Raw genomic sequence first — 143,558 nt, 5'->3', positions numbered from 1 at the left:
CGCTGAGCCACCATGCTGTCTCAATAACCAGAGGTCGTAAAATTAAAATAATTGACAGATGAACTAATGTAGTGATGAGAATTTTTTCGAAGCTTTTTTAGAATCCAGAATGATCTAACTAGAAAAAGTGATTGACTGACAGCACCTAGAATAGCCATGACAACAATGTGATTGTGCTTGGCTTGCTTGTCAGATTAACTATTTAATGAAGCCATAACAAATGGGAACAAAAATAGGCTGTTTGGCCACTCGAGCCTGCTCCATTATTCAATTGCATCTAGGTTGATCCAGCATTCAGCACCAAAGTGTCATTTCTCACTCAATATAAGCTCCATTGTGTAATTCTTACAGTTCTAAGAGAAAATAGCTTGGACGGTGTTAAGGATTTCATCACTCAATTTAAAGCATGAATATCCTGTTTTACCTTTTTGTAATTGTTTTGTTGTCTTCTAGGAGTGCATTCGATCACTGGGACAGAATAATATCTATACGCCATTTAGAGCAAGCAAGCTGACCCTGGTACTCAGAGATTCATTTATTGGTGAAAACTCTCGAACTTGTATGGTATGTTTATCTATTTCTGAAGTTTGTTACACAATACACCTAATTTTAACAAATGTCAGGCATTTTTAAATTTAATGAATTGCTTTTGGTCCATTCAAGCAAAAAATAGATCATGGACGATGTATTGAATTGAATTCTCTTTTAATGGTGAGTTTGTTTTGTCATCAAAATGCCAACTGTCTTAGTGCAGGGCGTTAGATGCCTCCCCTAATTTAATGCTATTGTGCCCCTTAATTATGAATTCTGTCCGTATTCTGTAATTATTCTTGTATGTTAAGACATTCTACTGTGTTTGTGTTTTGAGAGTTAGAATTAAATCTTGAATCATCTGGGCCTGTGGTAATTTTAGAAACCATTTATGGGAGTTGAGCAAATGAAGGGGAAAGCACAACTTTTTAGACAAAATGCAATTCACAATTTGTTTATATTTAACACTTTATATTTTCTATTTGTCTCTGCACTTACAACTCCCTAACTTGTTAAGTATTCAGTTTCACAAAGTGGTATCCTGAAAATCCATTTGTGTCATAGTGTCCTGAGCGACTCCTTTGCACACCGAACCAAACCATTATTGCTTTCATGCGAGTTGCGGGGGAGGAAGTGTCTTTTTTTTGTGTATAGGTGTTGGTAATGAGCTTTATTCCAGTGCTTTGTTATTTACTTGAACAGCTATTTTTCCATTAATGTGAGCTGACAGTCAACAAGTGAGAATAACAAAATCCAATCTTCTGTGTTTCCAACAGGATTTAACAAGTGACCAGGAGTAAAACCAGCTTTAGTCAGGAAATACATTATTGTAGTATTCCTGCTAGTGGTCCTGTAAAGGCTATCATCAAATCTGAGCCCTGTTCAATCAGTTTGTCTTGAGCATAAACTCAAGATGTTTGTCTATATTTATCCCAAATTTTGCCAACTTCTGCAATTTGAGTGCAGACTTTGCAAGCTATCTTAGAATTGAGTATTTGGTTTGTCAAGACTTTTTTGTTTTTATTCATGGGATATGGGCATCACCGGTTAGACTACCATTTATTGCCTATCCCGAATTGCCCAGTGAACAATTGAGTCAACCACGTTGCTATGGATCTGGGGTCGCTTGTAGGTTGGACCAGGTAAAATGGCAGGTTTCGTTCCTCAAGGACGTGAGTGAACTAGATAGTATTTTTGCAACAATCACCAGTGGTTATGAGTTCAGTTTTTACTGGTGTTTTCTTGAGTTTGTCTCTTTCTAGCATGGCTTTGCTGGCAGCATGGAACCATCTTCTTAACTGAAAATGCTGGCATATTTTGGGATAATGCATTTGAATCAGTTAGTAAGATTATTTACTGATCTTGCTGGAATTGATTTTCTTTATTTTCCCAGATTGCGATGATCTCACCAGGATTAAATTCTTGTGAACACACACTAAATACACTGAGATATGCAGACAGGTAACAGTTTAAGCAATGAAAATTGAATTTCAATTATCTAATGAGTAAAGTAAATGAGGTCACCCTTTTATTGTGTAAGTTGCTGTCTAATGCACCAAGTTTTGACTTGTTTATAAAAAGTTACTTGACCACATCCAAGATCTGTCAATGCTTTTGGCAGGATATTTTGAGACGAGGTAAAAGCTATAGATTTAAGTTAGTCTGCAGTTATTCATGTTAACCTTGCAATGAGCATGCTGTTTTGTTTTTTTTTTATTGTGGTGATATTCATGTATGTTTACCTGTGATCACAATGATGGAATTGTAAAGTCTAGATTGCTAATTTTGTCTTTGTTTCAATGCTAAATTTAAATTATAGTATCAATCATCACCAATATAGAACGAGGTGTAATACAGTGGCCTAACTGTGACTATGGAGGTTTTTCTGTTTTCCTGCTAATTGCAAAAAGATTAATTCATTTTGTCTGTCCAAGGGTGAAGGAACTCTGTGTTGAAGAAGTTTCCAATGAGCCAGCATCTTCCACAATACCTGAGGAGCAAAGATTCAATGAGTCCTTGGAGTCTGACATTCGGTTGCTCTGTGAGAAAAATGTAAGTTCAATTTGGAATGACTTTCTTTAAAAATGTTTTCTGAGAATATACTAGACTGCAATATGTTTTGTTTACAAACCGTAAGCCCAAACCAAGTGAGGATTTGAGATGGTATTAAACTCTCCAAGTCCTGGGTTACAGGAGTGAGTCTCCTTCATTGCTTTATTTGTTTTTGATTAGTTTTTCAACCATTCTTCTATTCTCTAGAACAGACATTTTCTCATTTGATGTTTTGGCTACTACCAGTTTGAAATGATAGCATGCTCAAAATTCAAGTAATATAAATCCTAGAGGGCAGTACATGCATTAATCAGATTATCTACGTTTTCTGAAGACTATTCAGTCAGTAGATCTTTAAACTCTTACTATTTGCTGCTATGCAATACATAGACAAGTTGGTGGCCGGAGTGGATAAGTGTTAGATGAATTTAGTATGGAGTTGAGGTGATGCATTTTGGTAGAAAGAGCATTGAAAGACAATGCAGTAAGCTAGCAGAAGGAATCCTGAAGGAGGAGAGGACCTGAGTAAATATATGCATGGATCACTGAAGGTGGCAGCGCCAGTGGAAAGAACAATAGTAAAAACATGCAGTGTCCAATGATTTATTAATGGGGTAGAAAGCACAGAAGTGAGGAGGGTTTTTAAATGCACGTGTGGGAAGTTCCCTTAAATCTGGTGCGAGTTGCCTTTTTAAACCACTACAGTCAACATGTTATAAGTTGACCAATTCCGTTAAATTCCAGGATTTTGACCCAGTGACAGCGAAGGAACAGCAAAATATTTCCAAGTCAGGATGGTGAGTGGTTTGGAGATGAACGAGCAGCTGGTGGTGTTCACATGGTGCTGCCCTTGCCCTTCTAAAGGGTCCTGAGTGTGGAAGTTAGTCTCAAGGATCTTTGAATTTCTATAAAATCCTTGATCTTAGCTGGAGTATTGTGAATGCATTGTAGAGAGCTTGGAAGTGATTTAAAGAATGGCTCCAAGGATGAGAAACTTCAGTTATGAGAATAGATTGAAGAGGTTGGGACTGTTCTACTTTTTTGATTTGAGAGAAGGTGGCTAAGAGCAAGTTTGGAGGTTTTCAAAATCCTGATTGGCTTGGGGAGAAACTGTATGTAAAAGAAAAAATGAGAAATTGTGTGGTTTTTTTTTTACATAAGGAAAAAAGAGTAACATGAGCAAACTTTTCACTCCAAGCAGTTAGGGTATGAAATGCACTGCCTGAAAGTGTGAATGGAAGCAGGTTCACTTTGAGGCATTCAAATGGGCATTGGACAATTATTTAGATAAAAAATGTCTAAGGTTCTCGGAAGGAAAGCAGCAGGATTGGCACTAGGTAATTATGGGCTGAATGGTCTCCTTGTGCACAATAAGACTTGTGTGACTGTGATTATTGTTTAACAGATTTGTGGCATTATTTCATTGATTCTGTTTATATGCATTCCTTCCTCTTTCTGACCCTAATATCCTGTCTCCATCCAAAGGAAAGCTTTCATAGATTTTTCTTTGAATATTTCTTAGTGCTGAGTATCCCCTCTCATTTTGGATGCTGGGGAAATATTACTTTTTTCCCCTCACTTGCCTCAAACTGAAATTCTCAATGGAATAGAGGAGGTGCCTTTTTTGAGCTTTCTGGGGTTCATTGCAATGAAAAGGCACTTGCTTTCAAAATTCGATTAGCACATTTATTGATTGTTTCTTTCCTGCATGTAGCATGAACCAGGTCTCTACTTCTGGGATCAGGGTTAGTGTTGAGAAAGACCTTTAATGCGAGTAGCCATGCTTTTAAAAGAAATTTTTCTCAAGCTTTTAGTGAGATGAGATAAAAGAACAAAGAAAATTACAGCACAGGAACAGGCCCTTTGGCCCTCCAAGACTGCGCTGATCCAGATCCTCTATCTAAACCTGTCACCTATTTTCCAAGGATCTGTATCCCTCTGCTCCCTGCCCATTCATGTATCTGTCCAGATACATCTTAAATGCCACTATCGTGCCCGCCTCTCCCACCTCTGCTGGCAACACGTTCCAGGCACCCACCACCTTCTGCAGAAAGAACTTTCCATGCATATCTCCCTTAAACTTTTTCCCCTCTCACCTTGAAATCATGACCCCTAATAATTGAGTCCCCCACTCTGGGAGGAAAAAGCTTCTTGCTATCCACCTTGTCTATACCTCATGATTTTGTGGACCTCAATCAGGTCCCCCATCAACCTCTGTCTTTCTAATGTAAATAATCCTAATCTACTCCACCTTTCTTAATAGCTAGCACCCTCCATACCAGGCAACATCCTGGCGAACCTCCTCTGCACCCTCTCCAAAGCATCCACATCCTTTTGGTAATGTGGCGACCAGAACTGTACGCTGTATTCCAAACGTGGTCAAACCAAAGTCTTATACAACTGTAACATGACCTGCCAACTCTTGTACTCTATCCCATCTGATGACTGAAAGCATGCCGTATGTCATCTTGACCACTATCAACCTGCATTGCCACCTTCAGGGTACAATGGACCTGAACACCTCAATCTCTCTGTGCATCAATTTTCCCCAGAGCTTTTCCACTTACCGTATAGTTTGTTCTTGAATTTGATCTTCCAAAATGCATTGCCTTGCATTTGCCTGGATTGAAATCCATCTGCCATTTCTCCTCCCAACTCTCCAATCCATCTATACTTTGCTGCATTCTCTGACAGTCCCCTTCTATCTGTCCCTCCACCAATCTGTGTCAGATGTATGAAATATATTAGTGACATTTATTGAATCAAATACAATAATCTACTGAGTTTTTGGGAACCAGTGTGACATTATTTCATGTTCTGTTAATACATGTACCAGTTAATAATTTGCTCTGTTTAGCTATTGTGAAATAAAGTAACTTCACAATTATTGTGCCTCATGTCACTGACAATTTTTGATTCAACTTCTGAAGTTAAAGTTTAAAAACATTTGTAATATCACTCATTACCATAACTATTTAAGAGCAAAAGGGTGTCATGTTGCGAAGAATAATACACTCTCCTACATCTGGTTTTTCAAATCACTTTAGCTTTGTGCGTGCATGCAAACAGGGTGCCCTTCATTCCTTCCTCCAGAAGGATTTCGAAACCATCTGTCTAAATTTACTCAGACTATCTCGGACAAAAAAAATCCATTGAAATTCCTAAGCATTGGAAACAGACCCTTTTTATTTCAGTTTTTGTGGCTACTGGATGTAGATTAACCTTCTCTGTATTGAACATCTTTCTCACATTCCCATCTGGTATTATCTTTAAAGCCTGGTGAAACTGAAGTTCTAAATGAGAATCAGAAAGTACTTGCAGCGCAAGGTGGTTTATCTTTGGATGCTCAGGTTAGGTTCATAGTTTCTTACTAGCATTCCTAAAATTCAGGGCTGTTTCAGATTTTATTGGTGAGAACAGGGGTTTTGCTGGTAATGTTGAAAAATTTTGTTTTTAATGGGATTGACTGCATTGTCATCCAGCAGCCTTTCCCACTTTTTCCCTTGTGTTGCTCTGACGCTACTGCTCCTAAATCTAAATAAATGTGAAGTCACCATATTTTTACCAGACCATAGAGCAGCTGTCTCTATTGTTAAAGAGAATGAACTGGGGGTGACTTCACCTGTGACCATGCCTCAGGAGAGGGGTGAAGTTGAAGAGTATTTCATAGTAACTTGAGCTGGTGCTGGAATCGCTGACCAGCCAACTGAACTAAACCACTACTACCACCACCACCAGACTCCATATGAAATGTCCTTTTTGCATTGAAAGGAAGAAAGGACATCAAATTCAAATAAAATTATCTGAACATAAGAAATAGCAGTGGGAGTAGGCCATATGGCCCAACGATAAGATTGTGGCTGATCTTTTTCATGGTATTGGTTCCATCTAAGAACATAAGCATAACATTCAAGAAAAATTGTACCCTAACTCTTCCAGTAACATGTTTTCTTTGTCTTTTCAGAATAATCCATTTTAGCATTCTCTCATTTTTCATTACAATGTAAATTCTGAATTGCTTTTTGCTGTCACCTAGATTTATAACTAAATTGAATGCCCATCATTTCATATTGGTATGAAGCAATTTTAAATCAGTAAAATTTCTGAATGCAAAAATACAATTCAGAATGATTTAACATGCCTTCCAATGTACGTAATGTTTCTGTTACAATTAAGTCTATATACAGTTGAAGACAGAAACTCCAGATAACTGCCCAGCTTTCTTTTCTTCCACAGTTCAACCAGGTTAGCGGGCCAAGATTAAACCTGTTGTGACTCTACTCATTGGAATTTAGAATGAGTGGTGACCTCATTGAAACATTTTGGGATTTTTAAGGGGCTTGGTAGAGTAAATGCTGACAGACTGTTTCCCCTCACAGGAAAGTCTTGGTGGATAATTTTAGAATTAAGCGGTGCCAGTTTTAAGATTGAGATGAGGAGGAATTCCTTGCTACTGAGCTGTAGGAGAGACACCTTGTATATATTTAATGTTGAGATTGATAGATTCTTGATCAGTAGATAAATTGAAGATTATGCAAAAGGGTAGGAAAGTGGATGTGAGGAGTGCCAATCAGTCACAATCCTATTGAATGCTTGTGGAGCAGAACGGCCTATTCCGTTTCTATTTCTTATTGTCGTATGCTTCCTCAGTGGCCATAGCACATTCTTAATTACTAAATGGTTCCTATGTTTTCTTGTTCACTTACATTTTAAATTGTTGCATTGTTTGTTTTAATCTTGCACAATATTTTTTTAATTCTATTAACTATATTTGCCAAATTATCATCTCATTGTATTCAATAAGAAGTTAGGGTAAATTTAAGCTTTGAAGGTATTGGATGATTATTTGGATAAGAATCATGTGCAAAAGTATGGAGCAGGAGATTCCCTTGTGCCAATGAAAACCTGATGCAGGTATATGTCGTGTGGTGTTCTTCTGTGCCGGAACGTTTCTGTGATATTCTTTCCAGACTTGAAATACAATGTTTTGCCTACGTAAAACCAGGTCTTTCACTTTCTTTTAGTGTTTGAATATATTCTCACCTGGCACAAGCATGCTTCAGTGCCTTGGTCAGACTGCACCTGTACTACTAAATACAACTGTCTCTGGCCTTTTTCTTTAAGCTACATAGTTCAACATTTGATTGTCACCTCTGCATTTGGTATATGAACTTGGGTCTTCAACAGCAATCATAGAATATTTTGATATTTAAACTGTTTTCTTTTTGCAATTGTCTGTAGCAAGTTTCCTATTTTAAACTCTGCACAGTGACCTGTGTCTTTTATGTACCGATAGAAGTCAAACCAGGGCATGCTGTGAAATTTAATTCAGTACTGCAAGTCTGAACTTGAGTCAGCACCAAAGGTGAGCTGAAGTAGCTAGGGGTTTGTTTTGTTAAAATGTATCTGATTCACTAATGTCCTTCAGAGAAATGGACTGGCTACACCTCCTTGGACTACCCCATGTGTAACTAGGTGGTAGAGGTCACTGGGCTTGGAAGGTAATAGCCAAGGGGCCTTGGTGAGTTACTGAAGTACATCATGTACAGCTGTCACGTGTGTGTGTGTGTGTGTGTGTGTGTGTGTGTTGGTGTTGTGGGGTGGCATGGTAGTTCAGTGCTTAACACTGTTGCCTCACAGCACCAGGGACCCGGGTTCAACTTCAGCCTCTGGCGACTATCTGTGTGGAGTTTGTGCATTCTCCCCATGTCTGTGTGGGTTTCCTCTGGGTGCTCCAGCTTCCTCCCACAAAGATGTGCAGGTTAGGTGCATTGGCCATGCTAAATTGCCCGTAGTGTTCTGGGATGTGTAAATTAGGTGACTTTGAGGGGTACAGGTCTTGGGTGGGATGCTCCTAGGGTCAGTGTGGACTTGGGCCAAAAGACCTGTTTCCACACTGTAGTGATTCTATGATTCTGTAATAAATGGGGTGATTTTGTTCTGGATGCCCTCATGCTGCTTGTGTTATTGCTAGAGCTGCACCCATCTAAAGAAATAGTGAGTAATCCTCCACTTCTGACTGCATCCTTTTGCAGATGGTGGATATCCAAAGGGGAGTCGGAAGGTGTATTATGCTGCAGTATTCCCAATCTCTGACTTGCTGTAGTAGCCACAGTATAATATGGCTGGTCCAGTTCAGTTCCTGGCCATTGGTAACTCCCAGGATATTTAATAATTGGGGGACTCACAAATGTCATTGCCATCGGGTGTCAAAGGACAATATTTAAATCCTCTCCTGTTTGAGCTGATCCTCACCTGGCATGTTGTGAATGTTATTGTCTTCCTGTGTTGCAGTTTAACCAGATTTTAACTTTTTTTAGGTATGCCTGGTGCTTCTCCTGGCATTACCCCCCCCCCCCCCCCCCAAAACTCTTTGAACCAGGGTCAGTCTCCTGGCTTGATGGCTAATGGCATTGGTGATGTTGAACGGAGATATATATTGAGGTTGAATATAATTCTACTGCTGATCACCCTCAGTGCCTCTTTGGTGTCCAGTCTATAGATCTGTTTGAACTCTTCCAGTTAGCACTGAGGTAATACTACACTGCACAGAGTCTCATCCATGCAAAGACTTCATCCACACAACCTAGGCCTTGGGATTATGCTGGTATTGCCTAGGATACTTGCACAGTATGATTTAGTGAATGTGACGCTGTGACACATGGCATGTGCTCTCTGTGCTCCGGCTCTGTTGTGGGCCTAGAATAACATATAAACTGTACCAGGTAACAATGAGATGCTTTCTCCTCCAGGAAATGAGTGAGTGTTTTGTTATCATAGTCAGCAATAACATTGTCTAAAGGTGACAAGCTTATTGTTTTTTTAAATTGATTTCAAATTTCACATCTCGTCTGGATTCAAGCCCATTATCCCGCAGCTTTAGCTTACGTCTCTCAGCGCCACTGTATACAACCACTCCCCATCGAGATCAACAAAACAAGATAAATGGGTCTTTCTTAGGTTGGCAAGATGTGACTAGTAGGGGACCACTGGATTTTATCCTGGGTGCCCCAACTTTATATAATCTATGTTTATGACTTAGATGAGAAAGTACTATAGCCAACTTTGCAGATGACACTAAAACAGACTGGAGATAAATGTATTTCATTACAACTTACAAATGGATATGATTAGCTTATGTGAATGGGCCAAAGGTTTAACATGGATAATTGTGAGCTTTTCCATTTTGGTTGGAGAAGTAAAAAGGTAACTTATTATCTAAATGAAGAGAAACTTCAGAGTGTTTCAGTGTAGTGGGATCTGCGTGTCCTTGTGCATGAATCACAGAAAATTAGTATGCGGGTGACAAGGAAAGCAAATGTCTACCTTTAATTTGTAGGCCTTTTTGTTTTACTTTATCAATTTTTTGAAGGTCCTCACTTCTTCAGAGGTTGGGTATAGTTAGTTGGGACAGTGCCCTTTGTAAATAAGTTTGGAGTGTTGTCCCTATTATGTAGGAACAATGATTCTCCAATTTGCTACTAATTTCAATTTGCAGTACAAACAGAATTTGTTAGATTGATTAATCTACAATTACATCTGCCTGTCTCCTGACATCACATTTGTTTAATTCTCCTTGATTTTTATTAATACTCTGGAATAGAGTCCATGCATCCTGTGGCAATTTACTTTCAAAAATGCTAAACCCTTTGGTATCATCTGTCTCCTCCAACACGTCATGCTCCTCCTTAACTACATTGTCAGCATAGTGTCCCTCCTGTGATGACATTAAGTATTTAAGAAATGTGATTTTTGAGTTTGTTTGGGGAGTCTGTTTACAACTGGTGCTTACTATGTATGTTTGTTTGGTATGTTAAGCCTGAGTGGGGCTTTGCAGGGTTTTGGAAAAATCTTCTTTTCTAGGAAGAGCTGGAAAAGCGGAGCAGAAGCACAAAGCCTATTTAACGCACTATAAATATGCAAAATCTATTCAATTCATTAAAATGTAGTGTTAACCCAGCACTGATTCCAGGTGTGAAATATACAAAGTGACAAGCATGTTGAGGAAATGTTTAAATTTACTAATTCCTACGCCATTCCCTTTTACTGGGAGAACAGTCCATGCCTTGACATCAATAGATTTGTGTTCACTTGCTCTAGGCATGGCAAAAAAGTCAATAAATATTCTAGCAACTCACTGAAATCTTTGGAATTCTGTTTGAGGGGGCTGTAGGTGTTGTGTATGTGCAAGGCAAAGATTTTTAATTGGCATGGGTGGCGGTAGAGGATAGCATGAACACGTAAGTATTAGGTAAAATTGGTGATGCTGATGAATTTCAGCCATGATTTTATTGAATGATTTGAGCAGCTCAAGCCAGGCAGGCCAAATGATCTAATCCTCTTGTTTCTTTTAGGTGTAGCCAGTTTAGGAGCTTGTCTTCTCAAAGATGTGTTTAACTGCACCCAAACTAACTTTGAAAGAAGAGTTGTTTAATTTATTACCTATTTGTTTTCTTTAAAATATAGCAGTTTTGTCAGGTGTTTTGAACTTAACTGCACAAAAAGGTTGCACCACCTTTGCTAAAGGGATCATTAAGAGTACTGCACCTGGAATTTAAGGTTAGTTAGCCACATTTTGAAATAAATAGCTCCAGTGATCTACCCAAATGTAATATCTTTTCAACCAATCCAGTTTGTATGCAGTATGTCCAGTAAGATAGCATCATTCACCAAGATAAACAAGGCAATCACCTGAAAAAAATTCCTACTTTTGGTAAACATCCTTGCCTTGCACTAAAATATTTTATTGGCTTATTACAAATGAGTGGGGTAACTGTTAAACAATTTCAAACTTCCCCTCTTATGTCTGAAACAGCCCTGATCAAAAGTATTGGTTTTGGTAGAGAAATATATATTGAAGAAAAGTGTTGTTTTTGTGTGTTGTTGCGGGGATGGAGCGGGGGGGACAGGTGTTGTGAACGCACTTTACTGAAACTACTTCAACTTGCGCACATCAGGAAAATTCTCAAGGATAGGAATTCATGAGAGAAGAGTAACGAATTTTTGTCAGGTTGGTGCTGATTTGTGAGGGATGTTGCTGTGGAAAAAGCACCAATAAATGACAGTTAACTGCCAGGCATTGTTTAAATTTTAAACCAGGCAGGTTGACTCTGAACAAGGCATTTTATCCAGAGAAATGAACCAGTGAACACTTGTCCCTTTTTTTTTCTTGTTCGAAACTGGTGCAGTTGTGTAAATGTTCCTTCTGTCAGCAAAGAATAGGGCCGTGTGCATTAATATATATGTACTTCCTCTCCATGTGGCTGCACCTCAGTGGTGCACTGAAATTTGTATCCTTGAATTGTCCTGATGAATGCAAGATGAGAAAGCTTCAATAAAAGTATAGTACTGTCAAAGAAAATAGAGTATGGTGTAATTTTATGTACATTGCTGCTTTGCCTTTTCCTAGTTAGGTATTCCTTAACTCCTTGCCAGAAAAATGAAGTTGCTGTATTGGTAGTTCTCCTCCCTTTTATAATGCTGTGTCATTAGCAAATTTAACCAAAAGCATGAGGTGATGAAAATAGGCTAATTGACCTGCAAATTCAAGTTAATGTTTAAAATGAGCACAAGGATATTAACTGCTGTCATCATCTTGTCTGCTCAATGGAAATTTATAAAACAAAATTCCAACAAGTTAGATTTCCGTTGTCAGTAAATCCTTATTGACTTGCTACAATGAGCTGATTCCAGCATTATAATCCGTAGAGAATCTTCATTTATGGATCCTGCCGTGATTCAAAAGGGACCATGCAGCAATCTGTTGACTAAACAGACATTATTTTGCCCTTTGTTTTTCAAACTAAATGTTGCTCACCTGCAACTTCCATTACTGTTGCATGTCGAATTTCTTTTTATGCTGGTTCTCTAAGCAACCATGCAAGAGTCCTTTTACTCCCTTTTTTGAATGTTGTTTTATACTTAATTTCACAATTCACAACCTGTTGATTAAGCTTCAAGATGTTTGGGTTCAGCTTCTGTTAGCTGTGTAAATGTTGTTCAATTTACAGAACCTTATTGTGTGAGACATTACGTGAATGAAACTTACCACTTCTTAGGTAATAGAGCAGTTTTTTTTCAAAAAACTGTCTCCATATAATCATTCAGTATTTTCAGCTTTTCATTACTTCCATGATCAAACATACCTACTCTGCAATCAGTCAGCATAAGCATAAAAGTTTATTTTAATTAGTTTGAAATAATCACCTAGAAATTGGTTGGAAAGGGCAGTGAGTCAAATCCTCAAAAACAAATCTAAAATTAACAGCCCTGTTGACATTTACAGGCAACCTACCAGTACGGTTAACTAAAATAAAAACAAAACAGGTAAAATTTAGTAGGTCAGACAGCATTTCTGCAGAGGATAATGTTGACATTCTTGGTTATTTTTCTTCAGAACCCTGTTTCTGAAGTTGTCTGATGTGCTGGATTTTTCAGCTTTTTTGGTTCTGGCTGCAAAGTGCAAAATATTTCAGATTTTCACCTTGGTATTAGTACTGTAAACTTTTTTGAATGTATAATTTCATTTTTTAAATTACACTTGCAAATGTTTACTTCAATCATTAATGTGTACATTGTCCTATAATAAAACAGCACTGACCTTTCACTATATGTACACTTTTTTTTTAAAAAAAGGAACTTGAATTCTTGCTTATAGATGTGTTGTCTTGAAATCTTTCCATTTTAAGGAGGCACCATCAAAGATTTGTGACTTGCATGTCGATGTTTCTCGAATTCTTGAACTAGAAGAGCAAGTGGTGGATGAACATCGAGAAATTCAACAGGTACTAATTACACTCCCACCCCAAACTCAGAATATTAACTTGTTCCTCAACTTTGTATGGCAGGTGACTAACTGAGTGATTGGCATAATGAGGATCTCAGGTTTGATCCCCAGTATATGCTGTCTCTTCAAGTGCTATTCTATGAAAGGACATTAATGCCCATAAGACTTGTGTGTTGGTCTGTGATTTATGCTTGGCAAGGTACCGCAGTGGTTTGCTGTTGCCTCACAGATGGCTAGCGGGGCTTTATCTGTCACTCTTGAACACAAAACTGTACAACATGGAACAGACCCTTTTTGGTCCACCAAGATTGTGCCAACACTTCTGTTTAAACCTAAAACCTATAGCCTGCCTATTCATTTACGTCAAGATGCCTCTTAAACTTTGCTAATTTCATAAGATTGGGCTGCCCCCTCATCCTCCTCCCAAGTTAAAACAAACATTCTGTCCTCAGCTAATACCCTGCAAAGCAGGCAACATCCTGCTAAACCATTTCTGTATGCTCTCAAGTCTCCATCCTTCTGGTAGTGTAGCAACCAGAACTGTACACAATATTCTAAATATGGCCTAACTAAAATTCTACACAGCTCTAACATAACTTGCCTTTTTTTTTTAGTATGTATATGTTGTCCCAAATGATTTGAAGGTAAGTATGCCACCTTGACCACCACTTATCCACTTGTGTTGCACTTTCCGAACTTTGGACTTGTACGCCGAGATCGATCCTTCTGTAAGTTGATGCTTCAATGCATTCTGCCGCTTGAGGAATGCTTCTCTTGCATTAGATGTCCAAAAATGCATCAGCTCTCATTGTTCGGATTAAAGTCCATCTGCCATTTCTCTGCTCGGGTTTCTAGCCTATCACTTTCTGCTGTACCCTCTGGCAATCCTCCTCACTATCTGCAGCTTCCCCAGTCCTCCAAAGAACTTGTCAGTGGACTGTGTATGTGTAATATCTCTACATTTCCTTCTCAATGTGTGCTGCTAGACTCGCTGAACTTTTCCAACATTTTCTGGGTTTTTAAAGAATTTTTTTTTAATGAACTTTATAACACAGCTTTAGAGTAACTGGGGCAAAGACATCTTGGGGTCAGGTGGAAGTCATTTTAAAAGTTGCTTCACAAGTAGACGGTGGTAAAGAAGGCATTTGGCATGCTTGCCTTCATTTCTCAGACTAAAATGTAGGAGTTGGGACATGTTACAGTTGTAGGACAATGGTTAGGCCACTTTAGGAGTACTGGGTACAGTTCTGGTTATCTGCTATTGGAAGGATGTTAAATTGAAGAGTTCAGAAAAGATTTACCAAGATATTTCTGGGAGTGGAGGGTTTGAATTGTCGTGAGAGATTGAATAGGCTGGCATTATCTTCATTGGAACAAAAGAGGCTCATGCCTGATCTTAGAAATGCATAAAATCATGAGGTGCATAACTAAGGTGAATAGCAAAGTCTCTTCCCTAGGATAGGGGAGTTCAAAACTGAGGTATAATTTTAAGGTGAGAGATTTGAAAGGGACCTTGGGGCAAGTTTTTCACACAAAGGTGGTTTATAATTTGGAATGAACTGCCAGAGGAAGAAGTGGATGCAAGTTCCGTTACGCCTCAGACATTTGGATGGTGCACAAACAGTAAATATTCAGAAAAATACAAGCCAAACGCAGGCAAATGGGAATATTTTAGTTTTGGGAAACCTGGTTGGCATAGATGAGTTGGATCAAACGTTTGTGCTGTATGACTGATTTTGTTTCTTGGGCATTTAGGCAATTATGTAATCGAGTATAAACTAGTATGTGGTTAAAAATTAGATTAGGCTTTGGTTATCTAACCTTTGCTTTTTTTTTAAAAACCACACCACACTACAGGAATACCAGCTTTTTTAAGTTTATCCAACAGATACTCAGTCAAGTCTGTTGTAAAAAATGGATAAAAACTCTGCTTTATTGCCACAGGCCCTGGCACACCTGCTGAGCTGCTCCAGCAGTTTCTGTTCTTGGTTTTATTTCCAATTTCCAGCATCCACACTACTTTGTTTTATTTTAATATAACACAGCAATGTGTGCTCATTACGGAGTCCAACAAGTGATGTGGGGAGGAAATTGTGCAACAACAGATGTGAAATTTTGGCCGCCTGCTTTTAAAGAATTTCACTTGAGCTCTTTGAAAGATGACAGTTTTAACCTAGGAGATTTAAAAGCTGCAATTAGATTTGTTTTCAACCTGAGCTCTGCCAGATAGGAGTGCTTAAATGTTTGTGCCAATTTTCCCTCTGTAAACTAACAATCACTGCAAGTGATCATGTGTCACTTTTTAAATATCTAGAAACAGTGGGTTGTGTTGATTTTACAGAAACTGCTGTTGTGGAGTGATGCAGATGATAAACTCCTGAAGATGACTCAGCTACCTGACTATAACGTTGAGAATTACACCAACATATTACAAACCTACATTGATGAGAGGATGGAAATATTTCAAGATTTTAACAGTATGTTTTTAAAATTTATATCTTCATTGGATAATGGAGGTGTATTATGAACTGAAGCTTATCTCCCTATGCAAAGACAAATGGCAGGATTAAATATTTTTGTTACTTCTAGTGTTGTTCCAGTTGTACTTTGCTCTTGTCTCAACGTCCTCAACCCCAAATTACCTGGAGGGCAGTAAATTGTTTCTAAATAGAATAGGGAGACCTGTGATGAAATTGGTCATGGGCAATAGCAAATCCTTTTACAAATCACCCCATTTTACACTGCACCTGTGAGAAGAAAATCAAGCATAACATAAGAGGCAGCTGCTTCTACTAATTTTTTTCTTGGTTATTGTCCAAGATGAGTTTCACCCATCAGACCCTGTCCTAAAAACTTGTGTTATAAGCAGTTCTGGAGCAATAAGCAAATTCTTCACTTTCACTCCTGAGGTGGTTCTTCAAGAGTATTGTTTTTTAAATGTATGCTTTTTCAATTTGATATGTGCTTGACTGTATACAAACTAGATAAATCTTTATTGATTAATCCTAAATTACACTTAAGTTTGCTATTAAATCAACTCCTTTTTAAATTTTGAAGACAACATTTAGAATTGAAAATTAGATTAAAGTTCATGAATGGAATAGTTACATTTACATTTAAGTACTCTATCTTTGTTACTGTTGGAAGAGAGAGAGAGATAGAGATAAAGTCCCAGTTTGAGAATTGTAGAGGGTGGGGGGGCGGAAGAGAGAGAAACTAACTTAATGATACCTAATTAGTAGTTATTAGGTTAAATTGCTATTTAAATACAAGTGATTTGGGAAGATCATCAGATCATGCATTGTGATTTTTTTTAAAATTTGTTTCTGTCCATGACAGAAACAAAGCTGGCTTGTAATTTTAATCATGTTGTACCATTCCAATAATTTGTTACTCATCTAGATATTAGATCTGTTGCAGTCTTTATGTCAATACTTTTTCTTTTCTTTGTCCTGCAGAAAGCCTGAAAGCTTTGAGACAAGCTTTGCAGAAGGAGGAACAAGCTGCCAAAACTCAAGGCTGAAAAGTCGTCACCAACTTGTGAATCTGAAATTTGTTAAAGTCCTTGCATTGTAACTGTCATTTGCCCAGGGTCCACTAAGTGTGCATGTGTTCCTCTTTACTGTTTCTGTCTTTCATGATCCTCTTTGAAAAACTTTTTGTCTATTTGAATTTTCTTAAACGTTTTCTTTTGAAAATTGTACAGATTTATATCTAGTATGCTTGAACTGACTTAATGACACATAACTAAAGGTGGAAATATGCAGACATAGCAGTGCAGGCTTGATTAGTTCTTTTTGAGATGCATTGATTTCTCTAACCCATTCCTCAATTGCTTGTGAAGAAATTACCTTATTTAAAAAGATTTTTTTATTACGTGCTATGATGGCATTGCTGTGCACCCTTGCCTTCTTTCGTCATCCTCTCCCAAAATGTTCCAAGAGACCAATTTTCTTATGTTGGTATTGTGGAACTGTATTTAAAACATACAAGGTTTTCTAAGTTTAACAATCATACCTTATTTTTATAACTATTTCAATAGGATACACTGCCTAATTTTTTTCTGAATTTAATGAATAATGGGTTTTGTATCCTCCTCCATTTAATAATCAATTTTCAGACCGAGGTCCAATTCACTCTGCACATTTAAATACTACCATTCTGTATTTAACTAAATGGGTCTTCCTTTGTTACACTACTGAAATTTTGAATTATTGATGGACTTTGTTAGGTTTATAAACCAGCTGCCAGGATATTGTAACTCTTGCCTTGTACTACAAGGCAAAAAATCAAGCCCTTGGTGTTATCTGTATTGACTGATATGAAATATGGCAATCTGATATTTTGAATTGTTCTAATGTGAAGGCAAAGTAAGCTCCTTTGCTAAAAATTTGCTTAACTCGTAAGTGAAAGCATTTCATTCACTTTTTAAATTCTATGTTTAGAAATGGAGTAGAAGGAAAGGCATCAATAGAGATTTTTTTGATTCTGAAATCCTTTTTATGTAAAAAGAAATTAGTTATTCAAGTACTGAATTAAGGTGTTCTTAGTCTATCCTTAAATGATTGCAGTACTGAAATTGAAAAGTCAATCCCAGGATGTTTGGGGCACTGAGATGCATTGAATTGAAGAATCATCATTATATTGTAATATTTCACATTTAATAAAGAAATCAAATGCCATGCAAACTGGTTGATCTTTCTTTAAAATTGAAAATAAATTCTTTGCCCAGCACTTAATTGAAAATGTCGTGACTTACAAATTATGAAGATAGATTTATCAAACTGTTTAATACTAATCTTGTTGATTTCTGCTTTTGATTAAATCTTTTGAGGCTATCAAATGTTAACTGAACCTAAGAATCTGGGTGAAAGCCTTTTTTAAAATCTTGCTGGTTTGAAATTAGAAAGAAGTCCTTTTATAATCATTTTCACGGGATGTGGTGTCACTGGCAGAGCCAGTATTTATTGTCCATCCCTAATTCCCCTTTAACTGAATGACTTGCTAGGCTATTTCAGAAGGCAGTAGAGACACAGTAATTTGGTTGACTCTTCAGTTACATGGAGGTCAGATCAGGTAAGGAAGGTCAGATCAGGTAAGGATGGTAAACTTCCTCTTTCAATTGAAGGAAAAAGGAAAAGTGATTTACCAATGATCATTTGTTACAAGCATCATTGCTAAAGACTGAGTCTAGCTTTATAAGTTTAGATCAATTAATTGAATTTTATTTCTTCAGCTCCCATAGTGGGATTTGAGCCTCTGTCCACAGAGCATTACCAGTCCAATGATATCATTACTATACCACCATCTCCTATACCTTAATGAAAGGTAGCCTGATTTGTATCAGAAATCTTGCCATGCACATTCCGTATCTTCAATTTGGAAGATATGCAGTGGAAATATTGCTTTCCCAATTGTTGCAGATTAATTTCTGGATTTTTTCAAATTAGCCAATACATGTAGACTGCATCCTGTATATAGTATTACATGCAACAACCTGACAGGTGAGTGGTCATGACTGCTTCATGCAGTATATTTTTCAACAAAGGTAGAAAACTAGTAAAGATCAGTGTAGTAGTTCAAACTAAGAAGCTAGTCAGTAGCTGCAAGCACATGAGTTACATCAGGAACTCCAACCATTGAGCAGCAGCACAACTCGTTTCTGAAATGGGCAATAGTTTGTTTTTGCAGCAAATTCCATTCTACGTAAAAACACTTTGCAAACAAAAAATACCCTCTTTGGAATCACTTTCATAAGGTAAGCAATTTGTCACTTTCATTTGAAGGGCTGGATAATTTTGAGTCTGTGGATGGATTGAGGAACAGCAAAGATCATGCTGGCAAATACCCTTAGCAAAGTATTTCTTTGTGCTAATTGTGCATTGACTTGCAGCTAGAATCTGGACTCTTTGGTATATTGTACTGGATCATTGAGTGTTTATGTCCAGCTCAGTCATGACTTGTTGAAAGGATATCAGCAAGAGATCATTCAACCCCTCTAAGTCTCTGCACCACTATTTCTTGGCTGAACATCTTCCTCAATGCTGTCCTCTTGTGCTGTCCCTATATCTCTTGACAGATTGATGCTTAGTAATTACATCAATCTTTCTCAACTTAATGACTGAACTTTCACAGACCTTGGGGGTAAGAATTCCAACAATTTGCCAAACTCTGAAGACATTCTGCTTCATTTCAGTCCTAAATGTCTCTTCATTCTGAGACTATCTCAGTCTCTCTTGGTTCTAGACACGACAGTCAAGGGGAAACCATCTTTCTGTATCTACTCAGTCTATTCCTATAAGAATTTTTCAAGTTTTTGAAACTGCCCATCATTCTTCTAAACTCCAAATAATGTAGGTCCAGTTTCCTTAGGATAATACTATCATCCCAGTACTCTATCTGATAACCTCTGCTGTACTACCTCTATGGCAAGTAACTCCTCCCCTCGGCAAGGGAAACTGGAATTGTGCGCAATACTCCAAATCTCATGAGTGCTCTCGGCAAAATGACTGTTCCTTTACTCATCTTGTAATTAAAGGCCAATGTACTGTTCTGAATTGCTTGTTGCAACTGCATGCAATTTTTCTGTGACTGATGACTGGCTCTGGACATAACTGGTGAGAGGTCAGAATGTTGTTTTAAGAAAATGCTCCATTTTTGAGAGTTCATCTGTTTTTAGCAGGAGGAACAATGATCCATATTCTGTTCTTTTGCCTTGTGCTTGCCCACATCGAGCAGAGCTGCTACATCTACTATCTAAATTCATTCAAAATGGTTAATGAGAGTTCTGCCCACATCTTTTGAACCAAACTGCAACTATGGGTGCCTTTAGAAGCAAACTATTATATTTGTTGTTGGTTAATAGTTAGCTAATAACCTGTGTTCTGCAGCAGTGCTCCTTCTCTACTCATCCTACCACCCAGCCTAAAGTTTGCAGCATTTTTTTTGTCTTTCCTCACTCTACAATTAGTAAATGTTTTTGTTCCAGGCCCTAGAAATTTCATCTCCTCTAGTGCCCCACCTATCTTATATTGATTTCTCTCAAGGGAGGATTCCAACTCAACACCACAGTTATTTCTCATGATTTCTTCTGCTTTTTGTTTTACTACATTCACTTTTTTGTTTTCAACATTTTCACTTGTGCTATCAACCTGACATGCCACTTGTGCTTTTCCTGCTTCATCTTACTCAATTGCTTTTGTCATTGAAGTGCCTTTCAATTGTTCTTTTCTCCATTTCATTGAAGTCTAACTAAATTATACCTGACCAATTCCCTCTCTGAAGATGGATCATTATTTTGCTAATTTTCCCTGGCAATGCAGTGTTTTTTTTATCAATATTGGCCCTCTTTTGATGTGTGTTTACTTAGGATTGCTTGCATATTCTGACAACTAGTAGATGTTTACTGGTACATGTCTTTTTAAAAAGACACTTTGCGATGATTTTTGTATAGACAATTCACAACAAATACATAAGATAAGAAACCATTTAAAACAGTTTGAAGAGAGTGATGATTTGCAAGTGGACCCTGATTGATGGAAGAACTGTATGGAGAATCTTCCTCCACATAGTGTTTTCCCTTGCATTGATTTTTCTAGTGAATTGTTCCTATGAGTAAAAGACAAAAAGCTTTTTCCCTTCGTGGGAGGGTCGAGGGAAAAAAGGGCATAATCTTACAATGAAAGATTCAGCATTCAAAATACAGTGAGGAAGTTCTAGGAGTCTACAGCTATGGAATGTTTAATTGCAGAGGGTTGTGGAGGCTGGGTCGTTGCATACATTCAAGGCTGTAATAGAGGTTTTTTTAAAATCTGTAATGGAATCGAAGGTTGAGGACAAGGCAGGAAAGTGGAGTTAAGGATTATCAGAGCAGTCATGATCTCCATGGGTGCAGTAGTCTCGACGAATTGCGTACTTTCGCTCTTGTGTCTCCATGCATATTTATTTAAGCAAAGTACCTAAACCTAAGTCTAATGACATAGACTGTAAGGCTAAAAGTTCACCCACTAGCACTGAATCCTCTTAGTTCATTCCTAGAACAATATTAGCTTTAGATCAAGTTGGATTGGGAAAATACTGAAACTTAATCTGAACACATTTTAGAAACACTTCGTAAAAACCGAAAGAAGTGCGGATGCTGTGAATCGGGGTTAAGACAAAGTTGCTGGAAAAGCTCAGCAGGTCTTGCAGTATCTGTGAGGGGGGGGGGGGGGGAGAAAAAACGTAAACTTTTCGGGTCCGATGACCCTTCCTCAGAACCCGGACTCGCGACGTTTACTCTCTTCACCTTTACACAGATGTTGCCAGACCTGCTGAGCTTTTCTAGCATCTTTGTTTTTGTTAAAACACTTCGTTTTGCTTTACAACTACGATCAGGTTTTGAAGAAATCATATCGGATACTGCGCTTTCTCTTTATTTCAGATTTCCACCCTCCATGGTGTTTTATTCTCATTGCTGTCGCAATTTATTTGAATAATGGAAGTATTTGTTATACCTAACGTCGATAGTTTTTGCAGCTCCCTGAAATTGCCTTCCACTTTATCCTTTTGTATAAATTAAATGGTTTTGCCTTTTAGGGGTGTTATAGATGTGGGATAAATAGACCTAAATCCTGAAATCTGCAAGCCAGGGCAGTCACATTTCTTAAACCCTTTGAAGGCATCGATCTTCACTGGCGCCTCACTAAAATCTCCATCGCTTAGTGCGACAAAGGCTTAATAATAGCGTGTGCGGGGGGGAAAAAAATCCTAGGAACCTGAATACCTTTCTCTTGCCTCCGAAGACTACAACGCTAACAAACACCTGGGTTAATTACAAAGTTCACTTTCATTACAAATCACCACAGCTGCTCCTCACAAGGATGGTACTGTTGACCGTCATCAACAAAACGTGGAGCTGGGGGGCGGGGAGTACAGTAGGAAAGTCCTGACCAGCCCTGCTGAAGGATTCTAATCCGAAACGTCACCTTTCCTGCTCCTCTTGCTGCCTGGCCTGCTGGGTTCCGGCAGCTCCACATTTTGCTATCCAAGACCACCCACTAACTCGATTGCCCCTCACAAACATGTCACAAGCCCACCATCCATTCTTCCCAAAAATGGCAGCCTCACGCAGCTCAACATTGATCCCTCACAAAGATGGCGCCGCACCCATTCGTTGAACGTCATACAACGGGGAATTCTCACGATACGTGGATAAGACTTATGGCCCAGAAATCTTTGCGTTTCCTCTTTCCCCACGGCGCTTGGAAATGGGTAGGTTGAGGATTTGAATTTGTTGATTAGTGGAATCCGAATCCATCCGCAACTGGATCCAGTTGGGCTCGGCAAAATCTCCCAAATTTGATTGCAGACAGTGTGGCGATGAGGATGTACTGTGATTGGGCTGACGGGTCGAGTTGATTCTGATAGTATTTTAATGTTTTAGGATGGTCTGGTGGAGAGATTCGACATGGCGCCGTCAGGCTCTGCCTGCAAACAGGGCGACGGGCCTACACCAGGCGCGTGGATATCTGACAGTATACTCATTACCACCTCCCTTACAGAGACAAAAAACACTGGCTGAGATGCAGACCCCGCGGCCTGAATATTGGGAATCAAAGCAGAGGCTGCGGCTCTTACACCGAGGCCCTGCTGTTCCAGAAGTAACTGCCCTGTACTCGTAGTTTACAATTTCTGTTCATTATTTTGCCTCAGGACTTGCTTCATTAGGGATTGGTTATTAATGTAACATGAATGTCCCAAGCCAAAAGTTGCATTTGTACCCAAGTGATTAGTAAAGTATGATCCACGTCCATCAGGTTATTTGTGCTGCGCTTTTCAAACTTACTTCGTGGATTGCGATTTCTTTTGCATCACTACGGTTAGTTTTCTTCACGAAGCAATTTGAGATTTGTTCTGTTTTGCAGAGCAGTTATAAAGTGTATACCAATTTCAGTCAGCAAAATTTTGTAACTTGGTGTACAGTTTTATTGTAAAGGCTCTGGTCTGTAATTAACCAGATGTAAACAATGGAGCTTACTATGTTTGCTGTTGAGTTTATTTTCTCTGGAACTAATATATTAGCAAGTAGTGACAACTGGGGTGCTGCAGGCATCAATGCTTAGGACCCCAGCAGTTCGCAGTATACAATAAAGATTTGACTGAGAGAGCTAAATGTAATAACTCCAGATTCGTTCATAACGCTAAGGCGAGTAAGAAGGTGAGTTGCGTACAGAAATGTTTCAGTATCTTTGGACAAGGTGAGTTGAGTAGGCAATGCAAAGCAGTGTAGATTTTTGTGTGGTTATCCATTTTGAGAGCAAAAATAAGCCAAATTATCACCCGTCCCAAAATTGAGAGAAGGGAGGGCGCACTGAGACCTTGGTGCCTTTGTACGTTAGTCGTTGAGGGTACACATGCAGATATGGCAGGTGGTCAAGAAGGCAAATGATATGCTGCCCTTCATAGCGAAAGGATTTGAGAAGGTTGGCAGTGCTATCTTGCTGTAATTGTACAGGGCCTTGGTGAGGCAGGACTGACATACAAGGAGCGGTTCAATCAGTCTAGACTTCACTGATTCACTGGAATTGAGAAGAATGATGGGAGATCTCAGAAAACTATAAAATTCTAGCAGGACTGGACAGGGTAGATGCAGGAAGGATGTCCCAGATGCTGGGGGATCCAGAACAAGCCTTCACTATCTAAGGATAAAGAGTACACTATTTCACACTGAAGTGTGGAAAAACGTCTTCAATGAAAGAGTGATGAGTCTGTGGAATTCATTACTGTAGAAAGCAATTGATGCCAAAATGTCATATTATTTCAGTGTGTCAGATAAAGTATCCTCGGTTAAAGACATCAAAGGATATGGGGAAAAGGTGGGAATAGGCTTATTGAGTTGAGTAATCAGGCCACGATCATAATGAATAACAGGGCAGATTGAAGGGCTGAATGGCCAACTCTTATGTTCTGTTTTGCTCCTATATTTCTATTTTGTATTGTGATTACTCAAGAGCTTCTTAAAACTTATTTCATTACAGGCATTTCCCGGAACAATTGGCACAAGCGTCGCAAGACTGGAGGCAAAAGGAAGCCATATCATAAAAAAAGAAAATATGAACTTGGTCGCCCTCCTGCAAATACCAAGGTATGAGAAACAGAACCATTGTGTTGGTATTTGTATTAGAATTGATATAAGTGCAGTTTTGTTTCTTATTTTCTGGCAGTGTGAATGATGAAAATATGACCCTTTGGATAGGTGGATTGTTTTGACTGTTCTGGTCATATTTGGATCCACCGATGGTGTTCTTGTCATAGTTACACTGACTATACTGCCTGTATAATTTTCTCCTTTCCTCTTGTAGAATACGTTAAGGTTATTTAAAGTATCTTTTTCTACCTAAGTTGAACTTTGTATGTCTTTCAAAAGGCTCAAGCAGGGAGTATGGCAAGGCAGTGATTTACAGTAGGGGTGAAATCTACCAATCATATGTTTTGCAGCCAGTAAATTTTGAAAATAGAGGTGTTAACCTATCACAAATGTAGCTTTATGACAATCTGCATGTTATATAGTGGCTGTGCAAGCAAGGGTCTATTTTATTTCCACAATGTCAGACTTCCTCAATTATAAGTGGCAGTTCAGTTCAGATTTTGCACTGTTGATAATGACTGATATTGAAGTTTTCAGTGTTTGGTGATATTCTTCACTTGCCTGTAGATTGGTCCACGCCGTATTCACACAGTGAGAGTCCGCGGTGGTAATAAAAAGTACCGGGCACTGAGGTTGGATGCTGGAAACTTCTCCTGGGGTTCTGAATGTAAGTTGTTCGTGCGTAGTCTTATTTCTTTGTTCTGTGCTTGTGTTTCTTTGGTAGATACTTTCCAGTTAACTGTGTCATCGCTAAACCAGTAGTAAAACATCTCTCATTGCAGGTTGCACACGGAAAACGAGGATCATTGACGTGGTGTACAATGCCTCAAACAACGAACTGGTTAGGACAAAAACATTAGTCAAAAACTGTATTGTTCTAATTGACAGTACTCCCTTCAGACAGTGGTATGAATCTCACTTTGCGCTTCCACTCGGCCGGAAGAAAGGTGCCAAGCTGGTATGTGCCATGTTAATGATAGTGCTCTAATTATCAATCGCTTGTCAGGAGTTCATTGAGTTATGTGGGCTGGTTCACTTTAAAATAAAAACATCCATTAAAAGTTATAAAGCAGACATTGCAGAATTTATAAAACTGATTTTGTGTTATGTGCCCGCCCATTGTGTGATAAATGCCCAGGCAGTGTGGCAGCATGGTGTTTACATTGTCTGCAGAGCTTTTCGAGGTGAACTCCCGTAAAGGAAAGGTACGTACAAAGTAAACTGTTCATGTATCCAAATTATATGATCGCCAGCAATATCTAGTGATGTCTGGCGAGTTGTAGAGTTTCTCTGTCAGGGACTGTGGTTACTTTTTCAGAATTGGCTTGAAATATGGCAGCTATTTCAAGTGGTTCAAATCTTGACATTTACTGTTTTTGCTCTTTGAAGAGCTTCCAACCTGTTTTGGAATTTCCACTTTTACATTCTGACTTCTTCTAAATTTAGCAAGGTTTTAGCCTGCTGTTACTTCAGTCTATTTTTCCATTCACTAACTGCTCTAATAACTCCAGCCTCTTCAATTTTTTTTATTACGTTGAAGCTTGAACTTCTTTCACGTGTTGCTTCTGTAGCAGTTTGGTTTCCTCTGTCCTGCTTCAGTTGTTTCACTCGAACATTTGATTTCTGAAAGGACTCTATGCATTGTTCTTCTCCACCTATTTTTGCAGGTCTCTCATTTGCTTCAATGTTGCTCTGAGTTCACATTGCTATTTTAGCAGCTGCTCATACTGAGTCTGATCTGTTGTACGTGTGAGTAGCTCCAGATCTTCCTGCAGCCTGACAATGTTTTCACTGAATTGATGATACAGTTCTTACTGCTCCCTTTATTTCTTTGTCAGCTGTTAATTCATCATTTTATGAAATGAGAAAAGATTTCCCATAACGATTTTATAATTGATGACATGACATTCTCAAGTCTGGGTTTACCCTGAGCTAATTATTCAGCCTTTTCCTCTTTAATTTCCCCCCACCCCACCCCAGTAGTGGGCTGAAATTTTAGTTCCCCTAATTCAGAAGAAAGTGAAGTATTCTGTTCTTACTCAGTTCTGCTAGTGTTTCTTAATAATTTTCCATTTTTGTTGTGTCTCTGACTGATTCCCTGCACTGTGACCACTGGTGGGCCACCATGGTTTTATACCAGCAATGTGACAAAGAACACGCGCACAGTCCAGGCAGATGAGTTGTATGCTGGAAAGTTTTACATTTGTAGGATTTGTCATGCCTTCCCCAGACCAAAAATGCATCTTTTCAGAATTTCAGAGTAGTATACTAACGCTTGCCCCTGTGTCAGTCTTGATCAGATGTTTCACGTTTGTGCAAGCACTTGGTGAGGTGGTATGATGGCATTGATGTTTCCATGTGAATAACAGTGTTTCGCACTATGTTCACCATTCTTGTGTATATTGTCAAGATGCTGCTTTGTTTGTCATCTCTGTTATGCCTCTGGTGTGATACCTGATGGTTTGTATTGTGGTTCAAAAGGTGCTCCTCGTGTGGTCTGTTGAAACAGTGCACAATTTTTTGTAGCTACACTATGTTGCTCTAATGCACTGCCTCTGCCTATGGGCTGATCTACCACGTGCCTTGCAAATTCATTGAAATCAGGAGTCCACATCTTTCACACATCTTGCTGTGTTTGGGTGTTGTCATGATGAATACTGCGGTGTTTGTGGCTATGAGGATCGCTTTATACTAATGTCGATACTATAGTAGCTTTTCAGTGATGTTATTCATTGGTTTGATGAACAAATCTTTTTGGAAAGCTTCCATGGAGTGGGGTCAATCACTAAGTTACAAATTCTGATTGCTAGCTCCCCGTTTGAAATGTCAAAATGAGCCCTTTACCCTGCATCTGCCCACTGAGGTCTATGGCTCTGTCTAAATTATGTGACTCCAGTTAAAGAATATGGAATTTAAATCAGTTATGAACTGGTCCTGATGTGGTCCATAGCATTTGGAGACTTTTCACCTGTTAAATCGTAATGTCTGCAAACCTTTGTTCCGGATGGGTGGACAAATTTTAATGGCTGTTCTATATCAGACATGTTCAAATCTAGAAATTATAGCTCTAAATGCTGTTTACATATGAAAAGATTTTTGCGCAGCCTAATTTTCCCTAATTTAAACTCTGGAATTTGTCTTGCCACTCTTAATGATATACCTTCAACCCTCAGAAGAGGGTCCCACCCAGATCCTCACCCTATCCCTGTAACCCCTCATTTCCCATGGTTAATCCGTCTAACATGCACAGGACACAATTGGACAATTTAGCATGGCCAATCCATCCACATTTCACATCTTTGGACTTGCTTGTGATCATGTACCTGGATTTCCAGAAGGCATTTGACAAGGTGCCACACCAAAGGCTGCTATATAAGATAAAGTTGCACAGAATTACAGGTAATTTATTGGCATGGATAGAGGATTGGTTGACCAGTAAGCAAAGAGTAGGGGTAAATGGATGTTTTTCTGGTTGGCGGTCAGTGGCTAGTGGTGTGCCTCAGGGAGCAGTGTTGGGACCACAGTGTACAATTTACGTGGATGATTTGGAGTTGGGGACTAAGTGTGGTGTGTCAAAATTTGCATATGACACTAAGGAGAGTGGTAGGGCAAAGGTCTGGCAAATGGAGTACAATGTTGATAAGTGTGAGGTCATCCATTTTGTTAGGAATAACAGCAAAATGGACTATTTTAAATGGTTAAAAAAAATTGCACGCTGCTGTGCAGAGGGACTTGCGTGTCCTTGTGCATGAATTGTTGAAGGTGGGATTGCAGGTGCAGCAAGTAATTAAAATGGCAAATGGAATTTTGTCTGCCATTGCTTGAGGGATGGAGTTTTAAAAGCGGGAGGCTATGCTGCAGCTGCATAGGGTTCTAGTGAGGCCACATCTCGAGTACTGTGTGCAATTTTGGTCTCCTTACTTAAGAAGAGATATACTAGCACTGGATGGGGTGCAGAGGAGATTCACTCAGTTGATTCCAGAGTTGAGAGGGTTGGATTCTGAGGAGAGACTAAGTATACTGGGATTATACTCATTGGAATTCAGAATAATGAGGCGAGATCTTATAGAAACATAGACGTTTATGAAGGGTATAGATAAGGTGGAGGCAGGGAAGTTGCTTTTGCTAGCAGGTGAAACTAGGATTAGAGGGCATCACCTCAAAATAAAGGGAAGCAGATGTAGGACTGAGGTCAGCAGGAACTTCTTCACCCAAAGGGTTATGAATCAGTGGAATTCCCTGCCCAGTGAAGCGTTTGAAGCTACCTTGCTGAATGTTTTTCAGGCAAGGCTAGATATATTTTTGAACAGTAAAGGAATTAAGGGTTATGGTGAGTGGGTGGCTAAGTGGAGCTGAGTCTCAAAAAGATCAGCCATGATCTTATTAAATCACGGGGCAGGCTTGAGGGACCAGATGGCCTACTCCTCCTAGTTCTTATGCACGTCTTGATCACTTGCCATTCTCAAGTCTGTTAAACACGTACTAGGCATTTTTCTGTTCACCAACAAGCTGTATTTTTCAATATTCTGGAACCTACAAAGGCATGGAGATTGACTTGTGCACTTTAATAAATGTAAGACTGTTGGATCATGCGTACTTTCATTTCAGGCTGTTCAAGCTTGATAGGACCTCTATCGCTCACAGGTAGTGATTAACTCCATGGATTAGTTTATTTGAAACAGCAGAATATGAATAACGAAGCAAACCTTTCAGCACCCGACTGCTGTCATGTGCAGCTTTATGAACCCACAGCATACTAACTAATGGGCAGATTCACAATATTGTGTGTATATCATAGAATCCCTTCAGTGTGGAAACAGGTCCTTCGGCCCAACAAGTCCACACCCACCATCAGAGCATTTCCCTAGGCCCGTCCCCCTATGACCCACCTAATTTACACATCCCTGAACACTTCATGCAATTTAGCGTGGCCAGTCCACCTAGCCTGCACATCTTTGGACTTTGGGAGGAAACCGGATCAGCCGGAGAAAACCCATGCAGACATGGGGAGAATATGCAAACTCCACACAGACCGTCGCCCGAGGGTGGAATTGGAACACAGGTCCCTGGTGCTGTGAGGCAGCAGTGCTAACCACTGAGCCACCGTGTACCCTATGAGAGAAGTCCTTAAATGTGACCTCTCGATTAAAAACAAAGTACACGTGCAACAGTAGGAGGAACACCTGTTTGGTTGAATTAAATAACAACATTCATTTCTATTCTGTAGGATTAGGCATTTTTGCTGCCAATACCTTCTCAATAAAGTAACAGCTAGAGTGCCAGAAACACTCCAGAAACCTGGCAGCTTCTATGAAGGGAGAAAGCAAGATTGGTACCATTCATCAGAACTCATTGCAGATGAAGTAAGCTATAGCAATTTCAAGGAAATTGCAGGGAAGAATAGGGTGGAGGGCAAAATTAACTCAATTAGAAAACAGTGATGGCACAAGGCAAAGGGCCTTGCAATGGGTCCCCTTTCCTAATTATCAGATTCTTCCCTGTGTGACAAAAACACTAACCATTTACATCTCTCTGAACTTATGTTTGTTTCTCTGACTCTGTTTAATCATTCCAGCTATCATAGCGCTCTCGTTGTTTTGCTCTTGCACTTGCACCTGCCCTAAAAATCTAATCTTTTTAGTAAAAATGAAAGATTTTCAACCAGAACTGGTATCCCCAGTACTCCTGGGTATTTCTAGGAATTCCCTGCACTCTTTTCAGCGATTCTGTTGAATTTCCAGTTTCTTGCGTCCTGGCTTTTGCTTTTATTCTTTGTAGTACAGTACCTGTTGCGGGTTTTGGTGGTTGGGTTTTCAGCAAATCTTGGTAATTAGAACATTTTTATTATGTAGTGTGCTACCTTTGAAAAATATCATTTTATATTTGGTAGAAATGCTAATACAAATAATAAAAATGCTAATGTCCTTCAATCAGGTATTGCATGATAACTGCTCCTTTTGCAGTTTTCTCTAATTACCATTTTCTACAAAACAGCAGAGTATGAATTTAGACCTAGATAATTTCAAATTATTTTGAATTAACAGATAAAATGTTTTCAGCGAGGTTGTCTGGAGCAAAAAAATGCCATGAACAGATGAGTGCTGAGGGGTAAACCACAGATGATGTTTAAATGTAGTGTGAATGTGGTTTTCAGTTTTTTCCTTAGAAAGGGTTTACTGGACTAATACCAAGACATGGTGGGTTGTCTTATGAGGAGAGGTTGGACTGGCTATTCATTGGAGTTTTGAAGAGGGATTTGATTGAAACATGTTAGATCCTTAAGGTGGATGTGAAGTGGATGTTTCCTCTTCTGTGGAATCTAGGATGAGAGGTCGCTGATTTTATATAAGGACTTGCTTGTTTATGACAGATGAAATTTAATTATTTGAGGAATATTAATCTTTGGAGCTCTGCTCCCTCTGCCATTTGAGGAAAAGCATCTTTGAAAGCTTTTAAGGCAGGTAAAGTTAGATTCTTGGGAAGCAGTGGGATGAACGTTTATTGGGCTAGGTGGGAATGTGGAGTTGATCTATCAGATTAACTACAGTCTTATTGAATGATGGAGCAGGCTTGAATGACTTACTGTATCAGAGATAATAGGAACTGCAGATCCTGGAGAATCTGGGATAACAAGGTGTAGAGCTGGATGAATACAGTAGGCCAAGCATCTTAGGAGCAGAAAAGCTGACGTTTCAGGCCTAGACCCTTCATCAGAAAAGTTTTTCCCTTAGAATGGGTTTACTGGACTAATACCAGGACATGGCGTTTTTCTGATATATGGTCTAGGGCCGAAACTTCAACCTTCCTGCTCCTAAGATGCTGTTTGTCCTGCTGTATTCATCCACCTCTACACCTTGTTATCTTGAATGACCTACTCTTGTTCTTAGCTAGTCCAAATGTAAAACATGATCCATAAATTCTATGGTCGTGGTACTCAACTAGTTTTTAGTTGTGTTAGACCGACTCATGTTTCATACTGTCAGCTGAGTTGAGATTTTCTAGATTTTTTAAAAAGATACACTTCCCATTTCTTACATAAGATACCACTTCTGTTTCAGACCCCTGAAGAGGAAGAAATTTTGAACAAGAAGAGGTCAAAGAAAATTCAGAAGAAATATGATGATCGCAGAAAGAATGCAAAAATCAGCCCACTGCTTGAAGAACAATTCCAGCAAGGAAAACTGCTCGGTATGTACAAAGAGATAATGGGAACTGCAGATGCTGGAGAATTCCAAGATAATAAAATGTGAGGCTGGATGAACACAGCAGGCCAAGCAGCATCTCAGGAGCACAAAATCTGACGTTTCGGGCCTGGACCCTTCATCAGAGAGGGGGATGGGGAGAGGGAACTGGAATAAATAGGGAGAGAGGGGGAGGCGGACCGAAGATGGAGAGTAAAGAAGATAGGTGGAGAGAGTATAGGTGGGGAGGTAGGGAGGGGATAGGTCAGTCCAGGGAAGACGGACAGGTCAAGGAGGTGGGATGAGGTTAGTAGATAGATGGGGGTGCGGCATGGGGTGGGAGGAAGGGATGGGTGAGAGGAAGAACCGGTTAGGGAGGCAGAGACAGGTTGGACTGGTTTTGGGATGCAGTGGGTGGGGGGGAAGAGCTGGGCTGGTTGTGTGGTGCAGTGGGGGGAGGGGTCGAACTGGGCTGGTTTAGGGATGCAGTAGGGGAAGGGGAGATTTTGAAACTGGTGAAGTCCACATTGATACCATTAGGCTGCAGGGTTCCCAGGCGGAATATGAGTTTCTGTTCCTGCAACCTTCGGGTGGCATCATTGTGGCAGTGCAGGAGGCCCATGATGGACATGTCATCTAGAGAATGGGAGGGGGAGTGGAAATGGTTTGTGACTGGGAGGTGCAGTTGTTTGTTGCGAACTGAGCGGAGGTGTTCTGCAAAGCGGTCTCCAAGCCTCCGCTTGGTTTCCCCAATGTAGAGGAGGCCACACCGGGTACAGTGCATGCAGTATACCACGTTGGCAGATGTGCAAACCTGCCTGCCCTGGTCGACCCATCGTCTCAGCCTGCTCCTGCCCCACCGAACTCATCCCCACCTATCTGGACTCCATTTTCTCCCCTTTGGTCCAGGAACTCCCCACCTACGTCCAGGACACCACCCACGCCCTCCACCTCCTCCAGGACTTCCAATTCCCTGGCCCCCAACACCTCATATTCACCATGGACGTCCAGTCCCTGTACACCTGCATTCCGCATGGAGATGGCCTCAAGGCCCTCCGCTTCTTCCTGTCCCGCAGACCCGACGAGTCCCCCTCCACCGACACTCTCATCCGCCTAGCTGAACTCGTCCTCACCCTCGACAACTTCTCTTTTGACTCCTCCCACTTCCTACAGACTAACGGGGTGGCCATGGGCACCCGCATGGGCCCCAGCTATGCCTGCCTCTTTGTAGGTTACGTGGAACAGTCCATCTTCCGCACCTACACAGGCCCCAAACCCCACCTCTTCCTCCGGTACATTGATGACTGTATCGGCGCCGCCTCTTGCTCCCCAGAGGAGCTCGAACAGTTCATCCACTTCACCAACACCTTCCACCCCAACCTTCAGTTCACCTGGGCCATCTCCAGCACATCCCTCACCTTCCTGGACCTCTCAGTCTCCATCTCAGGCAACCAGCTTGTAACTGATGTCCATTTCAAGCCCACCGACTCCCACAGCTACCTAGAATACACCTCCTCCCACCCACCCTCCTGCAAAAATTCCATCCCCTATTCCCAATTCCTCCGCCGCATCTGCTCCCACCATAAGACATTCCACTCCCGCACATCCCAGATGTCCAAGTTCTTTAAGGACCGCAACTTTCCCCCCACAGTGATCGAGAACGCCCTTGACCGCGTCTCCCGTATTTCCCGCAACACATCCCTCACACCCCGCCCCCGCCACAACCGCCTTAAGAGGATCCCCCTCGTTCTCACACACCACCCTACCAACCTCCAGATACAACGCATCATCCTCCGCCATTTACAATCCGACCCCACCACCCAAGACATTTTTCCATCCCCACCCCTGTCTGCTTTCCGGAGAGACCACTGCCCTCCAACCCCACCACACCCGGCACCTTCCCCTGCAACCGCAGGAAATGCTACACTTGCCCCCACACCTCCTCCCTCACCCCTATCCCAGGCCCCAAGATGACATTCCACATTAAGCAGAGGTTCACCTGCACATCTGCCAATGTGGTATACTGCATCCACTGTACCCGGTGCGGCTTCCTCTACATTGGGGAAACCAAGCAGAGGCTTGGGGACCGCTTTGCAGAACACCTCCGCTCAGTTCGCAACAAACAACTGCACCTCCCAGTCACAAACCATTTCCACTCCCCCTCCTGTTCTCTAGATGACATGTCCATCATGGGCCTCCTGCACTGCCACAATGATGCCACCCGAAGGTTGCAGGAACAGCAACTCATTCCGCCTGGGAACCCTGCAGCCTAATGGTATCGATGTGGACTTCACCAGCTTCAAAATCTCCCCTTCCCCTACTGCATCCCTAAACCAGCCCAGTTCGTCCCCTCCCCCCACTGCACCACACAACCAGCCCATCTCTTCCCCCCCACCCACTGCATCCCAAAACCAGTCCAACCTGTCTCTGCCTCCCCAGCCGGTTCTTCCTCTCCATCCCTTCCTCCCACCCCAAGCCGCACCCCCATCTACCTACTAACCTCATCCCACCTCCTTGACCTGTCTGTCTTCCCTGGACAGACCTATCCCCTCCCTACCTCCCCACCTATACTCTCTCCACCTATCTTCTTTACTCTCCATCTTCGGTCCGCCTCCCCCTCTCTCCCTATTTATTCCAGTTCCCTCTCCCCATCCCCCTCTCTAATGAAGGGTCCAGGCCCGAAACGTCAGCTTTTGTGCTCCTGAGATGCTGCTTGGCCTGCTGTGTTCATCCAACCTCACATTTTATTATCTCGGTATGTATAAAGATCCTGTTATTTGTACCTAATTCTTTCGCAGAGAATTTCCTGGGTCTTGGAAAGATTCTGAATCCTGATCATTTTCCAAAGTAAGATGTAGAGCTGCAGGTACTAAAGGTCTGAACCTAAAACGGGTCACTGGACTCAAAATTAACCCTGATTTCTCTCCACAGGTGGTGCCGGTAATTTTTACTTTTATTTCATGAATTTTTCCTGGTGAACGTACTTGGCCTATAAAAGAATGCACCAGGGCTTGTATTAAAATTGGCTGTTGAGACTTCTCTCATGGTTCTTTTTATTGCAAGACTGTTTCTCATTGCCCAATTAGCAATTCACCCTTTGAGGACAGCAATTAGAAGGTGATAACATTTCACTTGAAAGTATGAGTGCATGTTGTCAGATGAAGGACGGTATAAATTTGGCTGTTATGCTGTGAAAATATAGTCAATTTCTTGTGTAATGACTAGAAAGTAGTTTGTTTCCTTGATTTGTAACCCACTATGTCCAGTGGCTCTAGAGATTGACTGGTGACCTTTATAGAGGGGCACGGATAAGGTGTTGGCCAGTCTTTTTAGTGGGGTGGGCAAGTCCAAAACTAGCGGTCATAGTTTTAAGGTGAGAAGGGAAACATTTAAAAGGGACCTAAGGAGCAATATTTGCATGCAGGAGGAGTGTGTGCATGGAATGAGCTGCCAGAGGTGATGGTGGAGGCTGGTACAATTAGAATATTTAGAAGGCATCTGGATGGATACATGAATAGAAAGGCTTTAGAGGCATATGGGACTAGATTAATTTAGGATATCTGGTCGGCATGGACAAGTTGTACTGAAGAGTCTGTTTCTGTGCTGTACAACTCTATGAATCTATAACTAAAGGTGTTAATTATTCGTTCATTTTGTGGCCTTTGTATCTTGAGCGTTAGTCTACATGATAAAACCTGTGTTGGCTCTTCCCTTCCATTGGATGAATCTTTAGGTAGAAATCCTTGATGGCTTCATAGACCACCTCAAATTGAAGGCAAAATTACTGGAGTTTGGATCCAAACCATACATAAAATTTTCTGATGAAGGGCCTAGGCCCGAAACATCAGCTTTCCTACTCCTAAGATGCTGCTGTGTTCATTCACCTCCACACCGTGTTATCATAAAATGGAAGCCTTTGCCTTTATCTCTGATTTGCTGTTGGCTCTTATCAAGTAAATTTAAAAGTACTACAATTGGCATCATCCTTGGTTAAGTTTGGGAAGACAAATTGTGTAGAGTTTCAGTATTTGATAATCTTATAATGAATGAAAAGCTGTGCATTGTTCTGGCTGATGTATGAGAGCGCTATCAGTTACAATAATTGCCCCACACTTCCCCACCTGCTGATTATATTTGAATGGCTACATGTGTATGGAGACAGCTGTTGAATTGTGTACCCAGTTCAGTTTTGAATTGAAATGGTCAGTCTGCTGTAAGAGGTAATATTCTTCTTTTGCAGCTTGTATAGCTTCAAGACCTGGCCAGTGTGGCAGAGCTGATGGCTACGTTCTTGAAGGAAAGGAGCTGGAATTCTACTTGAGGAAGATCAGAGCCAAGAAAGGCAAATAAACATATATTCTAAGGAAAATGTGATTAATAAACCATTTTTCACTCAATCTTGTTGTCTTATGTAAAAATCATGAAATGCAAATCCTTCTCTTTTGTGTATGCAGTTATTGACTCCTGGCTGAAATATCCCACCGCACATTTGTTCACAAGTAACTTAGTGTGCAAGCAGAAAGTTAGGCAATAATGAATCAAGAACTCCTACTTGGAGTTATAGAGATGTACAGCACAGAAACAGACCTGTCGGTCCAACATGTCCTGGCCGGCCAGATGGTTTACTTTAATCATCCCATTTGCCAGCATCTGGCCCATATCCCTCTATACTCTTTCTATTTGTAAGCCCAGCGAGATGCTTCTTAAATGTTACAATTGTACCAGCTTCCACACTTCCTTCAGCAGCTCATTCCATGTATCCACCACCCTCTGTGAAAAAGCTGCCCCTTGTGTCCCGTGTAAACCTTTTCCCCTCTCACCTTAAACCTGTGCCCTTTAGTTCAGGGCTCCACTACTCTGGAGAAAAGACTCTGACCATACCCCCTATCGTGTCCCTCATGATTTTATAACAATGTATAAGCTCACGCTTTATCTTCCACTGCCCCAGGGAAAATTGCCCTGGCCTATTCAGCTTGGATTTGAACTTAGTTTAGCTGGCTGATTATTCTAACTGGTTTCCTTCCCTAAGCCATTTGCTTTAAGGATTTACTATTTGTTGCTGTTCTTTAAAACAATTACCAGGAAGCACAATTAAGTGTCTTGTGGCCTTTTCGAGTTTCATTCTTATGCAAGATCAAGTTCGAGTTTACAGAAGAGCTGAGCTTTTGGTTGTGGTTTGTCCCTTTTGAAGGCCGGTGACAATTCTGACTTTACACCCGAGAAATTTTGAAATCATTTCTGTGGAACAATTTGTAAGAAAATTTACTTATTTTACATGGACCACCATATAAGTAGGAATTGCATATGCAAAATTAATGGGTGGGCTCCATATTGTGGTTTTTAGTAAATTTCCCTTTGGTGTCCTCCAGTTTGCTATTCTTCCACCAATCTTAAGGTAGTTATTTTTAAAAAAAATCTGAGTGGTGAGGTACTAAAATATAGTCAGGATAAATGCAGTCATGATTTATTTTAAGTGAAGTGAAGCAATAACATAGAAAAGTACAGGCCCTTCGGTCCACGATGTTGTGCCGTGGAATAATCCTAATCCAAAAATAAAATAACCTAACCTACATTCCCCTCAATTCACTGCTGTCCATGTGCATGTCCAGCAGTTGCTTAAATGTCACTAATGACTTCGCTTCCACGACTACCACTGGCAAACTATTCCATGCGCTCACAACTCTGGGTGAAGAACCTCCCTCTGATGTCTCCTCTATACCTTCCTCCTAACATCTTAAAATTATGACCGCTTGTGGCAGTCAATCAAGAACATCTCGGTATTTATGAAAAGCACCATGAAACACCTGCAGCTGCAAATGTCACAACATAAGACCTTAAGCTATAGGAGCACAATTAGGTTATTTGGTCTATTAAGTTGGTTCTGCCATTCAATTCCTGGCTGATGTACCCATTCTGTTTGATTTGAATGAGTATGATGCAGAAATATGATGTCTGCCTAGGAAAGTTAAGATTATTTTGGAAATGGAGGGAATCTACAATTCACAGCATTACTCATACTTAACCTCTTCTCAACTGTCTTAGGATAACACTTATACAGATACTTTTAGGACATTTGAGGGATATTGGTTATGTGTGGTATGTAGGTTTGTAAGGAAATAAACCTTTTGGGACAAATGAAATATGTTAGCATTTCACAAAGCAACATTGACATTGAATTAAGTAAAAAGAAATTTATCTGTAGAGTGAAGCACATAGTGTCCTTGTCAGATAGAACCATCCTTTCTTTTAGTGTTAATTTGGGTAAAGGAGTGGTCACCATTTTGAAAGTTTCAGATGATGAACCATGAAACTGCTGAGATAGACTTCAGGAGGTTATAGATGGGCCTGGATGAACATTTTAAAAATACTTAAGTGTTTAACTTTATTGGGGAGAATAAGGTAAATTCTTTTAGAATTTGAAGTCTGAAAAGAAAGTAAAAGATTCAGTTGTGACATTCAAAAGTAATTTTTTTAAAGTACTAAACATTCAAAGTGTCTATTAATGTTTGATAGCAAACTAGTTTATAATATCAGCAACCTAGATTGTGAGTGAGTCCCCTGTTAACCAGCACTTGCGCATTGAAAGTTTTTGCCATACTGGACACCCAATAGATATGCCAGAAATTTGGTCCTTGTCCATTCAAGAATAAGTGAATCCTTAATGATAAGCTAGGTCTTAAACTTGAGGAGCATTTAACAGTGCTTCAGAATTTGTTTTTGCAATTAAATGCAGTTTCCAACATATGGTTAAAACCTGAAAAATTCCAACACAACATCCAGTAAGCACTTGGGAAGGAAATTGACAAAGTCAAAAAATGTACAGTGTTTTGATGTTCAATATCAATATTGAATGCTGTTTCTGGAGAAACTCCGCAGGTACGGTATTGAAGGATGTTTGAGGGATCGGGTTAACTGCTTTCTCTTTACAGATCTGCTGAGTTTCTCCAGCAATTTATTTTTTGCAGAACAAAATGTGGCTGCTGCAAATTTGAAATGATCAAAAAATTAGATGATTCAGTTAAATAATCTTTGTCTTGGTGTTGTGGGCAAGTTTAACCATCCTGTCAGTTGCAGCGTGGGTGGAGATTGAAGTTCCTACCAGAGGTGGGAGTAGAAGAGTAAATAAATGTTCACTTTGGATTTCAGAGGGGAATAATTGATCAAACTTGATTGTTTTTGAATGCGTTAGATGTTATTTCAGATTTTCAAAATCAACACAGGCTAATGAATAAGCTCCAAGAATATAAGCGCCAGAAACAAATTGCTGGAAAAACGATTTCTGAGGAAGGGTCACTGAACTCAAAATGTCATCTCTGATTTCTGCCAGACCTGCTGAGCTTTTCCAGCAATTTCTGTTTTTGTTTCTGATTTCCAGCAAATAACCATTTGTTGGATAAATAAGGTAAATTGGATGGGTTACGAGGAAAATTAATAGGTAGGTAGTCGAGATATAAAACAAACCTATGGGACAGTTAATCACAGCAGCAGATAATGGACAGTAGTCAACAATGACCAGTACTGGGTCGCTTCACAATTTGTATCAGCAATTCAGACTTTGGAATTGAAACATAGAATTTTCGGTTTTCAAATGACACCATGTTTGGATTGTTAGTCAATATTGAGGAAGACTGCAATAAATGGGCAAACCTGGAAACTGTCCAATGAATCTTTTCACTTTGGCCATAAAATATGGTGGTGTTTAGAAAACTAAAGGGCACAAGATTACAAATATGCACATCACTGAATGATATGTTTGCAAGACCGTAAAGCTCTTGTGCTATATGCAATATATTTTAGTTTGATGACATTACAAATACTGTGTCTAGGTCTGCTTGCCGTTTTAAAAAAGGGTATATGGTGGGTGCCTCTATGCCAGACAGGCTGAAAGTTGAACTACAAGGCTGATTAAACTACTAGGTGAAACTTGGATCACCTCAGGTAGCAAATTTTGGGGGTCAGCAAAAGCTTTTTTTTAAGAAAATACGGTTGTCAGTTTTACACTGTTGCTGCAAATGTTTGGGTACTTTAGGATTTCGAGTTTTGTTCCATGCTGCTGCTCCTTCAACCGTGGAATGTGCTTTCGAGAGGCCGTAAAGGCAACCAGGGACAAAATATGATAGGAGCTGAGTCAGCCTGGGAAATGTAGAGCTGTTCCACTCACAATGCTGCTCAGTCACTGTGATTTGCAGCTTTTCCTCTCCCACTATCAGGCCACACTATTAAGGCTGGCTGAAATGAGGACTTTGTAAATGCTTATTATCCTTGATGCTTTGATTTCAGCTTCCTCTTAATAGTGTTGGAAATAAGAAAATAAAAGTAAAGGGCATTTTCACAAAAGATGTGTGTTGATCACTTTTACAGTCTACTGATACTACTGTATGTTGAGAGTTGGCAGCACAGCACAGTGTAAAAATCTGAATTTCAGAATCTGAATAAGCATGCTCCAGAGCTTCAAGTATTCAGCATAATCGCTTCTTTCACCAATATTCCTAGTGCCCTAGCTGTTGCATGGTTAGTTATTGATTTACTATGTGGGTTTAATTAAATTGTTTTGGAAAATGTATAGTCCTTAATTCTTCTACAAATGTCAGAACCAGACTCAGATGTGGACAGTCAACCAGACAAATACCAATGCAAAATGATGGACATGTATTAACTAAATTTCTAATCAACCTGTTGATAAGTAAATAGGTAATGCGGCATCATTGGGATAGGGCTGAAGGTTTGCTTCAGACACCTAATCCTCCTGCACTAATTCTGGTAACCTAACGGATGTCTTGCAAGTTATATTATTTTTGTGTAATACATACAAGGACAATGTTTCCATGTCAAGAAGAGCAAAACTAGAGAAAGTCAATTTTAAAAGATCTAACCAAATAGGGAGTTCAGAGGAAACCTCAGAGTAGAAAGAATGCAGAACCGTCTGCAATATGAAGTGAATAGTGTAGAATAGATGCATTTAAGGGGAAGCTAGATGAGGCAATAAAGTATGTTGTTAGCAATTGGGGGAGGGCGGCCATAATCTCTTTGGGCTCATTGGCTTGTTTCTGTGCTGTACATCTGATATAACGAGGGTTAGTTAGCTTGGATGACTGATCTGCAATGCTGAGTGATGCCCACAGCACGGATTCAATTCCTGCGCTGGCTGAGGATTCCACAAAGGGCTGTCCTCGCCTTCTCTCCTCAGATGAGGTGCAGTGACTCCAACCACCGGTTGTCTCTCATGAGAGGCAGCCTTATGTTCCTCTGGAACAACAGTGACTTACTTTATCCTGTACGTAAAGTTGCATAGTCCTACAAGACCATTAGAGAGAGATGAACAGTTGCGGTTTAACCTGAGGGTCACCATGCCTCAGATGAGAGAAGAGATTGAGAAAGAGTCTTTCCTGTAACCTCAGTCAGTATGGGACTTTTATTTAATCCCATCATACCTTTTATAAGTCACTGATTAGGCTGTAATTGGAATGTTGTTTCAAGGTGTAAGGGCCAGAAAAAGTTAATACTCAGGAGTGTTTTAAGAACCACCAATAATTATATCATGACAGGTGAGGATGAAGTTAATTATATTTTTCTCTTTCCATCGCCACTTATCAAAGACCCCATTGAGCAATTATCTCCTTAAGGACTCAGCTAGCTCGGTAATCGTGCTACCATGCAACTTTTAATGATGGACATTGAAGTCCTACACAGGAAGTACATTCTGCTCCCTTGCCACCTTCAGGGAGTAGGGGTCAACATGAAGGCATAGCCTCATCAGCCAAGGAAAATTGGGTCTGGCAGAGTGTTGACAGGTTTTAAAGGAAAAAGTTTCTATGCCCATGTATGAATTGGTGGCACAAGACTTCATAGGTCCAGAATCAATGTTGATAACTCTCAAGATAACCCCTCAACAGCATATAACAATTCTGTCACTTCTGGTGTGTCATTACCTGTTCATGGAACAAACCATACAATTATGGCACAACATGTAATAAGGACAGTAAAATGTGAGGCTGGATGAACACAGCAGGCCAAGCAGCATCTCAGGAGCACAAAAGCTGACGTTTCGGGCCTAGACCCTTCATCAGAGAGGGGGATGGGGTGAAGGTTCTGGAATAAATAGGGAGAGAGGGGGAGGCGGACCGAAGATGGAGAGAAAAGAAGATAGGTGGGGAGAGTATAGGTGGGGAGGTAGGGAGGGGATAGGTCAGTCCAGGGAAGACGGACAGGTCAAGGAGGTGGGATGAGGTTAGTAGGTCGGAGATGGGGGTGCGGCTTGGGGTGGGAGGAAGGGATGGGTGAGAGGAAGAACAGGTTAGGGAAGCAGAGACAGGTTGGACTGGTTTGGGGATGCAGTGGGTGGGGGGGAAGAGCTGGGCTGGTTGTGTGGTGCAGTGGGGGGAGGGGACGAATTGGGCTGGTTTAGGGATGCGGTGGGGGAAGGGGAGATTTTGAAGCTCGAGAAGTCCACATTGATACCATTAGGCTGCAGGGTTCCCAAGCGGAATATGAATTGCTGTTCCTGCAACCTTCGGGTGGCATCATTGTGGCAGTGCAGGAGGCCCATGATGGACATGTCATCTAAAGAATGGGAGGGGGAGTGGAAATGGTTTGCGACTGGGAGGTGCAGTTGTTTGTTGCGAACCGAGCGGAGGTGTTCTGCAAAGTGGTCCCCAAGCCTCCGCTTGGTTTCCCCAATGTAGAGGAAGCCACACCGGGTACAGTGGATGCAGTATACCACATTGGCAGATGTGCAGGTGAACCTCTGCTTAATGTGGAATGTCATCTTGGGGCCTGGGATAGGAGTGAGGGAGGAGGTGTGGGGGCAAGTGTAGCATTTCCTGCGGTTGCAGGGGAAGGTGCCAGGTGTGGTGGGGCGGTTGTGGCGGGGGCGGGGTGTGAGGGATGTGTTGCGGGAATTGCGGGAGACGTGGTCAAGGGCGTTCTCGATCACTGTGGGGGGAACGTTGCGGTCCTTGAAGAACTTGGACATCTGGGATGTGCGGGAGTGGAATTTCTTATCGTGGGGGCAGAGGCGGAGGAACTGGGAATAGGGGATGGAATTTTTGCAGGAGGGTGGGTGGGAGGAGGTGTATTCTAGGTAGCTGTGGGAGTCGGTGGGCTTGAAATGGACATCAGTTACAAGCTGGTTGCCTGAGATGGAGACTGAGAGATCCAGGAAGGTGAGGGATGTGCTGGAGATGGCCCAGGTGAACTGAACGTTGGGGTGGAAGGTGTTGGTGAAGTGGATGAACTGTTCGAGCTCCTCTGGGGAGCAAGAAGCAGCGCCGATACAGTCATCAATGTAACATCCCTCACCTTCCTGGATCTCTCAGTCTCCAGGCGGTCTAACACCAAAGGGCATAATTTTCCATAAGGGATGGCATATTTAAGAAACAGATGATGAAGACAGAGGACCGGTCACGAACACATGGAATTCGATATCAGAGTTGTCGATTGCTCCTACATTTATAGCAGTTTTCCTTTCCTCAGCACTTCTGTGACCTAGATGGGGAATGTTTAGGTCAGACGGTTAGTTATACAAAGAGTAAAGTGTGGAGCTGGATGAACACAGCAGGCCAAGCAGCATCTCAGGAGCACAAAAACTGATGTTTCTGGCCTAGACCCTTCATCAGAGAGCTAGGGTCTAGGCCCAAAACGTCAGCTTTTGTGCTCCTAAGATGCTGCTTGGCCTGCTGTGTTCATCCAGTTCCAGCATCTGCAGTTCCCATTATCACAGTTATACAATAGTTACTGAATTCAATTTTTACTATCTGCCTGTGTTGGTATTCAAGCCCAGGACAGCAACTTGCTCTTTTAACGGTGACATTACCACCATTACCACGGTACACCCATGGGATCTCCGATATCTGGGTTCTTAGCAGAGGCAGTAATGCAGAGACTCGAACAAACAGCTCTGCCAATCATCCAACCCAAACTTTGGGTCCGCTACGTGGTTGACACCTTTGTCATCACGAAACAAAACAAATTAGAGGAAACCTTCAAGACCATCAATAATACCCTTACTGGCATAACATTCACAAAAGAGGAGGAAAACAACAACAAAATGCCATTCCTAGATGTCACAGTAGAGCGAACAGCCAATGGGGAACTTCAAACCAGTGTCTACAGGAAAACAACACATACGGACCAAATAGTGAACTATAGGAGCAACCATCCCAACACCCACAAACGAAGCTGCATTAGAACATTATTCCAATGAGACACCATACACTGCAGCACAGAGGAACTACGCAGAGCAGAAGAAAATCACCTATACAGTGTATTCAAAAAGAATGGGTACCCTATGAACACAGTCCGCCGATTCCTCAGCAATAAACCCAAACAAACAGACAAAACGGGCTCAGAAACCATAATCACTCTCCCCTACATCAAAGACATTTCCGAAATGACTGCCAGACTACTCGGACCTCTTGGCATCATGGTAGCCCACAAACCCACCAACACACTAAAACTGCAGCTAATGAACTTAAAAGACCCTATACAGACAACAAGCAAAACGAACGTCATCTACAAAATACCTTGCAAGAACTGTGACAAACACTACATTGGACAAACTGGCAGAAAGCTAGCCACCAGGATACATGAACATCAACTAGCCACAAAACGACATGACCCACTATCAGTAGTATCCTTACATACAGATGAGGAAGGACACCACTTTGATTGGGACAACACATCCATCCTAGGACAAGCCAAACAGAGACACGCACGAGAATTCCTAGAAGCATGGCATTCCAACCGGAACTCCATCAACAAACACATTGATTTGAAGCCAATCTACCATCCCCTGAGAAAAAGAACAGGAAATGACGTCACCAATGCAGGCTCCGCTCCCCGCCCACATCCCGGAGTCGATGGAGGCGGCGACAGGCGACCCAGGGGAGTGGACGACGGTACGGAAAGCGAGGACGAAGGTGCGTCGGCAGGCCCAGGAACCGCAACCATCAGGCGGGAAGAGGCAGCTACAGGGGGGCTCTAAGAGCTCCTCTGACAAGGGGGATTCAGAGAGGGCCCGCCCGAAGCAGAAGTTAAAGATCTCAAGGGAAAAGGAAAGCAGCACCACGCTTCCAGGTGACGGGAGGCATCCTGAGGCTCCTTCCGACACCCAGTCACGTGCCGCTGGGGCCCTGGAGGGCCTCCCGGAACTTCCAGGCAGGAAGGAGGAAACAGCGCGTCCCCAGCCTGACCCAGAGCCGGACTCTCCTGCCTCCGTACCCCCGATGGGGGGATGCCACCCGGAAGGCAGCACGGACGGTTTCCTGAGCCCGGAGAGCGTCCAGCAGTTAGCCCGAGCAATGGGCATGAAGGGACAGATAGAGGGGCTGGACCTTGGACTTGGGGAGGGTACTGCGGTCACTGCCCACGACGGGGGTACGAGTTGCGAGCATTAATGTGCGCAGCGTCAAGTCAACCGCAAGATGTGTGTCCACGTTGGCCTACCTGACCACCGTCAGGGCGGACCTCCTGTTTCTGCAGGAGTGCGGGATACCGCACCTCAGCAGGTACGGGAAATGGTCCGGCGCCTGGACCTGTGGGCCTTCGATCTGGTCAGGGGGTAATGACTGTCGCTCCTCGGGCCTGGCTATTCTGCTGCGGGGGCGCAACTTCACCATCTCTCAAATTCAGGAGGTGGTGGGGGGGGCGCCTCCTAGTGGCTGACGCCAGCTACAGGAACTCTCCCCTGAGGCTGAACAACGTGTACGCCCCAGCGGAACGGAGTGAGCAGTTGGCCGTCCTGCAGCGGCTACCACCCCTGCTGGCTACGTCCAGGCCGGTCATCCTAGGCGGAGACTTCAACTGCATCATCGATGCAGATGGAAGATCCGGCGTGGGGACAGCGGGTGGGGGGAGTCAACTGGACGTCACATCTAGATTCCTGATGGGCACGGTGAAGGACGCCAAGCTGCTCGACGTCTTCAGCGCCCCTGCAGACGGAGTGCAGCGGAGGTACACCTGGTCACAACCAGACGGGTCTATTTGCTCAAGGATAGACTTCCTGTTTGTGTCACAGGCGTTCTCGGTCAGGTCCACCAGCGTCGAGCTGGTGTTCTTCTCTGACCACTGCCTCCTGCTGGCTGACTGTCACTTACAGGACGACCAGCTGGCCGGCAAGGGGACGTGGAAGCTCAACACGACTCTGTTGACCCCAGAGAACGTCGAGGAGCTTAAGAGGAGGTATGCCGGTTGGAGAACCGTGAAACCCCTCTTTGAGTCTCCGGCAACTGGTGGGAGACGGTGAAGGAGAACCTCTATCAAGAGGTTCTTTGTCCTCAAGGGTGTTCGGAAGGCAAGAGAGAGGCGGGGAAAGCTGTCGCGACTCCAGAAAAGGGTGCAGAACCTGCTCCTTCTGCAGTTGATGGGGGTCGATGTCACGGAGGACCTCCGTGAGGTGAGGGGCCAGCAAGCCTCGCTCTTCGCCGCGGAGGCCTGCAGGATAATCTTCCGGTCCAGGGTCCGCTCCGTGGAGCAGGACGAGACGTGCTTGCGTTTCTTCTTTCAGAAGGTGCACAAAGAGAGCTCTGTGCTTAGCCGGCTGAAGGAGGACGACGGTTCGGTGACGTCGTCTTGGCCCGACATTTTGAGGATTAGCAGATCCTTCTATGCCGGACTGCATGACACGAAGCCCACGGACAGCACGGCCTCCGAGTCGTTCCTGTCGTCTATCACGGAGGTCTTAGACGACGGCATGAGGGTGTGGCTGGACCGGCCGATATCCCTGGACGAGCTGACCAGAGCCCTCAAGTCCTTGGAGAGGAATAGGACTCCCGGAAGCGACGGCTTACCAGTCGAGCTGTATTCCGCTCTGTGGGACCTGGTCGGCCAGGACCTGCTGGAGGTGTACCATAGTGCGCTTCAGGCAGGGGAAATGTGCAAGTCCATGAGGAAGGGCATCATCACCCTCATTTACAAGAGGAAGTGGGAGAGGGAAGAAATTAAGAATTGGCGTCCCATTTCACTATTGAACGTGGACTACAAAATCCTGGCCAAGGTCATAGCCAACCAGGTCAGGTCTGTCCTGGAGTCAGTGATTCACCCTGACCAAACCTGTGCTGTGCCGGGCAGGAAGATCGCTGGGAGCCTCGCGCTCATCGGGGATACGATCGCCTACATACAGGACAGGCGGGTGGACACCTGCCTCGTCAGCCTGGACCAGGAGAAGGCCTTCGACAGGGTCTCTCATGCTTACATGAAGGATGTCCTCTCCAAATTGGGGTTCGGGGAAGGCATCCGCAGTTGGATCCGGCTGCTCTACACCAACATCGTTAGCGCAGTCTCGATCAACGGGTGGGAATCGGGCAGTTTTCCCATCAGATCTGGAGTCAGGCAGGGCTGCCCGCTCTCTCCTGCCTTGTTCGTGTGCTGTGTGGAGCCCTTCGCCGCATCCATCAGGAAGGGCATGAGCCTGAAGGGCGTGACTATACCAGGCAGCGGAGGCCTTCAGGTCAAGACCTCCCTGTACATGGACGATGTCGCCGTCTTCTGCACCGATCGTCGGTCGGTGAGTAGACTGTTGGACATCTGCGGCCAGTTTGAACTGGCCTCGGGTGCCAAAGTCAATAGGGGTAAGAGTGAGGTCATGTTCTTCGGGAACTGGGACGACTGCTCCTTCATCCCCTTCACCGTCAGGACAGACTACCTGAAGGTGCTGGGTGTTTAGTTTGGTGGAGCTGGGGCGTGCACTAAGACTTGGGAGGAGCGTATCACCAAATTGAAGCAGAAGCTGGGCAGGTGGATGCTCCGGTCCCTCTCCATCGCGGGTAAGAACCTGGTTGTCAGGTGCGAGAGGCTTTCGGTACTGTTGTATGTGGCGCAGGCCTGGCCTATTCCCTGGACCTGCGCCGCTGCGGTCACCCGGGCCATCTTCCCCTTCATTTGGGGGTCGAGGATGGACCGGGTCCGCAGGGACACCATGTACAAAGACCTGGAAAATGGGGGAAAGGGCGTACCGAACGCCACCCTCGCCCTGACGGCTACCTTTGTGTGCGGCTGCATCAAGCTGTGCGTAGATCCTCAGTATGCAAACACCAAGTGTCACTACTTACTGAGTTTCTACCTGTCCCCGGTGTTGCAAAGGATGGGTCTGGCCTCGTTGCCGCGGAACGCTCCAAGTAGTTGGACCGTCCCGTACCACCTGTCCTTCGTGGAAAAATTTTTGAAAGGAAACACCTTTGACCACAAGGCCGTCAGGCAGTGGTCAGCACGTAGTATCCTCGGGACCCTTCGGGAAAAGGAGAGGGTGGATCCCGTCGTGTGGTTCCCAACGCAGACTGCCAAAGTCGTTTGGCAGAATGCCTCATCGCCAGAACTTTCAAACAAGCACAAGGACACTGCTTGGCTGGCGGTGAGAGGGGCTCTGCCAGTGAGATCCTTTATGCATGCCCGGAATCTCTGCACCACCGCACGTTGCCCTCGAGGTGGCTGCGGGGGGGACGAGACTGTCGATCACCTCCTTCTGGAGTGTGCCTCTGCGCAGGAGGTCTGGAGGGGGATGCAGTGGTATTTGTCGAGGTTCGTCCCGAGCAGCTCTGTGACGCGGGACTCCGTGCTCTACGGGCTGTTTCCCGGGACGCACACCGAGACCAACATCAACTGCGCCTGGAGGACCATCAATGCGGTGAAAGACGCTCTTTGGTCTGCCAGCAACTTGCTGGTCTGCCAGCTGAAAGAACTGACCCCGACCGAGTGTTGCAGACTGGCGCACTCCAAGGTCCAGGACTACGTGCTGAGGGACGCACTAAAGCTTGCGGCAGCCGCCGCCAAGGCGCGGTGGGGAAAGTCCACGGTATGAAACCCCTCGTCCAGAAAAGGGAAAAGGGCCCTATCCTGTACCTGGGCCCAGCTGGCGCCTTCCCCAACTGGTCATGGGGCCAACGGGGACTGTGCAGGGTGACAACTGCAGGGGTATTTTCTTTGCTTTATTTTTTTCTTTTTTTGTTTGTTTTTTTTCCTTTGGTTGATGTATGTACCCCCTGGGTAACCCGGAGCGGCTTACATGACTGGGTAGGTGTATAAATATGTTTTATTTTTTGTACATCTTATGAATAAAGTATATTTTTTCAAATAAAAAAAGTGACGAAACGTCTGAAAATGAACCTTCCAACTCAGCAAGCAATCTCACATCCATTACCACCTTTCCATAAGGGAACATGACGGTAAAAGACTAACCATACACACTCGGGTCACCACACGAACAATCGCTAAAATGGCTTCCAGCATTGGGTCAAGTTTCTGAGTTTTCCCGCTCCGCACCAGACCGATGGCCAACCTTCCGCCAATCAGAAATTTCGAGTGGATCACATGACGTAGAGCACTCTGGCCCGCCTATCGGCACGACGTCACAGCGCGTTGCGTCACCTCCGCCGGTTACCTGGTATATAAAGGCTCGGGACGCGGTATTCCGCCTTTTTCTCGCTGTACTTTGGTGGTTTGAAGTGCTGTCGATGTTAGTGGCGTTCTTCAGGTCTCCGGGCCTACCCTCCCCTCATGTGGGGTAAGGGAATAGGGTGGCGCGTCCGGTCTGAGCAACGTGGTGTGCGGGAGTGGGGAGCTTTGTCCGAGTCGGCACCTATTGGGCCCGGATCTGGATTGCCTTCCCCTCAGTGTAGCGTGTGTGTGTATGAGAGAGAAACCGAGTGACCATGATGATAGTAATTCACTGCGATTTCCCGAATTCCCCATGTGGAGATCCATCTTGGAGAACTGAGCGCTCGCTTATTAGACACCCCTACAACTCCCGGAGCTTTGTGTTTTTCTAACCGTTCGTCTGTTTGTGTTTCAGCCCCCTTGATGGCCGTCCGCAGTCGTTGTATCGGCCGCAAGTGGATGGATTGTGACTGTAGGCTGTCACCATTGTAGCATTAAAATGAGAAATCTCCTCTAGTCTCTGCCCCAGGTCAGTAAGTTAGTTTTGGTGTACTCCAGGGTACTTTCAGAGCCAGCTTTACTAAAGTCAAGTACAACGTGCGGAACAGTTCACCATAGGAATTTAAACTAGGAGCCAAAGCAGAAGTTGCTGTAAAAGCTCAGCAGTAGTTCTGAGATAGGGCTGCCAGACCTGTAATGTTAACTTAATTTCTAATCAGATGCTGCCAGGCCTGTTGAGGTTTTCCAGCAACTTCTGTTTTGATTCTGATTTGCTGTATCATCTATTGTTTGCTTGGCTCTGTTTAAGGATTTGCTGTTTGTTAATGTTCTTTAAAGCCAGTGCTTAAAGCACAACTAAGTGTCTTGGTGCCTTGTCTGTGGCCTTCCAAGCCTCATTCTTGTGCGAGATCAAGTTCCAGTTTACAGAAGGACTGCGCATTTGTAGCTTATCCCTTTCGAAGGCTGGGGACAATTTTGACTTCACACTGGCCTTACTGCAATCACTTGTGGAGCAACTTAAAAACATTTAATTATTACATGGTTGTCTAGCTGTTAAAGGGATTGTTTGCAATATCAGTGGTTTACATACCATGGGTTTTGTGAGGCTTCCCATTGGTGGAGGGATGAAGCTGCTGGCACAGAGTCCCAAAGGTATCTAGAGGACTGGAAAATAGTACTGTCCTCTTGTTCTCACTTGCAAACAATAGGCTGATTTTTAACCAGTAAAGGAGTCATGGTTTATGGGGAAGATGCAGGAAAGTGGAGTTGAGGGATATCAGACATAATCTGAGGCTGGAGCAGACTTGAGCTGAATGACCTATTAATATCCCCTTGAAACTGATGTTGTATTTCCAACTATTTCAAACATGTTAAAAGAAAACATGACAGGACACTTCTAGTTGTTGGTCATCCAGAGTACTTTTTGGTGTGAATTGTGCAGCTGCAGAGTGGTAAACACCAGTTTGAATAGTGAAAACAATTCCTCTCTGATGAAGGGTCTAGGCCCGAAACGTCAGCTCCTGAGATGCTGCTTGGCCTGCTGTGTTCATCCAGCCTCACATTTTATTATCCTTTAGTGCCTGTCTGTTTCTGATGTAGGAGCCAACAATGGCAGCAAGAAGGAAAGATCATGTGGATGCTGGAAATCCAACGTGGTACAATTCAGCATGTGGCATCAGTGCTGTTTCAACCAAATAGGCTCATGTGGATTAGTTCTTTAGTTGAAGATTTGCCTTGCTGGGCAAATGTCACATTGAGTTTCTGCTGACGTGTATTTGTCTATTTTAATGAAAGTAATGCAAGTTGATTTATTCTCATTAACTTTGCAGCTGAGTACATCAATGTCATAAAGCTGTGGGATTGAACATGTCAAGTTGGGACCTTGTGTAAAGGTGAGCTTTTTGATAACTGATGTGTAATTTGTTCATGCTCAACTGGCTAATCAGTACAGAAAAGCTAACAAGATGGGTTGATGTGTTTTGGTTTTAAAATTTAAATGTCTGAGATGGTTGTTCTGACTGCAACCATCAAGATGAAACAAAGTCGTCACTAAACTCACTTGCTCTAAACCTGTTATAGCATTTTATGGTAATAACTTGCTCAGGTCCTGCTTCTGAAATTTAATGGTGATGCACAAGTAATTTGAAGGCCTGTTTAAAATGTTCAAACCCATGGAGCATTTGGACTTGAGGTCTGATTCTGACAGGTTTTGGCTTTGCCAAAAACTTCACCAAATCTCTTGCGTATGCTTCTATTAGTAATACTCTAGACTGTTTGCCATCCACTTTTGGTGAAATTACTTAAAGCATTTGAATTGCCTTATAGTGCAATTGTCTTGCCTTGGTATCAGTTCCCACAATCAGCATGAATACTGATCATCTATTTGGCCCCTGTAGGTTTGAGTTTTTAAATTTAATCTTCCATGATATTAACCTTGCAATTAGTTTGTTGTTAATCTGACCACAAGTTCGGTTCCTTTTTCTCCCTTGTGATTTCATTTTCTATTATGCCTTCTAGGTGTAAACATTTTCCTCAAGTAAATGAGCTGGAGTCTGTAATTGGAGCATGACATCAGAGGTGAGTAATGTTTCTGACAGATTATCTGTGAAATGCAACCATCCATTTCCTGATCTAATGATGACAACATTATCCAGTTCTGCTACTGAAGTGTAATGATGTTATTCTTACAACCTGAAGACCTGGAAATGGTAATGGAATATAAATGAAAGCAATTAAAACACCTGAATTATGTTAATAATAGAAGTTTTGGTGAAATATGCTTGACCATACAGTTTTGTCTATTACATAACCATGCCCAAACTGTTGGGTGTCAGATGTAAATTTGTCCTAAGCATGACCATGTAATTTGAAATTATGTCTGGAAATATAAATCTACATTGCACAATGGTGGTCTTTACATAAATAGTGCTTTATATAATTATGGAGAATGTGTAGTTTACTGTACTAACTAGATGATTGTCCTTCCAGTATATTTGAGAATTGAGGATAACAAGGTGTGCAGTTGGAGGAACACAGCAGGCCGAGAACATAAACTGTTTTGGGTTTGGACCCTTCAGAAAATGGAGGATTATCTGAATTTGGAGCAGATCTTCGAAGTGAAAGTTGGAATTGAAGATTTCTAATGTAGTTTGATTATGGCTTAATAAACCTTTTTCATTCACTTGTCTGATGTCTTAATCTATGAATATTTGAGGTCACTATAATCTTCAGGCATAGAGACCCAACTGTTCCAAGTGTTGTATTTCTGAAGATTAATTTGAAAATATTTTGCTGATCCTGGTTACTACACAGCTGTAAGAAAATGCGATCTTCCATTCTGTTTCTGGCTGAAGCCAATTGAACAAAGCAGGTGTGCAAAACTCAGGGGTACAGATAGTGACAAAGTTGAGTGAGATGCCAGCATTCAGTAGCCAGGCCCTTCAGCCCAACCTGGTCCACAGTGACCAAAATCTGTCCATGCTAACAATTTCACTGGACTCTAATTGCGTAGTTCAAGAAAGTAGTTTTAAACCCTTCTAACTACAAGGTCCTTTTTTGTTGGTTGTAAATCAATTGCACAATAACTGAGTTACAGCTTTTGCTATTTATGAAGGTTGCAGGCTGGTTCCAAGAAGCTCTGATTGATTGCTTCATACAAGGATTAGCCGGAAGGCAAAGTACTAAGCTAATGGTAAGATTCTTAGTAGTGAAGATGAGCAGAGAGATCTCGGTGTCCATGTACACAGATCCTTGAAAGTTGCCACCCAGGTTGACAGGGCTGTTAAGAAGGCATACAGTGTTTTAGCTTTTATTAATAGAGGGATCGAATTCCAGAACGAAACTAAGTGAAGCTGTGCAAAACTCTGGTGCGGCCACACTTGGAGTATTGTGTACAGTTCTGGTCACCGCATTATAAGAAGGATGTGGAAGCTTTGGAAAGGGCGCAGAGGAGATTTACTAGGATGTTGCCTGGTATGGAGGGAAGGTCTTACGAGGAAAGGCTGAGGGACTTGAGGCTGTTTTCATTAGAGAGAAGAAGGTTGAGAGGTGACTTAATTGAAACAAATAAAATAATCAGAGGGTTGGATAGGGAGAGCCTTTTTCCTAGGATGGTGACGGCGAGCACAAGGGGGCATAGCTTTAAATTTAGGGGTGAAAGATATAGGACAGATGTCAGAGGTAGTCTCTTTACTCAGAGTAGTAAGGGAATGGAATGCTTTGCCTGCAATGGTAGTAGATTTGCCACTTTTAGGTACATTTAAGTTGTCATTAGGTAAGCATATGGACGTACATGAAATAGTGTAGGTTAGATGGGCTTGAGATCGGTATGACAGGTCGGCACAACATCGAGGGCCGAAGGGCCTGTACTGTGCTGTAATGTTCTATGTTCTATATCCATCTGAAGCTTTTCTGTTAATCTATTTGTCCAAATGCCTCAACACTTCTTGGCAGCTGATTCCAAATGCATAACAGCCTGTTTTTTAAAAGTAAAAAGCCCTTGGGTTCCCATGTGTTCCCTTAAACTGACAGCCTGTAGTCATTGTTTACTGATTTAAAACTGCCTTGCTTGTCCAACCCCAAGGAGAGGAGTTCATGTTTCAGGTTGTGATCCTGGAGGGCTCAACAACTTTGTTTTTGTTCCTGATTTACAGCAGCTGCAGTTCTGTTTTTGCATAATACACTAATGTAGTCTCCCTAGTGTCCTGTACAACTGTGATATAACTTCAATTTCATTACTCCAATGTGTCAAAACCCTTCTTGCTCTTTCAATGTGTGACTACTTTTGGAGAGCTGTGTACCTGAACCCCCAAGATCCCTCTTCCTCTACACTCCTTATTGCCCTATCCTTTGCCATGAAACTCCTACTTTGCATTCACTGTAGAATGCAGCATCTCAAACCTATATTAAATTCAATTTGCAATTTCTCAGCACACTTCTCCAGCTGATCCAAGATTCTGCTGTAGTTTTTGATAATCTTCTCCCTGTCCATAGTACCTTCTTTTAATATCATCTGCAAATTGTCTTGTATGTTCTCCAAGTACATATAATAGCAATGGACCCAGCACTGATCCCTGAGATGCACTAATAGTTAACAGGCCACCAGTCAGACAAGCATACTTCCACTATTACTATTACTCTTACTATCATCAAATCATGTACCAAGAACTGCCCATGGGTTCCATGCAATCTAACTTTTCAGAGCTGCAGGACAGGCCAAGTGTTGGAAAATGGGATGAATTGAGTGCCATGTCTGCTTAGCTTAAGATGAGTGAGTTGAATTGATTTTTTTTTATATAGAAACAAGTGAACCCAAGTGTGGGTTGTGATAACAATTGTATTTGGAAGGTTTTTAAGTTCCTGGGTAACGAAGGTCTTGATCCTTTGTGATTGAATAAAAGTTTTGCTTGAACTTCAAACCCTTGAGTGGCTGGTTTTCACCACAATGTTCTTTGACTTATTCATTGTTTTGCATGGTGTATTTCAGGGATTAACTATCCCTGAACCAGTGAACAACTCCAATGACCTTCATGTTATTTTTTTCACTCTTCCAAGAATAGTGATGAAATCTGTGCAGAAGAACAAGTATTTTCTACCTGTTTTCATCTTTTAAGTATGCAACAATTAAGCGTTAGATTTAATAGCCAACACACATTTGTTAAAGGCAACTTGGTTCTGGCAATCCAAGTTAAATTCTTTGAGACAATGGTCACTTGAGGTACAGCAACAGATGGAGGCTATAGCCTGCCAAAGGAGTGGAAATCTGGTGAAGCTTTTATTTAATGTGTCAAAATTAGACCATTTTCATTTTTTAAACTGGGTTTTGATTGTAGTTAGAAGTCCTCCTTTTGCAAATTCTGACACTTTAAGTCTGAGGAACCTTCAAGGTGATGATACCAGTACAAGAAGATTCACTGGGCTTGTGTTGGTTGTCATACCTGAAGTCCTCTTCAGTGATAGGAGTCACCAAATCCAACTCATTAGGTTGAAAGTTTGAAGAGCTACTATCTGCACGCTTCCACAATAAAGTCATCCCTTGATTGCTCCTCCCCAGGCTTTTGAGGCTAATAGTTGGTGACGCAGCAACATTAACGAAACGATTGAGCAAGGGAGTCTGCATCTTGCATGAGTCTTGCTCGACCTGCCTGTTGAGAACTGGGCTGTCAATTACACTGAAACATAAAGTGAAAATATGTACTGCATAAATTGAAGAATTCACTACAATGTACATTAAAGTTATTTCAAACATTTATTTTGGTAGAAAGCTGCCTTTATTTCTTTTCCATCTTGTTCATGATCTGCCTTTCTGATTTCTGCAGCTGCAGCCAGTATAGAATCATAAAATGTTCAATGCTGGGGACTTGATTCAGACTTTAGCCCAGGGCCCAGTAATGAAAAAGAAACTGATTTTTTTCAGAACTTCTTTTGTAATTCTGTACTGATTAAATAGTTAAAATCCTGGTTGTGTGCTGATTTGTGATTTATGCAATAATGCATAAATTATAATAAGTCAAATTTATGAAGATAATTGGAACTTTGCTGTGAGCCAGCTAAACCCAAATCTCTCACAAGGAGATCCATAAATATGCAGAATGTCAACTTATTACTGAGATTGCTGGGATAAGCACATGCTGAAATGGTCAGGTCAGGAAGCATTTGGAGACAAACATTGTGAGAACTGAAAAAGTTTAGAGATATAACCGTTTTGAAGTGGAAGATGGAGTGAACAAAGATGTACTTACGGAGTAGAAGCGAGAGTAGTTAAATCACAAATGTAACAGTGATGGGTGCAAAGATTTGTAAATAGAGAAGAAACGAATAAGTCAGTAGATGAAAATTATTAGGTCCTGCTATCCAGGAACAAATGGGAGCAGTCATTTGATCTGAAATTATTGAACTCAAGTTTGAATTTAGAAGGATGTATCAAATCAAGAGGTGAGGTGCTGTTCCCGAAGCTTTAGTTGAGCTCCACCAGAACTGTTTCAAAGGCGGGAATCAAAATTGGAATAAAGTGGTAAGCCATCCTGGTCACTGTTTTGATGGGCACCTTCATTCATTCACAAGCATCACCGAATCTGCATTTACTTTGCCTAATAGGGAGGAGACTGTATTGTACTGCAGCTCACCATGTACTGAATGGAAATTAGTAAGTCAGTGATTCTCATGGAACGAGTACCAAGTTCTCTTGACTCAAGTATGTGGTGGAATCTCTGTAGTCTGTTGGTCTCTATAAACTGAGAATTCCATAATGCTGTTTATTACTCTCTGCTAAGTGACCAGTTTGGGGTTTTAACCTGCTTTCCTGCCAGAAAATTCATCCCAGAACTGGTGGGCTCCTTAATAATATATCATCTGGCTGTAACTGCAATTGAAGCTTGGTAAAGGTTGTATTGAATTTCCTGCTACATCACTCAAGCAGCGGACTGGATCAGAGCCAGAAATGACCCAAAAAAAAAGTTTTAAAACCATCCCACTTTCCTCACCGGCAAAGATGAAGCAGTAGTGCTCCTGTATTAAAAAACAGAACATTCCAGCCACTGACATGCTGCTGACTGAGAACAGTAACCTGACAGGAAAATTGGTGGTGGATTTAAACAAGCTCCAGATGGGGCAGCACAGTGGCTCAGTGGTTAGCACTGTAACCTCACAGGTTCCAGCCTCAGGCAACTGTCTGCACGGAGTTTGCACATTCTCCCCGTGTCTGCGTGGGTTTCCTCCCACAATCCAAAGATGTGCGGGCTAGGTGGATTGGCCATGCTAAATTGCCCATGGTGTTCAGGGGTGTGTGGGTTATATTTGATGGGTCTGGGTGGGATTCTTCAAGGGGTGGAGTGGACTTGTTGGGCTGAAGGGCCTGTTTCCACACTGTAGGTAATCCAATCTAATCTAAAATATTCTGGGATAATGGGAACTGCAGATGCTGGAGAATTCCAAGATAATAAAATGTGAGGCTGGATGAACACAGCAGGCCAAGCAGCATCTCAGGAGCACAAAAGCTGACGTTTCGGGCCTAGACCCTTCATCAGAGAGCATCTGATGAAGGGTCTAGGCCCGAAACGTCAGCTTTTGTGCTCCTGAGATGCTGCTTGGCCTGCTGTGTTCATCCAGCCTCACATTTTATTAAAATATTCTGGGTTTTATTTCTTGCAATATATGGAAATTGGCCTGCAGTTAAGAACAGGGATCAGATCTAACTGGATTTCTTGTTTGAAAGATTTGCATGTAGTATTACATTTGAGTATGTCAGTCTTTGTCAAATTGGTAGCACGTTATTTGAATTAAAAAGGACTGTTGGGCATAAATATGTGAATGTAAGAGGAGATAGCCCATGGTTCAAATTGCCTGCTGTATTTATTAACAAAGCAAAGATGAGTGAACTTCAAACGTTATCAAAGTCTAATTGGTGGATCTGAGGGCAGGTAATGATACATAATCTCATTCAGTACATATGGCTGACCAAAAAATGTCTACTGTTTATACCTTCTACTTCTTAATTCTTGTCTGAATTCCTGTGCATGCATTATATAGACTAGTATGCGTGAGGTTTCACTGGATGTCCTAATTTAGGTGTGAAGACATGCTGTCAATCAATTATACACTATAAATGAACATGAACCTCTCAATGTCTCAATGGCACACAGCAACAAAAATAAATTATTTTGGTGATTATAATAAAATGACAATTAAAAAGATGCCACTTAGCCTGGAGTGAGTTGGTGTTGCTGTTCAGTTTGGGAATCTGAACTAATTAGCTTCAAACCTTGTTAGTCTAGTTAGTTTCTTTTAATTTCTAATTCCTATTACTAGCTTTCTGTCCTTACTCCCATGAATATATGATCTTGCATCACTCCCATGAACACACGAAATAGAATTATTACTGACCGCATGTCAAAGGTTGATCCTAAGAATGATGGTTTGTGAGTCTCGCTGGCAGTAGCGATAGTATAAGGAGGTTGAGCTGTGGATTCGTTCCAATACTTATCTTTTTCTATGGGTGGAAGATTCTGGTACATGTCATCCACAGAAAGAAAGGAAACCTACACAGAGACACAGTTCTGAATGCACAATGTTGTGTGTATATATTTAAATATTTGTGGTTTTATGTTCTACATAAGGGCAATCAACACTCAGAATATGTCTGTGTAAAGTCATCTCGGACAGTTTAAACATAGGTCTAGGAGCAGCACACCGAAAGGTTGTGATTTCAAATAAACCAGTTGGACTGTAACCCAATGTCCTGTGACTTCTGTCACAGGAGCCCTTTAATTCACACTTATTATTATCAAATAGCAACGCAACATGGAATCCCTGATTCTTGCCTGTTTGTTTTACGTCTAATCTCCATTTGATCTTCTATACTTCAGCAAACCCTGACTGTAATAAACTGCTAATGTAACAATCTTATCTTCCAAACTCAGCAGGTCATCTGTAACATGTGAGCTCCCATCGCTTGAAGTCAAACGTAAACTGTACTATATGCATTGCACAACCTCCTTTTCTCTTTGGTGAGTTGAGAGAACCAAAAACCTGTTACTTTAAATGAAACTACTGATTAAATGGAACCAATTAAATGAAATTAAACTAAGGAAAGTATCCTGTGTAATTTTAACCAATTTTGCATGATTTTGTTGAAAGGATCTCAGTAAAGGCATTGTTCTTGCCATGTCTCAGTTGCTCTTTATGGTATGTCTATGTTGGTATCTTAGGGTGGTATGGTGGTTCAGTGGTCAACACTGCTGCCTTACAGCACAAGGGAATCAGGGTCAATTCTACCCTCCAGCGATAGTCTGTGTGGAGTTTGCATGTTCTCCCCATGTCTGCATGGGTTTCCTCTGGATACTCCAGTTTCCTCCCACTGTCCAAAGATGTATAGGTTAGGTGGCTTGGCCATGCTAAATTACCCAATAATGTCCAGGGATATGCAGGCTAGGATGATCAGCAAGAGAAAATGTAGGGTTACAGGAATAGAGTAGGAGGGTGGGACTGGGTGGAATGCTGTTCAGTGGGTTGGTGTGGCCTCGATGGACTGAATGGCCTGCTTCCACACTAGGGAGCTCGTTGCAGTTCTTCAGGCCTTTCCATGGTAATTTCTCCCAGGTTAATGTTCAGCTGCTGATGTGTGATTGCTGTTAATAAGCTTAAATGGAACTGGGGTGAGGTTGGCCATGCTTCCTCGAAAGAGTTACAGCCACCTCGCCTTCTGCTTCTCACCTGTTAATAGCATCCTGTTGCCTTTGGCTTTGATTATGAGAAATGTGTTGCTTCTTATCCCTGTCAGTTCCCATATGATCTGGTATAGCATCTTTAAGCTGTTATAACTTGTTGCTTTTTGAGACCACACCGCACCTCAGACTTTTAATTCTATCTATCCATGTTTGTGTTTCTCTCTCTCTCGCCCTCTCCCATATAGCTCATCTTTGCAGCTTCGTCCATTCTCCTGTGCTTTCCATCATTTTCTCATCTTTGTTTAATATTCAGTTGCCTAAGCAAAGAACATGGAGGATCTCAGTGACTCCCTGTACCTAAGAAGTAGCCTCTTCCGGGAAAGTGATGTAGACATTGATATCCAAACAAGAATTCGTAAAGCAGCATCTGTCTTCCAGGAGTCCACATGGTGAAGTAATCCAACACCATCAACACGGCCATGAAGCTGTGACTCTACACATCCACCCAAGTACCAACTGCAATCTATACCAGTGAGATGTAGAAGAGAGCAGCAAAGGTGTAAGTTGGATCTTCCGCACAATGTTGCCTATGTAAGATCCTGGGCAGCCTTTGGATTGATAAATGAAGAAGTGGGCAGAGGCACCTTCAGGACATCAAGACAGAGATATTACTGAGTATATATGTGGAGGTCTCGGAGGCAGGATACATGTCCCACCTGAGTGGTACATGAATGGACACTACCAGGTGGGAAAGAAAACAGGGCCAGCCAAAGAATACAGAGCCAAATAAATTGAGAGATCTCCACATGGCCTGGAGTGAAAGGGGTTGCAATGGACCAGAGCTGGTGACAGAGTCTTGTTGACCATTGCCCCAAATAGGAACAGAGGAGCTAAGTCCAAGTAAGTTACAAAGAAATTATCACTTGTCTTGTTTGCAGTAGGTAGTGGTCCAACATCATTATATTAATGTACCTGAAGATTGCGATCAATCAGCTTGTTTGTTTCAAAATCATCGTCATCTTCTCCGAATGGATTAATGATCTGTTCAGCTACCTGATTAAGAAAAAAACGTCACGATGAAACCGTCTGCATTGCTTTACTAATTTAACCTTTGTTCTGTTTCTGCTAATTTCCTATATCTCTGTGATTACTGATGTATGATAGTACAAAATCAATAATTACACTGTTACAGCAAAGTATATTAAAGTGCTCCATAGTTGGACTTAAACTGAGAAAAAGTAGAAGAGGAAGGTTAGGGAAAGCTGATTGCAAACAGAGAATGGCTTTAAGGAAGCACTTAAAGATGGCAGGAAGTGTAGAAAAGCAAAGGGATTTAGACGGAGTTTCAGATTGTGTGACAAAATGTCTGAAGCCCTTCCTCCACTGTTGAGAAAAACATGTACTTTACATTGGTGCCTTTTATTATCACAAGATGCCTCAAGTCATTTCATAGCCAATGAAGTACCTTTGAAATGTAGTCACTCTGTAATGTGAAGCAAAGAGAGTGGATATGCATGGTAGTTCATTAAGGAAAGGTAGAAGACGTTGCAGAGGTAGAAAAGAGCCAGATCTGTGGAGGGATTTCAAGTTTTGAGGATTTTAGAATTGATGCACCATGACAGGACTTGCAACGGCAAGGATTCACTTCTGAATCAACTGAATATTTAATAGTATTGAGTCCACGTAGAAGAGTAGTGGATGATGTGGAATTATTAAAAGTGAAATTCATAAGGTCTTGCAAGATCTGCAGGTTAAAATGTGGAAGAGAAATTTTGGATGAGTATGTGTTTACCTCAGAGGAAGTTGGGAAACTGCATGGACAGAGTAAAAAAATGCGTGAATGAGTTTAGCAAGCTGGAACATCAGGTAAAACTGAGGAATTTAAGGCAAAATTTGGCAGTTGTGGTGATAGACTGGATGTGGGGATACAGAGCTTTCATGCGCACAAATTCAATCAAACCAGAGCCTCTGGTGGGAATGAAGCAGAGTGGCTTCAGTCCTGCTAGTGGTGAGCTTAATGTTGGATAGATTGTCTTCCAGCATTGTCAGTCAGACAGTAGATATAGTAAGGTAATCAGAAGGAAAAGTTAGGATTGTTGACATGTATAAACGGACCTGTCCCACATCTATGAGTAATATATTTCTAATGGAGTAACATATGAATGAAAAATAGGAAAGCCCAAGAATGTAACCATGGATAATATTAATGCAAGTAAAAATACCATCCAGATTTACTATAATCTGGCCTGTTAAACACAATGTGTCCAATTCAGAGCAAAGCCCTGACCTTAAGCCAACCCACATAGAAGAAGAATTGCAGTAGAGTGAAGATAGGAACATAGAAATCTATGTTATCTTCTTCGTAGCCTGGCCTTTGTTCAAGAAACTGACGTCCAATCAGACAGAAGGCAAAGAAGGAGTAGACTGCAACAGTAACCACCTGGGGAGAGGTAAGACAGAAGCAGCAGTTATCAATCACGGAATGCAGACTGTGTAAATACTTCTGAAAAGATGTTTGCTGTTCTATTCCTGTGTCAAATGCCTGAGTTTCAGGGAATGTTTGGAGGTGAATTTTTATCCAGAGCAAATCAAATGTCACAGCATAGAATTAAAACTGACTGAAAGCACCAACCTGTTTCATCAAATTCAAAATGTTCCGACACACACGCCCACACAAAAAAAATGGGGTTGCTCTGGTAATCCAGCAAATTGAACTAGAGCAGTGTCAGTGGGTGATATACGCTGCTGATGATTTTTCCACACAGGAAATTTTCTGATTTCAGAGAAATAACTACGAAGCACATTGCAAGCAGTAGTGAGAAGTTCTTTTCCCCATCTCATAGGAAGAAAATTTAGTCAACAATTGAATGAAATTAGGCTTACTTGAGTTAATACCAAAATACCCAGAAAACATTAATGACTGGTATTTTTCCTTTAATTTTCTTTTCCTTGCTGATTTTCTTTCCACTTCTCTCAAGCTGGCTGTTATTCATGTGTGAATATTGACTGCAGCTAAATGTTGAAAGAGCCCAGTCTTTGTTTTACTCAGCCTAGGTAGGACTATGGGACAATGGTGACTCTAATCTGAGCAGCGATGCATGTGTCAATCTCTTTTTAAGTTATTGGTCATGCAAAAGAATTCAAAGGGTCTTAAAACTAAAAACTTAAAACAAGTTCCTGTGCATCACAAAATAAATTGAGAGTGCATTTTGCTATGGGACTACTTCTAGGGGCTATCTGATTAATGGTCTGGAGGGGATCCTTAGCTCATTTTCTTCTGCTTAACCTTGAATTCTGAAGCCTATCCCAGTATTGAGACTGCCGTTCCAGCTGAGATCTGCTAAGTCAGCACAATTCAAAGAGTGAAGCTGGCACCTTTATTATGTAGATAGATGAAGGTAATCTTTTCAAGATTCTGACCTGAGTGTACACCAAAGGGATACTGATCCAGTCATAGTGAAATAACAGACTGCATTTTGCCCGGTGTTGGTTCAATTCCTGCAAATGAGAAAGAGAAAGAAAGATTTTTGTTAACTGATAAATACAATATAAACCCAGTAGTGTGGGTTATTGAGGTTGTGACGCAGCTTGAAATTCACAGTTGTTTCAAGCTACAGTATTTGTGCAGTGACATCTATGATCGAGTGCTTTAACAGGTCCTTGCCAGTAATACAGTCCTGCCACTCTGTCCCTGTATAAAGAACAGCTGACCTTACGTATTCATGTGGACTCAGCTCATTCAGATAGTATTTTTTCCTCTGTCACGATGCTCATGACTAACTGGATAGTGGGATGGAAACACAAGCCAGCATTTCAACATTAACTGCAAGTCCCATTCTATGCCTTAGAGAAGAAATAAGAAGAGAAGCGCAGGGCAAATAGTTTTTGGAATGCATGACTAGATTGCTGCTTTAAAATTCTCCAGCCATGTAAAAGAATAATATATTACATCACAGAAGGATTATAGGGAAGATTCTAATGAATGTTTTTGTGGATGCAATCAGTACTGCATTTAATTTGTCAGTATAAGAACATAAGAAACAGGAGCAGAAGTAGGCTATCTCACTCCTTGACCTTGCTCCGCCATCAATAAAATATTGGTTGATCTATTCTCGCAATTCATTGCACTGATCAGTTGAACTCTGCTGAGTATGTTAAGCAGGCAAAAGGTTTCAGGCCTTCATACCTGATAATTAATGGAGTGAGGGGCCTAAACCTCTTCAGGTAGCCTGTGACTCATCATATTATTTGGCCCCACAGTAGATGTTCCAATGAAACATCTTGTACTATATGTGGTACTGCATTAGGAGCCATTTATACTTTAACATTGACCTGCCCACTCTTTTATAGTTTCCCAGTGAGGGACTAATGCATCAAGCTTACATCCATCAATAGTCTTAGGGCGACATCATCTCTGATTCTGCCCTCTGTCCTTGCCTGGGCTGCCAGGTTTGTAAACCACACACACGGGATCCAATACTTGTTAAAATCAGAGTAAAGGCTTTCAAATTTCTTCAGTTCATCTCTGGTCATAAAGCCTGCAAAAAGAAACCACAAATATACATGTGATTGATTGTTTGAAGTCAAAGAGTCAAATTGTTAATCCTGTGTTTGGGAGCATTAGGTCATCTTGTACAATAAATGCAGGAAGATCAGTAGGAGCGAGCTCAGACCGTGAGAATCTGCAGAATGTTCCACCAATTTCAATTAGTTAATATTGGGCGAACCCTTCCCAACTGACTTCCTGCTCTCACTGTGTCCATCAAATGCTACAGGAACCGGAATATCTGCCCCCATCGACGACACAACTAAATTCTAATTTTTTTGTCCCAATAACAAAATAATGCAATATAACCACCTAATAGCTAATTTTCTGATTTGTGTGTGCATTTCACTTTTGGGTACATTTAAGTTTTCATGCATCCCTGTTCATATTTTTGCTGGATGTATCTTTTCATACAAATAGCCATTGCTCTCCAATACTTTACAATAAAATATTTTTACTATACTCTCGTGGAGCTTGAAAAGACCAATAACAAGGTCAAATGTCTGAGAATGGGTGGACGGATATTTTACAATATTACGGCTGCAGTGGACTGTGAGTATTTTTGCATGAGAGAGTTTATCTCAATGGTTCAGTGATGGTTGATTTCTGGTCAACAGACACTGACTAGTTTCTCAAAGCAGACTTGGACACACAACAGTTACATGGGAGAGGGATTCAGCCCAAGTGAATACTTCAGCAAGTTGTCCTGATGCCTGCCACATGAGCATCTTGAAGGAGAATACAGATGCTTCATCTGTGATGCCCCCTGTACACGAATGTCTTGTTGACTGTAATGCCAATGGCTGCACAACCAGATGGAGTTTAAGAAGCCTCAGCTGTCAATCCGTATGGTTGTACCAATATCACTAATGCAGTCAAAGTATATTTGTCCTGACATTGTGTCTGGTGTATCCTATGGTAAAATATTCACGTGTATATCACTTGATAGCGTGGGTCACCTTACCTGCTTCAACAACGTGCTCTAATGAAGGGAATCTCTTTCGGACCCTTGTGCTGATGGAGCGGAGAATGAGCACTGCAGAGAGATTGGCGTATCGAATCAGTGTTCGCCTCAGCACCCGGCCCCTTTCATCAATGCCGTGAACATTACTGGACACCACACACATCAGCTGATCCGGAAGTGGGATATTCGTGTATTGGTTCCACCAACGGTTAATGATAAGCGTTACATAAAAACCTACCAGGTGAAGGTTCAGAGCCAAAGATTACTATTAGTGCACACTCAGAATCGGTTTTTGAGGGTGTTTCAATGACATATTAGTCAGGTATAATTATATTTCAGTTATTTGTACTGGATACAACTATTTGACTGATATTTGTTGACTACTTTTAGAATAAACTGTGTGGATGTGTTGCAAATTGCCATGAATTTATCATTTTACCCTTATAAAGGTTTATAAAGTCATGAGGGGCATGGATAGAGTAAATGGACAAGGTCTTCTCCCCGGGGTTTCTGGCAAATGGGACTACATTTATTTAAGATATATGGTCAGCATCGACGTGTTGGACGGAAAGGACTGTTTCCATGCAATACAGCTTTATGACTCTGACTCTATGTTCTTCCAATGGCTAGGTAATAAAACGATAAGATATAAGAATTAGGCCATTTGGCCCATCATGTCTGCTCTGCCACTTGATCATGGCTGATATGTTTCTCAACCCAATTCTCCTACCTTCTCCCCTTAACTGTTGATCCCCTTACTAGTTAAGAATCGATCTATCTCTGTCTTAAATATACTCAAAATACATTCCCACATTGAATTAACATCCATTAACCAGAAACTGACCTGGAGCAGTTAGAAACATAATGTTGCTTCAACCACATGTCAGAAGTTCTGAATTCTGTAGCAAGTAACTTCCATTCTGACTCCTCAAAGCCTGTCCACTCTCTATTAGCCATAAGTCAGGGATGTAATGGAATACTGTCCACTTGCCTAGATGAATACAGATCCAAAACACTCAAGAATCTGACATAATCTATTCTGCTTAGTTGGCACATCACATAATACCAACAACATTCTCTGATTCCACCACCACACACTCAGTATGGAAGGATCACCTTATGAGCAAACAGATTGAGACTCTACTAACTGGAGTTTAGGAGAATGAGAGGTAATGTTGTTGAAACATAAAGAATTCTTAAAGGGTTTGGTAGTGTAAATGCAGAGAGGATGTTTCCCCTCATGGGATAGACTATGGCCAGTGGGCATAATCTCAGAATAAAGGGGCACCAATTTAAGACTGAAGTGAGATAGAATTTCTTCTCTCAGAGGATTGAGAGTCTTTAGAACTCCTTGCCACAGAGTGCAGTGGGGCATAGTCCTTGCGTAGAATTAAGGGTGAGATAGATAGATTCTTGATCAGTACAAGATTCAAGGGTGATGGGTAAGGGCAGGAAACTGGGCATGAGGAATATCGGATCAGGCATGATCTTACTGAATTGTGGGGTAAGCTAGAGGGGCTGAACAGCCTCCTCCTGTTGCCATGGTCTGACACAGTATTGTGTACCATTTACAAAATGTACTTTACTAAGGCTCCATAGGTAGCTCCATTCTAAGGCACCTATCAAAACCATACTCGCTACCACTTGAAGGTCAAGGGTAACAGATACACGAGAACACAATCTCTCGCAAGTTCCTCTGCAGGCTATACTCCATCCTGATTAGGGACTATATCTTTGTTCTTACACTGGGTCAAAAACCCCAAAACTCCCTTCTTAATCACACTGTGGGTGTCTCTACACCAAACGGACTCACATACTGGGAACAGTCATGGAAATGACTGCCCTTTCTTTTATGTTCATAATATAAACACCAACAACTTACATTGGTATTCTGCTCTTTACTTACATGTACACCTTGGGATTCTTTGGAAGTGAAAAATGTGGATAGGAAGTAAAGAAATTCATTGAGGAGATCACAAGGGATGAGTTAAAGAGGTCAGAGTGGGATGTCTTTCAGTGTTAGGGCAGTGGAAAGAGCCATGGCAATTTGGTTTTTAAAAAAAGAATTTCAGAAGGAAACTGTTTATTAGGCAAATCTAGTGCTCAAACAGAAGAGATATGAAATTCATTATACTTCAGTGCCAGAAGGAATGTAAGAGTAGCAAGAATTTGCCAGTTATATGCAGTACAAAAGTGATGAAAATTGAAGAATAGAATCTTGTAGGTATTGATGCTGAAAGGTAGGATATAGATGACGAATGGAGCACGATGGTGGACATAATGTAGTTTCAGGAGTCACACTGCTATGTTATTGGCAGTACACAAATGGAAGTTGTTAGAGACATTTTGGAATTCCTTAATAGTTTTGTAGCATTCCGAAGCTTTAGTTACAGACCTAAAACAAATGATATTGGGATAAGACTGGTCTGTTTGTCACAATATGTAGCCACATTCTCAAAGAGAATCTTCTGTTCATGTGATAGGAAATACCTACAAGAAATAGCAAAAGAAACATGCTCAGACACTGGGCAATTATTCACATACCAATGTACAGTTTCGTTTACTGAAGGTTCACATTGTCACTTTTGAACATAAGTTCACTAAAATCAGCCAATCACCAAGTTATGGGAATATACAGTCCATTTTACAATTGCAGGGAATATTTTCGTGGAGAATCTTATCGTAATCTGTAGACATCGGGACATCGGAAAACACTTTAAAACCAATGCAGTACAGTTATTGAAGGGAAATGCAGTCACAAAATTCCAGAAACAACAATGTGACATTGATCAGAAAGTTTGTTTCAGTGAGATTGGTGCCATGATCAATATTTTCCAGCACAAAGGGAGAATTCCTTACTCTTTGTCAAATAGTGGCATGGCGTATTTTACAACCACTGAAGAGGGGAGGCAGGACCCTGGTCTCAAAGAGAAACCTTCAATGGTGTAGCACTGAAGTACCATCACATCTTATATGTGTTTGAGTTTCTGGAATGGGATTCAAACCCACAAACATCTCACTCAGAGGCAAGGATCTTATCACAGAGGCAAGTCTGTGATAATCTGATCTGTAAAATGTCCTAGTCATTCACACTAAGATAGCTCTAAGTTGAATCCTGTGTTTTTGCAAAGTCATCAGATTTTTGCCATTGCAGTAATACCATAAGATGTAGAAACAGAAATAGGTCATCCAGCCCATCAATCTGTTCTGCCATTCAGTCCTCAACTCCTGTCACTTTTCCCATAAGTTTTGGATTAAAATTCTGTTTAACAACAGCCTTGAAGATACTTAATAACACAGTCTGTACAGTCCTCTTTGATAAAAGAATTCAACTGATTCACTGTCCTCTGAGCGAAGCGACTCCTTCTTGTCTCTGTCTTAAATAGGCAACCCTTCACGCTGAGATTCTGCCATCTGGTCCTAACTTTTCCCATAAAGGCAAGCCACCTCTCCACATCCACCCTGCCCGGTCCTCTATGGCTCCTGTATGTTTGAATAAGGTCATCGCTCATTCTTCTGAATTCCGATGGGTACAGGCCCAACCTATTCAAACACTTCTCCACACCCAGGATCAGCTTAGTGAACATTCGCTTGACTGTCTCCATCTACATCTTTCCTCAGACAAGGAAACCAAAACTATTCACAGTGGATATCATGAAGGCGGTTGTGGTGTGAAACCTGAAACATGGAAAGAATAGTTCAAGATGGAATAAAAATTAGTGCAATTCTATCTGCCTCGCATCATCATTCCATCCATCCCCAGGAGACTCCTTGACAGACAGTCTCAGCAATGCCAGGTATGATACATGGCCACAGAACAGCATTTAGAAATTTGGCTTGAAAAGTTGTAACTTAATTGAATGAATTTAAATGAGGAATTGCAAGAAAGATGAACATGGTTCTGGGAGGTGAAAACGTCAAGGAGTTGTGGGGTATTTGGAAGAGCGTGTGATGTGAATGGTTTTTAAAGGAAATAGGATCCCAAACTGAAAGGGGAGGCATTTACAGTATCGTCCGAGAGAAAACTTCAGTGAGGAGGGGTGTATAAAATTACAAAGCAAAGATGTCTTTTACCTGTACATTACACTGAATATTGAATATAAACTGATGAACACAATGAATTCCTTGTATAACAGTTTGTAAATACTTCCTTTCCAACGAAAGAGAAGTTTGGAGAATCCAGCAAATCGAGCATCGGCAACTTTCAGCGTGTAAGAGATTGTCATGACGTTCCCTAGTGGTAATAATCTGAAAGTTCAATCACATCTCAAATTAACGTAATTCATAGATCCTTCAAATTGACGAATGTTGACTAATATCTGGTAACAGCTAGTCCACTCAACTTTGAAAATTGATCAGTGTATATCAGTTGAATTTGACTGAAAACAGGGCAGCAGAAAAACTATAAAATAGTGAGACAGGAATCAGTTGTATGAACCCCAAAGATCAAATGGAATGTGTTTGCAGAACACAAAAGTTAAAGTAATTTATTAGAAGTAAAAATAATAATTTCTCCACTTTATAGCAATGTACTGAGTCATAAAACATAGTAATATATTCATTTTACCAACTTTTATTGATTACTCCATATTTGAAGGAACAGGATGTGGGTTGTAACTCACTCAGAGGTAGCAGGGACTGCCGATGCTGGAGCCTGATGAACACAGCAGGACAAGCAGCATCAGAGAAGCAGGAAGACTGATGTTTCCGTTAAGGACCCTACTTCAGAAACGGGCAGGGGGGAGGGTGCTCAGAAATAAATGGGGAGGAGGGGTGGGGCTGGGAAAGGTAGATGGGATGATAATAGGTGAGTGCAGGTAGGCAGCGGTGGGGATTGGTCACTGGGGTGGGTGGGTGGGTGGGAGAGAAGATGGACATGTCATGTCAAGGTGGCGGGGATGAGGCTGGGCATGGGGAGGTTTTGAAACTGGTAAAATTCACACTTAGGCCGTTGGGCTGCAGGCTCCTGAGGTGGAATATGAGGTGTTGCTCCAGACTCGCCACTAACCCCAGCAACCCCGACACTTTTCCAGCACTGTGCTACCACCTCTGCTGGATCTGTCCTTCTAGTGGGACAGACATACCCAGGGTGGAGGCTGCATGATTGTATATAAGGTATGATTCCATGAATGTGACTATTTGATGAGGCTGTGAGACAGTTTACCTGATTCTGTCTTTTGACCCTCGCTGTCAGTCAGGAGGATTTTGCAGGGTTAACAGGTCTGCATTTGCTGGTTTTGTTTCCAGTTATATTTTTGAGATGTTCTATTGATTGTTACAACTGAGGGCTGGCTAAACTATTTCAGAGGTCAGTTAAGAGTCAACCACATTGCTGTGGGCTTGGAGTCATGTGTAAGACAGACCAGGTAAGAATGCTGGTTTCTGTGATGACCAGGAGAGGTAGACAGCTAATGTAGGAGTCTCCTGTGGCTATATCCCTCTCAAACAAGTATACCATTTTAGATATTGTTGGCGAGGGTAGGGGCTGGGGCTGTTCAGTCTCTTGAAGAGGAACATGAGCAGTTGGAGTTTGTTGTAACATTGGTACTAAATGCATAGGTAGAAAAAGGGAGGAGGTCCTGCACAGTGAATATAAGATGTTAGGCAGGAGGTTAAAAAACACAGGACCTGATGAGTAGAAATCTCTGGTTTACTCCCAGTACCATGAGCTAGTGAGAGTAGGATTAGGAGGATAAGACAGATGAATGTGTGGCTGAGGAGCTGGTGCAGGGGCCAGGAATTCAGGTTTTTGGATCTTTTGGAATCTCTTCAGGGACAGAAGGGACCTGTACAAAAGGGTGGGTTGCACCTTAACTCGAGGGGGACCAATATCCTGGTTGCTAGAGCTACTCAGGAGGCTGTAACTAGCGGTTGGGATCCTGGGCCTTAGTGATACAAAAGAGAAGGATGAGGCTCGTACAGAAGTTAAAGAGAGCAAGTTAAATAAACTAGGCAGGTAAAAGCTCAGCAGGAAATGAGGGAAGACTGATGAATTACACTGCGTTTATTTCAATGCAAGAGGCCTGACAGGTAAGGAAGATGAACTCAGGGCATGGATGGGAACATGGGACTGGGATATCATAGCTATTACAGAAACATAGCTCAGGACTGCTACAGGAAGAATGGAAAGGGAGACAAGAGGGAGGGGGGTGTGACGTTTTTGATTAGGGAAAACATCATGGCAGTTCTTACAGAAGATATTCCTGGAGGAGCATCCACTGAAGCTGTATGGGTGGAACTGAGAAATAAAAAGTGGGTGATCATTTTGATGGGATTGTACTATGGGTTCCCCAATGGACAGTAGGAAATTGAGGAACAATTATGGAGATTGAAAATAAGTGTAAGAAGAAGAGGGATGAAATTGTAGGGGATTTTAACTTTCCTCTTTCAAGGTCTTAGCAAAATATTTGTAGCTTGGGTTGTAGATGCAGTTTTTTTATTAGCTCACCGAGCCACTATTTTTGTGGTGTGCAGACATTTCGTTACCAGGCAACACCATCAGTGCGACCTCTAATCAAAGTATTGATGTTCTGCTCTGTTCCGCATTTACGTGATCCTCTGGCATGTGGGTCTTGTCACTTCCGGTTCTGTTGTTTTAGCTGCGGTCTGTATACTGGGTCTATTTCTATGTGCTTGTTAATGAAGTCTTGTGTTGAGAAACAGGCCTCTGGAAAGTCCATTGCAAGTCTGTTGTTCGCTTGACCCAGTATAGTCCCTTTATCCCAGTCGAACTGATGGCCTTCATTGTCTTTGTGCATTGAGACAAGTGAGTATTGGGCGTGTCTTTTTACTACCAGCTGGTGTTCATGTATCCTGGTATTCAGTTTCATCCGCATTTGTCAAATGTAGTGTTTATTGCACTTGCTGCATGGGATTCTATATATCACATGAGTCCTGTTTACTGTCGGTTTGGGGTCTTTGGTCTTTGATAGCACAGTGTTGATATAGGTTTGTGTGCAATTATGAACCTATGCAGTCTATGGACTCTGGTTGTCATTTCTGGTATATTTTTGATGTAGGGGAGCATTACTAGTGTCCCCCGTTGTACCGTGTCTTCTCACTGTTGTTTGTTTTGTAAGCATCGGTGGACGAAACTTCTTGGATATCCACTGTCCAGTAATTACTTTGTGCAGGTGTTCCTCTCCCACTCTCCGGAATTCTGGGGTGTTGCAGTGGTTCATTTAAATATTGCTTTAGTGCACCCCTGTTTGGATATAGTGGGGCAGTTGCTATTGAAGTTAAGGATTTGGTCCTTGTGTGGCCTTCCTGTAACTTGGAATTTGCTGTTAATAAGTCTCTCTACCATTATGTCTAAGAATGGGAGTAGCTTGTTGTTTTCTCCCTCGCTAGTGGATTTTATGCTTGCAAAGACGTTGTTAACAAATTGGTGGGTTTCTTCTACTTTTGTGCTTTTGATTGTTATGAATATGTTGTCTACGTATGTTATCCACCATTTCAGTTGGATTAGACTAAGGGCTGTGTGTTCCAGTCTCTGCATCACTGCTTCCATGATGAGATCTGAGATGGGTGATCCCATCAGTGTGCCGTTGATCTGTTTGATATGCGGACTTAACTACAACCACAAGAACACGAGTAAAATGGACTTCCTAGCAGCACTAGAGTCAACACTGAAAACCAATGGACTCACTGACAAAATTCAACAGGCCATCAAGCAAACAGTCATCCCAGCACATAACTGTAAATATGAATCAGACACCTTCAACACAGCAGAGAGAGAAAGATCCTAGAAGGACTGAAGAAGGATAAAAACATCACAATCCTACCAGCAGACAGAGGACGAATGACTGTAGTTCTGAATAGAACAGGCTACATCGAGAAAGCACAGGCACGACTCGCAGATACAGCCACATACCAACAGGTGTCGTCAGACCCCACACCACAACTAGAGAACACAATAACCCAGAGACTCAAACTTAAAACGTGCAGGAGAGATCACCAACACAGGCTAAATCAGAATGAAACCAAATGGCTCAAATACCACACCCCACCCTGCTTCTACAGACCCTTCAAGATACACAAACCTGGAACACCACTCAGACCAATAGCATCCTCACCGGGCACACCTACACACAAGCTAGCGAGGGAACTACAACGATGACCTAAGCACCTGATTAGCAGATCCCCATACTCAATTCGTTCAGTCCAAGAATTTCTCACACAGCTTAGGGACAGAAAAATTAATGAGGATGAAATCATGATCTCCTTCAATGTTACACCACTAATTACATTGAACATAGAACATAGAACATTATAGCACAGTACAGGCCCTTCGGCCCTCGATGTTGTGCTGACCTGTCATACCAATCTCAAGCCCATCTAACCTACACTATTCCATGTACGTCCATATGTTTATCCAATGACGACTTAAATGTACCTAAAGTTGGCGAATCTACTACCGTTGCAGGCAAAGCGTTCCATTCCCTTACTACTCTCTGAGTAAAGAAACTACCTCTGACATCTGTCCTATATCTTTCACCCCTCAATTTAAAGCTATGCCCCCTTGTGCTCGCCGTCTCCATCCTAGGAAAAAGGCTCTCCCTATCCACCCTATCTAACACTCTGATTATTTTATATGTATCAATTAAGTCACCTCTCAACCTTCTTCTCTATAATGAAAACAGCCTCAAGTCCCTCAGCCTTTCCTCGTAAGACCTTCCCTCCATACCAGGCAACATCCTAGTAAATCTCCTCTGCACCCTTTCCAAAGCTTCCACATCCTTCTTATAATGCGGTGACCAGAACTGTACACAATACTCCAAGTGCGGCCGCACCAGAGTTTTGTACAGCTTCACCATAACCACTTGGTTCCGGAACTCGATCCCTCTATTAATAAAAGCTAAAACACTGTATGCCTTCTTAACAGCCCTGTCAACCTGGGTGGCAACTTTCAAGGATCTGTGTACATGGACACCGAGATCTCTCTGCTCATCTACACTACCAAGAATCTTACCATTAGCCCAGTACTTTGCCTTCCGGTTACTCCTACCAAAGTGCATCACCTCACACTTGTCCGCATTAAACTCCATTTTCCACCTCTCAGCCCAGCTCTGCGGCATATCTATGTCTCTCTGCAACCTACAGCATCCTTCGTCACTATCCACAACTCCACCGACCTTAGTGTCATCTGCAAATTTACTAACCCATCCATCTACGTCCTCATCCAGGTCATTTATAAAAATGACAAACAGCAGTGGACCCAACATCGACCCTTGCGGTACACCACTAGTAACTGGTCTCCAGGATGAACATTTCCCATCAACTACCACCCTCTGTCTTCTTTCAGCAAGCCAATTTCCGATCCAAACTGCTATATCTCCCACAATTCCATTCCTCTGCATTTTACACCCATTGTCACACCGTTAGCCAGAGAGACACTATCCACACTACTAGAAGGACCAGGAGCACTGAACCTGAACATCAGCAATAACATCAGCAAGGACAGCTTACTGAAGCTACTAGATTTATGCCTCACAATGCACTTCACATTCAACGGCCTAATATACAAACAGATCAATGGCACACCAATGGGATCACCCATCTCAGGTCTCACCACGGAAGCAGAGACTGGAACACCCAGCCTTTAGTATAATCCGACCGAAACTGTGGATAACATATGCGGATGACACATTCATCATAATCAAAAGCACAAAAGTAGAAGAAACCCACTAACTTGTTAACAACTTCTTTGCAAACATAAAATTCACGAGAAAGGAAGAAAACAACAAGCTACTCCCATTCTTAGATGTAATGGTAGAGAGACTTATTAACAGTGAATTCCAAACCCAAGTACACAGGAAAGCCACACAGACGGACCAAATCCTTAATTTCAATAGCAATCACCCCACCATACACAAAGAGAGCTGCACTAAGGCACTATTTAAATGAGCCACTGCAACACCTCAGAATTCCGGAGAATGGGAGAGGAACACCTGCACAAAGTATTTACTCTGCCAATGCCTACAAAACAAATGACAGTCAGAAGACATGGTACAACGGGGGACACTAGTAACGCTACCCTACATCAAAAATATACCAGAAATGACAACCAGAGTCCTTGTTCCACATAGGATCACGATAGTACACAAACTTACATCAACACTGCGTCAAATGCTATCAAAGACTAAAGACCCCATACCGACAGTAAACGGGACTAATGTAATATACAGAATCCCATGCAGCGAGTGCAATAAACATTACATTGAACAAATGGGGAGGAAACTGACGACCAGGATACATGAACACCAGCTGGCAGTAAAAAGACATGCCCAATATTCACTTGTCTCGATAAACACAGACAATGAAGGCCATCAGTTCGACTGGGACAAAGTGACTATACCGGGGCCAGCAAACAACAGACATGCAAGGGAATTTCTGGAGGCCTGTTTCTCAACACGAGGCCTCATTTATAAACACATAGAAATAGATCATGTATACAGACCACTGCTAAAACAACAGAACCAGAAGTGTCAAGACCCACCACGCCAGAGGACCATATAAATTCGGATCAGAACAGAACACCAATACTGCGATTAGAGGTTGCACTGCTGACGTTGCCAAGAAACATCTGCACACCACAAAACAACCAGCTTAGTGAGCTAATGAACAACTGCCTTTTAACTTGCCAAACATAAACTGGGACTGCTATAGTGTTAAGGGCTTGAATGAGGAAGAATTTGTTACAGTGTGTTTAAGAAAACTTTCTCAATCATTATGTAGATAACCGTACTAGAGAAGGGGCTAAACCTGATCTGCTCTAGGGAAATAAGGCACAGCAAGTGACTGAGGTGTTAATGGGGTGGCACTTTGGGACCAGTGACCATAAATCTAATAGATTTAAAATAGCTATGGGAAAGAATGGGCCTGGTCCAAAAGTTAAAGTTCTAAATTGGGGCAAGGCCAGCTCTACTGGTATTGGAAAGGAACATTCAAAAGTTGATTGGAGGAGGCTGCTCGCAGGTAACGGAACATCTGGCAAGTGGGAGGCTTTCAAAAGTGAGAAACTGAAGTTTAGGGACAACAGGTTCCTGCTAGTGTACAGGTGAAGGCAGGCAGGAGTAGGGAACACTTGATAACTCAATATATTGATGCTCTGATCAAAAAAACGATCAAGGTACATATAAGGTATAGACAGCTGGGATCAAGTGAATCCCTTGATGAGTATAGGGAGCAAAGGAATACACTTAAGAGAGAAATCAGAAGGGCAAAAATGGGACATGCAAGATCTTTGGCAAACAAGATTAAGGAGGAGTTGAATTTTAGTAAGATAAACCAGGGCAGAACTTACACAGTTAATGGTAGGGTTTTGAGGGCTGCTGTGGAACTGAAAGACCTAGGGGTTCAGGTATACAGTTTCTTGAAAGTAACATCACAAGTAGACAAGGTGGTGAAGAAGGCATTAGGCACACTTGCCTTCATCGGTCAGAGCATTGAGTACAGAAGTTGGGATGTCATGTTATGGGTGGACATTGGTAAGACCACATTTGGAGTACTGCATACAATTGTGGTAGCCCTGATATATGAAGGATATTATTAACCTGGAAAGGGTGGAAAAATGATTTATAAGGCTGGTACTGAAACTGGAAGGTTTACATTATAAGAAGAGTCTGGACAGGCTGGAATCTTTTTTCCTGGAGCGTAGGCAGCTGAGCAGTGACCTTATAGAGGTTTAACAAAATCATGAGCGGCATAGACAAGGTGAATAACCAAGGTCTTTACCCAAAGGTAGGGGAGTCCACAACAAGAAGGCACAGGTTTATGGTGAGATGGGAAAGATTTAAAAGGGACCCAAGGGGCAATCTTTTCACGTGGAGGGTGGTGCGTGTATGGAATGAGCTACAAGGGGAAGTAGTAAGGGCGAGTACAATTACAACAGTTAAAAGCTATATGGACAGGTATATGGATAGGAAATGTTTAGAGTGCTATGGGCCAAGAGCAGGCAAATGGGACAGTTTCGGAAGCCTGGTCAACATGACGAGTTGAGCCAAAAGATTTGTTTCCATGCTGTATGACTCTATGGCTCTAAGTTCAGCAGGAACACTGGAGAAACTGCATAAATAAATAAAAATACCCTTTTACACGATTATCTCATTTGAGCGAGTGAAAGGGGTGAGCTCCATCATCATCTGCTCGGCATTGAAAAATCCCAGCAGAGGTTTGCAGCCCAGAAAAGACCATAAGGCCCATTAGATATAGGAACAGATGTAGGCCATTCAGCTCCTTGTGCCTGCTCCACCAGTCAATAGGATCATGACTGATCTGACAGTCCTCATGTCCACTTTCCTGCCCTTTCCCCATAACACTTTAATCCCCGACAGAACAAGAACCTATCTCTCTCAGCCTCACATGTACACAAGGATTGTGTCCCCCATAGATCTCTATGGCAAGAAGCTCCTAAGACTCACAGCCTTATGGGAGAAGAAATTTCTCCTTATCTCAGTTTTAGCAGTGATATCTAAGGTAGTTTTAACTTGCGGGTGTGACACTAATAGGGCTACATTTACTGCCATCCCAAGTTTTCTGTTTATACCTGTCTCTTCAAGATGCCTTAAATGTCAAATACTGGTGTCACACAATATCCAGGCTAGGTTAAGTTTGGATAATAAAATGTGAGGCTGGATGAACACAGCAGGCCCAGCAGCATCTCAGGAACATAAAAGCTGACGTTTCGGGCCTAGACCCTTCATCAGAGACGCGGTCAAGGGCGTTCTCGACCACTGTGGGGGGAAAGTTGCGGTCCTTGAAGAACTTGGACATCTGGGATGTGCGGGAGTGGAATGCCTCATCGTGGGAGCAGATGCAGCGGAGGCAGAGGAATTGGGAATAGGGGATGGAATTTTTGCAGGAGGATGGGTGGGAGGAGTTGTATTCTAGGTAGCTGTGGGAGTCGGCGGTCTTGAAATGGACATCAGTTACAAGCTGGTTGCCTGAGATGGAGACTGAGAGATCCAGGAAGGTGAGGGATGTGTTGGAGATGGCCCAGGTGAACTGAAGGTTGGGGTGGAGGGTGTTGGTGAAGTGATGAACTGTTCGAGCTCCTCTGGGGAGCAAGAGGCGGTGCCGATACAGTCATCAATGTAACGGAGGAAGAGGTGGGGTTTGGGGCCTGTGTAGGTGCGGAAGAGGGACTGTTCCACGTAACCTACAAAGAGGCAGGCATAGCTGGGGCCCATGCGGGTGCCCATGGCCACCCCCTTAGTCTGTAGGAAGTGGGAGGAATCGAAAGTGAAGTTGTTGAGGGTGAGGACGAGTTCGGCTAGGCGGATGAGGGTGTCGGTGGAAGGGGACTGGTCGGGCCTGCGGGCCAGGAAGAAGCGGAGGGCCTTGAGGCCATCTGCATGCGGAATGCAGGTGTATAGGGACTGGACATCCATGGTGAAAATGAGGTGTTGGGGGCCAGGGAATTGGAAGTCCTGGAGGAGATGGAGGGCGTGGGTGGTGTCACGGACGTAGGTGGGGAGTTCCTGGACCAAAGGGGAGAAAATGGAGTCCAGATAGGTGGAGATGAGTTCGGTGGGGCAGGAGCAGGCTGAGACGATGGGTCGACCAGGGCAGGCAGGTTTGTGGATTTTGGGAAGGAGATAGAAACGGGCCGTGCGGGGGTTGGGGAACAATGAGGTTGGAGGCTGTGGGTGGGAGGTCCCCTGAGGTGATGAGGTCATGAATGGTGTTGGAGATGATGGTTTGGTGCTCGGGTGTGGGGTCATGATCGAGGGGGCGGTAGGAGGTGGTGTCGGAGAGTTGGCGTCTGGCCTCGGCGATGTAGAGGTCAGTGCGCCATACTACCACTGCGCCACCCTTGTCTGCGGGTTTGATGGTGAGGTTGGGGTTGGAGCGGAGGGAGCGGAGGGCTGCCTGTTCTGCGGGGGAGAGGTTGGAGTGGGTGAGAGGGGTGGAGAGGTTGAGGCGGTTAATGTCTCGACGGCAATTAGAGATGAAGAGGTCGAGGGAAGGTAGGAGGCCTGGGGGTGGTGTCCAGGAGGAGGACTTGTGTTGGAAGCAGGTGAAGGGGTCAGTGGAGGGAGGGTTAGGATCCCGGTTGAAGAAGTAGGCGTGGAGGCAAAGGCGGAGGAAAAACTGTTCTACGTCCAATTGTGACTGGTATTCGTTGATGTGTGGTTGTAGGGGGACAAAGGTGAGCTCCTTACTAAGGACTGACAGTTCGTCCTCAGTTAGTGGGAGGTCTGGGGGGATGGTGAAGATGCAGCAGGGTTCAGTGTGGCTGTCTTCTCTGGGGTTGCTGGCTGTGGAGGTTGTGGGCGGAGCGATGAGGTTGTCGGCTGTGGGCGGGGTTCCGTCAGCGGTTGGAGGATCAGGGTGGGCGGCAGCAGCTGCGGTGAGGGTGGTGTGTGAGGTGTTGTAACCGGAAGTGTAGGCGGTGACTGCAGCAGCGGTCCCGGAAGTGGTTTGGCCGGCGGAGGCGGATGTGACGTCATCGGTGGGGTCTCCGGCCGTGTCCTCATGGTCAATGGCGGCGGGTGTATGGTGGGGGAGGGACAGGGACAGACTCAGGAGAGACAGACTCCCGCACATCCCAGATGTCCAAGTTCTTCAAGGACCGCAACATTCCCCCCACAGTGGTCAAGAACGCCCTGGACCGCGTCTCCCACATTTCCCGCAACACATCCCTCACACCCCGCCCCCACCACAACCGCCCAAAGAGGATTCCCCTCATTCTCACACACCACCCCACCAACCCCCGGATACAACGCAGCATCCTCCGACACTTCCGCCATCTACAATCCGACCCCACCACCCAAGACATTTTTCCATCCCCACCCCTGTCTGCTTTCCGGAGAGACCACTCTCTCCATGAATCCCTTGTTCGCTCCACACTGCCCTCCAACCCCACCACACCCGGCACCTTCCCCTGCAACCTCAGGCAATGCTACACTTGCCCCCACACCTCCTCCCTCACCCCTATCCCAGGCCCCAAGATGACTTTCCATATTAGGCAGAGGTTCACCTGCACATCTGCCAATGTGGTATACTGCATCCACTGTACCCGGTGTGGCTTCCTCTACATTGGGGAAACCAAGCGGAGGCTTGGGGACCGCTTTGCAGAACACCTCCGCTCGGTTCGCAATAAACAACTGCACCTCCCAGTCGCAAACCATTTCCACTCCCCCTCCCATTCTTTAGATGACATGTCCATCATGGGCCTCCTGCAGTGCCACAATGATGCCACCCGAAGGCTGCAGGAACAGCAACTCATATTCCGCTTGGGAACCCTGCAGCCCAATGGTATCAATGTGGACTTCACCAGCTTCAAAATCTCCCCTTCCCCCACCGCATCCCAAAACCAGCCCAGTTCATCCCCTCCCCACACTGCACCACACAACCAGCCCAGCTCTTCCCCTCCACCCACTGCATCCCAAAACCAGTCCAACCTGTCTCTGCCTCCCTAACCTGTTCTTCCTCTCACCCATCCCTTCCTCCCACCCCAAGCCGCACCTCCATCTCCTACCTACTAACCTCATCCCTCCTCCTTGACCTGTCCGTCTTCCCTGGACTGACCTATCCCCTCCCTACCTCCCCACCTATACTATCCTCTATCTTCTTTTCTGTCCATTTTCGGTCCGCCTCCCCCTCTCTCCCTATTTATTCCAGTTCCCTCACCCCATCCCCCTCTCTGATGAAGGGTCCAGGCCCGAAACGTCAGCTTTTATGCTCCTGAGATGCTGCTGGGCCTGCTGTGTTCATCCAGCCTCACATTTTATTATCCAGAATACCAACTGAGTTCTTCCACCATTTCTAACCAGCATTGTTATTAAATTGATTGAACTGAATTTCACAGTTTTATGTGTTGGATTGTGTTGATGAGTTCTGGATGGTTCATGAGTTTGTATAGTAGGAGGCAAGCAATATTGTGGAAGTGAAGGTAAACATTCTGGGTGATGGATAGGTTAGTCATCAATGAGTTAATAAGATATGGGCAGCATTAGCCTCAGCAAGTGACCTCAGTGTGTAATGGATTCATTGGTCAGAGAACATGGTCGACACTAGAAGTAGTGTTTCAATCATCCCAATGTTCAGTTGTCTGCCAGATACTGAAAAGGCAGTCTGAGAGGCAGTCATGGGGTCCATTGACATATGGTAAAGCAGGGAGCCACCAGGACACACATTATAGCTAATCCTGTGATAACTGCTGTGATCACAACTGGGCACTAGATAAGGCAGCCACAGACCCTAGAGGGACTTGGGAGGTCACTTGGCAGCAGGAGGACAGGCAACCATTGCTGCAGTTGTAATGGATAAATTTGAATGTAAAACAGCCCAGCGAGCTGAACAATTGAGAGGATGGTATCATTAACTATGCTGAGTACTATGAATGGCATAAGATGCATAATGAAAAATAATGCGGTTTGCTCATCCTGGATGTTATTTGTGATATGAGCGGGAGTGCTCCTGGTGCAGCTAGCCTCAGAAAAAGTAGATTCTAAAGTAGCAGTAGTAGTTAGAGAGTAGTTGGAGAGAATCAATGGAGTGAAGTAGGATTTCGGAAAATGGTCCTGCCTCTGTTTTAAAAGGGATGGGCTTGATAGGTGATTAAACAGCCATTTATACTGTTGTTAAGCATAGGAGTTCAGTGTTTTCAGTGATCAGGAATTGAATAAAAAGACATCAAGGGATAAGAAAGTGAGCCGCATTCGTGAGAAAGTTTGGAGGGAAAGAAAGAGAAAGTATAGAGCTACAGGGGTTCTGATACAAGGTAATTGGCAGGTTTGGTAAAGGTTATGCAAAGTGAACAGACAGAGAATGATGATACAGTAGCACCATGGATGATCTCAGTCAACACTAATGTCCATTCTATTTACACTTATTCTCCAAACTAGCAATATTCTCTGTTGTTCGATCCAAGTTTTGTGTCATTAAATGAATTTCTAAACTACATTCTTAAATTAAATTGTTTAAATTACGTATAGAAACAGCTTCATCAAATAGTCTGAATTTAGGCCATCTTCTCTCATAACAGTTGCAAACTGAGCTCTGTCTTCACTATCATCTTGGGTTCCCTGTCATCAATTACTTTCATTAGTGCCAGAGCATTTTGTCTCCATGGTAGTTGACTCATGCTGCTCCATATCTGCTTGTGCTGTGGCACGGTGCAGGGTTTATCAGCAGTATCCCTTTGTGACCTGAATCAGGTATTTATGTCTTTTGTACACACTCTTTAGTCTCTTCAAAGATCCAACCAGGGAATCTTTGGTGAGAGATGAGAAGTTACAACTTACTAAACTGCTTTACATATCGAGTTTTGAGAAGATTTACATATGTACAACAAACATCAGCAACAGTGGTTATAATCAGCCTCACTTAATTCAAACAGAGCAACCTTGTATAGTACAAAGTAAAGAACATGTCACAGTTCCACCATTTTATTATGTTACCTTACTTGATTTCTTGCAGTCTTCCAGTAATTGACTAGAATCTCTGCAAAGTACTGCACAAAATTCAGTTGAAATGCCTGACTGTCTTGTCTGTTTAATCTGTACACAGCCATCAAGGAGCAAAGATTTTCAAATGTAACAGAGGTGCAGTGTATTCAATTTCCATGACTGATGAGTTGCTTATTATTTACAGGTTGTAGATATAGTACATTAATCACATGAATTAAACTTAACTCACTTTTGATTTGGTGTTTTAGAACTGTGATAGATTGGCAGGGATTGTCTATCTGTGACTTTCTCACATGATGAAAATATACAAGGGTCAAAATTTTCCCAAGCATAGGCAAAGGAAATGTATCCCTAAAGAAAGAAAGTAAATCACCATCAGCTCCTTCTACATCTCATAACAGTAAGCTCACCTGGAGCATTATCAGACTCAGGGAGAAAGCTTATGATCCATTTTGGAGTCTGAAAACGCAAAGCATTGTGAGGTATATGTAAGGAGATTCAAGTCTAGGAGATAAAAAGCAAACAGAAACAATAAAAATATTAGGCAGTAATGATCTCTCACCTGTTGAATGATATAGGAAACTGTTCACAGCAGTTGGTTATGTGAGAAAGACTTGGAGATTTTGCCTTCCTTTTAAATATAGGCTTTTCAAACATTATCTGCCCATCACTGATTTATTACTCCAATGTCACCTCCAGTAGTTCCACAACCTCTTACACAATGTGATTTACCCTTTGCTGCATTGTGACATTCACAGGTATATCATCAGACAAGGACATATTTCTGTCTGAGACCCAGAACTTGAATTTTCATTCTGTTGGTATTTTCATGGACTTCGCTTTTCTAACAATTAATCTCCTTTAGGAAGTATTAGATTGGTACTTACTTCTCTGAGAGACCATATTCTAGTATAAATATGTGTATACAGGATTAACATTTGATGTAATCTCATATGATTAATGTTTGGGCTCCCTCTCTATGGAGAGTTTAAGCATTTATACTGTACATAAAAATAATAACATTTTTACATTTTTAATTCCAAAGCTAGTTTAGTTTCATCTATCAGTCTGCATTTTTGTTGATCTGTGTTGTTGAGGTGTAGATTATGAGATCCATGTCTGTTTTATTAAAATGTTATCAACACGTTCCGAAACCATTGGCCTATGAAGTTAACATCCATTGTTTTGCAGGGAACTGTACCGTTTCTGAGGATCCTCTTAACAATAATGGTTATCTGGGGTAAATTACCATTAAAGGCAGGATGTGTTACTAAGGGTCGATAAGCATCTTGAGCTTTCCTTCACAATTTGTAAAAAGAAATGAGATTGATTGTTTTGATGAAGGTTGTGGCTACCCAGAGGAAAATGTAGGTTTATTGTATGGAGAAGTCAAATGGGATACTTGCCTTAATAATCAAAGCTTCGAATACAATAGCAAGGATGTTACGATAACTCAGTACAAGATGCGTAGCTAATGTTTTTCTACTGTTCAAGAAGGGAAGTAGGGACAATGCAAGAAACTATAGACCGGGGAGTCTCACATTGGTCGTTGGGAAGCTGTTGGAGAGAATTCTTAAGTATAGGATTTAAGTGCATTTGGAAAAGCATGGCATGATTAGGGACAGTCAGCAGGGCTTTGTGAAGCGCAAGTCATGTCTTACAAACTTGGTTGAATTTTTTGAGAAGGTGACAAAAGTATTTGATGATGCTAGAGTGGTGATATTGTTTACATGGATTTTAGTAAGACTTTCGACAAGGTCCCTCACAGTAGGCTCATCCAGAAGATTAAGATATGTGGGATCTATGGTGACTTGACTATGTGGATTCAGAATTGGCTTGCCCATAGAAGGGAGGGAGTAGTGGTGAAAGGGTGTTTTTCAGGCTGGAGATCCGTGACTAGTGGTGCTCCACAGGGATCTGTACAGGGACCTCTGCCGGTTATGATATATATAAATGACTTGGATGAAAATGTAGATGGGCCATTTCATAAGTTTGCAGACGATACAAAGATTGGTAGAAGTGTGGATAGTGTAAAAGGTTGTCAAATGATACAGCGGGACATAGATCAGATGCAGATATGGGTGAAGAAACGGCAGATGGAGTTTAATACAAGTAAGTGTGAGGTGCTGCACTTTGGGAGATAAAATGTTAAAGAAAAATATACAATTAATGGCAGGACCCCAAACAGCATTGATATACAGAGGGATCTTGAATTCAAGTCCATAGTTCCCTGAAAGTAGCTTGTGTGATAAAGGAAGTGCATGGCATGCTTGCCTTTCTTATTCAGAGGCTTAAATACAAGAATCAGGATGTCATGTTGCAGCTGTATAATACTTTGGTTAGGCCACTCAGCGTATTGCATTCAATCCTGGTTGCCACATTACAGGAAGGATGCGGATGGTTTGGACAGGGTGCAGAGGGTGTTTACCAGGATGTTGCCTGGATTAGAGGATATGAGCTGTAAGGAGAGGCTAGAAAAACCCATGTTGTTTTCTCTTGAGCCGCAGAAGCTGATAGAAGGCTACAAAATTACCAGGTGCACAGATAGGGATGACAGTCAGAATCTTTTCCCCAGAATTGAAATGTCCAGGGGAGCATGCATTTAAGGTGAGAGGGGGGATAGTTCAAAGGAGATGCGAGAGGCAAGTTTTTTACACAGAGAGTTGTAGGAATCTGGAAAGGATGGTGATGGACCAGATACGATAGGGGCATTTAGGAGACATTCAGATAAGCACATGAATATGCAAAGCATGGTGGGATATGGAAGGGCAGGCAGAGGGATTAGTTTAATATGGCTTCATTTTCAGCATAACATTGTGGGCCAAAAGCCTGTTTCAGTGTTGTGTTGTTCTATGTTCTATGTTAGTTTGGCCACAGGTGGAATACTGTTTGCAATTCTGGGCGCCACAATATGGCATGGATGTGATTGCACTAGAAAGGTCACAGAAGGGATTCATCAGGTTGTTGCATAGGCTGAAGCAATTCAGTTACAAGAAGATTCCAGATTATTTGAGGCTGTTTCTTTAGAGTAGAGAGGGCTGAAGGTGGTACCTGATGAAGGTGCACAAAGTTATGAGGACCATAGACAGGGAAGGTTAGAAGCAACTTTCCCCATTGTAGAGGGGTCAATAGCCAGGCAGCAGGAGGTTTAGAGGGGATTTGAGGTGAAAGTTTGTCACCCAGAGGGCAGTGGATATCTGGAATCACTGACTAAAGGGATATAGAAGTAAGACCCATCAAGACATTAAGGAATATTTAGATTAGCACTTCAAACATCATAACATACAAGGCTATGGGAAAAGTTCTGGAAAATGGGATTGGAAAAGATAGATGTTCGACGACTGACGTGGTTACAGTAGGCCTTTTCCTAAATCTTTTCCCATGCTGTAAAAACTGTATGATTCTTTGATCTGGACTTGATGGACCAAATGAGCTTGTTTAGTGCCAGAATGACTCCACAATGCCAGTTACCTGATCTCAGCCGGTGATCTTTCAGCTGCAGATCATTGAGGAGAAAAATCAATCCATGTTTTCTTCCCTAAATTCTATGCAGTAATCCTTGAGACAGAGCATGAAACATTATGATGGAATGGGATTCAGTTTACTTATATGGAGTGTCAAGACTTGTATGGGATTGAAGACCTCTTGGAAATAGGTCCAGAGGGGGGCCAATATCAATGGATCCAAACAGCAGATCCATCATCAAGAGCAGTTGGAAGAACTGGCAATAAAATGTAAAAATAAATTGCGTGTTGGCGAACAAATTCAATTCAATTATTCCATTCAATGGGTGGAGCTCCTGGCCTCCCTGCAGATCCCTGCAGAAATGATCTCTTTTTTAACAAATCCAACAGAAATGAACATGTACTAAGTGGAAGGAAATCCTGCTCCTAAACATCAGAAAAAAACTACATTACACAATCATTAATCCTAATCACAGTCAATCACTTTTAAACTTCCCCTTTGAGGGAAAATTTCAATCTTGGCACACTTCACGGAATTGTTATGGTGCAGAAGAAGGCAATTGGCCCAGTGTGTTTGCAATGTTTCCGAATGTTTTAACTTAATTCCAAAAATGTTTCACTCTACATTTGTTTGGATTAAACTCCATCTGCCATTTCACTACCCAAGTCTCCAGCCTACCCACATCCTGCTATATCCTCTGACAATCCTCCCCACTATCCTTAGCTCCCCCAGTCTTTATGTTGTTCACAAATTTACTAACCAGGCCATCTACTATCTCTGTCAAATTATTTATTTATTATAAACAATACTGGTCCCAGCAGTGATTCCTGTGAAACACCATTGGTCACAGATCTCCAGTCATAAAAACACCCTTCCACCACTTCTCTCTACCTTCTTTGACTGAGCCAGTTCTGTATCATCTTATCAGCTCACTGCAGATCCCATGTGACTTCACCTTTTGTGTCAGCCTGCCATGAGGGACTTTGTGAAAGATCTCGCTAAAGTCCAAACAGACAACGTCATCAAACATCTTTGTTGCTTCCTCAAAAACATCAACCAAATTTGTGAGACACGACCTTCCCCACACAAAGCCATGCTGCCTAACAGTAAAAAGTTCATATTTTTTCCAAATATGAATAAATCCTACCCTTAAGAATCTTCTCCAATAATTTATCTACTGTTGATGTAAGGCACACCTGGATTATCCCTGTTACCCTTTCTAAACAAAGGAACATTGTGGCTATTCTCCAGTCCTCTAGGACTTTTCCTGTGAATAAAGAGGATGCAAAGATTTCATATAAGGCCCCAGCAATTCCTCACCTGCCTCACTCAGCATTCTAGAATAGATCAGGTCCTTGGGACCTGTCTACCTTAATGCTTTTCAAAACGCCCAACATATTGACAAGCACTAGAATATCAACAAATCACTCCCAAGACTGCCATTCACCATATCCTTCTTTTTCGTGAATATCGATGCAAAGTATTCATTAAGGACCTCACACACTTCTTTTGGCTTCACATTTAAATTCCTGCCTTTGACCTTGAGTGGACCTATCATTTCCCCAGCTACCCGCTTGCTCATTATATGTGAATAAAATGCCTAATCCTGTTTGACAGACATTCCATGACCCCTTTTAGCCCTCCTAATTCCTTTCGTTCTTTCCTACTATCTTTTTATTCTTCAAGGTCTCTGCCTGTCTTCAGTTTCCTAAACCTTATGTATGCCTCCTTTTCCTGTTGACTAAACCCTCAATTTCTCTTGTCATCAAAGGTTCCCAAATTTTGCCATCCTTATCCTTCATTTTCACAAGAATATTTTGGTCCTGAACTCTTATCAACTGGCCTTTAAAAGATTCTCACATGCCAGATGTGGATTTACCTCAAACAGTCGCCAACACAGCTACCTCTCTGCTCATCTACACTACTAAGAATCTTACCATTAGCCCAGTACTTTGCCTTCCGATTACTCCTACCAAAGTGCATCACCTCACACTTGTCCGCATTAAACTCCATTTGCCACCTCTCAGCCCAGCTCTGTAGCTTATCGATGTCTGTCTGAAACCTACAGCATCCTTCGTCACTATCCACAACTCCACCGACCTTAGTGTCGTCTGCAAATTTACTAACCCATCATTCTACACCGTCATCCAGGTCACTTATAAAAATGACAAACAGCAGTGTACCCAACACCGACCCTTGCGGTACACCACTAGTACAGTTCTGGTCATCGCATTATAAGAAGGATGTGGAAGCTTTGGAAAGGGTGCAGAGGAGATTTACTAGGATGTTGCTTGGTATGGAGGGTAGGTCTTACGAGGAAAGGCTGAGGGACTTGAGGCTGTTTTTGTTAGAGAGAAGAAGGTTGAGAGGTGACTTAATTGAAACATATAAAATAATCAGAGGGTTAGATAGGGTGGATAGGGAGAGCCTTTTTTCTAGGATGGTGACGGCGAGCACAAGGGGGCATAGCTTTAAATTGAGGGGTGAAAGATATAGGACAGATGTCAGAGGTAGTTTCTTTACTCAGAGAGTAGTAAGGGTATGGAACACTTTGCCTGCAACGGTCGTAGATTCGCCAACTTTAGGTACATTTAAGCCGTCATTGAATAAGCATATGGACGTACATGGAATAGTGTAGGTTAGATGGGCTTGAGATTGGTATGACAGGTCGGCACAACATCGAGGGCCGAAGGGCCTGTACTGTGCTGTAATGTTCTATGTTCTATGTACATTCCTCAGTGCTTGCCTAACATTGTGGCAGCCTATCTTCCCCCAGTTTAGTACTTTTATCTGAGGACTACTTTTGTCCTTGTCCAAAAATAACCTAAAACTTACAAAATATGGTTACTGATTCCGAAATGCGCCCCCACCCCCACCGCCGCCCCGAATCTTCACCTGGCTGGGCTCATTCCCCAGTACTAGGTTAGTATGGCCCCTTCCCTAGTTGGACTATCTACATGTTGATTCATGAAGCTGTATTGGATGCCCTGAATAAATTACCCCCTCATCCAAGCCATGGTACCAAGGGAGTCCCAGTCAATATGGGGAAAGTTAAAATCACCCAACACAGCAACCATGTTTTGTATACATTTTTTCATAATCTGCCCTCATACCTGTTCCTCTGTCTCCCGCTGGCTGTTGGGAGGCCAGTAGTACAACTGTATCAAAGTGATTGCACATTTCCTAGTCCTGACCTCCACCCCTATGGCCTCGCTGGATGACCTCTCCAAGGTTTCCTCCCTCAGTACAGCTGTGAGACTCTCCTTCATCAGTAACACAATTCCCCAACTCTTTTCTGTCCCTCTCTTCCACATCTGAATCCCAGAACATTATGCTGTCAGTCTTGACCCCCTGTAATAGACACAATATCATAGTTATACGCATTAATCCAAGCTCGAAGTTCATCTGCCTTATCTCACATAAAACAATTACACCTCAGACCACAGTCCTGCCGTGTTCAGTAATTTGCATTGTTTGTTTTTCCTCTTCGCTGACCTGGCATTAGTCTCCAACTCCTCCTTGGTCATTTTATATGTTGTGCATTAGTTTCTGCCTCCCTGGCACACTAGTTTAAACCCTCTCGAGTGGCACTAGCAAACCTCCCTGCCAGGGTATTGGTGCCTGGTATTGGTTGAGAAACACATCAGCCCTGATTGAATGGTGTGGGCTGAATAGCCTAACTCCGCTCTTACCCCATATGGTCTTTGTTCCTCTATTCACTGCCCCTCTTCTATACCCAGGTAGCTGACTTCGTTTGATACGGATTTTAGCCTTGAATATTACACTACGTGATCTCTGTGAACCGATAATCTTTGTAAGTCTCAGATACCTTTGTAACCACCTGCTTCAGAGAAACGCCCATCAATTCTCTTGGATAAACAACTTTTTTTGAACTGCTATAAAGCTTTCAAAATCATTTCTTCTTTAACTCACTAACCCAGGTAGATATGACATAAAGTTATGTCAATTTTTGACTTTACTATGGAATGCCAGATCATTAATATTCTTTAAGGATGTAAGATATTGGTAATTCTGATTATTTTTGATGAGGTGAGAGCACTGAAGGCCCTAAGTATGGATGAATACGCCATTTGTAATTTCTACAAATATGAAGCACACTTTTGTCTTTAAGTTCAAATGAGTAAAAAATAGGTTACTGTTCCTCTTTCCTCTGCTCCTTGTCCTGGGAAGGATCCTCTAAATTATCAAAATCTGCTGGACCCTTGAGCATAATCAAAATAATTCATTGCATATATCAACTGGATTTGGCAACTCATTTCCTCCATTTCATTAAGATAATTTGAAATAACTTAGTTTCTGATTTCACCCAGAGACAGTAAGTTACAGATTCAAAATCTGCCACAAACTGCTGTCCAATGGAGAATTATAAAGTCCCTTATCAATGTTTCCCACCGAAAGCATTGCTATTTTCTACTGGTGACCTTTTGATAAATATTCTTTATTTGCAGCCCTTTCACCTTCCAGGGATTGTTCTAAGTCATAAATCATATGATTTAAAAGCATGGTTCTGAGTCTAGTTGACTGGACCATTGCCTGCTTTTGGAGTCAGTAACCTGTGAGAATTTAAACCTGTTTGTAATGATTTAAAGGTTCCAGTAATGTTGATGTGAATGAAAATTTCACCTTGGGTGCAGATCCTGAGTCAAATAATTGATCAGAGAACTGGTTCTTTCAGCATCTGCCTGAGGAGGGCGCAATACACACTGTTGCACTGTTTGCTCATATATTAAGCAGCTCACCATATTGGTACCCTTCCATGGACTGGAGAGAGACCCACTTGCTTGTTTGTATTCAAAAAGAGCACTAAGTTAGAACTGGGAATATCAGGCCCGTTGGCTAACCTTTGGTTATAGGCTAGTGCTAGACAGCAGAATTAGAAACACAACATACAATCACATAAATAGACAGAGAATATTAGGCAATCTAAGCATGTTTCTGGTAGAGTGGATCCATTATTTAACAGGAAATCATTGTATTACACACACTTGCTTACAATGCAGAACCAGATTTTAAAGCTTAACCTGAACCATCTCCCTCTTCATTCCATGTAATCTCACAAACATACAAACATACCTCTGATGAAGGGTCTAGGCCCGAAACGTCAGCTTTTGTGCTCCTGAGATGCTGCTGGGCCTGCTGTGTTCATCCAGCCTCACATTTTATTAACATATCCTGCTCTTCATTTTTCCCTTATCTACTTACTATGTTTCTCCTTAAATGCACCTGTTTCCCCTTAAATTACATCCTAATTATATCATCATCGTTATATTGCTCTTGATCCCTTTTCTCATTTTATCTCTCCTGACTCACACACTATTCCTTTTATTCTTTCTCCAATCCTGCTTTCGCTGCCTCTAGACATGTATAAAGTCTGCTGTATCTCTAACTCTTTCCAGGTCGGATGAAACAACATCAACCTGAAATGTTAATTCTGTATCTCTCTCCATAACCGCTGCCTGACCTGGTGTGTATTTACAGAATTTCTTACTGCTTTTGTGCCCTGACCAATGTCTGTCCCTCGATCAACATCATTTTAAAAATGTCTATTGTGCCGTTAACATATTGAAGCTATTGAAGCTTGCTTGCACAGGCTGACTGCGGCATTTCTTACTTTGCAACAATGTAAAAAATTCTAGATCTTCTTGAATTATTTTATTAGTTATAAAGCACTTTGCAAATTTTGAGTTTGTGAAAGCAGCTATATAAAGACAACTTTTCCTTTTCTCAGGGCAGCAAACTCAGAAGACCAAGAATTAACTACAGGTAAAATGTCCCTCATCCTGATCTTTGTAACTTCTAGAATCATAGAATCCCTACAGTGTGGAAAGATGCTGTTCAGCCCCTTGAGTTTGAACAGCACCCCCCAGACTTAGCCCCTGAGGCTATCCCCATTGTTTCCCCATTGCTAGCCCCTGAGGCTATCCCCATTATTTCCCCATTGCTAGCCCCCGAGGTTATGCCCATTGTTTCTCCATTGCTAGCCCCTGGCGTTATCCCCATTGGTTCCCCATTGCTAACCCCTGGTGTTATCCCCATTATTTCCCCATTGCTTGCCCCTGTCATTATCCCCATTGCTAATCCACCGAGACAGCACATTTTTGGACTGTGGGAGGAAACCAGAGCAAGCCCACACAGACATGGGGAGAATGTATATACTCCACAAAGTGAGCCCACCCAAGCCTGGAACTGAACCCAGGCCTGAGGTATTGGGAGGCAGCAGTGCTAACTACTGTGCCACCATGCCTATTATAATCGTTGTCGAGCAATTTTTTTTTCTCTCCTGTAAACTTCTATTCATTGTGGGAGTAGTGGGAAGAACCAGCACAGAGGATGGGAAGAGATAATTGCAGTTGTTGTGTTGTCATTGGAATGGCAAGTTGGAGGGGTTTAACTCGTTACTGCTGCTCTGTTCTAGGACTGCATTCTATTTTAGGAGTGGCGACTCCTCTTTGGAAAGTGTAACTAAATCTCGGGGTAGTTTATTGATGTAAGCATAATGTCACTATTTTCAGGATGTCAAACAATAGGGTGTACCTTTTCATTAGATTGAAAAGTAGACTGTGGAAAAAAAACGTTATGAATGTAGAAACCAACCATTGAAAAATCGGCTGTTTTCCACAAGTTCACTTTTACCAACTTAAAAGACGTGTGATATGATGAAAATTTGAGTTACTGACAAGCCATAACAATCAATTACAATCAATGAACCCACAACAGACGCAAGACACAGGGTGAGGAAAACTCCAACAGTGGAGGGTACTAATATTTAGATTGTGCCTGTTATATCCCATTCCATCAACTGAAGTACTGAATCAGACAGTCAGACAAGGGGGATCAAGCTTAAGTCATAATGCTCTGTTTAGTTACTGCCTTCCTGTTAGGGTGTGTTCAGCCTAGTTGCAGTCTAATCACGAGTTGTGTTTTTTTTGTTGGTCACCAGCACATTTTATCCATCTGTGAAGAAACTTGATCACAGTCAGACACTAATAATGTATAAGGCTGTCAGTATAGATTTTCTAGCTTGCCAGCCATACCCTGGTCGGTGGTAAATATTTACAATTACACTATTTGTTTTTAAATTTAGAATTTGTGGTTGGTGTGCAACAAACAGAATAAGCCTTGAAATCCGCTCTCAGCATTTTGCTGATACCTATAAATTACTCAAGCATTCATATTTTGACATCAGAAACATACTAATTTACAAGCCTTGTGGGGATCCCACAGATCTTATTACCTATAGTTATTAACTGCCTAATTGCTGTAACTATTCTAATAGCAATTAGACACATTGCTGTTCTGCCATAGCAGTTATATAGGCTTGGAACGTGAAAATTCCATTTTAGGGAATGTTGTTTCACGCTCATTTTATTCTCTGACAATTGTCCAGGGTAATAAACTTTGCAGGACCATTTGCCATGTCAGTACTGCCAGTTTTTACAGTGGAAAAGAAGGTGCGGAAATCATGTTAAGGAGGAAATACTTATATAATATCTTATATTGGACTTATTAACTTCTGATATTAAAATGTGAAACTGATTTTCTATTGGAATAGCTTTGTTCTCCATTTTGCAAAGGAGTAATGGTGATGAGCAGGTAACACTTTTGGTGGGTGAAGAAATAGGCTCAGAGCTTTGGATGAGATAAAGTTTTTAGAAAGAAGGCAAACAGCCAGTAGGGTAACAAAGTGTGAAGCTGGATGAACACAGCTGCAGTTCCCATTATCACTGAAACAGCCAGTAGAGATTTGGAAGAATCAAGTCTGGAAATAAAGAAAACAGTGGCAAATGAATTGAGTTAGTGATGGAATGGCAATGTACAGAGATAAAAATGGTGGACTTGAAATGGAGGGAATTTGATGTCAAAATGAAAGTGGATGTAAAACTACAGATGTAGAGCTGGATGAACACAGCTGGCCAAGCAGCATCAGAGAAGCAGGGCCTCCTCCTCCTCCTCCTCTGATGCTGCTTGATCTGCTGTATTCATCCAGCTCTACGCCTTGTTATCTCAGATTCTCCAGCATCTGCAGTTCCTACTGTCTCAGTAAAGCTACAGATGGTTTGATTCAGCCCAGGCCAGTGTCCAAGTAGGGGCTGGAGTCAGTGACAAGATTTCAGAGTTGGTGGCTGATGAGAACAGATTTAGTGTGTCTCATGTTTGACTGGAATAATTTACAGTCCATCCAAAGAGTGGAAGATAGAGTCTGATAACACTGAGGCAGTCAAGGTGTTGAGAGAGAATCAGACGTAGATATGATCATTGCATGTGTGGAAGTCAAGAATGTGTCTCTGGAGGATAGCGAAGCATATAAATGAGGAATATAGAGTCATAGAGTCATATGGCACAGAAACAGACCCTTCAGCCCAACTGGTCCATGCTGTAATTAATCGCAAACTAAACTAGTCCCCCCTGCCTGCTCCATATCCCTCCAAACCTTTCCTATTCATGTGTATATCCAAATGTCTTTTAAATGTTGTAATTGTAAACAACATGAATAAAAATCTTATATTAGTAAAATATAATGACTGTAATAGAGCATAAAACCTAAAACTGTACAGCACAGGAAAAGGTCCTTCAGCCCATAATGTTGTGCCAAAAATTGATGCCAAATGCAACTAATCTCTTCTGCTGGCCATTGGTCCATAACCCTCCACTCCTTGCATTTAAGCCAAGTCCCTTAAATGCCCCTATCATATCTGCCTCCAAGACCACCCCTGGCAGTGTGTTCTAGACTCCTACAACTCTCCGTGTAGAAATCTTGCCCCTCATATCTCCTTTGAACTTTTTCCCTCTAACTTTAAGTGCATGCCCCCTAGTATTAAACATTTCAACTCTGGGAAAAGATTCTGACTGTCAAACCTATCTATGCAACCCATAATTTTATAGACTTCTATCAAATCTCCGCTCAGCCTCCACTGCTCAAGAGAAAACAACGCGTGTTTTTCTAAGATAACAAGGTGTGGAGCTGGATGAACACAGCAGGCCAGGAAACATCAGAGGAACAGGAAAGTTGAGATTTCAGGTATGGACCTTTCTGAAGAAGGACCCAGACCCAAAACGTCAGCTTTCCTGCTCCTCTGATGCTGCCTGGCTTGATGTGTTCATCCAGCTCCACACCTTGTTATCTCAGACTCCAGCATCGGCAGTTCCTACCATCTCTGAGCAGGTTTTCTAACCTCTCCTTATAGCTCATACCCTTTAATCCAAGCAGCATCCTGGTAAACCTCTTCCGCTCCCTCTCCAAAGCATCCACATCCTTCCTGTAATGTGGCAGCCAGAATTGAATGCCATACTCGAAGTGTGGCATAACCAGAATCTTATAAAACTGCAACATGACACCCTGACTCTTGTACTCAATTCCCCAACCAATAAAGGTAAGCATGCCACAAGCCTTCTTTATCATCCTATCTACTTGTATAGCTAGCTACCCTCAGGGAGAAGGGTCTAGGCCTGAAACATCAGCTTTCTTGCTCCTAAGATGCTGCTTTGCCTGCTGTGTTCATCCAGCTCCACACCTTGTTATCTCGGATTCTCCAGCATCTGCAGTTTCTGTAATCTCATATACTCTCAGGGAGTTCTGGATTTGAACCCCAAGATCCTTCTGTACATCAATGCTGTTCAGGGTCCTGCCATTAACTACATACTTTTCCCCAACATTTGATCTGTCAAAGTGCAGCACCTCACACTTACCAGGATTAACCTCTACCTGCAATTTCTCCACCATATTGGCATCTGATCTATATCCCACTGCATCTTTTGACAAGTCTACACTATCTGCAGCTCCACTGATCTTTGTATCGTCTTACTAACCCACCCATCTACATTTTCATTCAAGTCACTTATATATATCACAAACAGCAGGGGTCCCTCTACAGATACCTGTGGAACACCACTTGTCATGGATCTCCAGCCTGAAAAATACCCTTCCACCACTACCCCCTGGTCTGCTTTATCTTTGAGTGGTCCTACCTTCTGCCTAGTTATCCTCTTGTTTTTAATGTGTATATAAAAGGCCCTGGGACTCTCTTAAACCCTATGTGCAAAGGTCATTTCATGGCCTCTCCTTGCTCTCCTAATTCCCTGCTTGAATACTTTTCTGTCTTCCCTACATTCCTCACAGTCACTGTCCAATTTTAGCTTCCTAAACCTTACATATGTTTCTTTGTTCCTTTTGACTAAATTCACAATCTCCCTTATTATCCAAGCGTCCCCTACCTTGCCATCCCTGTCCTTTTTCCTTACTGGAACATGCCAGTCTTGAACTGTCCTTAGCAGGTATTTAAACTGTTACCATATGTCAAATGTGGAGTCTCCTGTTAACAGCTCCTCCCAATTAACACTCCCTAGCTCCTGCATAAATATAATTTGCCCTCCCCCAATTTAGTACCTTCCTGCAAAGTCCTGACTTATCCTTGTTCATAGCCATCTTAAAACATAAGGAGTTATGGTCACTGTTACAAAAAATGCTCTCTCACTGAAAAGTCAGTCACCCATCCAGGCTCGTTAGCCAATGCAAGGTTCAGTATGGCCCCTCCTCTAGTTGGACTGTTTCAAGAACCCCTCTGGGATACACATAACAAATTCTGCCTCATCTAAGCCTCTTGTTCGAAGGGAGTCCCAGTCAATATCGGGGAAGCTAAAGTCACCGACTGTGACAACTCTGGTCTTATTGCACCTTTCCATAATCTGCCTAGACATTTGTTCCTCAATGTCTCAGTGGCTGTTGGGGGGCCTATAGTATAATCCAATGAGACTGATTGCACTCATCTTATTTTTGAGCTGTACCCATACTGCCTCAGTGGGTGAGCTCTCCAATATGTCCTGTCTGAGTGCAGATGTAACATTCTCCCTGATTAGTAATGCAACTCCTTCACCTCTTTTACCTTCCTGTCTATCTCGTCAAAAACAACAAAACCCTGGAACGTTGGGCAGCCAGTCCTGTCCGTCCCTCAACCAAGTCTCTGTAGTAGTCACAACATCATTGTCCAATATACCGATCCAGGCTCTAAGCTCAACTGCCTTACCTTTAATATTCTTTGCCTTGAAATAAACACACTTCAGCCCATTAGTACCATTTATATGTCTCTGCCTGTCCTTTATTTCTGATTTACTGGTCTTAACATCTACCGTCCCCTCAATCCCTCCACTTGCTCACCTGCTGCCCTGGTTCCCAGCCCCCTGCCACTCTTCCTGATAGATAAATCTTCCTGATAGCACTAACGACCTGCAAGGATGGTGGCTCCCCTCCAGTTTAGGTGCAACCTACCCCTCTTGTACATGTCACCCCTGACCCAGAAGAGGCCCCAATGATGCAAGAACCTGAAACCCTGCCCCCTGCACCACCTCCTTAGCTACACATTCACCTGACCTATCTTTCCACTCCTTGCCTCACTAGCATGTAGCATTGAAGTAACCCAGAGATTACTACCCCTGAGGTCCTGTCTTATCTAACACCGCAGAAGCTCATCCTTCTTTCTACCTCGTACCAGTGTGTACCACAACCTCTAGCTGCTCACCCTCCCGTGCTAAGAATTTTGTGCAACTGCCCATATAACTGTTAAGAAAAAGCTATAAGATTTTAGAACTAAGCCTGCAATCCCAAGAGCAGCTGCAAGATCCAAGATAACAAAGTGTGGAGCTGGATGAACACAGCAGGCCAAGCAGCATCTCAGGAGCAAAAAAGCTGATGTTTCTGGCCTAGACCCTTCATCAGCAAGATCCACACTGCCTCCTTTTTTGAAGGATTGATCGTTGGAGAATTCTCCTAAGTGAATGTTGAAGAGTGCTGATGAATGACAATTATCACAGTCTGGCTATAATTCTACTTGCAACAATGAACCAAGCAAGACGCACATACACCAGGCTGGACAGAGGAGTATTGTTGATTATGTCAAAAGCTAAACAAGGACAGATATTGCACCAAGGTCACAGTTATAGATATTGTCATTCTCTAGGTAAGGAACATTTTGATGAGCTGGCAGCAGTGGGAACCTGTTTACCTAGCCCAGTATGGGACTGTTCCAGAATGTGTTTAAAACCTGTAATTTGATCTGAAGCAAAGCCTGCAAGACACTGAGTGCTGATTAACTGGTTCATATCTGCAAAGTCGTCAACAGTGTTCTGAAATGCAAGTTTGTATTCATTTGCTGCGGTCTTGAATGATCTTTTTGAACTTGAGCCAAGCCATTGTTCTTGTGGAAGAGCTTTCAGCATAGCAATGCCCTGATTGTTAGGAAATTTGTAGGTCATTTTCTCTTCAGTTTACAGTGTGCTTACAGACACTAGAAGGAGATTGCGTATTTGGAGACTAGTTTCAAACTAATGGAGAAGTTGGCACTTCACCAATCAACTCCTGGATTTGTTACCCAGCGAAGACCTCGCTCAATGCACTCAGCTCGCAGCTGACTTTTGAACATTTTTACAGTTCAGTGTCAATTTGTTTCTGGTTCCTCAGTCAGTACACTGGGGATAAAATACAATGTATACAATGAACATTCAACTGTCTCAAGACTAATTCTTATATTGAGGGTGGATTTGCTTTAGCCTCTGACCTGCTGATGTCACAAGCACTAGATCAGTGCTCAAGTACATCAGACATAGTAGGAACTGCAGATGCTGGAGAATCTGAGATAACAAGGTGTAGAGCTGGCTGAACACAGCAGGCCAAGCAGCATCACAGGAGCGGGAAGGCTGATGTTTCGGGCCTAGACCCTTCTTCAGAAATGGATTTCTTAATTTTTCTGAATTTCACAAATTGCATTTCTGAAGAAGGGTCTAGGTCCGAAACGTCAGCCTTCCTGCTCCTCTTATGCTGTGTTCAGCCAGCTCTACACCTTGTTATCTCAGGTACAGTAGACCCACTTCAGAGACTGGTTTTATGCTGTTCCCGCTTTGAGTGTATGTTTTTGTTAGTTAACATTTTGAACTAACTCTAGCAGTGATTCTGGTTCTTCTCTTGTTCTGCTGACTGCGCCATATTCCTGCGCCACACATGTTAACCAGCTAATTAAGGGCAATTGCCTGGCCTTAATTTTGAATCTGTTGGGAGGAGATTAGGGAATGGAAGGGAAGGGAAATCCTTGCTATGCTGGGACTGAGCTGCTCTCTGAGGTGGGCCTTCCTCCTGAGTGAGGTCTCCAGCTGTGGGCAATGTACTCCATACTGACTCCTCAGCTGGCTGTGCAGGAAAGCCTGCCAACCATAAAATTCTGTTCATGGGGAATTCTCAAAGATTAAAATTAGAATTACCACTATTTTTATTCCCACAAAAAGGTTGAGAAAATGACAGCATAGACTTAAAGCAATTAGTTAAATAAGCACAAGTGATATGAGAGACACCTTTTTCATGCAAAAAGTGGTTAATGTCTGAAATACACTGTCTGAGAGAGTTCACATGATGTGAGACTTATTGGCAAGGCCCATCCCTAACTGCCTTTGAGAAGGTACTAGTGAGTTATGTGGTGCAGGGACACCCACCTTGCTTATAGGAAGGGAGTTTAGAGAGGCTGGTTCAGTGAGGCATTCATGCAGGAACAGAGTGGTTATTTGACAAGGAACGTTGTGCAGGATTACAGAGACAAATTTAGAGAATGGCACTTGATGAGAAGCACTGTAATATCTGTACTGTAACATTACTGTGATCTCTGTAGCTGCTGCATATTCGATACAGGCCATCAAGTCCGTTGGGCATGTTAATTTTCAGCCCTGTTAGTTTCTCCAGCACTGTTCTTTGTTGCTAATGGCATCACCGAGTGTCACCACAGTGAGGAATACACTGAGGACATAGGCTTACAATTCAGTGTTCTCAGTAAGGTTGTTATTGTCCGTCAGCTTGGAAATATTGCTCTTGCAGTATAGTGACAGACCACCGGTGACTTTGGAACCCAGGTAAATGTATAACCTCCAGCTGAACATTGTCAGTGCTGAAGGATGGAAGTTTTGCAACTTCCTGGATTCTGGCATTTGTTGTCTTAACGCTGATGGTCAATCCAAACTCTTACACACGTGAGAGTTAATTCATTTGCTGCTGCAGATATTCCTTGCTGTGGAATGTTAGGGCTGCATCATAAGCACAGAGCAATGTTTTGGTGGAAATTTAGCTTATCTTTGTTTTAGACTTCAGTCTAGCAAGGTTTCTATCATTCACCCTTTGTAGATGACCGGAAGGCATGACTGCAGCGAAGAGAACAAAGTACCAAACAGAGATAATGGGAACTGCAGATGCTGGAGAATCTGAGATAATGAGGCGTAGAGTTGGATGAACACAGCAGGCCAAGCGGCATCTTAGGAGCAGGCAAGCTGATATTTCAGTTATTTGACTGTGAAATTCAAAGAGTTCTGATCTTCTCCCATATCAATGTGCCTGCTGGATTGCCGTATTCATATGATCACTGCCATGAGGCACTGCCTGGGGACTGCAATCTTGTAGTCAGTTTTAAATAAAATCTCAGTACTGTTGCCTTAAAACCACATAATATGGGGCCAGAAGTGGAGCTGAGGTTAGGTATTGAAGAACTGTAAGAGCACTCAGTATTAACAGAGAGACACAGGAATGTTCAGACCGGAAAAAAGTTCTACAATTAAGGCAAAGAAACCGAAAATGTATATGAATACAGGCCAACGCTGGATAATACACAATTTTTGAGGGTGTAAATTTTTCTCTCCCAGCTTCAATTAAAATGAAAAGTGATGTGAAACAGAACTTGTACATATTTCATAGGCAATGGCCAAATAATGAAATTGCAGCCTTTGTGCTTAAGACAGCTGAGCAATTATGTGTAGCTATAGTGTTATCACTGATGTGAAAAGACTGTTTCAAGGTGTATTACATCCTAAATGTCTCTATACAACAGGGTAAAAATACATAATTTCAAAAGCCTTAAAGTTACATGTTGAACTATTTGAATCCAGGACCAGGAGTCATAGTTCAAAAATAAGGTAGTGCCCATTTAAATCAGAGATGAAGACACATTTTTCTCCCTCAGAAGATTGGTGAGTCTTTGGAATTCCCTTCCTTGAAAGGCAGTGGATGCAAATCTTACGGTATTTTTAAGGCAGATGATAGATACTTGATCACCAAGGAAATAAAAGATTTTTGGGGATATCCAGGAATGTAGAGTTGAGGTTAAAATCAGATCAGCCATAATCTTATTGAATGGTGGAGCAAGTTCAAAGGGCGAAGTGATCCAAACTTATTCCTTGTTCATACGCTCGTATGTAAGTGAACACAACTTATAAATAGGACATGTTCAATATTAGGGCCCTAGATCAAAAAAGAATGCAGAATCCAATAAATTTGAACAATGGAAAGATGTTGCAATTAAAGGCAGGATTGTATTAGGCTTAAGAGTCCTGCAGAGAAAGCACACGTATATAAAGAGGAGGAATGTACTATCAGAAAAGTAATCAACATGTGCAGATACAGTAAATTTGTAAAGTGGCCACTAGAGCAAATTTCTAACAGAACAGACCATGCCTTATGTTGTCCAGGTCCAAAGGGCAGAACAGCCACAGACAACAGGCAGAATGCACATGCTCTGGGAGATATCATACAAAGGAGATGAAAGTATGTCCAGCATAGGAAAAGTGGTGTTTATTACTCAAATGAAAAACCAACAACAAAGCACTGTGTACCATTAAGAGACTGGTGTGATTTAAATGCAATGCAGTCACTGATGAGAATAACTGCTAATGCAGAGGAACAATCATGGATACATTGGGTAAATTGGGTGACCCAAAATGTACATGATGATAATGCATGTAATTTTTTCTTATTTCTTACTTTGTGTATGAAGAGGGGGTGTTTGGGTTATAAATGCAATTGACTGATGTGTCAGAGATAATGGGAACTGCAGATGCTGGAGATTCCAAGATAATAAAACATGAGGCTGGATGAACACAGCAGGCCAAGCAGCATCTCAGGAGCACAAAAGCTGACGTTTCGGGCCTAGACCCTTCATCAGAGAGACTGATGTGTCTCCTGGTTTGCTGTAGTCATGTGACCTCTACCCTATTGCACTGACAGTGAGTTTCCAATAAAGGCACAGTACAGGACCAATGGTAATGTTGAGAGTTGGTAACACACACTGTGGATTTCTGAAGAAAGGTCCAGGCCCGAAACATTAGCCTTCCTGCTCCTCTGATGCTGCTTGGCCGGCTGTGTTCATCCAGCTTTACACCTTGTTAACAAGGTATATCGCAATAAACAACTGCACCTCCCAGTCGTGAACCATTTTGGTTGCCCTTCCCATTCCTCAGATGACATGTCCATTCTGCGCCTTCTGCAGTGCCACAATGATGCCACCTGAAGGTTGCAGCAACAGCAACTCATATTTCACTTGGAAACCCTGCAGCCCAATGGTATCAATGTGGATTTCACAATCTTCAAAATCTCCCCTCCCCCTACCGCATCCCAAAACCAGCCCAGCTTGTCCCCGGCTCGCTAACCTGTTCTTCCTATATAGAACATAGAACGTTACAGCACAGTACAGGCCCTTCGGCCCTCGATGTTGTGCTGACCTGTCATACTGATCTCATGTCCATCTAACCTACACTATTCCATGTACGCCCTCTCACTTCTTCCCACCTCCCACCTCCAGCCACACCCCCATTTCCTTCATATTAACCTCATCCTGCCCCTTGACCTGTCCGTCCTCCCTGGACTGACCTATCCCCTCTCTACCTCCCCACCTATGCTCACCTTTGCTGGCTCCATCCCCGCCTCTTTGACTTGTCTGTTTCCTCTCCACCTATCTTCTCCTCTATCCATCTTCTATCCACCTCCCTCTCTCTCCTTATTTATTTCAGAACTTCCTTCCCCTCCCCCATTTCTGAAGAAGGGTCTAGGCCAGAAACATCAGCCTTCCTGCTCCTCTGATGCTGCTTGGCCTGCTGTGTTCATCCAACTCTACACCTTGTTATCTCAGATTCTCCAGCATTTGCAGTCCCTATTATCTCTCTACACCTTGTTATCTCAGTTAAGCTATCTGGCTGAGTTTATTGTTCTGAACAAATGGAACTCTTATTGCTTCAGGCAAAGTTAAGAAGTTAAATATTGTACGGTTCCAAGGCTGTACCTGAATAGATTCATTGTGACTGTGTGAAAACAATCAAGTTACATAACAAAGGCAATACTTGATCACCTGGTTAGGTGGTCTGTGCCCTGTACTTTACAACTGTGTTCCAACGGGGTTGGTTCTGCAATATCTGACAATATATTCTCATATGCTGAGTCAATAATGTCACTGTAATCTGGTTTTGCAGAATTTGTATGTCTGTTGTTGTTGGCAAATTGCATCTCCAACTGTTCTGATGTGAGACCGGCCTTGATGTTCAGGAAAGGTTCACAAATCCAATGTGGCTTTTGCTGGTGGATTAAGAGCTCCCCAATTTCACAACCAGAAATTTCCAGGTGTGACTCAGTGGTATCTCTGCAACTTTCTAGTGGGGGAGCACCTCACCTATCAAGAACATTTGGCCCTGGATCTTTAGGTAGATGACCTCCAAGGCAGACTTGAGGTTACACAACAATGCAGAGTCGCCGAGCAGAGGCTGATAGTCACGTTTGTACCTATGAGCATGGCCTCAACCAAGATCTTGGGTTCTTATTGCACTACAGGTGACCCTACCACACCGTACCCTATCACGCACACTCATGCACATGCACGCATACACACTCTCTCACACAAACACACGCACACACTCACTCAGACCCTGTCTCATACACACACTTTCTGGCAAACACACACACACACACACACACACACACACACACACACACACGCACGCACACGCACTCTGTCTCTCTCTCTCTCTCTCCCTTACACACTCAAACTTACACACTCAAACTTACACACACACACACACACACACACACACACAAACACACACACACAAACACACACACACACACACACACACACACACATAAATCTATGGAGTGAATTTGCATTTGCACATACTATGTATTTTGTTCAAAAAGCACACAATTTGTAGTCAGTCTTCCTACTTTGGAAATAAAACCAATCTGACTCCAAGTTAAAACACAGACAGATTCTAAACAAGGTCTCACACCTAAAATACACTGTCTGATACACTAATTAAACCTTTAGTTATCTGGGGTAAGTGACTTGAAAGAAATTCTGGGATTCGCAAATTAATCAATTGAAACCTGCATCTCCTTTCTAATTGATTAAAGATTTAACAGCCATCTTAGGTTTGTTCAATGCATTTGCATCAGTTCTATGTTCCCTTAATCATTTACTCATAAATTCTGCATCTGATGCCACTTCTCTCACTAACATCTGAAGAAGGAATGAGGCTCCGAAAGCTTGTTTTTTCAAATAAATCAGTTGGACCTGGTGTTGTGTGAGTTTTGAACTTCCCATTCAGACAATAATGAGGTTCATGTTGTACTCTAGGAACCCGAGACAAAATATTGCTTGAAATTTCACAATTGTTGGAAGTACTGTCTTTTAAATAAGATGCTAAACTGATCTTCAGTCTACTTAGAAATGGTGCTATTTCTAAGAAGAAGAGAGGAATTCTCCCCAGTATTGTGGTGAATATAGATTCTGTACACCAGCAACTTGAAAACAGATCAACTGGTCATTTTCATCATACTGTTTGTGGGACCTTTCTGCATGTAAATTGACTATTGTGTTTCCTTTATTATAATACTAACATTAAACATGTATTTATACAGTACCTTCAATGTAACAAAACACCCCAACACACATATCTAGAGATCCCAAATGAAATTTGACACCAAATCATGCAAGAAGTTATTCAAACAGATGATCATCAACTTGGCCAAAGATACATATTTTAGGGAACATGTTACAGAATGAAAGAAATACAAAATGGTGAAGAAATTTAATGAGAAAACTCCAGAGTTTTGAATTGTGGCTACCAATGGAGGAATGATTAAAATTGGGAACGCTCAGGAAGCTGGAATTGGCAGAGTACAGAGGTCTCTGGGTTGTACTCAGGTGGAGAAATCAGAGATTGGGAGGAGTAATGTCATGAGCGGTATTTGTGAAAAAGGATGAGAAGCTGTTAATTAAGAAGTTGCTTAAATGCAAGCCAATATGGAATAGTAGATACAGGGGAAACAGTTTATTGGGACTTGTTGGGAGTTAAGCCAAAGGCAGGAGAGCTTTGAGTGATCTCAGGTTTATGGAGGATAGAAAGATGGCTGATACTACGGGAATAGTTGCGGTCAGAGTGAAAAGAAAGAATGAGAGGTCAGCAGCAGATGAGGTGGTGAAGGGGAAGTGTCAGGCACTGCTATGGACATGGAAATAGACAAAATTATTGATAGAGGTGGAAATCTGATCAGAAACTCATCTTGTTGTCAAGTATAACACTAATTGTGTGCTCAGTCTGATTCAAATTCAGGCCATTGCCAAGAGAAATAGAATTGGTGGCAGGGTAATGAACTTCGTCCAGTGGCATCGAAGCTTTAGTTGAGGGATCTTTCTACTTATTCGATACAAGATGTTTTGCAAACAGATAGACAACTTAAAGGCAGTCAATTGGTGGAGAGAGATGTTGGTAAGGTACAGCTGGCTATCATGAGCTATCATGAACTACTGTTGTGCTTTGGCTGATGTCACTGACAGATGGCAAATAAATAGGAGGGGACCATGGATTGCAAAGTAATAGTGCAGCAATAAAAGGAGAATCCATTGTTCGTATTTCACAGGCTGTGACTGCACCGATAAGAACAGAATAAGTTGATTGCAACCTTATCCAGCTGGATGAAAGTGAAAGAATGTTGGAGCAAAGTTTCAATAGTCAATCTTGCCAAAGGCTGCAGGCATGTTGAGAAGGATGAGGATGGGCACCTAGGTTCCTTTGTACATCAATATTTCCCAATCTATCGCCATTCAAAGACTGCTCTGCCAATCTACGTTTCCCATTGAAGTGGTTAAATTTACACTGATCCACGTTATACTTATTTGTGTTAGACTGCATCTGCCATGTACTTGAATCTCCTGTGTATCAGCGATAGGACACCCAGTTTAGAGCAAGGTCAGTACTTCAGACCACCTTAAAGATGGATTTTGAATCATGGCCACTGAGCAATGCTGCTGCAGGCCCACAATGTTGTAGCACCAGCCACTTTTTCCCACTGGTTTCATTACTTTCAATTGGACAGAGGGCCAGTCTGAAGCACCAGTTTCATTCAAAAAAATTTGAAATCATTGCAGAAAACATCAGGTCTGGACTCTGATTAAATGTTACTCTGCGAATGCTGGCCCAAACAAATGTGTTTATTGGTAGGAAAGATGAAGCAGTGAAGCTTAGAAAACTTCTTATAAGGATTTTATTTCTTTCATAGAACGATTGGAAACAGGAGCAGGAGTAGGCCATTTGACGCCTCAAGCCTGGTCTATCTTTCAGTATGATCATGGCTGCCTATTGAGCTCAGCACCCTAATTCCTGACACCTCCATATCCCTTGATCCCTTTAGCCAGAAGAGCTATACCTACCTCCTCTTAAAAAAAACTAATATTTTGACCTCAGCCACTTTCTGAATTTTACAAGCTCCCCACTCGCTGGATAAAGATATTTCTCCTCATCTCAGTCCTAAAAGATCATAGAACCCATACAGTGTGGAAACAGGCCCTTTGGCCCAACAAGTCCACACCAACCCTTACAGCGCCCCACCCAGACCCCTCCCCCTGTAATCCACCTAATCTACTCATCCATGAACACTATGTGCCATTTAGCATGGCCAATCCACCTAGCCTGCACATCTTTGGACTGTGGAAGGAAATCAGAGCACCCAGAGGTAACCCATGCAGACACGGGGAGAATGTGCAAACTCCACACAGATTGTCACCCAAGGGTGGAATCGAACCCAGGACCCTGTTGCTGTGAGCCACCTTGCCACCCAAAAGGTTGACCCATTATCCTTAAACCATGAACCCTGGTTCTGGACTTCCCCACCATCAGAAACATCCTTCCTGCATCTAACCTGACTCATCCTGTTAGAATTTTATAGATTATTTTGTAATAAATGTAGACTTGTCCCAGCTTGTGTAATAAAACAGAGTAAGTTAACCAATCCCATACTTCCAGCAGAAAAATATAGGCCAGGTTTGTCATTACATTTGCAGCGCCAATTCTCCATACCGCCCTCCCTTGGCGCAGATCAGCATGCTGGGAGAACAGGATCAATTGTTATTTTGTTTTATAATTTGAACCAGAATGTTTAAAAAAGATTCATTTCCTTGGTCCAACAATTGTCCTTACTCTGCTGTTCTTCTCCATGGGGCAGAAAAGCCCAGCTGGTGTGGCATGTCTCATACCGTTCTCCCACATCTCCGAAATTAATGTTACAGCTTGTTTTAATCGTGGCTGTTTCTTTTCCGACCTGCAAGAATATTGAGACCTGTGAAAGGATAAGAATTTGATCTCAGAGTCTCGGTGGAAGAGGAAGCATCAAAGCATATTAAACAGCATGTGCTGCACAGAGGAAAATCTGCTTGGCCTATCTGGTTCATTCTAGTATTTCTGTTCTACACAAACCTTTTCCCACCCTTTTTGACAATAATCTTGATTTACAACATTTCCTAATTGCTCAGTAAAATAAAGGTTAAAGTTTGCTGGGCACCCATGATGTGTGCCTATTTACTTTGTAAAATAAAAGTTTGAACGCTTTCTAGCTACCTAATCACACTGAGCACTTGAAGTGTTCTACTCATAAAACACACATAACCTTGACAATATTCCACTCCAAATTTTAAGTCAGTGAATAATTCTCCCGAGCAAAGTAGGATTCAGTGACAAATGAGTTAATAAATCAAAAGGCACTTGTTTGAACAGAAGCATGTGCATAGAGAGATGTATTTTTGTATTTAACCCCTAGAGTATTTACAGTGATAGCAAAAAGGTGTTTGAATGTAGACAGCCTTGTGTTCAAGAGGACTCTTTTCTTTTTAAACACACATTATTCCTCACGTAAAGAGCTGGGGTGGAATTAGAGAAGTGAGCCTGTTTATAGAGTGTCTGGTTTGCGTGCCATACCCTTCCTGTTGCATTCTAAAAATATGCCAATGGAGAAAGGTGGCTGATAGATTCGAGTCATTGAGTGCAGATTTATTAATAAGATTTGAATTGTTGGCCTGCCAAATTGAGTGAACAGGACTATCATCATCAAATCATGGAACCCAGGTGCAATATGCCTGGGATCAAGAGACCTTTCCTGTGTGTCAGGGCTGTCTGAAAATATGCTTTAAGGTCAAGTACAGCATCAGAAGTGATTGTGCCAGAGCTGTAAGAGGTATTATATGAGCATGATTCAAGTGACACAGATCAATTAACTGGGAAAACATTTTCCAAAATTCTTTAACAAATTATTGGGTGTTCTTTGAAGACAATACTATTTCCTAATATATATTTTCAAATATTGTTATGTCCGTAGAGAGAAACCAAGCCATCAAAAATATGTGGCAGAAAGATGAGTAACTACCCAATAGTATCTCTCCAAAATGGTGACAGCTCAAATTCCCTATCCAGCTGTTAACATCTGTGGAATGTGATCTTTCTGTGGATATGAGTTGTTTGTAACAGGAGCAACAACTTAATTTATTTAGTAACTTTAATGCAATAATAGGCACAGCTACAATAGATCTTGGACTGAGTTCAGATATAATTTGTTAGCACACCCAACATTGACAGGTGAATCAATGCTTCATCGAAGAAATAAGATTCATAACAAAGGGGGAGAGAGAGAGAAATGCAGACATGAAGCGAAAAAAATTTGCAGAACTTAGTGCCAAGACAGCTGATGCCTCAGGTACTGTGAATAAAGACAGGGATTGACAAGAGACAAAAGTTTGAGGAATGTAGAGTTCTCAGAGGATTGCAGAGCAGGAGAAGTTTGCAATGTTAGGTGGCTTATATTGATTTGTATTATATCATCAATTGTACTCTGATGTCATCGTGGATGGGAAGAAATGTTAAATGGACACAGTAGGGCGTGCTCTTCTATGGCTCTTGTTAAGGTGCATTGTTGGGTTGCAATTAGAGGAGCTCTCCCTTTCTCCTAATCAGTGGCATACCTGACATGGGAGGGCTTACTTTGTGTAAAACATGAAAACATATTTCATACTTGCGCCTTAGTGTTCCTCATAATTACAAAAACAACAAATCAGGAGTGATCCCATTAAATAGCCCCTGTAGCCCTGTGCAAAAGCGACTGTATAATGTTCAATAAAGTGAAATCTATTCCAGTCTGAGTCAGAAGCAACATCTTCTTAGAGTTTTCTCTCTGGAGCATTCTTATGTTCCGTTTCAAGGCAAAATCTACTTTGATGTATTTATACACTCTCAAACCTCGTTTACCTGGGTCTGCAATCTATCATGTCACTTTCGATCATAAATCTTTTCATTCCCAAACAGACTTCTCATGGAGAAATTCATTTTTGGCAACATTTTTGTGATAGGAAGGCTTTTAAAAAGCCTTTTCCAAAGAAAAACAGCCACCTGTCACTGTAGGCTTCATTGCCTCTAAATAGTGGGTGAATAGGCCACAAATGTATCATAGCTTGGAGGTGGGTGGAGGGGCATATCGTCACATGGGATCATGAGGGGCTGCCCCTTAGCATGGGGGCATTTTACTGGGGTAAAGTTCCATGACACCGAAGCAGTTTGAATTTTATTCTCATCCCTCGTTCTCCTAAACTCTAGTGAGTAGAATCCCAACAACTCAACCTCTTCTTATATATCACTCCCGTTGTCCCAAGAAACAATTCAATAATCCCTCGCTGCACTCCCTTTATAGCAAGCGCATCCTTCCTCAAATAAGGAGACCGACACAGCACACAATGTTCCAGGTGTGACCTCGCCAGTGCCTCTGTGGCTTGCTCAATGTGACTAACAGTAGCCACCACCCCCCCATCTTGCACCCCCCCCCCCAAATTCCCCACCACCCCAGCAATGAAGATCCCTTCCTTAGAGACACGTTCTCCCAAGGCAGGCAAGCTGAGCTGGAAAGCTCCTAACTTTTGCTACCTACCTCCAGTCTGCAAATCTGGGGCTATTAACTCTGTTTCTGTACACAGATGCTGCCTGACTTTGTATAAATCTATTCTCCCGGGAAGGTTCTTGGGACCTTTTAAAACATTAAGAGTGATATAAAAAGTGAGCTGTTATTGTAATTACACATTGAGGAGACATGCATTTTTGTAAGAGTGAAGCAGCTACACAGGATTATATGCATGCTAAGCAGCAGAATTAGCCAGTGATAAGTGATTCCACAGTGACTGGATCGGATCAAAACTCTGCTGAGGGATGCATTATGCTTGGGGAACCTGCCACCAAGGCGTAGTGGGGAGGGATCACTGCCTGAGGTCTTCCTGTTGAAGTTAAATGGGGTCCATTAATAGCCCTTCCTGGTACCTCAAATCCATGGAAATATAATCGTGTTCAAGTAAGAGATACCCTTGGTTTGTCCAATGTTTGTCTGTTTCCTTGATATGCTACCGTACAGAACTGAACTGCGTTTGTGAATGTACAATGAAGATTTTTTTATCGATGATATATTTTTAAATATTAAAAAAATCAGAACTCTGGAGTGCTGTCAAACCCTGTTGTGAATGGTGGTGGTTAATTATATGAAGAACCAGAGAGGGGGGTGGGGAGAATTCTTCACCAGTTGTTATAACTAGCACAAAAGAAACTGGTTGTGGGAAGCCAATAATCTGTTTCATTACATCTCTGCAGGAATTTTTTGGTTGTGCCCCAAACCTACCCATCTTCATCAATGACCTTCCTGCCATCACGTGATCAGAAATGTGAACATTTGCTGATCATCATTACTCAATGTTCAGCATCGTTTGTGGCCCCCCAGATACTAAAACTGTCTGTGTCCATGTGTAGACACACCGGAACAAAATTTACTGACAAGCGGCAAGAAATGGTTGTGCCAAACATGTGCTGGGTAATGATGGTCTCCAACAAGTGAGAATCTAGCTATCATCCTTTTCCATTCGAAGGCATTACCATTGGAAATAATCCCTCACTATCAACATCCTGGGCATTACCATCGATCAGAATGGGTCAGCTACATAAATAGCACAGCCAAGAGGAGATGGGAAAGTGGGAGTTCTGTGTTAAGTAACTTATCTGGCTCCGCAGGGCCTGTCTGCCACCAGCAGGGCATGGGTCAGGAGTATGATGCATTGGCTCCCACTTGCCCGGATGAGTGAAGTACAGGAATGTCATGCTGTGGCTATACAGGACATTGGTATGGCCACTTTTGGAATACTGCATTCAGTTCTGGTCTCCCTGCTATGGGAAGGATGTTGTTAAACTTGAAAATATGCAGAAACAATTGACAAGGACGTTAACAAAGTGTGGAGCTGGATGAACACAGCAGGCCAAGCAGCATCTCAGGAGCACAAAAGCTGATGTTTCGGGCCTAGACCCTTCATCAGAGAGGGGGATGGGGAGAGGGAACTGGAATAAATAGGGCAAGAGGGGGAGGTGGACCAAAGATGGAGAGAAAAGAAGATAGGTAGAGAGGAGAGTATAGGTGAGGAGGTAGGGAGGGGATAGGTCAGCCCAGGGAAGATGGACAGGTCAAGGAAGCGGGATGAGGTGGTAGGTAGGAAATGGAGGTGCGGCTCGAGGTGAGAGGAAGCAATGGGTGAGAGGAAGAACAGGTTAGGGAAGCAGAGACAGGCTGGGCTGGTTTTAGGATGCAGTGGGGGGAGGGGACGAGCTGGGCTGGTTTTGTGATGCAGTGGGGGGAGGGGAAGAACTGGGCTGGTTTTGGGTTGTTATCTTGGATTCTCCAGCATCTGTAGTTCCCATTATCACTGACAAGGACGTTGCTGGGGCTGGAGGGTCTGATCTATAGGGAAAGGCTGAATGGACTGGGACTATTTTCCCTGGACTGTCGGAGGCTTAGGGGTGACCTTATAGAGGCTTATAAAATCATGAGGGCCATGGATAGTGTGAATATCCATGATCTTTTCCCTAGAGTCCAAAACTAGAGGGCACAGGTTTAAAGTGAGAGGGAAAAGATTAAACGGGACCTAAGGGGCAATTGTTTCACACAGAGGGTGGTACGTGTTTAGAATAAGCTGCCAGAAAATGTGGTACAGGCTGGTACAATTACAACATTTACAAAGCATCTGGATGGGTATATGAGTAGAAACGTAGAAACACAGAAGATAGAAGCAGCAGGAGGCCATTCGGCCCTTCAAGCCTGCTTTGCCATTCATCACAGTCATGGCTGATCATCCAACTCAATAGCCTACTCCTGCATTCTCCCCTTAACTTGTGATCTAAATCATCCCAAATGCTATATTTAGGCACCTCTTGAATACATTCAATGTTTTGCCATCAACTACTTCCTGTGGTAATGAATTCCACAGGGTGACCATTCTTCGGCTGAAGAATTATCTCATCTCTGTACTAAATATTCTCCGCCAAATCCTTGGACTGTGACCCCTGGTTCTGAACACACCCACCACTGGGAATATCCTCCCTGTATCTACCCTGTCTAGTCCTGTTAGAACTTTATAAGTCTCTATGAGATTCCCCCTTTTTCATCTGAACTCCAGCGAAAACAATCCCAACCAAGTCAAATTTTGAGATGTTACATTTTGTTCTCTTATCCAAATCATTAACAAATATTGTGAATAGCTGGGGTCCCATCACCGATCACTGTGGCACCCCACTAGTTACTGCCTGCCAATTTGAAAAGGACCCATTAATTCCTATTCTTTGCTTCCTCTCTGTCAACCAGTTTCCTATCCATCACAATACACTTCCCCCAGTCCCATGTACTTTAATCTTGCACAATAAGATCTTAGCGGGGACCTTGTCAAACACTTTCTGAAAGTCTAAATATACCACATCGACCGCACCCCTCCCCCCGCCACCTTTATCAACTCTACTAGTTACAGCTTCGTGGAATTCCAACAGATTTTTTGAGCATGATTTCCCCTTCATAAATCCATGGTGACTCTGTCTGATCCTGCCACTGCTTTCTAAATGCTCCGTTATAAAGTCCTTGATAATGGATTCAAGAATTTTCCCCGCTACTGATGTTAGGCTTACTGGTCTATAATTCCCTGTTTGCTCTCTACTTGTCTTTTTAAATATTGGAGTGACATGAGCTAACCTCCAATCTGCAGAGTCTGTTCCAGGGTCCATAGAATCCTGGAAGATGACCATCAATGCATCCGTTATTTCTAGAGCCACATCCAAAAGTAGTCTGAGATGTAGATTATCAGATCCTGGGGATTTATCTGCCTTCATTCCCATCAATTTTCCCAGCACAATTTCTCTACTAATATTAATCTCCCTCAATTCTTCTGTCTCACTAAACCTCGCATTCTCCAACATTTCTGGTATCTCATTTGTGTACCCGTTTACATCAATCTGTACAATTAGTTCATCCACTTTATGGCAAATGCTTCGCACATTAAGGCACAAAGCCTTTAAGCTTTTCTTTTTAATATTGTTTATTTCACTCTTATTTTTCTCAATAGTCCTGTTTGAATTTTGTCCTTGGTTTCTCTGCCTATCACTTTCCTTATTCTCTTTTCTACCTTTTGTTTTGGTCCTTGCCCCCCCTCCCGGACTCCTTACATTAGTTTCCATTCCCCTGGCATATTAGTTTAAACTCTCCCCAACCACTCTAGAACAGACTCCCCCTAGGACATCAGTCCCAGTGCTGCCCAGGTATAACCCGCCCAATATGTACGGGTCCCATCTCCCCCAGGAATCTGAAACCCTCCCACAACACCATCTTTTTAGCCACATATTCATCCAGTATAAACTGTCATTTCACCTCTGACTAGCACGTGACACTGGTAGTAATCCTGAGAGCACTACCTTTGAGGTCTGATTTCTTAGCTTTCTTCCTAGTTCCTTGAATTCTGCCCTTAGGACCCAACTGACAGAAGTTGTGAGGACTTACCTACCTCAGCAACTCACAACTCACCTCAGCAGGGCAAGTCTACTCACTTTCCCTAGCTTGTGGAAGGGTGTGGAGGGATATGGGCAAAGTGCTGGCAAAGGGGTCTATATTAATTTAGGATAGCAGGTCGGCATGGTCGAGTTCGACCGAAGGGTCTGCTTCCATGCTAGACAATTCTATTACTCTATGACACTATAATGGTTGGTCAGGAACTATGATTTTCTTGAAATATTTTTGGTTGGTGAATGAGCCAGGCTTGGTTCAACTCCGCCATCCTGGTTGCTGGTTCAAAGTTCAAACTACATTGTAAAACCTTTCCACACTGTCTCTGACAGCAGGGCAGCATTAATGTTTAAATACATTTTATTGTCAATATTTGGAAACATCTGACACGAATAACTTCAATGGAGCCACTATTCATAAAAATAATCCAATCCTTTCACTCAGAAACTACCAGCTGACCCATTGCTTGGAACAGTTTCAATTCGTCCATTACCAGACCCAGTATAAGTGATCACTAGGCATTTCCTTTCTTGAGAAATGTTCCTATTAATGCGTTACCATCTGCACATCATTGTTCAATGGGAGAGAGGCCAGATGCTAATGTTAAGTGAATCATATACTGAAACTGTATTCTGAATGCATTAATTCAGATGGAATCAACAGTTTCAGAAGAATGCTCACCAATACTGCCTCAAGGTAAAAACGAGGTGTGCAATAACTGATGTGCTTGCAGGCAATGCCTATATCATGACTATGAGTTAAAACAAAAATAAAACACACTTAAGCCACAATGGTGTTGCTTTCTCTTTAACATGGTACAATCTGCACTGTCAATGTTTAGTGCTGAATGTGCACAAGGCTAACTAAGAGGGGAATTGGAATTATCCTAAGCGATTTAGATGAGAATAAAAGATTATCTAATAGCCTGATTGTGCTGGCAAGGTTACATGCTTAAATCTCTTGTCAAGATTGATCTACTCTTTTATTTGATAAGATGGATGAAATCAATATCATTGATTTTATCATAGGATCAAAGAATCATAGAACTGTACAGCATAGGAGGAGGCGATTTGGCCTACCATGCCTGTACTACCTGTTTGAGAAAACTACCCAACTAAGTTTACTCCTCCAGTCTGGAACTAGAAGGGTTCTGAGGAAGGGTCACCAGACCTGAAATGTTAACTCTGTTTTTTCCTTCGTGGATGCTGCCAGACCAGCTGAGCTTATCCAGCAACTTTGTTTTTGTTCCTGATTTACAGCATCCGCAGTTTTTTTTCAGTTTTTATTCAACATCCTGGTGAATCTGCTCTAGACCTTTTCTAGAGCGATCACATCCTTCCTTTATTGTGGTGACTGGGTATATTTACATTATATTAGCTCCATCATAAGCTCCTTGCTGTGGTATCCAATGCCTCAGGTACTAAAAGCAAGTATCCTATATGCCTTCTTAACTACCTTCTTCATCTGTCCTCAGAGATAGCTAGAACTGCAGATGCTGGAGTCAGAGATAAAATTCTCTGATGCTGCCTGGCCTGCTGTGTTCCCTCTTCTTCACCTGTCCTGTTGCCTTCAGTGATCTGTGGACATGTACAACAAGGTCCTTCAGAGCCTTTGTGAAAAAGGTCGAGTTGTTGTAGTTCTACCTGGCCAGAGAGAGAGATGACTGGCGGTGCTTCAACCTGAGGGTCACCACACCTCAGGTGAAGGGAGATTTTGAGAATGAGAGTTCATGGTAATATCAAACAGTGCCGGAATTGAACCCATGCTATTAGATTCACTCTAATCACAAAGCAGACGTCCAGCTAACTGATCCCCTGACTTCCTCAGGTCCTACCATTCAAAGTGGAATCCCTAACCTTGTTGGTCCTCCCAAAATGCATCACCTCATATTTTTCCAAATGAAATTCCACTTTCCACTGATCAGCCCATCTGACCAGCCCTGTTGCTATTTTGCACATCACCAATTTTCCTTTAATTGGAAAATTACTGATCACATTTTGTCAATTATGATTTGATCATTAAAGTACAGTACAAACAGTAAAGGTCCAAAGCCTGCAGTATGCACAAGACATGAGCTTCCAGTCACAAAAAAACCCCCTGAACCATCACCTTCCAACTCGTGCCACTAAGCAAAGGTTGGATCCAATTTGTCAAAGTGCTGTGGATCCCATGTGTTTTTACCTTCTTGACTAACCTTCCATGTGAAACTTTGTCACAACTCTAACTGGAGTCCACATAGACTACATCAGCCACACTACTCTCATCTGCACACCAAGCTACCTCCTCAAAAACAATCAATCAAACCTATCAGTCACTTTGTACTCACTCACTTTGCAATCTCTCAAACCCGACTACTTTGCTGTGGGAATTTGTGACAATTATATATCTGACTCAAGTCCAAATAAACAATCAGTTGAACTCTGGATCCAGAAAGATCAAAGCACCTGCTCTGCTCACGTACATTGTGACATTTATATGTACTTAGTTCAAATAAATTACCAAATGACAAGCAGAAAAAAATGATCTGGAATTGCTAAACTCCAAGCAATATACTGGCCTACACTTTATGGTTTAAATGACAGTGAAAGTATCAGTGCTCACTACTATTTAGGTATGAATCAGTCAGCAACTTCTGTCATCGGCAGTAAATCACAGAAATCAGCAAGTTCCCGCCTTTTTTATTCTGCTCTTCCATGAACTTTGCTACCCCAGTACCTTGCCTAGGGATTCAGTATTTAAACAAAGAAACAAAGAAACCTGTGGCACAGGAACAGGCCCTTCGGCCCTCCAAGCCTGCACCGATCAAGATCCTCTGTCTAACCTGTCATTTATTTTCTAACAGTCTGTGTCCATTTGCTACCCACCCATCCATGTACCTGTCCAAATATATCTTAAAAGACGCTAACGTGTCTGCGTCTACCACCTCCGCTGGCAACGCGTTCCAGGCGCCCACCACCATCTGTGTAAAGAACTTTTCACGCATATCTCCCTTAAACTTTCCTCCTCTCACTTTGAACTCATGACTCCTAGTAATTGGCCCCCCACTCTGGGAAAAAGCTAAACATGTGAAAGGTATGCAGTTATAGTACTTGCCTACCAGTTCCATACTAAAAACAACTTTAACATTTTTGGCAATCAAAACACAGCTTTGTAAATGTGAAGTGTCAATCCTTCAGAACGTAATTAATCTTGGAGATTTTAAAGAAATTAAAAGTTAATTTCACATTCATGTGCATCTCTTTTATCACTATTAATCACATTTCTCCTTTCTCTCTTTCAGAGCAATATAGGAAAAAGCAGTGGGAGTTGGCCATTCAAACCTTTGAGCATGCTTCACCATTCAGTGAGATCACAGCTGATCTTTACTTCCAGATCATTTTCCCACTGCATCCCCATATCCCTTGATGTTTTTAATTTGTAGAAATCTATCAATCTCAATCTTGAATATACTCAACAACTGAGCCTCCGCAAGCCAGCTGAGGCAGAGAATTCCAAAGATTCACCAGCCTCTGAAGAAATTCTTCTTCATCTCATATCTAGATCGCCTACTTCTTATTCTGAAGCTGTGATGTCTGGTTTTGACCCCCTAGCCAAGGGAAACATCCATCCTCGATCAGGTCTGTTGATCTCTGTGAGCATTTTGTAAGTTTGAATGAAATCATCTTTTATCATTCTAAATTTCAAAGAATATTGGCTCATTTTATTTCACCATAGCTCACAGGACAACCACTCCATCACAAGAATTGAGTTAAATCAACTTCCATTGCACTCCCTTAATGTCAATTGTAATTTTAAAATTCATTCATGGGATGTGGGTGTCACTAGCTGGACTATCATTTATTGCCTATCCCTAGTTGCCCTTGAGAAGGTGATGGTGGGCTGCCTTTTTGAACTGTTGCAGCCCATGTGATGTAAGTAGACGCAGAGGCGGAGGGGGTTGGAGGATTTTGATATAGTGACACTGAAGGAATGGAATATATTTCCAATTCAGGATGGTGAGTGGCTCTGAGGGGAAATGTCAGGCGGAGGGGTACATCAGCTTTTGTCTGATAGGCTTCTGCATCATTTGGATGCAACACACAGCACCTGAGACATGATTCTGAAAGATGTCGCTGGGTACAGTGATCGGTCATAGACTGTAAATTTGTTGTTGCTCAAAAGGTAGGTTTTTGTCTGTTCCCAGAAGCAAATGCACTTGTTTAATTGCTTTTGCATCACTTGTTGTTGCTGAATTAAAGTGAACATTCACAACCATTTGGAGGCTATTGGAAGGCCATTTGAACTAGGGATGGGCAAGAGGTGGTGACCAGCCAGCGATACCCACTGCCAGTGAATGAATAAGAAATAACATGCTGTGATAAAAGTTACCTTTCAGATAACTTTCCACCACATGGATAGTGAAAGGCAACTCCTGATAGTTGGCTCTTGACCTGGTGCATGGCTGACACCAGCACGATGAATCCTGGGAGACTGTAGCAGCTGAGAGTACTACAGCCCCTAATGAGAAGAAGATGGGTGAGTGGGGCATCATGGAGACATTTTGTTTTTTATTCATTCACAGGATGAGGGCGTCACTGTCTCAGCAGCATTTATTGCCCTAATTGCCCAGAGGACAGTTAAGAGCCAACCACATTGCTGTGGGTCTGGAGTCACATTTAGGCCAGACTAGATAAGGATAGCAGTTTCCTTCCCCCAAGGTCATTAGTGAAACAATGTGAAACAATGAACAATGGATTCACGGTTGTTGTTAGAATCTTAATTACAGATATTTTATTGAATTCAAATCCCACCATCTGCTGTGGCAAGATTCGAACCCAGGTATCCAGAATGTTATCTGGGTCTCTGTTGATGAGCAACAACAAATTTACAGTCTATGACCGATCACTGTACCCAGCGACATCTTTCAGAATCATGTCTCAGGTGCTGTGTGTTGCATCCAAATGATGCAGAGGCCTATCAGACAAAAGCTGATGTACCCCTCCGCCTGACATTTCCCCTCAGAGCCACTCACCATCCTGAATTGGAAATATATTCCATTCCTTCAGTGTCACTATATCAAAATCCTCCAACTCCAACTCCCTCCGCCTCTGCGTCTACTTACATCACATGGGCTGCAACAGTTCAAAAAGGCAGCCCACCATCACCTTCTCAAGGGCAACTAGGGATGGGCAATAAATGATAGTCCAGCTAGTGACACCCACATCCCATGAATGAATTTTAAAATTACAATTGACATTAAGGGAGTGCAATGGAAGTTGATTTAACTCAATTCTTGTGATGGAGTGGTTGTCCTGTGAGCTATGGTGAAATAAAATGAGCCAATATTCTTTGAAATTTAGAATGATAAATTCTAAATTCAGTGCAATAATACTACTACACCATCGCCTCCCCCATGGTAGAAAGGTAATGAGGCAAGTTGCAGAGAAGGGTGGAGAAAACCTGTGCTTTGTGAAGTGAAACCCTTCAAAAACATTGAACCCAATTGACACTAGTAAAAGTCAGCACACTTGTTTGTAGAGGGTGTTGTACTGTAATGGACTCCTGATGACTTTCTCCTTGTCAAGCAGAAACCCACAAACAGTTCTGAGGAAGGGTCACCCGAAACATTAACTCTGTTTCTTCTTTCACGGATGCTGCCAGACCTGTTGAGCTTTTCCAGCAACTTTGTTTTTGTCCCACAAACAGTCTGCAGGCAGCTGTTTAATGGATGAAGAGTGGAGATCCTCCAGCGCTGACCACCCCATCCAAATCATTGTTTAAAGATGAAATAGCCTGGAACAATGTGCTAAATTAATTAAGATTAGGGGTGTTATCTTTTCATTTGTTCAGAAAAATGCTAAATTACCTCCACTGCAGCATCTGATTGTTAAATGACTGCAGGATTTTCATCTCAACTACTTTATTTGGACATCCATTTCATGCATTGATCAGATTTCACATGCCTGTCTTTAACTACTTTGAACTTGAATCCTCTTGTCCTACTCATGCAAATTGCACTGAAGTAATTTTCTACAACTATATTTTCCATACCATTGCCACTTGTTATTTATATTCATATGACCATGCACTGGATGTTTATATCATATAATTGGTTTCTGTATCAATTTCCTACTTAACTTTCATTTCAAGAAGCTTCATCATAATTGTATTGTTCTTATTGCTAACAAGGAAAACAAGTAAACACTACAGAGAAATGACAAATAACAGCTTCAACACAGCAGTTTAATTATTCTCCTGCTCTCAAAAAGCACATTTTAGTTACAGATCTCTGTCCAAATAAGTATACAATTTGAGTTTATGCTTGCTTCAATGAGGATGCCTGGAGACAACAAACACTCATTCGTTAACCAGTCAGTGAGGAACAATGTTATCCACTCTTTAGTTTATGTATTCAACTATCTGCTATCATATTTTTGTTAAATGTCTCTGTTTAGTTGATATGATTGGTGGCAGTATTAGGGAATAGAACATTTTTCAACCCAGGAGCAGCTCTAAAGTCATGCGTACTTTCAAGGCAAGACATATTCTGCAATAGTAAGAACTGTCGATGCTGGAGTCAGAGATAACAAGATAATGGGGAGCTGGATGGACACAGCAGGCCAGGCAGCATCAGAGGAGCAGGAAAGTTGATGTTTCGGGTTGGATCCCTTCTTCATATTCTGCTTTACCTTCAAAGCGAATCTCAGACTCAAAAAGAGATCCCTCCCTCTTGGGGATTTTCAGCATCTTACTAGTAGCCAAAGAGGTTCTTTAGCATGGAGTGGGTGTCAGTTTAGCTCAGTGGGCTGGACAGTTGATTTGTGAAGCCATGTATGCTGACAGCATGGATTCAATCCCCACCCTGGCTGAGGTGATCATGAAAGACACCTTCTCCGCCTGAGGTGTGGTGGCCTTCAGGTTAAATCACCACCAGTTGTCTCTCTCTAATGGCCGAGAGCAGCCCTATGATCTGGTAAGACTATAGTGACCCGACTTAGCATGGAGTCTTCCTGGCTACTTCCAGGGAACCAATGCATGTTTAATTTACATTGTAAAATTTGCATATGCATGCACTGCAAGGACAGTTAAGTTTGCACAAAGCATTGGAGGTTTTTTTTAAAATGCGTTCCGGGCAAATATGTACAACAGAAATAGTAAGAACTGCCGATGGTGGAGTCAGAGATACCACGGTGTGGAGCTGGAGGAACACAGCAGGCCAGGCAGCAACAGAGGAGTAGGAAAGCTGAAAATTCAGAAAATGAAGAAGGGTCCCAACCCGAAATGTCAGCTTTCCTGCTCTTCTGATGCTTTCTGGCCTGCCTTGTTCAGCAGACGTGTTTCAAATTTTGATCACACTCTTCCTGCCATTTAGATTATTGATTTGTATTTATATTAACTTCTTTTCAACAGTTTTGTCAATGCGAAAAAATTTATAGAAAACAAGAAGCTATTTCTATCATTTTTCTTACTTAATATGTTTGTATTCACACATACAGGAATTCTTTCACTATAGTGATGTGGTTTAAACTGTAGGTTTTCAAGGTTCTCCACTTGATATCCTTGGAATTTGTATTTCACAGGATCAAAAACATTCATTTCATCATGGCAGGAACTGCAGATGCTGGAGAAGAAATATCTCGGCCCGAAACGTCAGCCTTTCCTGCTCCTCTGATGCTGCTTCGTCTGCTGTGTTCATCCACCTCTACACCTTGTTATCTCGTCATGACATATGTGTCCATACAGTCTCTCACATTGTCTAACAACTCATTAATGAATTTGCAATTTATTCAGAATTCCATTCCTCATTTTGTGTAGACTGTCTCATATCAGTCTTACACTAAATATTTTACTAAAACTGTGCATGGTGAAAACCCAAAATGTAAACAGAAAATATTGGAAATACTTAACAAGCTTAAGGAAAGGTCTTTGACCTGAAACATTGACTCTGTTTCTCTCTTTGCATATGTTGCCTGATGTACTGAGTAATTCCAGCAATTTCAGTTTTAGTGAAATAGTCAGCTGAAATGTAATCAGTAAGCAACCAACACATTGGGTCGGTTTGGAAACTGAGGGCAAAAAAAATCTGGGACCCAGAAAAATTAGGAGAGTATTTGGCGGATTCGGGGGCTGTGTGTCCCAGTGTCGGAGGTGGCTGGATAAGAGACAGACTTCCTATATTAGGAATATCCTCATTTTACAGTATGCCTTATACCAAGCAACCTGTGTGGGTGAGATCAACTAGGAAATTGGAGCTATTTTTAACAACAAGGCTAGCAAGAAGTCATGAAGTGCTACTTTCACACAGTGCCAATGCTTCAGTGCAGTGATATATCAATTCCTCAAGAGGTTTTTGGGCTTCTAAATATTAACAGATCTTAGGTGAAGTTCATCTTAATGTCTCCGTCACTGTTCATGTTGGTTTGAAATTGGCCAACATGAGTGCCCTCAATAATCCACATCTCTAACATTCTTCAGCAAATACCATATCCAGATAAGCAAATTATATTCTGTGTCACTACCATATTAAATAATTCTGTATTTATCTTCTTTCCCGTGTTGAGGCATTAATGAGTGTCAGACTTTTTTAAAAATTAAGCCAGTATTGACAAACATCCAGCAAGCAATTGGGAAGGTAATTAGTACTGTTGCCCTTTATTGCATCAGGATTTGAGTACAGGAGTAAAGCAGTCTAGCTACAATTGTAAAGACCATTGTTGAGCCCACACCTGGTCTATTACGTACAGTTTTGGTCTCCTTCCCCAAGAAAATATATATTTACCAGAAATGGAGTGCAACAAAGGTTAACCAGACTGATTCCTGGAGTGACCGGATTATTTTATGAAGGAGATGTATAGCAGAGAGGGCCTGTCTTCTCAAGAGTTTTGAAGAATGGGCGGTGATCTCATTGAAACTTACAAAATTCTTGTAAAATTACAAAGGTACAAATGGGTAGATGCAGGAACGATGTTTCCTCTTGCTGAGGTGTCTCGAACCAGAGCACACACTGTTCAGAATGAACAATAGGTCATTTAGGACTAAAATGAAAGCAAAGTTCATCACTCAGAAGATAATGGATCTTTGAAATTCTGTACCCCAGACAGCTGAAGAAGTCCAGCTTTCAATATACCCATGATAGAAATCAATAGATTTCCAGATATTATAAATATCAAAAGAGTATAGGCTTGTGTGTAAAAGTAGCATTGAAGTATAAGATCATCCAGGATTGAGTTGAATGACAGAGTAGGCTTGAGAAGCCAAACAGCTTACTCCAGCTCTTACTTCCTATGTAAGTTATCAAGAGCATGGATTAAAATTGAAATATTTAAGTAATGTTCAAAAGCAAGGGCATACACTTTCTAGATAGAATATTGTCAGATTTCCAGGACACAATATCTCTCTGCAACATATCGATGAGTTTATGAACATAAATTGCATTAAAAAAACACTTGTTATGCTGAAAACAGGTATGAAAAATATGTAACATAGCAAATAGAAAAGTTTCTGACCAGTAATGGTTTTGTGAATAAAAAAAATAGGCTAATTAAGGTCACAGATTACAGATATTAATCTAACCAACCATGAAACTAACATTGTAAGGGATGAGTGTTTTTCTTTTTAAGTGGTAATAATGCAGTCTTTCTTTCATTTTGGGCAGTTATGCAGGCCTAGTCCAACACATCAAAATAGTAGTCACGTCAATGCTATCACAGACTTGATACAATGAACACCTATTGCAAGAGAACACAGCAAAAAGCAGACAATAGGGACTTGATTGCTCAAGTCAAAACCTGTGTCCCTTCTAGTTCATGGCTCTTCTTAATTGTGAAAAAAACAAAACATACAAGAATCCAGTCCAAGTTAAAAGTACAGTGGTTTACATCTTTCCTAACTTCTGAAATGATTCAAGCGTTAGTACTCAACTACTGAGTGAATTGAAGGTATTTAAGTTATCAATAAGGTATCACATTTTTCTTCATAAAATTGTCAGACCTGGAAGCTGTGGGATCTTAGTTTTGACTTTGTGACCGGACGCCTGATTATGATCAACTGTTCTGACTTCTCAAATGCCCCCACATATACAAAATAAGCAGGAAATCCCAACTTATGCATTGTGTTTCTCTACATAAATACAGTAAAGTATCATTAATGTTAACAGTAGTATAATATTATATAAAACATATAAAATGTTATGTTTATGAAAGCATCAAATGTCACACTTTTCAAAAGTAATAACGCTACATGTGACTACGAGGCATTCAGTGCTCCTAGATCACAATACCAATCCTTTTCGACTGTTGCTTGAACCAATTGCTACGTCGTAGTGATTACTCACTTTCTCACAACACCATTCTAGAGTGCAATTGTTGGTGCCTGAACACTGTTAATGTGTCACCAGTTTTGGCATATTTAAAGCACATTCCTAAGGGTATCAATTACCAATTTTGTGAGTGCATCTAGTGATGAATAGAGGCAAGTGGTTTGAATGCCGATGCCAATAGGACAGGGTAGCAAGGCTACAATTGCCTTTTACCCTAGGGTAAGAGGAATAAACAGCTGGAGGAGTTCTACCTGTGGCAATTCTAACAATGCCATAGGAAAGTCTAAGGGTATTAGCTGAAGGCAGGATAAAGCTCAATTTGTACAATAGTTGAATATTCTGCCAATTTTCAAGCCTTCTTACAACCCCAACAGGGTTAAGAAGGAAATTCACTTGGCAGTCACCTTACCATGACGCTAGCTGAATATTGTGGTTTGGGATTGTTTGGTATGTAGAGGTACAGGCTCCTATTGGAATCCCTCACTCATTATGAAGGCAATCTCTCAACCAAATGTTCTCACTAGGTTGTATATTTTCAGGGCCGCATATCAACTGGTCCATGAATTGTATTGTCTGGAAATTTTAATTCACTTCTTATCTATGCAGACGTTGCCAGAACTGTTGAGTTTCTCTAGTGCTTTCTCTTTTTATTTTAGATCTCCAGCATCTGCAGCAGTTTCCTTTTATTTAATGCGAAATGTTTTGCACTAGCCTTGTCGTGTGAGGCTATGCTGCAGTATGTAAAGAAGTACAGCCCATCGGAAAGGGGCACCGGATTCTGAAGGTAAGAGGGCAACTTACCTAACAAATGTAAGGCTTTGGTGCTTGAGGGGTGACCCACTACTGGGCTTTGTCCTTCCAAAAGGAGTTTCTATCACAACCTTAAGGACTGCCAGCAACCTGTCATAGTATCCCTGGAGGTGTTGGTGGCTCGGGTGAAAAGCTGGTATGTGGCCCTGCTTCCCTGCTATAATTGTGGATGTAGAATGTCTAGCTGTCATTTTGATAGTGATAGGGAGGCATGGCAGAAGGTCTGATGGTCACAACTTCTTTAGTTTCAAACAATATTCTGTCCAATATGACTTTGGTAATGACAGAACATTAATATTTCAGTGTTCTATCCAAGCACTGAATATTAATGTTCTGTCATTTCAACATATATTCATGAAACTTGCTTGACATGTACCTGAGGACAGGCAGGAGGTTCATTCCAAACATCTTGTTGAACCAGCTGAACAGACAGTTACACCTGTCAGAAAGTATTGCAAGTAAGATTTCAAAGATATAATAAACGATGACACCATTAGAAGACAAGTCTTTTCTCTGTCCTGTACTGGCTGTTTGAATTTAACAATGAATCACTATAAACACGATATAGAATTCTGATCAAACTGGTGATGCTCTATTTTAATCTTAACTTGAGTTATGGGTGAATTCAAATATGCCTGGTCTAATTTTGCCCTCTTTAATTTCAATCAGAATGGCCATAAACTTCGTATTCACCCCAAACCCACTCAGTTTTTGCCAGGTGGGTTAGGGTAAGATAGATTCAAACTCCTAGACTGAACTATTGGTGCCTGTCATAAAGACAGTCCACACTTCCAATTGGATTATATTTGAAAAATATTCAAAGTTACCAGGAAAATATTAGGACATGCATCTTTTTGGATGTTTTCTCTCCCTTTTGACTCCCTGACTTCTTTTTATATTTATTTGCCAGAACTTTGCTTTTCATTGATAGAATGGCAACTTAAAACTTGAACTACATCTTGGACCTAGGTGAAAACACTACTTTGATATCCCACATATTAACGAGCAGTTATAATGTTATTGGCATTATCCCAATGGTAAGTCTATAATTTAACCTCAGTAATGTGTCTCTCCCATCAATTATTCTGTTTTTAATCTTCACATGAATGTGCTAAAATACAGTCCATCTTCATCAGCCCAAGGCAGTCTTGCATACTGTCAAATGTTTGACTCTGGCTTTCGAGAAGTCTCCTATACAAATTATCCCACATCACTTAAGACAAATCGATATTTTCATATTCACCATGGTCAGAATCATCTAATTCAATATCAGGAACTAGATTGTAGTAATTTGCTGACTTATTCATGTAGAGCCTTTGATGATCTGACTCTTGTAACTCCTCTGTGACGTTCACCAATGCTGGCTCAGCATGGACTTCCTCAACTGCACCTTCTTCTTCCACTTTATTATTGGACACATTAACACATGTGACTGAGTCAACAGAAACACTTGGCTTAATTTCCACTTCTTCATACAAGTCACGGTTACTTCCCAGCAATGCTGTTGAAGGACGTAACATAAGCTGGTTTCTTGCGAGAATACTGTTTTCATATCCTGTGGGAATGTGAGTTGTCTCTGGAGTCCTGCAGGTTATATAATGATGATCCCCTACATTTGAAAAGCTAGATTTCTCGATGGTGCAAATTTGACTGTCTTGTCTCATGGCTTTAAAATCAGACCTTCTACTTTTCCAGCAATAGCAACATAACACCACTACAAGAATTGCAAGCAATGGTAGGCAAATAAAGAGAGCTGTGAGACCATAGGAACGGCAGATATCTGAGTGATGAATGTCTATAATATTCAGACCTTCAGGGTGCGTCAGTGTGTAGCACATAATCATATTTTCTGATCCACTGATGCTTAGATTTTTAGTAATATAATTTGCCAAGCCATCATATAAGGCACATGTGCACTCCAAGGTGTTATTGAAAACAGACAGTATCATGAGGCTGGGTTTAAAGACACTTGAAGGTATAGATTTTAAATTGTTGGTATCTAGGTACAGCTCCTGAATCTGGTCTGAAGCCTTTAAAATGTTCTCTGGTAACTGTTGAAGATGGTTTTTCTCCAGGTGAAGGATCTTTAAACTGGGTGCATTTATGAGGAAATTAGAAGGTAATTGTTCGAGCTGATTGTGATCGAGGTATAGAGCCTCCAGAGAACTTGGGTTTTCATCCACTTTGTGAATGTCAGAAATGTTACAATTTGAGAGGTCCAGGACCTTGATTCCTGACAAAGTTGTGAAGACATCCCATTGGAGGCTGCCAATGTAAGAACCAGTGAAGTTTAAGCAACATTCTTCTCTCACCTGGCTAACTTTAAAAGTCCTGAAATTAACATTGTCAACACACAGGCAGACACCATCTGCAGCCTCTGGACCCCAAAAAACTGCTTGTAGTAGAATCCACTGCTGAAGTAATTTCCACAGCCTTGGACCTAGGAAGAACAGATCAGGACACGGTTAAATGACAGGAGTATCACAGTATAAAAGAAAACCCAAGCATGAGTGGCATTTTGTTTGTTGATTTCTTCAAGAACTAGTTTAAATGTACTTGATTGGTTAAAAAAGTTTTTATGAAAATGTAAAGGTATTGAAGAGTCTACCTTATCATTCTCTGGCCCCTAAACCCCATTCCCAGAAGGGTTGGCCACTATGGCTCCCTTGCTTAGGTCTAAGGTTCAAATAACAGAATATGACCCAGTGACCTTGTAGGAGTTGCATAGGGCTTGCAGTGAAAGTCCTTGGTGTAGTGATTGTAATGGGGCCAGCTCGCTGCACCTCATAGAATATGAGTTCACTAACTGGGGCTGTTAATCTGGTCCAATCAGGGAGCCCTGGCTGGCACAAAAAGATTGAGCATCAGCGATACTGACATTCTGGTGCCTGACTCTATATGAGGCAGTGTTATAGTCAAGGACTGTTTATGTGTAAATAAAGGGTGCCTTAGTTACAGGATACCAGCGCTCGTGGAGTTATTTCACTTGCCAGCTGTGATCTCAAATTTCAGGCAGCTAGTTTGGAGTGGGGAAAATGTGGGTAAGTTCCCTATTCCATTTTAACTGCCTTATGATCACCAGCTTCTCTCCTCCTCCCCACCTATCATTACCAGCCACCAGATTTCCATATTCTTAGATGGGAAATGTTACATGATACTGGGCCATAGAACATAGAACATTACAGCGCAGTACAGGCCCTTTGGTCCTCGATGTTGCGCCGACTTGTGGAACCAAACTGAAGCCCATCTAACCTACTCTATTCCATTATCATCCGTACGTTTATCCAATGACCATTTAAATGCCCTTAAAGTTGGCGAATCTACTACTGTAGCAGGCAGGGCATTCCACGCCCTTACTACTCTCTGAGTAAAGAACCCATCTCTGACATCTGTCCTATATGAAACACCCCTCAATTTAAAACTATGTCCGCTCACCATCAGCCATCACCATCCGAGGAAAAAGGCTCTCACTGTCCACCCTATCTCATCCTTTGATCATCCTATATGTCCCTATGAAGTCACCTCTCAACCTTCTTCTCTCTAACGAAGACAGCCTCAAGTCCCTCAGCCTTGCCTCATAGGACCTTCCCTCCATACCAGGCAACATCCTGGTAAATCTCTCCTGCACAATTTCAATGCTTCCACATCCTTTCTATAATGCAGCGATCAGAACTGTATGCAATACTCCAAGTGCGGCCGCACCAGAGTTTTGTACAGCTGCAACATGATCTCATGGCTCCGAAACTCAATCCCTCTACCAATAACATCTAACACACCATACTCCTTCTTAACAATCCTATCAACATGGGTGGCAACTTTCAGGGATCTATGCAGATAGACACCAAGATCTCTCTGCTCATACACACTACGAAGAATCTTACCATTAGCCCAGTACTCTGTATTCCTGTTACTCCTTCCAAAGTGAATCACCTCACACTTTTCCACGTTAAACTCCATTTGCCACCTCTCAGCCCAGCTCTGCAGCTTATCTATGTCCCTCTGTAACCTGAAACATCCTTCCGCACTGTCCACAATTCCACCGACTTTAGTGTCATCCGCAAATTTACTAACCCATCCTTTTATGCCGTCATCCAGGTCATTTATAAAAATAACAAACAGCAGTAGCCCCAAAACAGATCCTTGAGGTACACCACTAGTAACTGAACTCCAGGATGAGCATTTCCCACCAACCACCACCCTCTGTCTTCTTACACAATGATGAGGGAAAGGAAAATTCCAAAAATATAATTTTAATTTAAAGGTATGCACAATCTTCCACGTTAACTGCAAACAACTATTAGAAAGCACAGCAAATATGTTTCTAGCACTGTCTCTCCTCTCACATCATTATCTTGTTGCCAACAGCTTAGAATGTTCTAAACTGAGAGTGTTCCACTTCCTTCCTCACAGTTCATAGTGTCTGAAATGGTTTGGGATACTTATGAGGGATTTCTAAAAAATCGTTCATCAGTTGTGGGCATTTTTGGAAAAGGCAGCATTATTGTCCATCCCTACTTGCCTGAGAGAAGGTGTATTACTTGCAGTTCTTGAATCACTGCTACTACATTGACCGTGCTGTTAGGGAGGATTTTGATACAATGAGAATGAAGGATTGGCAAAATAGCTCCACGTATACTTCTACCACTTCCATGTCAGGACAGTGTGCAATTTGAAGGGAACTTGCAGATGCTGGTGTTTCATGCGCCTGCTGCCCTTGTCCTTTCAAGTGGTAGACTTTGCATATTTGGAAGGTACAGTTGAAGGAACCTTGGCAAATGTGATAAGGTGCAACATGAATGCAAGTCTTTCTTGTCTTTTCCCATCCTTACTTGCAGAGCAGTACAATAATAAAAAATGATGTGTTATAGTTTCTTGTAAGTTCAATGTTTATTAATTCAAATTAACTTATTTCATTCATAGATTGACTGACCTGTGAATAGCCGATAGAAGAGTGAATAATGTTAGCCATTGTACCGTTTCATGGGGCATACATCTGTATATCAGATGCCAGCCACTTAAACTATCCTCACTCATACCAAGATAACAGGGTGTGGAGCTGGATGAACACAGCAGGCCAAGCAGCATCTTAGGAGCACAAAAGCTGACCTTTCGGGCCTAGACCCTTCATCAGAGAGGGGGATGGGGAGAGGGTTCTTAAATAAATAGGGAGAGAGGGGGAGGCGGACCGAAGATGGATAGAGGAGAAGATAGGTGGAGAGGAGAGTATAGGTGGGGAGGTAGGGAGGATTCCGTCACTACAATCATTTCCTGATTACTATAGTTTCTTTTAAAAATAATTAAAATAATACTTTTCACTCTACAACTCTAGAACAGAATATATGTAGATCAAAAAGCAATGGGAATTGCCTCTAGAAGAGAATTATGTTGTCACAAATTTACATCATGAGAAAGTTTGTATCTCTGCATCTGGTGCTCCTCCAAGTATACCATAGTTTTGATGTGCAGTTTTGATCTGACTGGGCAGCAGGTCCATTCCATGCCAATACTACACTCATCAAACCCTACTGTGCTTCAGTTCCCGGTTGTGCATGTTTCACTTCTCTGCACTTGTGCTTCAATATTCCAGATCCTGGCCTGTTTGCTTCTTTCCATGCCTCAGGACTTTCCTCCTCACCACCCTACTCCCCCACCACACCTCTCTTTTGGCCAGTCTAATTCATCTTCTGATTAATGGCGACCCCTGTATAGTGATTGTACATTGATTATGTCATTGAAAATGAATGGGAGATGGCTGGATTTTTGAGGGTATCCTTATTGGTGACTACAAATGGTATCTGCCACTTGTCAGCCTAAGCCTGGATGCTTTCCATGTTCTGTTGTAATCTTGCATAGACAGCTTCATTATTAGAAAGTGAATAGGGCTGGGCACTGCCTGTAAACAGCTCCACTCCTGACCATATGAGGAAAGGAACTGAAGGTAAATGGATTGAGATTGCTTCCCTGAAGGACTCCAGCAGCATTTTGCTGGGAATGTGATGATTGCCTTTCACACTTAGGAGTGACTTCACAACTGGGGAGTTCTCCTGTTGAACCCCACTGACGTCAATTTTACTATTGCCGCTGATAGCCATTCTGAAATCAATTAAAGAAATGACACAGTGGTAGCAACAAAGCCACATAACATCAACTGGTCATTTATATTTATACTTGTGATTTAGCCAACAAAATAAAACACACTGGAAAAAAATAAACCACTGAATGGGATTTCCACCCCTAGGTCACTGGTTTTAAGTATTACATATAGCAGTTGTGCATCAAGTAATGTCTTTCAGAGAGTAAATAAGAGTAAACAGTAATTTTTAGCCTCTACATGTACTTAACTGGTTGTTTTTCTTTTGGGTGACGGGTGTGAGGGAGGTGGTGGGAATAGTAGTCAGGGCAGGGAGGAAAACAAAATGATGTTTCCACTAGGTCTGGTTGAGTCTGCACACAATGAATCAATTTGTATAAAATGTATTGTTTAGCAACTTTAACGAATATGTCAAATCTTTTGTGTGAGTTCAACTTAATAACAGTATGATAAGGAGCCTGATAATAATAGCACATTCAGCAAAACCTTCCTTATCTTAGCTCAGCTCCCATTTGGAATTTCATTTATACCCACGCCCTTTCCTGAGGCCTAGAGCAGCACTGACGTGCATATTTCCTGTCATAAACTATTAGAAACAATTTGAACAACTCAGTAAAGGGAGATGCTAATAAAAAAAACTTACAACACTGGAGCTGGTAATGTTTAATTACTTCAGTGATCTGCAAGTAAAATTTTGTATGTTACTGTGGAGACTGTCCTTGGCTTACACTGACAGAAATGCATGCTGTGTACACTGTATCATTGACTTGCCTATGTAACCTTTACTTTTCTAAACTATTTCACCTTTTATTATTTTACACACTTCCTAGCCTCCTGTACAAAGATAGGACAAACAAAGAAAGGACAGATAAGTTCCTCTTTCTTGGTGTCTGTGTAAATAAAGTGGATTCACTTTAGTGAATGATATGCTAACAGTGGACAATAAGGAAATGGTGAATAAAATGAACAAATGTGTTGCTTGCTTGGTTCTTCACTAATATGGCATTTCAGTCATATCTGTAAACAGGAGCTGGAGAGGTCAAAGAAACTTAGTGCAAATTCAATCATAAGAGATGTGATATTGTGCAAATTGGTGCACCTCTGGGCTGACAAGTCCATTAGACTGTAAAATCATAGGATATTGGAACACAAATAAGCAACTTGGCTCACTGAATCTACTTCACGATTCAGTGAGATTATGGCCGAGCTGATAAAGTGGTGATAATGCGAGGTGATGACCTAGTGGTATTATCTCTAGACTATTCATCTCGAAACCTAGGTGATATCCTGGGGACCTGGGCAGATGGTGGAATTTGAATTCAATAAAAGAAAATTTGGAATTAAGAATCTAATGATGACCATGATCCATTGTCGATTGTTGGTAAAATCCATGTCATTCACTAATGCCCTTTAGGGAAGGAAACAGCCACTCTTACCTGGTCTGGTCTACATATGACTCTAGCCCTACAGCAATGAGGTTGACTTTTAAACTGCCATTTGGGTAATTAGGCATGGGCAATAAATGCTGGCCTCACCAATGATGCCCTCATCCCATCAATGAATGAAAAAAACAACTCTTAACTCCACTTTGCTGTTTTTTCCCACAGCCCTTCATTCCCTTACTGATTAAAAATCTGCCTTTAATCTGTCAACTTTGAATATGCTTAACAATCCAGCCTCTGCAGTAAAGAATTCCACAGATTCCTTACCTTCTGAGAGATGAAGTTCCATCTCATCTCTCTCTTAAGTGGGTGACCCTCTACTCTGATATTATACCCTCTGATCCAAAGGGAGAAACCATCTCTCTGCATCTACTTCATCAAGTCCCTTAATAATCTTGTATATTCCAATAATGTCACCTCTCATACTTCTAAACTCCAATGAGTATAGACCCAATTTCCTCATGACAGCCTCTCCATACTCAGAATCAGCCTAGTGAACCCTCTCTGGACAATACCCCGTGTATCTATCCTTAGATAAAAGTCCCAAAAACTGTTCACTGTATTCCAGCTGTGATCTAATTAGTGCCTTGTGTAGTTTTAGCAAAATATTCTTTAATTTACACTCCAATCCCTTTGAACTAAAGGCCGACATTCCACTTGCTAGCTTTCATAAACGAAGACTCCCAAATGCCCTCCGTTGTTTGGCTTCCTGTAGCCTTCCTTCATTTAAGCAGTATCCTTTCTTCTTCTTGCCAAAGTGCGTAATCTCACATTTTTCTACATTGTATTCCAGTTGTCCAAGTTTTTGCCCCCTTGCTTAGCCTGGTCTATATTATTGTGTAGAATCTTTGCGTCACTCTCACCACTTGCGTTTCTACCTATTTCTGTGTCATTCACAAACTTGACAACATTTTGTTCATTTTCCTCATTAATGTCATAATAAACATTTTAAATAATTGTGGCTCTAGCACCAAACCCTGTGGGACTCCATTAGGTATAGGTTACCATCCTGAAAATATCCCCTTTATCCTAACCCTCTGCCTTCTATTAGTTAGCTAATTCTCTATCCATGCTCAAATACTACCACTAACACCTTGGGCTCTTGTTTTATTAAATAGCCTAATGCATAATACTTTATTAAAACATGTTCTGAAATCTAAATATATTACATTCACTGCTTACCTCATTATCTTTCCTGCTTGTTACCTCCTCAAAGAATTGTATTAAGTTTGATTTCCCCTTTGTGAATTCATGCTGACTCTGCTTGATCATATTATGTATTTGTAAATGCTCTGTTATTATGTCCTTTACAATTTTCCAATAACAGAAGTTAAGCTAATTGGTCAATAATTAAATTGACGTTTCGGGTTGGGACCCTTCCTGAAGAGCTCAAACAGCTCGAACAGGTTGATGTTAAGAAGGAGGATGTGCCAGAAATTTTGGATAGATAAGTCCCCTGGGCCAGACGGGATATACCCAAGTTTGATACAGGAAGGGAGGGAAGAAGTTGCTGCCCCTTTGGCAATGATCTTTGCTTCCTCACTGTCCAGTGGAGTAGTACCAGAAGATTGGAGGGTGGCAAATGTCATTCCCTTGTTCAAGAAAGGGAATACGGATAATCCTGGGAATTACCAATCGGTCAGTCTTACTTCTGTGGTGGACAAATTATTGGAAAGGATTCTGAGAGATAGTATTTATGATTATTTGGAAAAGCATAGTTTGATCAGAAACAGTCAGCATGGTTTTGTGAGGGGCAGTCATGCCTCATAAGTCTTATTAAATTCTTTGAGGATGTGACAAAACTCATTGATGAAGGTAGAGCATTGGATTTGGTGTATATGGATTTTAGCAAGGCATTTGATAAGGTTCCACATGGTAGGCTCATTCACAGAGTAAGGAGGTAAGGGATTCAGGGAAATTTGGCTGTCTGGATATAAAACTGGCTGTTCAACAGAAGGCAGAGGGTGGTACTTGATGGAAAGTATTCAGCCTGGAGCTGGGTGACCAGCGGTGTTCCACAAGGATCTGTTCTGGGACATCTCTGCTCTTTATAAATAACTTGGATGAGGAAGTGGAAGGCTGGGTTAGTGAGTTTGCCGATGACATGAAGGTTGGTAGAGTTGGGGACAGCGTGGAGGGCTGTTGTAGGTTGCGACGGGACATTGACAGGATGCAGAGCTGGGCAAAGAAGTGGCAGATAGAATTCAACACAGAAAACTGTTAAGTGACTCATTTTGGAAGGTCAAATTTGAATGCAGAATACAGGGTTAATGGCAGGATTCTCAGCAGTGTGGAGGAACAGGGGGGATCTTGGGGTCCATGTCCATAGTTCCTGCAAAGTTGGTACCCGAGTTGATAGGGTTATAAGGGAGGCGTATGGTGTGTTGGCTTTCATTGGCAAGGGAATTGAGTTTAAGAGCCGTGAGGTTATGCTGCAGCTCTATAAAATCCTGGTTAAGCCACACTTGGAATATTATGTTCAGTTCTGGTCACCTCATTACAGGTAAGTTGTGGAAGTTTTAGAGAGGGTGCAGAGGAGATTTACCAGGATGCTGTCTGGGCTGGAGAGTAGGTCTAATGAGGAAAGGTTGAGGAAGCTAGGTCTTTTTTCATTGGAGCAAAGATGGATGAGAGGTGACTTGATAGAGGTGTACAAGATGATGAGAGGCATAGATAGAGTGGACAGTCAGAGACTTTCTTTCCCAGGGCAAAAATGACTATTACGGGGGGGGGGGGGGAGGAAGGTACAGGGGAGATGTCAGAGGTAGGTTCTTCACACAGAGACTGGTAGGTGTGTGGAATGCACTGCCGACAGTGGTAGTGGAGTCAGATACTTTAGAGACTTTTAAGTGACACTTGGATAGGCACATGGAGGATGGTAAAATGTAGGGTATGCAGGGTAGATTGATCTTAGGAGGATAATAGGTCGGCACAATATCGTGGGCTGAAGGGCCTGTACCGTACTGTACTGTTCTATGTTATGTTCTATGTTAAATTCATTCCACACACAAATCAATCTGTGTAAAAAAAGTCCCCCTTGTCTTTTTTAAATCTTAGCCTCTGACCTTAAAAATGTCTCCTTGTTCTGAAATGCCCCACTCTAGCAAAAAGACACCTACCGTTCACCTTACCGTACCTTCTCATGATTTTATCTATAAGGTCACTCCTCAACCTCCTATGCTGCAGTGAAAGAAGTCTCAGCCTATCCAGCCTCTCTTTATAATTCAAACCCTCCAGTCCTAGTAACATCCTGGCAACTCCTTTCTGATCCTTTGCCTGCTTGATAATATTTTTCCTGTAACAGGGCGACCAGAACTGGACACAGTCCTCACCAATGTCCAGTCCAACCGCAACGTAACGTCCTAATTCCTACACTCAAAGATCTGCGCAATGAAGGCAAATGTGCTAAACATCTTCTCAATCACCCCATCTATATGTGATGCAATCTGGAAAGAATGGAGGACTTGAGTTTTAAGGAGAGGCTGGAGAGGCTGAGATGTTTTTTCACTGGAGTATAGGAGTTTGAGGGGTGGCCTTGTAGAGGTTTGTTTGTACCTGTACCCCTAGGTCTCTCTGTTCCGCAACACTCCCAAAGGCCCCACTTTTAATTCTATTAGTCCTATCCTTGTTTGTTTCACCAAAATGCAATATCTTGCATTTATCCAAATTAAACTCCATCTGCCACTCCTCAGCCCATTGACCCAATTGATCAAGATCTCTTTGCCTTCTTAGATAACCTTTGTTTAAAGAGAAAAATTTAAATGTTTAAAGAGAAATCCAAACACCCTGTGTTAAACATTAGAGCTATGCTACAAGGTTTCACTTTTTAACAAAACAAACTTTGCTGTATAAAGAAAAATTAAATAGCTTAGCATATGGTATATACATTTATATATGTACATATATGGTGTATACATCCCCCACATCAGAACCCTCTGATAAGACACATTAATCTTAAAAGATATTTACTTTTGTATGGCCCACCATAATTATGCTTCAATCCTCTGAAGAATTTTCCTTAGCTCTAGCTATTCCCAGATTCTGGTTACATCTCAGCACTTCCAAACTAATCTGTTTTCTGCTTTCTTGAACACAAGATTCTGTGATGACCAGGGATGGAATGCTCCACTGGTTGAAATCCTCTCCGGCACAAAGTAAGTTTGTGATTGTTGGAGGTCAGTCATTTTAGCTCCACAAAATCTCTGGAAGAGTTCTTCAGGGCAGTGACCTAGGCCCACCATCTACAGCTGCTTCATCCAATGATCTTCCCTCCATCACAAGGTCAGAAATTGAGATGTTTGCTAATGATCGCACAATGTGCAGCACCATCTGCGACTCCTCAATTATTGAAGCAGTCTATGCCTAAATGCAGCAAGGCACAGACAATATCCAGGTTTGGGCTGAGAAGTGGCAATTAACTTACAGGCCACTCAAGTGCCAGTCAGTAATTATCTCCAACAAAAGAAAATTTAATCACCACGCCCTTGACATTCAATGGCATTGCCATCGCTGAGCCCCCAGTATCAACATCTTGGGGACTACATTGGTCAGAAACTGAACTAGACTAAACATGTAAGTACTGTGGCTACACAGCAGGTCAGAGATTCGGAATCACATAGCAAATAGCTCAACTCCTGAATCCTCAAACGCCTGTTCACCATCTGCAAGGTACAAGTCAGGAGTGTGAAGAAGTGTTCCACATTGTCCTGAAACAGTGTAGTTCAAACAACACACACAAAGCTCAAAGCAATCTGTCTGATTTGTACCAAACCCACAAACATTCATTCCATCCACCACTGATGTGCATTAGCATCACGGTATACCATCTACAAGATGCACTGCAGAAATTAACTCAAGGTTTTTCGGACAACACCTTAGAACCCATGACCATTACCATCTATAAAGACAGGGGCAGCAGATACATGGGAACACCTCTATCTGCATGTTCCCTTCCAAACCACTCACCATTCTGATTTGGAAATGTACTGCTGTTCCTTCAATGTCACTGAACTCCCTCCCAAATGGCACTGTGGCCCTTCATCCTTCAAGTTGATTGCCCTGGTTCATGAAGTAAGCTCACCATCACCTTTTCAAGGCCATTTAGGGATGAGCAATAAATGCTGGCCCATCCAGCAATGCCCACACCCCATGAATGAACTTTAAAAAAAAATATTGTGTCATGCATGGAAATTTTTTGGTCAAAGTGCGTAGCCACGTGTAAATATGGGAGGGTGATCAGCATTGGGGTGATTATTGTCAGCTCATTACAAGGGTATATGTGGGTAAAACAGCAGGAAACTCTGGTGCCCTCCAGGGTCTTCCAGGTTCCAACTGCTGGGTGTCATAGTTAAAAGGCACCGAGACTGCACTTCAATCTCAGCAACCCAGTAACATCACTCCAGCTCTGCACATCACCCCAACCCACCCCTGAAGATAAAAACCAAAAGAACTGTGGATACTGTAAGTCAGGAACCAAAACTGAAACAGAAGCAAAACCAAGTTCTGGGGAAGGGTCACCAGACCTGAAACATTAACTCTAGATTTCTTCTTCACAGATGCTGTCAGACCTGCTGTGCTGTTCCAGAAACTTCTGTTTTTCCACCCCTGAAGATGTCTGAGACCAAGCAAAAAAATCACACCATTCTGCTGCAGTCTGCCAAGATATGAACCATTGCATATCCCGGGCTTCATGCTCCTAGCAGTATGAGTTAGTATTGCAATGTTACCACTATGGAAGACTGCCACACAGGATTTTGGGTCCAAGGCAATTCCATTTCCCACTGACCCCACAGTGGTACTACCTCTCACACTGCTATAGGACGCACACTTAAAACATAAAGTTACGACACTCAGCAGTTCCCACACCATCTGCTTAAAGGCCTTTCACCACAACTAGGATGGCATGCATATTTGATGGAGGAACATAGCAGGCCAGGCAGCATCAGAGGAACAGGAAAGCTGACATTTCGGGCAGGACCCTTCTTCAGAAATAGAGGGGAAGGGGACTATGAAATAAATAGAGAGGGTGGGGTTGGACTGGAGAAGGTAGGTGGGATTGTGATAGGTGAGTGCAGGTAGCCAAGGGTGGGGATTGGTTAGTGAGATGGGAGGAGCGGATAGGTGGGAGAGTGGACGGTCTCAATGTGGACTTTACTAGCTCCAAAATCTCCCCACGCCCAACCTCATCCCAAGACCAGCCCTCCCTCTCATCCCCACCTCCTTGACCTGTCCATCTTCTCTCCCATCCATCTGCTCCTCCCACCTCACTGACCGATCCCCACCCCTGGCTACCTGCACTCATCTATCACAATCCCACCTACCTTCCCCAGTCCAACCCCACCCTCTCTATTTATTTCATAGTCCCCTTCCCCTCCTCTATTTCTGAAGAAGGGTCCTGACCCAAAACATCAGCTTTCTTGCTCCTCTGATGCTGCCTCGTCTGATGTGTTCCTCCAGCTCCACACTGTGTTATCTCAGACTCCAGTATCGGCAGTTCTTACCACCTCTGAGTGATATATATTTGATGGCTTTTCACCAAAGGCCTGCATGGGACAAGGACATAATCACAAAAGATGGTCTTCTGAGTTGAACTCCCTTTTGAGTTCAGCTGTGCTTGCCTGTCCCAGTCAGGTTTGCTGGCATCAGCCAATGTGCTTGACTTGCTTGGAAAGGCTTGTTGATCTGGTCAAGTTTCATCCTTGACACTCCAAGCATTTAACAATAACAACAAGATTGCATATGATTGAGACTTTGCATGAGCAGGGAGAGGCTTCACCTTTGCAACAAAGTATTTGAGCACAGAAACAGCTTAGAAATAGAGAGTCAGGAAACTGAAGAAGCTTGTACTCTCCAGAGCTTGAAGCAATACATCTCATATGTAGAGCTGGATGAACACAACAGGCCAAGCAGCATCAGAGAAGCAGGAAAGCTGACATTTCAGGTCTGGACCCTTCAGTCAGCTTTCCTGCTCCTCTGATGCTGCTTGGCCTGCTGTGTTCATCCAGCTCTACACCTTGTTATCTCAGATTCTCCAGCATCTGCAGTTCCTACTATCTCTCACCTCATATGTAGGATTGAGTTTTGTGAATGTAACTGTTTCACATTTTTGGCTAGTCTAATTGTGCTTGTGAACCCAATTCCAGCGAGTTGGGAATGTTACTGAGTTTTCAGAAAACATTAATAATGGCAGAACAGGTTCCCAAACATGTAGGTCAGCAAAGCGATCTGCCTTAAATGTCCTCAGAACTCAGTAACAAAATTTGAAACGTGCCTTTGCGAAATTGAATTTCTGACATTAACCCACATCCTCCAGCACTGAAGCCAGAATTTTGTTAGGTCACACAGCCTATATCCATTATACCCAGCTGTTTCTTGATATCATGTAGAGTGAACTACATTGGCTGAAAAATGCAATCTGTGATTTTGGGGATCTCAGGAAGATCATGAGGGAGATCACCTGGAGGAAATATGCAACCTACTTGTGCAAACTGACCCATTAATAATAAATAAAGTAATAAATAATCAGATAAATTGCTTGGTGATGTTTATTGAGAAATGAATATATTTTTGTTGGCAGCGGTTGATTGATACATACTTGCCATAACACTGGGAGAATGCTCCTGCTGTTTAAAAATATTGCAATGGGATCTTTTACACATATCTGAGAGGGAAAACAGGGCCAAAGTTTAATGCTGCTCCCTCAGTTTTGCATTGAAATATCAGCATATACTATGTACTTAAATGTTTAAGGTGGGGCTTGAATCCACAAATGTCTGACTCAGAGGTGAGTGTTACCACATATACAACAAAGCCTTGTTACTTGCACTGCAATACAATGTGGTGAATTTGGGATTGTTGTGTCATGTTTCTCTTCCATCAATGGTGTGATACATCAATAGGGCAACAAATTGACGTGCTGAATGGGATGACTGTGAATATTCAATATTTTTCTGCATGACACCGGGTTAGCTATGCAGCTCAGACACCCATTTCCTCACACAACCCTACACTATCCTCAAACTATACAGACTCAATTGTTTCCTCTTTAATGGAGAGCACTGCCGAGTAGGCAACGGCATCTTTCACTTGAATGAGAATTGTAAGATTGGAGTTTATTTTCAACAGCTTTTCAGTTACATGCATAATCAGTCGTTTATCTGCATCCCTTCCTTTCTACACCTCTATACTAATTACACTTCTGAGAACCCAACAGACACACCAGCTACAAAAACAGAAGTTTCTGGGAAAGCTCAGCTGGTCTGGCAGTATCTGTGAAGAGTAATTAGAGTTAACGTTTCAGGTCCAGTGACCCTTCCTTAGAACAGACACACCAACTAGCCAGCTCCGGACAGTGGTATTTGGATTTTGGAGCACAGACGACTGTGTTAAGTGTCCCTTGGTTGACATGGGCGAGTTTTGACAATGTGTTCATTTGTCAGGAATTGCAGCTTTCAGCATGAGAGATCCAAGGCATACAAAGTTGGTACAGTACGAGGGAGACAAGTTATGAAATCTGAATAAGCCATGTCATTGTGCAGTAAAGGTCACTTGTGCTGGCCAGCACCGACTCGCTCCTTGTGAGTTGATCTGCACTTTTCAGGAACAATTTTTGATTCGTCATTGTGATTTGCATGTAACCAGATAAAAAAAAACACAAATCATCAGTATCAACATACTGCAGTTGATCAGCAGGAGATTTTACATTTTCGAGAGGAATTTCGAAAGTGAAAGTGATTTTGCTTCGTTCCCTGAGAAGTAGGATCAGTTAGTTTCCCCTGTGCTTGGGACCAGATCTAGAGGCGAAATTGCTTGTTCTGGGAGCAAGCTAAATGTGGCGAACGTCCCATGGTACAACAGTATACCTGCAGCTGCGTGAACCTCTTTCCAAACCAGTTCGTGCAGATTTGCATATGGCTACAGCGTAAAGAATGAACCTGTAGCAACATCACTTCCTGCATCAGTAACTGCACGTCAAAAATATTAATTTGACAGAACGTCTCTGGGATGAAGGTGCAAATCTGGCAAATGTTAAATTCATTCTTTCAAGAACACCTAACAACGTATTTCTTCCAATGGAGCCAAACTGACTGTGGTATTTCTCAGTTCCCCTTGCTTTTTGTTTGCTGTTGTGAAACGACAGGTCTGAGGCATCCTGGGAACAGTTAATATTGTCAATACACATCACTCCCCTCGCTCAAACACCAGCCACAGGGAAAACGAAGGAAAACAACTGCTGATTTCCAAAAAAAACTCTTTACAGATTATCTCACCAATTAGTTTTAAACCACAAAGGACAAGGATGTGCAAAAGGAGACCAATAAGTGCAGTTACCTATTCATTAAAGACTGCATCACCATCCTGATAAATTCCGGATTATACTTTGCTACAATTTCACGCTCAATGAATCAAGCGTTTCCATCGATGGCAGCCCCTTGAATTTATTATCATGATAAAAGGACCAAAGTGGGCGGAGAATTCAAACTGTTAACAGAAAGGCCTTCAGAAGACAGCGGTTTCCTGGACGACAGGGTAAACACTGCTATTACAGGAGTCGAGCCCATCTATCCTCCGACATGCTAATCTTAATTAAATAACACTTTGTTTCTAAATTATAAACTAAACAACTAACAGCCAAGCGAAAACACCTTTGCAATCCAGGAGTATTATAACAATCAGTAGATTGTATAATTTAATCAATTTCTAGATTTATCGCTAATCTTTATAATATTAATTATTTGATTCGTTCGAATGAAGAAACGGAGAGTAGTGAAGTTGACAGGCAAAATAAAACTCAGCAACTCCTCAATACAACTTCTGAACTTCGAACAAAGAGTTAGTTTGAGCTCGACCCTCAGGTCTGATTCAGATTGAGAAACTAGCCGGGAAGTGGGGGCTTGTCTCAGAAGTAAATCTGTTTCAGAATTTGTCTCAATGGGTAAATTTACTCAGAAAGGCCACATGATCTCACTCTGTATACCCTTTATCACTACAGAACTGGACTTCCCCTTAATTCTCAGTCTGGTCACTTCCCCATTGGGTTGCCAAGCGTCCACCTCCCCCACCCCCCACCTCTAAATCTAACACTTGGACAATCTAACTGTAATGTGGTGGATTAAACACCTCACCAATCAATGTAAGAAATATCACTCGTAGGACGTAAAGCGCTTTACATTCATTATTTGTGTTCACTTATTGCAATAATTTCTATGTTAGAAACTCTTCGCACTAGACTGTGAAAACCTGTAATTCATAATACATTTATTTACTGACAGTCTTTTCTAATATGCTTACCTGTTCAAATAATCGTTGAGTGTTAAAACAAAGAAATTAATGTTCGGCATTTATTCTTAGTAAGCTTTCATTTAAAAGAAAATTCGATTTTATTTCCAGTCTCAAGGTCACTACTTACCTTTCGTGCCTCTGCCGGACTCTCCCATTCCGAGTGAAAACATGTTTCGACAGAAGTGAACTTGTTAATATGTGTGTGAGCCCTGTTCTATAGGTTGCAGCTTCACATCCTGATTTAAATATTATATTACGATATATTTCCTCATCAATCGATGTGGGTGTGTCGGTCAGTTGGCTGGGGGATAAAGGAGGGTCCAGTTGAGTTGCTTTCCTCTGTGCAACTTTTTTGAAAGTGACCAGGTAAGGAATGGGGGGAGAAAAGCACACGACCAAAGTCTTTAACCACGCTCCCCACGCCCACCAACCCGCTACCTGCTCCAGGGAGACTCCTACAGTCAAATCTCGGCATTTTCTGAGGGCATTGAGCGGAGGACTGTCGGATTCTGTATTAATGATAATGGGAACTGCAGCTGCTTGGCCTGCTGGATTCTGTATTAATATTGGGTTTGAAATATGAGCACATTGATATGCATTTCAATCTCTTAAAATGTTTTATTCACTCGTGAGATGTGGGTGTTGCTGGCTGGGCCAGCATTTATTGCCTGTCCCTAGTTGCCCTTGAGAAAGGTGGTGAGCTGCCTTCTTGAACAGCTACAGTCCACATGCCGTAGCTTGAACCACAATAATCTTAGGGAGGGAACAGTGACAGTGAAAGAACGGGATATATTTCTAAATCAGGATGGTGATTGACGTGGAGGGGAACTTGCATGTGGTGGTGTTCCCATGCATCTGCAGCTGTTGTGCTGTCATATGGAAATGGTTGTGTTTTTAAAAGGTGCTGTCTAACTACGTTTGGTGAATTTTTGCACTGCATCTTGTAGATAGTTCACACTGCTGCTACTGAGCATCAGTAGTGGAGGGAGTGTATGTGTTGCCAATCAAGCAGGCTGCTTTGTCTTGAATGATGTCAAACTTCTTGTTGTTTGAGCTACATCCATCCACTG

The 143,558-nt window shown here is 42.1% G+C and overlaps 3 protein-coding genes, 1 long non-coding RNA gene and 3 other non-coding genes across 11 annotated transcripts in view; 6 read left to right on the top strand and 1 right to left on the bottom strand.

Annotated features, from left to right (window-relative positions):
* The window catches only part of kif2c (kinesin family member 2C), a 69,207-nt gene extending 51,150 nt beyond the window's left edge, over positions 1–18,057 (top strand). For 2 of the 3 annotated variants that reach the window (XM_048538690.1, XM_048538692.1), the window contains exons 15-21: positions 454–564; positions 1,925–1,992; positions 2,466–2,583; positions 5,859–5,933; positions 13,272–13,367; positions 15,711–15,846; positions 16,828–18,057. In XM_048538690.1, coding sequence (XP_048394647.1) covers positions 454–564; positions 1,925–1,992; positions 2,466–2,583; positions 5,859–5,933; positions 13,272–13,367; positions 15,711–15,846; positions 16,828–16,892 — 669 coding nt within the window. In that variant the 3' untranslated portion in view covers positions 16,893–18,057. The remainder of the gene's footprint in view (positions 1–453; positions 565–1,924; positions 1,993–2,465; positions 2,584–5,858; positions 5,934–13,271; positions 13,368–15,710; positions 15,847–16,827) is intronic. The other variant, XM_048538693.1, reaches the window with a different exon arrangement.
* A 4,448-nt stretch (positions 18,058–22,505) lies between these two features.
* On the top strand, positions 22,506–36,075 carry rps8a (ribosomal protein S8a). The gene is made up of 6 exons (XM_048539875.2): positions 22,506–22,621; positions 24,388–24,494; positions 25,065–25,164; positions 25,280–25,455; positions 31,556–31,685; positions 35,919–36,075. Exons 1-6 carry the CDS (start codon positions 22,618–22,620, stop codon positions 36,026–36,028), a joined length of 627 nt encoding a protein of 208 aa, XP_048395832.1. The 5' UTR covers positions 22,506–22,617; the 3' UTR covers positions 36,029–36,075.
* Positions 36,076–36,761: 686 nt separating this feature from the next.
* Positions 36,762–36,882, top strand: LOC125456713 (small nucleolar RNA SNORA35). The gene has a single exon (XR_007248499.1). It is a non-coding gene; the product is annotated as a small nucleolar RNA SNORA35 (small nucleolar RNA).
* A 12,201-nt stretch (positions 36,883–49,083) lies between these two features.
* LOC125456462 (uncharacterized) lies at positions 49,084–52,226 on the top strand. The gene is made up of 5 exons (XR_007248451.1): positions 49,084–49,172; positions 49,461–49,574; positions 50,875–50,937; positions 51,563–51,622; positions 52,034–52,226. It is a non-coding gene; the product is annotated as an uncharacterized LOC125456462 (long non-coding RNA).
* Positions 49,312–49,392, top strand: LOC125456708 (small nucleolar RNA SNORD55/SNORD39). Its single transcript, XR_007248495.1, has one exon. It is a non-coding gene; the product is annotated as a small nucleolar RNA SNORD55/SNORD39 (small nucleolar RNA).
* Positions 49,893–50,020, top strand: LOC125456712 (small nucleolar RNA SNORA35). Its single transcript, XR_007248498.1, has one exon. It is a non-coding gene; the product is annotated as a small nucleolar RNA SNORA35 (small nucleolar RNA).
* Positions 52,227–54,678: 2,452 nt separating the features above from the next.
* Positions 54,679–142,902, bottom strand: best4 (bestrophin 4). Of its 3 annotated transcripts, XM_059647979.1 has the most exons (10): positions 82,546–82,593; positions 68,793–68,966; positions 67,114–67,208; positions 64,719–64,952; positions 63,592–63,746; positions 62,629–62,706; positions 61,496–61,648; positions 60,181–60,261; positions 57,926–58,080; positions 54,679–55,215 (listed from the first exon to the last, which is right to left on the bottom strand). In XM_059647979.1, the coding sequence occupies exons 2-10, from the start codon at positions 68,942–68,944 to the stop codon at positions 54,909–54,911; spliced, it is 1,410 nt and encodes a 469-aa protein (XP_059503962.1). In that variant the 5' UTR covers positions 68,945–68,966; positions 82,546–82,593; the 3' UTR covers positions 54,679–54,908. The 3 variants fall into 3 exon arrangements, 1 of the variants encoding a protein (XP_059503962.1); XR_009446068.1 differs by lacking the exons at positions 54,679–55,215; positions 57,926–58,080; positions 60,181–60,261; ... (4 more) ...; positions 68,793–68,966; positions 82,546–82,593 and adding exons at positions 125,051–127,114; positions 142,616–142,902 and having other exon boundaries at positions 67,187–67,208; XR_009446067.1 differs by lacking the exons at positions 54,679–55,215; positions 57,926–58,080; positions 60,181–60,261; ... (5 more) ...; positions 68,793–68,966; positions 82,546–82,593 and adding exons at positions 106,885–107,018; positions 125,051–127,114; positions 142,616–142,902.
* Between the last annotated feature and the right edge of the window lie 656 nt (positions 142,903–143,558).

The sequence above is a fragment of the Stegostoma tigrinum genome, chromosome 8 (genome assembly GCF_030684315.1).
Source record: "Stegostoma tigrinum isolate sSteTig4 chromosome 8, sSteTig4.hap1, whole genome shotgun sequence".
Taxonomy (NCBI): Eukaryota; Metazoa; Chordata; class Chondrichthyes; order Orectolobiformes; family Stegostomatidae; genus Stegostoma; species Stegostoma tigrinum.
The sequence above is the reverse complement of the archived record's forward strand: the minus strand, read 5'-3'. Positions and strand labels throughout refer to the sequence as shown.

What these genes read in the sequence shown, in the direction of transcription:
- best4 (XM_059647979.1), bottom strand. Translation starts at nt 68,944, where the DNA reads ATGACAATCTCTTACACGCTGAAAGTTGCCGATGCTCGATTTGCTGGA. An exon ending in AGAGCACGTTGTTGAAGCAG is followed by an intron (nt 63,747 to 64,718) that starts GTAAGGTGACCC and finishes TTCTTTTTGCAG; the next exon opens with GCTTTATGACCAGAGATGAA. An exon ending in CCCTAAGACTATTGATGGAT is followed by an intron (nt 62,707 to 63,591) that starts GTAAGCTTGATG and finishes TCTCATTTGCAG; the next exon opens with GAATTGAACCAACACCGGGC.
- rps8a (XM_048539875.2), top strand. An exon ending in CTTCTCCTGGGGTTCTGAAT is followed by an intron (nt 25,165 to 25,279) that starts GTAAGTTGTTCG and finishes CTCTCATTGCAG; the next exon opens with GTTGCACACGGAAAACGAGG. An exon ending in CCAGCAAGGAAAACTGCTCG is followed by an intron (nt 31,686 to 35,918) that starts GTATGTACAAAG and finishes CTTCTTTTGCAG; the next exon opens with CTTGTATAGCTTCAAGACCT.